Genomic DNA, 113,491 nt, shown 5'->3' on the forward strand with positions numbered 1-113,491 from the left:
GGTGCACAATCAAGAGCATTCTGTCATGCCGTATCACTTCCTGGTACTGTAACTGTACTGCCCACAACCGCAGGGCTCTCCAGAGGGTGGTGCGGTCTGCACAACGCATCCCCGGGAGCATACTACCTGCCCTCCAGGACACCTACACCAACCAATGTCACAGGAAGGCCATAAAGATCATCAAGGACAACAACCACCCGAGCGACTGCCTGTTCACCCCGCTATCATCCAGAAGGCGAGGTCAGTACAGGTGCATCAAAGCTGGGACCGAGAGACTGAAAAACAGCTTCAGGCACATTCCAATAAATCCAAACATTTTCACAATCAAACTGTTTGTCCCATGCTTCACCTATGGCCAATGGACTGTGTGGTATAACACTGACATAGAGGTAATATGCATTATAAACCTGTGGAAACGGACAAACACGATTTGAGAAAATGAATCACAATTTTTAAAGGAACTGTTTGACTTTGTCTTAGCTAGGTCTTTTTATTTTGTCTAAATTTGCACTAAGAATGGCATAATCAAATTACGTCAAGGCCATCAGACTGTTAAACAGCCACCACTAACATTGAGTGGCTGCTGCCAACACACTGACTCAACTCCAGCCACTTTAATAATGGGAATTGATGGGAAATGATGTAAAATATATCACTAGCCACTTTAAACAGAAAGGCAAAAAAGATAATCAAAGACAATAACCACCAACTGAGCCACTGCCTGTTCACCCCGCTTTCATCCAGAAGGTGAGGTCAGTACAGGTGCATCAAAGCTGGGACAGAGATAGAAGCTGTTTTTCAATCTCAAGGCCATCAGATTGTTAAACAGCCATCACTAGCACAGAGGCGCTAGCACTGCCTACCAACAGACTTGATATCATTGGCCACTTTAATAAAATGGAACACTTTAATAAAACCACTTTAAGAATGTTTACATATCTCACATTACTTATGTCATATGCATATACTGTATCCAACACTATCTATGGCATCTTAGCCGCTCTGTCACTGCTCATCCATATAGTTTATATATTCTTATCCCATTTCCTTTACTAGATTGTGTGTATTAGGTTTTGTTGTGGAATTGTTAGATATTAGGTTGATGTGGAATTTCTTAGATATTACCTGTTATATACTGCTGCACTGTCGGATCTAGAAGCATACGCATTTCGCTACACTAGCAATAACATCTGCTAACCATGTGTATGCAGTGGTGGGCCGTCAGGGCCAGCAAGGCCTTCTCTGCTGGCCTAAACATCATCAGAATATATATATTTTTTAAATATATTTTCCCACAAATATGTATTCAATTATTCCCCAGAGTAAGAGTTATACTCTTAATTTCATAGCTTTCCTCTTGGTTGCACTGCTTCCAGCCCCAGGTTGAGATTTGGAGGGCTGGTCTTTATGTTAGATCTTTTATCCAATCATATTCAGCCATCATGTGTTGCCAGGGGTCTAAAATCTGCCCTCGGGCCTTCAGAATCAACAGTGCGGGCGCTTGTAGCTTAAAGTGAATGGAAATTAAAATTTAGTGTCAACCAATCAGCTTTAGAGTTGGCTATTGTACGCCTGCTGGCTGGCCCCAGTGTTACACAGGAGCCAGCTAGCAGGCGTAGTGCGTGCACGTCTTTTGATTGGATTACCAATATTGAGAGGCAGGTCCTATATGGGCAGGTCTATGCAGAATCTCAGAACTAGGAAACTGAATTTGATAAACAAATTAATTTGCGTACTACAAAGCTGTTTTTTCAACCCACAATGGCGGAAGGAGAATATATCGATTTGGTCGAGGATATAATGATAACGTCATGCTCAAGACAAAATTTTCAAGAAAAGTTAGATATTGTCAGGAGAGGTCGACGCCGACGCTACAAAGCCTGTCACAGGCGGGAAAGGGGTTCGTTCGCCACTTTCAAAGTTCCAACTACGAACTATTATTTGCAAGTGATCGATTTGGTGTTTGGAGCCACACTGGCTTTGCAAACTTGAGTTGTCTAACCAAGGCAGCAACGAGACACCAAAGTACGGCTGGGCACTTACAAGCAATGGTGCTTTTGAAGACACCCGAGTGGATCTACAGCTCAACGAACAAGTGCGCAGGGCAACGAAGCTGCACAATGAAAAGGTATTGTACTCTCCCCCTGCAATTCTCTGAATAAAAATGTCAATTTCAAGGTGACACAACGCCTGGTTATACTGCGTTTCTGTCTAAATGTATAGTGTCTAGAGCCATGGCACCATAATGATGGTAATAAGAGGTGGATTAATTCAGGTGGGACTGTGTAGGACTTCACTGAAGGCCCAGGCCCACGGCACGCTACTGTGTGTATGTGACCAAAAACATTTGATTTGGACAATCTGACTATGCTCTGAATTTACAAACGCCTTCTGGCACTTCAGAGTGAATTTACGAACACACCCATAATCTCACAGATAGAACAAGGATACCGATTTCACCGGATGTATAAATGTGAAGCATCAGGTTGGCGTTTCCACTCACTACCAAATATGGTGATGTGAGGAAGCCCATTGGCCACAGTGGGTGAAACTGGAACAAGATGGATTTTGGCCAACATTCTGCACATTTTCTAATCAATTAAACATTTGATCTACATACAGTTTTCTGTTTCCAAAACTAAAATCTGTATCAAACAGAGTGCACTAAGGTTGGTAGACTTACCTAATTGTTTATAGAGATGACTTTGTTTAGGACGAGTGCCCTACGTACTGGACGTTTTCCTAATGAAAAATGTCATGCATATTCAGTAGCGCACAAATGGTACTTGACCTCTTCTAGGTGATAGCTAGCTAATTCTCAACTCACAAATTACAAAAAAAACATACTTGGCTTAAACAGCTAGAAATTGATGTCTTTGTACGTTTTTCCACTACTAGTCCTCCGTCGCGGAAAATAAAATAAATTCACGATAAGACATACGTCATCAATAAATGTAAAATGTTCTCTATGATTTTGTTTAGGGGGAGGGGAAGCAAAATTAAAAACAAATCATTACGCAAAGCTAATTTCTCGCTTTAATATGGAATTGTTTAGCTGGAATCTCATGTTTGTGTAACGGATGTGAAACGGCTAGCTTAGTTAGCGGTGGTTCGCGCTAAATAGCGTTTCAATCAGTGACGTCACTTACTCTGAGACCTTGAAGTAGTGGTTCCCCTTCCCTTTTTCTACATTTTGTTACGTTACAGCCTTACGCGCTGACCACACCACCTGCGTCGCGTGTGTGAGCGTTTTAAAATAAATGTACACATACAGGTTATTCAATCATTGCACCCACACTACGGATGACACGTCAACGACAATCTTTGTAGCTTAGCGCTAAAATAGAACTTGGCTCCTCTCCCATCTCCTCATTGGTTTTTAGGAGCATATACCCACATGGGTGATTGAAAGATGAACAGAGGTCCACACTTCAGTCCAGTTGGTGGTGGTAATTCACCTTAAAGTTGGTTGCCAACCGCCATATAAAGTCCATAGAAGAAGAAGAAGAAGCCTGAAGGAGGAGAGATTACTAGAAACAAACTCAGTTTACCCTTTTATTCGTGGATTAATTGAGTAAAGGAACTTGTGGATTTCAGGTCAAATAACAACCCAATGATTTTATCCCAGGACAAATTATCTAGCAACAGCAAGCTAGCTAGCTAAATTGCCATACGTTTAATGCTTTTTGACCTGTCCCCAAATTAATATTTATTAACCCTGGTATCCTGGCTAAATGACCAATCTGGCCCTCATACCATCACGGTCACCTAATCATCCCCAGTTTACAAATGGCTTATTCATCCCCCTCCTCTCCCCTGTAACTAAACTCAGCATAAAAAAGTGTCCCTTTTTCAGGACCCTGTCTTTCAAAGATAATTAGTAAAAATCCAATTACCTTCACAGATCTTCATTGTAAAGGGTTTTAACACTTTCCCATGCTTTTGATGAACCATAACTAATTAATGAACATGCACCTGTGGAACGGTCATTAAGACACTAACAGCTTACAGACGGTAGGCAATTAAGGTCACAGTTCTGAAAACGTAGGACACTAAAGAGGCATTTCTACTAACTCTGAAAAACACCAAAATAAAGATGCCCAGGGTCCCTGCTCATCTGTGTGAACGTGCCTTAGGCATGCTGCAAGGAGGCATGAGGACTGCAGATGTGGCCAGGGCAATAAATTGCAATGTCCGTACTGTGAGACGCCGAAGACAGCGCTACAGGGAGACATGACGGACAGCTGATCATCCTCGCAGTGGCAGATCACGTGTAACACCTGCACATAATCGGTACATCCAAACATCACACGTGGGACAGGTACAGGTTGGCAACAACAACTGCCCGAGTTACACCAGGAACGCACAATCCCTCCATCAGTGCTCAGACTGTCCACAATAGACTGGACTGAGAGCTTGTAGGCCTGTTGCAAGGCAGGTCCTCACCAGACGTCACCGGCAACAACGTTGCCTATGGGCACAAACCCACCGTCACTGGACCAGACAGGACTGGCAAAAAGTGCTCTTCACTGACGAATCGCGGTTTTGTCTCACCAGGGGTGATGGTCGGATTTATTTCTGTTAGTCACATGTCTGTGGAACTTGTTCAGTTTGTTTCAGTTGTTGAATCTTATGTTCATACAAATATTTAAGTTTGTTGAAAATAAACGCAGTTGACAGGGAGAGGACGTTTCTTTTTTTGCTGAGCTTATTCCCCAGGTCATTACTATAAATGAGAATGTGTTCAGTTAATTTACCTGGTAAAAGAAGGGTACCGGAGTGCCAAGTCTATGTCCAAGAGGCTTCTAAACAGCTTCTACCCCTAAGCCAAAAAACTCCTGAACAGCTAATCAAATGGCTACCCAGGCTATTTGCTTCTGCGCTGCTGCTCCTCGCTATTATTATCTATTCATAGTTACCTTAATAACTATACCTACATGTACATATTACCTCAATTACCTTGACAACAGTGCCCCCGCACTTCAACTCTGTACCGGTACCCCCTGTATATAGCCCCGATATTGTTATTTACTGCTACTGCTAATTATTTGTTATTCTTGACTCTACTTGAAAAAGAAAAAATTGGGGTGTTTTATTAAAACTGCATTGTTGGTTAAGGGCTTATAAGTAAGCATCACTGTGAGGTGAAATACCTGTTGTATTCGGCGCATGTGACAACATTTCATGGAGTTTGGAGTTTGCCAAAAGGCACCTAAAGGATTCTCAGACCATGAGAAACCAGATTCTCTGATCTGATGAAATCAAGATTGAACTCTTTGGCCTAAATGCCTAGCGTCAAGTCTGTCAGAACCTGGCACCATCCCTACGGTGAAGCATGGTGGTAGCAGCATCATGCTGTGGGGATGTTTTCGGCGGCATGTACTGGGAGACTAGTCAGGATTGAGGGAAAGATGAACGGAGAAAAGTACAGAGGTCCTGGATAAAAACCGGAGCTCAGACTGTGGCGAAGGTTCACCTTGCAACAGGACAACGAGCCTAAGCACCCAGCCAAGACAACGCAGGATTGGCATCAGGCCAAGTCTCTGAATGTCCTTGAGTGGCCCAGCCAGAGCCCGGACTTCAACCCGATCGAATATCTCGGTAGAGACCTGAAAATAGCTGTGCAGTGACGTTCCCCATTCAACCTGACCTAGCTTGAGAGGATCTGCAGAGAAGAATACTGGTGTGCAAAGCTTGTAGCGTCATACCCAAGAAGACTCGAGGCTGTAATCACTGCCGAAGGTGCTTCAACAAAGTACTGAGTGAAGGGTCTGAATTCTTATGTAAATATAATATTTCAGTTTTTATTTTATTTTTATACATGAGCAAACATGTCTAAACTTGTTTTTGACTTGTCATTATGGGGTATATTTAATCCATTTTAGAATAAGGCTGTAACGTAACAAAATGTGGAACAAGTCAAGGGGTCTGAATACTTTCCGAACGCACTGTACACAACTATGGCAGGACACGATCAGAAAAGACTAAGATCCTCATTTGGGTTCTGGGTCAAAAGAGTAGCAAGTAAGGCTGCCTTTCTGCTGACTTCTGTGGTCTACGTCATACTCTTATACATAGAGAGAAAAACTACGTGACTGCTGTTTAAATTAACTATTGAGTACAATTTTTATTTTTTTAAATCAGGGTGAAGAGGACATAACCATAAACTATTATCTACAAACTACAATACAAACTACAATATATACTACCACAGATGTTATAACAATAACTACACTACTAAATTAACTATGAAACAGGAGACCTTAAGCATCCTCATTTTAACAGTCGGACTGATCTTGGCTGCCAATAAGGGGGGGGTGAGGGAAGGAGAATAAGGGAGGAGGTGTTAGGAGGGAATAAGGAAACGGGAGACATCCAGCAGAAACTAGAGTGGAGCAGAAACTAGAGTAGGGGTGAGAAAGAGAACAGGAGAGAACAGGAGACCATAAGCATAGACCCACAACCCCAGCAGATTCCAAATGTAGTTCAGGTGGTCTGCAGCAGGTTCAGGTGACAGAAGGAGTGGATAAGAGCTTCTGCTAAAATGACTTAAATGTAAAAAGGTGGTGTCCTTAGGCTCTAAAGGACTTCTTAAACTTCAGTGTATTGTGTAGAAGAATAAGAGAACAAGGATCTAGAACACAACCATAAACTTTAATTAAACTTAAAAACACTGGTACTGGCCTATATACACACAATGACTGGGGGTTCCAGAGAAGAGGTTTAAAAACAACTGATTCCCAGTGATGGGTTCTGATTTCTTGACTTATGAAATCATAAAATGTACTTATTCATGTCACTGAGGGAGAGAGGGGAATGTATAATGTTTACATTACGTCAGGATTTGTTATTTTTAGCCATCAGGGATCCTATGGGAGGAGAAGAGACAGTCTGGTATCAGTCACCATGACCGCTGTGATTTGGAGTTGAGTGAGCGCGTTGGGACAGAGGTCAGGTCAGATGAAGTGAGGAAGAACAGATATCACTAAGGCTCTGTCTAGCAACAGAGATGCATTGGCTGTTCAGATGTGTAGAGGGAGACTCAGCATAGGAGAAAGGGTTAAATACCAGTGCTTGTGTGAATATGTATTTTTCTGTTTAGTTGTTCGATCCTTTGGGATGAATAAACTGTGTCCGTCGAGTTCTTTCTCTGATATTTAGAACCTAACACCAGAAACTCCAGAGGCCTCTTCTGCTCCTGGAAAGGATAGAAGCTGCTCTTGTCGTGCGAGAGAAAGAGAACACATTAGCCAGTCATATTTCCATAAAATGGAAAACATAAAGACCGTAATTACACACGTTTTAGAAAGAGAAAGATTACCAGTCAACCAGTCCAACCAAACACTACCAATGAGCAACATAGCATGTATCAACAACATGCTTCTGAAATATTCAACTAATGAATACTAATAGAAGGTAGAACATAGAATTGAAGTAAGACAAGCTTCACATATAAATGTGCTGGCTACACACAAATCACTTAATTTAACACATTAAAATAAGGATATCAGTCAGTGTGTGTTCAGACACACCTCTGCTGTGAATTCAATAAATGTGATATTAAACCTTACACACTTTTCAATTACTCAGGAGGAAGATATGGCTGTTAAACATCAGACGTAGGGACATCAGTCTGCAGAAGTCCTTCAAAGACCTGAAGGGGTTTATGCTGTGTGCGAGGAGCACCTTGAAGAGTGTTTTATTATGATTATGTAGAGCTACTATCTTTATCAATAAAAATGAATTTCAGTCATATCTGAAACTTTTCTGTTGAAAATGTCTCTTTCAACAGGGTTCAATGGAAGACACTGTCCTCCGAGGCAATACCTACCAGAATACATTGCAGGAATCCACCCCCTGGATCTGCAACAGATGCACGGCGTAGTAGCAAAATAAGTATGCCAACTATAAACTTTGTAGATTAGCAATTTAAGATGCATTGTCATTGTTTTATATCAATGCAACAGGTTTAAAGTCTTGAATTGTCTAGTTTTGAAGGAGAGGACAGGGAAGCAGATGGAGTTTTATGTGAGAAAGAGAGAGAATAGGAGAGTGGAAGAGAGCGTGGACCAAGCTCCAGCAGAGGAAGCAGCAGATGTACCTGCATTTATTTATTTTTTTACAAGGATTATACATGGCACTAACCTCAACATCAAAACCTTGATTCCAAATCACAATTCCATACCTACAACTTTGATTTTGGACTAAATGACCTGAATGGACTACTACTACCACGGATGATCAATAAAAAACCTCTAACAAGCCAAAACCTGCAGAAGAAACACAGCGGAACCTGGAAATACCATCCAACACAAAACTGAAAGATATCCTCCTCGACACTGAAAAGATATAGCTAGCTAACGACCTCCTTTTCCACGTGGAAAAGATGGATAGAGACTTACTAGCTATGTTAACTTGCTAGCCGGGACTTTCTACAAGGAATCTGCCTCCCGAAAAAAGCTTCTCCCAAGTGGGTGTGAGACCTACTCCCGTTGCCTGCTCCCACTGCAGCTTTGATTCGTTCACTGTCTGCCCTGGCCTGTCTCCCCCTGTCTGGTACAGGTACCCCCATCACACTCCCCCCTCGCTCCCGAGCATTCGCTCGCCTCCAGCACATGTGCACTGTTGGGGAGAGTGACTCTGAACTAACAATGGCTAGCCCCAAGTTGATATATTTTTCTCTTGTGCTTTATGCCATTTGCCTCATGACTCCTGCATGCTTTGTTCACAAGGAACTTGCTTGTTTACCCAACCGTGGGACAGTCTGTGTGTGTTCCCACACTCGGGACACTGACTCTTTATTGGTTACACAGACTCCTGGCCTCCCATTCTATTGTACCCACCTCTAGCCGGCTTTGTATTCACGTTACCTGTACAATATGATCTTGTTGCCATCTAAGGCACATTCAAATGTTATAAATCAACACTGCAGAGTTCTCCCTCTCCTCTGCTGTGCCCTGATTGTATTATTTAATTGTTTTAGTTATTTTAACCTTTATTTAACTAGGCAAGTCAGTTAAAAACACATTCTTATTTACAATGACGGCCAAACCCGGATGACGCTGGGCCAATTGTGCACCAACCTATGGGACCCCTAATTACAACCGGATGTGATACAGCCTGGATTCAAACTAGGGACTGTAGTATTTATTATGGATCCTCATTAACTGCTGCCAAAGCAGCAGCTACTCTTCCTGGGGTCCAGGAAAATTAAGGCAGTTTATACAATTTTAAAAACATTACATACATTCACAGACTGTGTGCCCTCAGGCCCCTACTCCACCACTACCACATACAGTTGAAGTTGAAAGTTTACATACACTTAGTTTGGAGTCATTAAAACTTGTTTTCAACCACTCCACATATTTCTTGTTAACAAACTAATGTTGGCAAGTCGGTTAGGACATCTACTTTGTGCATGACACAACATTTTTCCAACAATTGTTTACAGACAGATTATTTCACTATCAAAATTCCAGTGGGTCAGAAGTTTACATACACTAAGTTGACTGTGCCTTTAAACAGCTGGGAAAATTCCAGAAAATGTCATGGCTTTAGAAGCTTTTAAAAGGCTAATTGACATTATTTGAGTCAACTGGAGGTGTACCTGTGGATGTATTTCAAGGCCTACGTTCAAACTCAGTGCCTCTTTGCTTGACATCATGGGAAAATCAAAAAGAAAATCAGCCAAGACCTCCAACAAGTCTGGTTCATCCTTGGGAGCAATTTCCAAATGCCTGAAGGTACCACATTCATCTGTACAAACAGTAGTACACAAGTATAAACACCTTGGGACCACGTAGCCATCATACCGCTCAGGAAGGAGGCGCGTTCTGTCTCCTAGAGATTAACATATTTTGGTGCGAAAAGTGCAAGTCAATCCCAGAACAGGAAAGGACCCTGTGAAGATGCTGGAGGAAACAGATATAAGTATTTATATCCACAGTAAAACGAGTCCTATATCGACATATCCTGAAAGGCCGCTCAGCAAGGAAGAAGCCACTGCTCCAAAACCACCATGAAAAGCCAGACTATGGTTTGCAACTGCATATGGGGACAAAGATCGTACTTTTTGGAGAAATGTCCTCTGGTCTGAGGAAACAAAAATAGAACTGTTGGGCCATAATGACCATCGTTATGTTTGGAGGAAACCAAAGCAAAGAAAGTTAAAGTTAAAGAGCCCCCTCTCCTACCTTACTAGCACCACATGGTGCACTAACCAAAACACAGGGGATGGTCCGCCCAGGTCTTACCTGGTGTGTAAAGACAGTACATACTACAGGTACCATAATTTGCAAATAAATTCATTAAAAATCCTACAATGTGATTTTCTGAATTTTTTTTCTCATTTTGTCTGTCATAGTTGAAGTGTACCTATGATGAAAATTACAGGCCTCTCATATTTTTAAGTGGGAGAACTTGCACAATTGGTGGCTGACTAAATACTTTTTTGCCCCACTGTATATCATTTTCAACGGCATTCTATCTGCCCCCCCACTCCATTCCTGACAAGCAACGCATCACATTCAATATTTTCTTTCCTTTGACAACTACTCTGTTAACATGCTCTGCCTGTGTCATTCGAGTGTCAAACCAGACCCCCAGGAATCTAAACACTCCCAACCTCTCCAGATTCCTTCCATACAACTTCAAGTATATTTCCTCCCCAACCTTCCTTCTAGAAAAAAACTGTCTGTGTTTTCTCAACTGAAAACTTGAAGCCCCACCTGAGGGACCTGTGCTTCACTAATCGCTTCTTTATCTCTTCTGGCTAAATGGGTAATATTTCTCCCACTCTTCCACAGCGCTCCAATGACCTCCCAACATCAGGTCTCACCTGAGAGAATACATCGTCAATCATAATGGAGAACAACAAAGGACTAATGACAATTCCCTGGGGTGTTTATACTGAATCGGGTGCTGGTAATTAAGGGACCTTTTCAGCATTCTGAAAGCACTGTTCCGACTCTTCACTACTTCTCCACACTCTTCACTCCACCAGGGGACTGCGTTTCTCTTTCTTCACCCTGTACCCATAGGAATCACCTGCCTTGCGGGCCCTTACTATTGCTCCTCTAATTCCATCATTGACTGTTTCTATATCTGAATTTAGATCTCCTGAAACTGACCCCACTCTGCTTTCCCAAAAATCCATCTCCTCAATCCATTTCCTACTGATTCTTCTTCCCTCAATCCTACAGTGCACAAGATAGGATAGTGACACTGTAGATTCCTCCAAAACCTCCCAAATGCATCTACCTGCCATTGAACTTGAGATCAAAGTAAGATCCAGAGCAGATTCATTTCCTGTTACTGGGTCAATCCTGGTTCCCCGGCCATCACAGGCCCTATCTCATCCAGTAGTTCCTCCAACACTTGTCCGTTTACATCAGTCCATAACCCTCCCCAGAGCGTGCTATGAGTCCCCACACCACATTACCCGTCTCCTATCTTGACCTTCTACATTCCCAGGGGCCAGCAACTCCAGTCTCTTATACGGGTTGTAAAAGTTCACTATTACCATATTCCCCCCCTCCCAACCATACCTCTACCACTTCAACTCCCTTTCCCACACACCTATATGGGATCCCACGCTTTATAAAGGAAGCACACCCTCCCACTTTCTCTACGGGCTGCAACATAACCTTGTAATACAAAATCTAGCGTAGGTTTTAGCCATGTCTCCTGGAGACATATGTGACTCACCACCTGGATTCTGTCTTATGTAGCAAAATTTGAAATTGTGTTTTTCACATTAGATAAAAGTAGAGACTTAGAGCTACATAATAATGGTATATCATGCACTGCATTTGAGGAACAATGGGAAAATAATTCTGCTTTGAAATGTGATCAACTTGTAAACTCACTTTTGAGAAAATCGCCTTTGAATGTTTTGGTATCTAGTGAAGAGCTCTTCTTTGTCTACACCCATTCAGCATCGTTCACACCCTCTTAAGCTTTAGCCCCACCCATCTCATTTTGCTCTTGAAGCGCACACGTGACACTCTGGCCGATGATTTGTTTACCTCTGGATAACACGAAAACAGCCTAACCAGCTCTGCTGGCAACAATTTCATTATGCTTTTTGCAGACATTTACTGACACTGGCCATATTCAATGGGTGTCGTACACACATCATGCAACGTTAGCTAATGAGCCAGCCAGCCAATGTTAGTTAGTTAAACAACAATGAACCGTGCCAACAATGCCACAGTGCTGGGAGCTAACCAGCCATGTTCAATGTTAGCTAGCTAACATTAGGCTCTGACTAGGACAGCAAACGGGCTCTGGGAAACAAATAATAATATCAGTTAGGGAGCCAGCCAGCTAACGTTAGCTAGCTAACTAACAGTACACTTTAGCTTGAAATGAAACCACTTTCTGTCAAAATTAGAAGACGTTTAACATCTGAAAATGTACTGTAGCTAGCTAATGCTAGACTATCTTACCTGTATACATCATTGTGCATGGACACGTCTGCCTGTCAGGAATGCCATACCACAGTTGCCCTTAGTTTGAAGATGTAATCCAGAGACAGGTGTTTTCTCCATCTCTTTAGCTACCATACTTTAATACTTGATCCTCCAGAAAGTGGAGAGCAACACTTATGCAACTCCACTACACAATGCATTTAAAAAAAAGACACGTTCGACAGGATTACCAACACAGACTGACGAGCTTCTATGGCAGACCAATCTGAACTCCTCTCTCGGCATGTCCAGCCCACTCATTATCTCAGCCAATCATGGCTAGTGGGGAAGGTTGCTGACTTTTTCTGTGGCTTAACAAACAAGGCTCATAAATGTATCAATTGTATTCATATTTACAGATGGCATGCAAGTTTGTTATTAAGGCACATGAAAGTTCACATGCTCGAGAAGGCATTTCTGCCTAAAAACTCATTTAGATTAAAAAAATATTTTTTACGTTCAAATGGCTCTCCTGTGAAGTTGTTACTTATGACATATGCCTAGTTTTCTGAATTAGGTTACATATTATATCAGGTTTGGCTGGTAACTCAAGAAACTGTTTGAACTCTTGCCCATAAGCCATCAAATTTCTGGCATTCCATTGAAGGATTAACACCATAACGCAAATGAACCAATATATGATTCCTGGCTGGACTGATTTTCAATCTTATTGAGGTCATCCTGTACATTTCCCCATGTCAGTCCTGTGATCCCAAGAAACCTCAATGCCTGCTGCACTATGATCTTTATCTTCTTAGTCCTTGATTGAAATATTTCTGTGCAATTGATTGCTGCTGTCACAAACATAACAACCTTCCTCAGGTCTCCTACCAGTCTTGTGTTCTGTTCGGTTATTTTCCTGACACCACACTCCGAGGGCTCTCACCTCCTCCCTGTAGGCCGTCTCGTCGTTGTTGGTAATCAAGCCTACCACTGTAGTGTCGTCTGCAAACTTGATGATTGAGTTGGAGGCGTGCATGGCCATGCAGTCGTGGGTGAACAGGGAGTACAGGAGAGGGCTGAGAACACACCCTTGTGGGGCCCCAGTGTTGTGGATCAGCGGGGTGGAGATGTTGTTACCTACCCTAACCACCTGGGGACGGCCCGTCAGGAAGTTCAGGACCCAGACAGGGCCAACTTCCCCACAACAGCCCTCGCCATCAATAACTCAGACACATGAACACCCATTATCACAGGTCACCCCTGAACTCATATCCTTAATTAACCAAATGAATGAGAGCACAACATCTTCAACACCCCCCACACACTCACACCTCCTTTAACTCCTATGTCCGATGACTATGAACAACAACACAATGTTATTGAGGAATTGGAAAATTGTGTAATAAATCAGAGTGGGGATGGTATTGATAGAAGTGTCCGTGTTGTGTACTGCAATAAATTCAGCAATACAGAGATTCGTCAGTTTTTAAATTTTACATGTATGAATCAGAGCCTTGATTATGCAGTTTTTTATGTGATGGTTTTGGATACTCTAGGATAACTTTTAGAAAGGGCTACAGATTTTGCCGAACCTCGTGATGTCTTACAACTTGAAATATGTGGAGATAGTATGCAAAACACAGTATCTCTTGTTTTACCCAATGGCGAAGCAGATCTTGAACAATTTATAGCCCTGCTGGAACGTCTTGTTCAATCTAACTTAGCCATCATAGCTGATAGGACCCCAGAACTTGTTGTACAAATAGTTTGCCAACCCCTAGACGAAGGTGGTCAGAGAAGGAAACTTGATAGTCTCATGCAATCAGAAATCATAAACAATAAGGCATATCTCATAAACGTTAACAATCCTGGTAATCAGTTATGCTTTGCAATAGGCCTATCACATTTACTCAACCCTGGATGTACTGATCTAGAGGCTTTACAAAAGGCTAGGGAGCTCCAAAATGCCGTCAGTCTAGGTATGCTGTGGCTGTGGCTTTCTCTGTCGTAGTCAAATTTGAAAAATTTCTGGACATCAAGCTTGTGGTTTTGTACCATAGTAGAGCTAATTCAGCTCTCTTGAAATTCCAGAACAACCCACAACCTCATCCTCAGATTCTGTACTTTTATGTGCAAAACACCCATTATTATTATTACCAACATCAGAGCTTTTTAAGGAGCACCATATGTATGTCCATCATGTCATACTGGCCATTATTATTATTACCAACATCAGAGCTTTTTAAGGAGCACCATATGTATGTCCATCATGTCATACTGGCTACACTCTTGTTGTTATAACTGTTCAGTATGTCAGGATGAAAAATGCCCGATGCAACCCTTAAACCTAATACCCTGTGCAGATTGTCAACGCACATGTCATTCTGCCTACTGCTATGAAACACACAAAATTGAACATTGCACCCCAAGGCATGTAAATCTGTAAGCAGTTGTGACATTAACAAGAAGTCCAAAATGCCATTGCAATTACAACCTTAAAATAGACAACCCTGAACCTCACGTGTGTGGTATCATACGTTGCCCAATCTGTAAAGGGCCTTTGAAAAGCAGAGACACTGAAGTGGTTCAAGAAGTGCCACACGAGTGCTTTAGTCAGCCCTTGGCTGAAGATGAACATTCAGAGAAATATGTGTTTTATGACTTTGAAACTAATCAGCTATCCGGGGTTCATTTGCCTATTTTTGTATCTACCATGACTTTCAAAGGTGAAAAGTGGTCGGCAGAGGGCTCCAATTGTGCACTACTCTTTCTAAAACACTTCAGAAAACCCCAGTACAAAAGCTTCACGTTTGTAGCTCACAATTCTAGAGCCTATGATTCCTATCTTCTTTTGAACCTCTTCATACAAGCTGTTGCACCCAGGGTCATAGCGCAAGGTAGTAAGATCTTGTGTTTTGTAGACCCCGCCTTCAACCAGAGATACATTGACAGTTTAAGCTTCTTACCCATGAGATTGGCTCAAATGCCTGAGGCCTTGGGTTTTGAAAACTCTGTGAAAGGTTGGTTTCCTAATTTCTTCACATCTGAGGAGAATCTACATTATATTGGATCTTATCCCAGCCCCGAAATGTATGTGTGTGATCAAATGTCTCCCAAAGAGCGAGAGAGATTCATGACATGGTATGAGACAGTACGTCATAAATCCTTTGATTTCCGTAAAGAGATGGAGTCATACTGTGACAATGATGTGGTTATACTGCGTGATGAATGCCTCAGATTCAGAGAAGAGGTAATCAAAGATGCCGGCATTGACCCCTGGAGTTGTGCAACTATTGCATCGGCATGCATGAAATCTTATCGTACACACTTTCTATCCCCAGCATCTATAGCTATTCCATCGCCTGACAACTACCGCCGACAATTCAAGTCATACTCTAGCGGGTCCATTTAATGGTTGGAGTACTTGTCCCAGGATAAAAACATTTTTATTCAACATGCTTTGAATAGAGGGGAGAAGAATATTGGCCCGTATCACGTAGATGGATACACAGAGATTGATGGTGTTGAGACAGTGTTTGAGTACAACGGTTGTTTCTTCCATGGTTGTAAAATCTTGCTTTTTGCCCCAGGCCATGTGTGTCTTAAGCTCCCCATCATAATCTTTTAACTTGGAGATAGATACGTGGTAGACATTCGGTAACTGTGAACAACTCATCGCTGTAACCTTGCTCATATTTTATGTCGAAAACACCCCTCAACTTGGATATACGTACCAAGTCCCCCACTATGAATTTAAAATCTATTTTTTTCTTACGGCGAAGGGGGAACAAACCATACAGATTTTTAAAGACTTGAAAATACTTTTCAGAAGAGACCTTGGAGGGCTTCATCCGTATACTCTTGTGGTAGCTGTAGTTATAACCCTTTACTAAATCTTGAACTATATCCACATATCTATGGGTGTTGTGAGCCGTAAAGTATTTCCACATCCTCTCCTTCAAAGTTCTGTTAAAGCGTTCAACTGAAGCTTTCAACTTGTATCCGAACCTGTAGCAAAATGTACGATATTGTGCTTCTTCATGAGTTTCTGAAAAGTATTATTAAAAGATTCTTTACCACCGTCAGTCTGCACTTTCTTAGGTGCTCCTCCTTCCTTCAAGATAGATTCAAAGGCCTGGGTCACCTCTGCCCCACTCTTATTTTTGAAGACCCTTACAAATGCTATTTTAGAGGAAAATATCTATAACTGTTAGAAAATTATGGAAATCGATACATGCTATCTGCAAGGGCCTGCATGTCCCATAGATCCGCCTGAAACTGGGACAAGAGATGAGTAGAAAAAACTCTATTTCGTGGAAATTGTTTTCGTACAGGTTAATGTAGAGTATAAGCATCCTGCTCTGCTAGCCAATCATTCACTTGAGCAGCGCCTAACCTGCTACCTGTTTCTTCAGCTATAGCTCTCTGGAACCTCTCCTTCCCCCCCATAAGATCCTGGGTTAGAGGGGGTATAATAAATGTTTTTCATAATCTGCTCCGCCATCATTCTTGCCTATCTTATGTACAATAACATTAATGAGCCCCTTTCAAATAACGAGAACATTTCATTTTCATTTTGCATTTTATTTCTGCAATTTAAAAAAAAGTATTACGCATCCTGTCACGCACTGACCTTAGTTATCTTTGTTTTCTTTATTATTTGGTTAGGTCAGGGTGCGACAAGGGTGGTTTGTTTAGTTTTTGTATTGTCTAGGGGGTTTTGTATGTCCAGGGGTTTTTCTAGTCTAGGTGTTTATATGTCTATGGTTGCCTTGATTGGTTCTCAATCAGAGGCAGCTGTTTATCGTTGTCTCTGATTGGGAACCATATTTAGGTAGCCATATTCCTTGGTTATTTTGTGGGTTGTTATTCTATGTTTAGTTGCCTGTTCTGCATTAGCCATATTGCTTCACGGTTAGTTTTGTTTAGTTCCGTTCAGTGTTCTCTCTTTTATTAAAGAGTTATGTTCGCTAACCACGCTGCGCCTTGGTCTCCTCTTTATGAAGACCGTGACACATCCATACAATTCAGGATACCTAGCAGAATATTATGTCCCGTTTTCTCAATGACCCATGCATGCAACACCTTGTATACTTTTACAGGCTTATATCGCTGAATTTTTAAAACACATACATCCGTTCTATAAGTAGATAAACAACAAATATGATACATGTTACAATTAAATGATGTTTCAAACAAATAAACTAAAATCTCAGACAAGGATGTTTCTATTTCTTCAGAATCATCCACAAGACGGGATACCAGTTGTGACCATTGTAGAGTCTCCCCCGTATGTATGTATGTATGTCGTACATGACTCATGATTTGTTCCATTTTTAGCACACGCTCTGCATTAATAACCCTTGTTTTGTGGGTTGTGTAGAGCGATACATTGCTCACTTTATTTTCAATAATTTGCTGCATAACATTTGTAAATCCTCTCAAAAGAAAAAATATTAATTTTCTAACATCGTATTCATATACAGTAGTTACCCATTGCTTTATATCTAAATAAAACATATATATTGTTACTCGTTCTCTTGGGGTTTACAGACCCAGAAATTCACCACATCAGCCACCAAAGCTTCCTTGTATTTGTTGTCGTCCACCAGTGCGTGCCTGATTTCTTTGAGTTTCTCATGGATGTAGGATCACCTCCTTCAGTTCATGTAGGAAAGCCTCGGTTACACCGTAAACCCTGGGAATAGATGGCACAAGACCCATAGACTCCAGGGCTCTGACCATCGATGGTATAAAGCAGCAGGACCAGTCTTTTCACCAGCTCCTCAAAGTGGTTGAAGAAGAAGTACCTGGGTGGGTCATATAAACACAGAGGTCGTCGTTGGGTGGGGTGACTGATGGTCGTTGGCTGGGGTGACTGATTAAAAAACGTTTTTAAAAAGAATAAAAAACAAAGTGATAACTGGCTCAGGCCACAGTGTACTGTGCATTAGTTTGGTCCGCTAGAAAGTGAATTGTTCCGTGGCATTTCTCTCTTATATTCTCTCCGATCACCACATCTAAAAGTGTGGCTACAGAGGCCTTGATGGTGTCCATAAAAATACTACTGCCCACCCCATCAAACACATCCTCAGGCTGTGTACATGTAGGGGGTGTCAGGGGGCTTCCCTGGGGGGAGTAGAAAGGAGGGCTGTGAGGCATAGAGTACTTAGGGTCTGGTACCCATGACGTATTGGAGTTGTGATATGGTATATGAATATCCATGGTATATGCTGAAATGAAGAACCAGAGGGCTTTATGGTCACCCTTTTTATTGTTGAACCATTCCTTTGGTATCGGGGCGTGGATAACGTAACAGCCACGTACTTCGTTTATTTCAGGGGATGACCCTTCTGGGGGTTCCTTTGAATCATAATCCTTAGGATTCATATACATCATGCACTTCCTTAGTTTAACCTTTCTGGCACAGGCGTTCCGCTAGTGACCCACCTTGACAACATCCGGTGAAATTGCAGAGTGCCAAATTTAAAATACAGAAATAGTCACAATAAACATTCATAAAAAATACAAGTGTTATACACTGACTTAAAGATTAACTTCTTGTTAATCCAGCCGCTTTGTCAGATTTCAAAAAGGCTTTACGGCGAAAGCATACCATGCGATTTTATGAGGACAGCGCCCCGCTGACAAACATTTTACAACCAAGTAAAGGAATGACAAAAGTCAGAAATAGCGATAAAATTAATCACTTACCTTTGAATATCTTCATATGGTTGCAGTCACAAGAGTCCCAGCTACACAATAAATGTTTGTTTTGTTCAATAAAGTCCCTCTTTATACCCCAAAAACTCAGTTTTGTTGGCGCGTTTTGTTCAGTAATCCACTGGCTTAAAGGCGGTCAAAACATGCAGACGAATACATCCTAATAATACCGGTAAAGTTCGTCGAAACATGTCAAACGATGTTTATAATTAATCCTCAGGTTGTCAAATGTCTAAATAATCGATAATATTTAAACCGGACAATAGTGTATTCAATAGAAAGGAAAAACAATGAAGGACGCGCACTCGGTCACGCGTGCAAACCAGCACTGCATGATTCTATAGTCCACTAACAGAAAGGTCTCATTCTTCTTAATTTTTCAGAAAACAAGCCTGAAACAATGTCTAAAGACTGACATCTAGTGGAAGCCATAGGAACTGAAATCTGTGTCCTAACCCCTTGGATACTCTATTAGGCATTCAATTGAAAACTACCCACATTTCCTCAGGTTTTTGCCTGCCAAATCAGTTCTGTTATACTCACATACAGTATTTTAACAGTTTTGGGAACTTTAGAGTGTTTTCTATCCAAATCTAACAATGATATGCATACCCTAGCTTCTGGGCCTGAGTAACAGTCAGTTTACTTTGGGCACTCTTCTCATCCAGACGTCAAACTTCGAAATAAGAAGTTTTAACAATACTCTGCCTTTGTTGGCTCTGTACAAAAAGAGCATCCACTAACTAACATTTTCAATTCCATTATATCCCAACGTTTAAAAGGAATGAGCACACGCAACCTAAAATCCCAGTTAGTCCACCATCATGGATGTTACCGTTGCGGATTTTCTCGTTGCTGATATAGAACTCCACACACTCACATGGTCGTCCATTCTTTCTTTGTATTTTCACCCTATGAAATATTCTTCCTGAGGAGTCAGGGGCACCTTCCTAACGGGTTTCGTAGCCTGTGAACAAGCTATAACCCTTTGTGATAAATCTCAGTTCGGGACATACCACCTTGCGAAATACATGCCAGTCTTCAAGCCTGTAGTCCACTCCTAAAGTCTGGTCTGTAAATTATTCTCCTTCGGCTACAGTATGGAGTTTCACTCTACAGGCTGGGTAATCAAACAGATAACCCCATAGTTGTCCATTAGACATCAGCACTTGATCTTTCAACACAGTTGCGGGCGGCATTTGGGTTCTATACATATTTGGAAAACGCTTTTTTGGTGCATTGTATATTGATGCTTTATACACTTCCCTTTCTCTATGTTTTAACCAGGGTCCTGCTTCTGTTGTTAACTTCTTGGATATAGGGGGCGCTCTTTTAATTTATGGATAAAAAAACGTGCCCGTTTTAAGCGCAATATTTTGTCACGAAAAGATGCTCGACTATGCATATAATTGGCAGCTTTGGAAAGAAAACACCCTAAGGTTTCCAAAACTGCAAAGATATTATCTGTGAGTGCCACAGAACTCATGCTACAGGCGAAACCAAGATGAAACTTCAACCAGGAAATGGGCAGAATTTTTGAAGCTCTGTTTCCCATTGTCTCCTTATATGGCTGTGAATGCGCCGGGAATGAGCCTGCCCTTTCTATCGTTTCTCCAAGGTGTCTGCAGCATTGTGACGTATTTGTAGGCATATCATTGGAAGATTGGCCATAAGAGACTACATTTACTACATGAGATGACAGTGTTGTTAACAAAAGGCTAAGCTTGAGAGCTAGCATATTAATTTCATTTCATTTGCGATTTTCATGAATAGTTAACGTTGTGTTATGCTAATGAGCTGCGGGATAATTACACTCCTGGATACAGGTTTTTTTCGTAGCTAAACGTGACGCACCAAACGGAGCGATTTCTCCTAAACAAATAATCTTTCAGGAAAAACTGAGCATTTGCTATCTAACTGAGAGTCTCCTCATTGAAAACATCTGAAGTTCTTCAAAGGTAATGATTTTATCTGAATGATTTTCTGGTTTTTGTGAAAATGTTGCCTGCTAATGCTAAATGCTACGCTAGCTGCGCTAGCTGTTACACAAATGCTTGTTTTGCTATGGTTGAGAAGCATATTTTGAAAATCTGAGATGACAGTGTTGTTAACAAAAGGCTAAGCTTGAGAGCTAGCATATTAATTTCATTTCATTTCATTTGCGATTTTCATGAATAGTTAACGTTGAGTTATGGTAATGAGCTTGAGGCTGTATTCACGATCCCGGATCCGGGATGGCTCGACGCAAGAAGTTAAGGTCATCACGGGTGTGTCAGTGATCAAAAAATCCATGTTTAATTTCTTCTTTAGTGTTCTGGGGTTTATTCGTAGTGTTCACAGCTCTTACTTATACTCCGGTTGACCAATACCCCGGACATTACTGTTTCATATACAACAGCCAGGCCCTAAGTTCACTAGAACAGGGGCCATACTCTTTCAAAGTTTCAAACACATTCCACAGTTCAACGAGGTCACTACACATCAATCATCATGACAGCTTCAAGCTTTAACATAAACACTCACTCGATAGCGTGAGAATGGAAGGACAGGATGCACATATATGGGCATAAACACTCACTCGATAGCGTGAGAATGGAAGGACAGGATGTACATTTATGGGCATAAACACTCACTCCATAGCGTGAGAACGGAAGGACAGGATGTACATATATGGGTGTAACCACGTGACCCATAAAATAACTCATCAATCACTTTTTGACGTGTGCCGTCTACTGTATTCTCTCTGACAGAGATTTTTTACTAGGATTAAATGTCAGGAATTGTGAAAAACTGAGTTTAAATGTATTTGGCTAAGATATATGTAAACTTCCGACTTCAACTGTATGTTGTGTGAGTAGTGACAGGAGGATGATAATAGATCAATGGGTGGATGAGCCATGAGTGTCTCATTTCAATGCTAATATGTTCTTAATATGCTCTTAAGTCACTATTTATAGCTCTTTTACATTTACTTTTAGTTTGTTTTTTAATGTATTTGTGCCTGATTTTTGCCTACAGCACGATATGTGGCTTGTTTGCGATATGTTGCTTGTTTGTTTTACTACTGAAGTGCGTTCTATTGCGCTTTAATTCGATCACAACAATTTATTTTACATTTTGGGAATTGTGAAAAGTGCTTTATGAATTAAATAGTTAATCGTCATTAGTCTGTCCTTAGTAGAGTGACCTTCAAATGTAATATCGAATCAAAATATAAATTAGGATGACATAAATGACCCAGCTGCTGGGTCAATCCCCCAACCCAACGTGCTGGGTTTATGTCACAATCCAGAAATATAGTCTAATATTTACCCAGCAGTTGGGTCAAGTGCTCAACCCAAGGCGTTGGGTTAGAAGCACAACCCAAACCCGTTGGGTTGAATTAACCCAATGCTGTGTCTGACCGATATTGATCCAGCAGTGGGTTGTCGAAATTACCCAAATTGGGTTATTTTTAACCCAGATTTTTTTTAGAGTAACAATAACTCATGTTGGAAAAATAATATGAATTTCCATTATTAGGCATAACCCAATTTCTACCTTTTAAGATGCCAAAATATATATTTTTCAGTAATTGTTTTCAGTATCCTAATTTTGTTTACTGATTGGTTTCAGTGCATGCATTCAACAAACATTGGACAAAGGACTTTCTACAGAGCCGTGTCATAACGTTGCCCTGTTGGAGAGGTTTATGACCCCCATAGCTCACAGTGTAATTTGGCTGATTGTCCTTTAATAAACTTCCATTGGTTAATCTATTGCTCAGTTAATACTTGGCTCGTAAATAATTCTGTAGTTGTCACACATCCTAAGGTCAACATCCCGATAGTGTTCACATTCCTCTCATGTAAATGTTCTATTTACATAACAAGATTAAATAAACTATGTATTTGGGAAATATCCAGTCTTAGCTATTTTCTTCGTTTACCATGCTGATGATTTCAAATTGTATTGTATTTTTTTTTATCTGTTAAAGACATTGAATATATGTTGTTTAGTTACTACATTTAGTATGTTTCCTTTTCTTCTCTATGTGAAGTACACAACCGGTCAAAAGTTTTAGAACACCTACTCATTAAAGGATTTTTCTTTTTTTTTTTTTACTATTTTCTACATTGTAGAATAATAGTGAAGACATCAAAACTATGAAGTAACACATATGGAATCATATAGAAACCAAAAAAGTGTTAAACAAATCAAAATGTATTTTATATTTGAGATTCTTCAAAATGCTACCCTTTGCCTTGATGACAGATTTGCACACTCTTGGCATTCTCTCAACCAGCTTCAACTGGAATGCTTTTCCAACAGTCTTGAAGGAGTTCTCATATATGCTGAGCACATGTTGGCTGCTTTTCCTTCACTCTGCAGCCCGACTCATCCCAAACCATCTCAATTTGGTTGACGTCGGGGGATTGTGAAGGCCAGGTCATCTGATGCAGCACTCCTTCACTCTCCTTCTTGGTAAAATAGCCCTTACACAGCCTGGAGGTGTGTTGGGTAATTGTCCTGATGAAAAACAATTGATAGTCCCACTAAGCCCAAACCAGATGGGATGGAGTATTGCTGCAGAATGCTGTGGTAGCCATGATGGTTAAGTGTGCCTTGAATTCTAAACCAAAAATCTCCAATTTGGACTCCAGACCAAAGGACAAATTTCCACCGGTCTACTGTCCATTGCTCGCCCAAACAAGTCTCTTCTTCTTATTGGTGTCCTTTAATAGTTGTTTCTTTGCAGCAATTCACACAGTCTCCTCTGAACAGTTGATGTTGAGATGTGTCTGTTACTTGAACTCTGTGAAGCATTTATTTGGGCTGCAATTTCTGAGACTGGTAACTCTAATGAACATATCCTCTGCAGCAGAGGTAACTCTGGGACTTCCATTCCTGTGGCGGACCTCATGAGAGCCAGTTTCATCATAGTGCTTGATGGTTTTTGCGACTGCACGTGAAGAAACTTTCAAAGTTCTTGAAATGTTCCATATTGACTGATGTCTTAATGATGGACTGTCGTTTCTATTTGCTTATTTGAGCTGTTCTTGCTATAAAATGGACTTGGTCTTTTACCAAATAGGGCTATCTTCTGTATACCACCCCTACCTTTTCACAACATAACTGATTGGCTCAAATACATTAAGAAGGAAAGAAATTCCACAAATTAACTTTTAAGAAGGCACACCTGTTAATTTAAATTAATTCCAGGTGATTACCTCATGAAGCTGTTTGAGAGAATTCCAAGAGTGTACAAAGCTGTCATCAAGTCAAAGGGTGGCTATTTGAAGAATCTCAAATACAAAATATATTTGGATTTGTTTAACACTGTTTTGGTTACTACATGATTCAATGTGTTATTTTATAGTTTTGATGTCTTCACTATTATTCTACACTGTAGAAAATAGTAAAAAATAATGAAAAAACCTTGAATGAGGAGGTGTGCTAAAACCTTTGACCTGTAGTGTAAATTAATTTAAAGTTATGTGATTTGGTTTATGTAGATACATTTGAATTGTTTAACACATTATAACAAAAAACTGATTTAATTTGCATATTCATACTGTTTGTCACATAATGTTCGCCAAAAGTTTCCTAGAATTGTTTGCCAGAAGTTGTACGAGCTGCCGCATATTTACTGCAACAGTTTGCCACAAAACAAATTTGCAAACATTTTTGGCAAATTGGCCAAAGGTTTGCCACAACTTTTTTTTTCTTTTCGTTCCTCTTCCTCCAGACGGTGTATTTGGAATCTCCTTCACCTGGAGAACAACCACCTCAAACAGAACAACCAGTTCCACACTGTCTGGATGTTTCGGAACCTCCTCTTCACATTTAGGGACACGTCCTCCTCCTGGAGAAGCTCATGGACCAGAAGGACCTCACAAAAAAGCATCACAAAACAACATTGACAGATGAACATTCACCCTCCAATGTTCAAGTTATCCAAGGTACAGTAGTAGTAGTATGTGTAGTAGTATGTTTTGGGTAGTATAAGTATTGACATGTATTTCTACAAACAATACTCAATTAATACCGTATAGCAAAAGTGTAATTAAAATAACATGTGTGACATAAACAGCCAGCCATTAGGTTTTGAAAATATTCCAATAGCCAGACCAATCTTTGTGCAATACAAACCCGTCTAGATGTATTGATTGTGGAAGAGTCGGTTTAAAGACTAACATTAATTGTCAAGCAAGTAATAGTAATTGTGAGCAAAGTCAACCAATATAACAAACCTAACATACAATATATGCACCCATTTCTCCCAGCTCTAACCATCCTCTATTGGTAACTCTGTTGCCTTTCACTTAACATCAAAACAAAAAGGATTTTGACCAATGTTTCTGTTTATTGCATCTGTTTTGTTGTAAACCACGACTCTGCTGCGTTCAACCTCGTTTCAGAACATGAGTGTGAGAAACTATGTTATTGATGGAGGGACGGACTGAGTTTTATTAGTTGTATGGACAGGATTAACATGACATACACCGTCCAACGAAATGCTTCCTTGCAGGTTCCTTCTCGACAATGCAACAGCAATAAGAAATTATAAAAGATAAGAATACGAACGTAAAGTAAATGGCTCAGTAGAATATAATAAATATTTTAGCTTAAATATAATACAGGAAGGCACAATTTATAGTCCAATATTTACACGTGTTTTGGGGAAGGGGGGGTTTGGTGGGCAAGAATTTAAATTGTGCAGTATTTAGAAATAATAAGAGCCTAGTAGCAGCAGTTGGGATGTGTGTGTGCGTAGCATGAATATGTGTGTGTGTGTTTGTGTGTGTGCATGCGTATACAGTATCTGTGTGGCTGTGTATGTGAGTGAGTGCATGTTTGCTAAGGTGCAGAGAGTCAGTGCAGGTGGTCAGTTCAGTTCAAGTGTTCAGCAGTCTGATGCCTAGAAACTGTCTCTGAGTCTGTTGGTATCAGACCTCATGCTCCAGACTATAAGGGAGTGAACAGCTCTTCGCTGTGGTGTGTGGTGTCCTTAATGATGCTGCGGGGCTTCTTCAGGCACTGTTTCAAGTAGATGTCCTGGATGGGCATGAGCATGGTCCCAGTGATGTACTGGGCCGTCTTCACCACACTGGAGGGTCTTGCTGTCGTGGATGGAGGAATTACCCTTACCAGGCAGTGATTGCAACCATTCAGGACACTCTCAATGGTGCAGCGGAAGTATTTGGAGAGGAGCCGGGTTGGCATGCGGAATATCGTCAGCCGCCTTAGGAGGTAGAGACGCTGTTGCGCCCTGTTGACAAGAGTGGTGGTGCTGTTGGTCCATGTCAAGTCCCTGGTGATGTGGACACTGGGAACTTAAAAAACTGCTGACTCTTTTTACTGCAATCCCATATATGTGGATCAGGGCATGTGTCTGTCCTCTGCTTCCTTTTTTTTAACACATTTTTTATTTTGTTGGTCATTTTTTCAGAAGGGGGTTACAGGTACCGGTATAACATTCAAAGTCAAATCAATTCAGATGTATTCAGTTTTCATATTTGCCTTTCCTATTTTTGTGTACCTGTGGGATGCCACTCGAAAGAAGAAGAAAAAAAACAACCAGAGAAATGCATACATACATAAAGAACAGTATCAACAGTTTTGTGTATCAACATTTTTGTAATACTTTTTACGCAAGGATAATAAACAAAAAAGGCTCCGCCTCACCAAACCATTCCCCCACCCCCTCAGTCCATATCCACACACCTGCATCCTCCCTCCCCACCCAGAAACCATTTTTTCCCACCCCTTCCCACCCTACCAAGCACACCTCCTCCCGCATCTTCACTGAGCATTCTGTTGAAGGTTTTGACAATGGTTTTGCCTAACGAAGGAAATATATCTATTCCTAAATATTTAAAATGGGAAACGATTGGGATTCAAGAGTAGAGTTGGGGTACTCTTTTCAGGTTCTTGAGGGGGAGTAGGGGAGATTTAGTTAGATTTATTTTATAACTTGAGCTGGAGTGGAATTTGTCTATGATCTTCAAAGCATTTGGGAGGGATTGAGATACATCTTCAGCGTATAATGAGATGATTTGAGCAGTAGAATTGAGGCATATTGGTGTAACTTCTTTTGAATGTCGAATTGCCTGGGCCAGGGGCTCAATGGGGGGATTCTACTAAGCTACTGTATATGGAATTGTTTTAAGAAGGTCACACAGGGTTCGTTTTGTTATTTCATATTAATTTTAAGAACCCTTTTGATGTATAAAAAATATATAAAAAAATAAATATTTGATGACCAATGTTAAATATATATATTTTTTACCCCTTTTCTCCCAAATTTCATGATATCCCATTGATAGTTAGTCTTGTCTCATCGTTACAACTCCCCTACAAACTCGGGAGAGGCGAAGGTCGAGAGTCATGTGTCCTCCAAAACACGACCCAGTTTGGTTAACAATTTTATTTGGCCTTACTATTATTAGCCCATACAAACGCATTGAATAACAGATATCCCCCCCCCCCAAAAAAAAATCAGAACGAAGTTTGTTCTGAAGTGTCTGTCCTATATCTGAGAGATATAAGAAAGGTCAGGAAACATTTTTTAAAATATTGTACATATTTAACACCTTATTTTTGTCGCAAAACAGTCTCCATGTACAGCACATTCGGGAAGTATTCAGACCCCTTGACATTTACTGCATTTTGTTACGTTACAGCCTTTTTCTAAAATAGATTAAATAAATAAAAATCTTCATCAATCTACACACAATATCCAATAATAACAAAGCGAAAAAACTGTTGTTTTTTTAGAAATGCTTGCTAATTTATTACAAATAAAAACAAAAATACCTTGTTTACGTAAGTATTTAGACCCTTTGCTATGAGACTCGAAACTGAGCTCAGGTGCATTCTGTTTCCATTGATCATCCTTGAAATGTTTCAACAACTTGATTGGAGTCTACCTATGGTGAAATTAATTGATTGGGAATCATTTGGAAAGGCACACACCTGTCTATATAAGGTCCCACAGTGCATGTCAAAGCAAAAAACAAGCCATGAGGCCGAAGGAATTGTCCGTAGAGCGCCGAGAAAGGATTGTGTCAAGGCGCAGATCTGGGGAAGAGTACCAAAAAATGCCTGCAGCATTGAAGGTCCCCAAAAACACAGTGGCCTCTTAAATGGAAGAAGTTTGGAACCACCAAGAATCTTCCTAGAGCTGGCTGCCCGGCCAAACTGAGCAATCGATGGAGAAGGGCCTTTGTCAGGGAATGAACAAGAACCCGATGGTCACTTTGACAGAGATCAAGAATTCCTCCTTGGAGATGAGAGAAACTTCCAGAAGGACAACGATCTCTGCAGCACTCCAGCAATCAGGCATTTATGGTAGGGTGGCCAGACGGAAGCCACTCCTCTGTAAAAGGCACATAACATCGCGCTTGGAGTTTACCAAAAGGCCCCTAAAGGACTCTCAGACCATGAGAAACAAGATTCTCTGGTCTGATGAAACCAAGATTGAACTCTTTAGCCTGAATGCCAAGCGTCAACGTCTGGAGGAAACCTGGCACCATCCCTACGGTGAAGCATGGTGGTGGCAGCATCATGCTGTGGGGATGGTTTTCAGCGGCAGGGACAGGGAGACTAGTCAGGATTGAAGGAAAGATGAACAGAGCAAAGTACAAAGAGGTCCTTGATGAAAACCTGCTCCAGAGCTCTCAGGACCTCAAAATGGGGAGAAGATTCACCTTCCAACAGGACAACGACCCTAATCACACAGCCAAGACAACGCAGGAGTGGCATTGGGACAAGTCTCTGAATGTCATTGAGTGTCCCAGCCAGAGCCCAGACTTGAACCCGATCGAACATCTCTGGAGAGACCTGAAAATAGCTGTGCAGCGACGCTCCCCATCCAACCTGACAGAGCTTGAGAGGATTTGCAGAGAAGAATGGGAGCAACTCCCCAAATACAGGTGTGCCAAGCTTGTAGCATCATACCCAATAAGACTCGAGGCTGTAATCGCTGCCAAGGATGCTTCAACAAAGTACTGAGTAAAGGGTCTGAATACTTACGTAAATGTGATATTTCAGTTTTTTTAATCCATTTGCAAAAATGTCTGAAAACCTGTTTTTGCTCTGTCATTATGGGGTATTGTGTTCAGATTGACGAAAGATAAAAACAATTTAATTAATTTCAGAACAAGGCTGTAAAGTAACAAAATCTGGAAGAAGTCAAGGGGTCTGAATACTTTCCGTATACAGCGTATGTTGGAGAGTATGTCGGTCTCATTAGATTTGTCCCGCATGTCCAAAATGGCATTCATGTCTGTTCGAATAACCAGTTGGAATTCAGTCAATTCTAACAATATGCTGGTCAGAGAATAAAAAATAAAAAACTTGGGATCATATGAATTTGGAGCATACACATTGATAAAGGCAATTCTCTTCCCATTATGAACATTTAAGGAAAGTGATTCTGCCTTCTTGGTCTTCGCCTTCATCAGGGATACTGTGATTTTGAGTTTCTTATGCATCATTATGATAACACCCTTAGTTTTGTTTGGGGCTCATTAAAAAGCCGCCAGTTTGTACAAATGGTTCTCTATTCTATGTGCGTCCTTATGGAGAAAGTGTGTTTCTTGGAGCATTGCTATATCAATATGGTTTCTTGCTTGAATATCAAGACAGCTGGAATGTTTGATAGGATTATTAAATCCTTTCAGATTCCATGAGACAATAGCTAGTGTTGCCATTGTTTTTCTAAAATGTAATTGTTATCCTTAGTGTTGATAAGATCATGGATGTAAAATAAAATAGCACGACCCACTGGGTCTCTATAAACCGTTCCCCCTTCCCTGCCCCCCCTTCCTCAGCCCCCTCCTTCCTATATGTAGCTCCCAGCCCTCCTTCTCCTATTCCCCCAGCCCTCCTTCTCCTGTTCCCCCAGCCCTCCTTCTCCTGTTCCCCCAGCCCTCCTTCTCCTGTTCCCCCAGCCCTCCTTCTCCTGTTCCCCCAGCCCTCCTTCTCCTGTTCTCCTGTTTCTCTTAAGCAGCAGGGGGGGTCTCAAGCTATAACATAAAAAAAAACATTATTATTGTTAAATAAAACATAAAATAAGCAACCAATTTAGACCCTTACAGTTAAGTTAGCAGACTTGATGAGTAAGGGTGGGGAATGAAGGAAAAAATAAAGAAAATGAAAACAAAAAGATGACAGATATGCAAGTCTAATGCCTAAACAGTCAAAAATAGGAGGAGCAATAGATCTTAATCCATTATATGCATAAATTATTAGCAATATGCTTTGAATTACTTTAAACATATAACCTTTAAGTGCTCTGTTCTATGTACAAAACAAATAAGAGGGTATGTGCAAAAAGTGAAGTCTATACTCTAGATGCTACTGTATATAATAATTTATCATTGCCTGTAGGGCAAGTCCTCCCTGGGAGATACATTTAGTGCCTAAATCGAGGGGGAAAGGAATCAACAAGAAGGAAAACAAGCAAAAACAAAACAGCTATTGTGTAGTAGTAGCCCGTATTGGACTGGCCATCTCTCCTTGGCAGTAGCAAAAAATCTATACAAAATGAAACATAAAATAGTAGGGGAATAGCTACTAACTTAAACTACTTGACTATATATAACTATATTGTCCATTGCTCATTAATTGGTGTGGTGCCATTACTGTGTAAATGTCCAGGACCATAGGCAATATACTTATAACAAGTTTAATGCTCAGCAATAATATTATTATTGTTCCTTGTACCCAAACATTAGGTGGTGTCATCATTGTCTTATGCTGAGGGCAGCATCATAGCCATAGGCTAGGCCGCGTGATTGTGCATGGATAGCATACCTTAAAAAATGTGCCAGTCATGAGGTTCCTTCTGTTGGCTTGTCCCGTTGTGTGTTGGGTTTGATGTGCTTCTTGAAGAAGTCTTGAGCTTCTTTGGCAGTGGAAAACATGTGTGTGGTGTTCTGGAAGGTCAAGAGGAGTTTTGTCGAGTGGATGAAGCCGAATCTCAGGTTTAGCTTGCGTAGCTGGTATCGCACCTTGTCGTAGGTTTCCTTGTGTTTTAGTATTTTGGCACTCAGGTCTGGGTAGATGTCGATCCTCTTCCCTGCATAGTCAAACCCCCAGATTACACTACAAGGTGAACAATTCTCCGCTTGACTTCAAAGCTGTGGATCCGTACAATCATACAGTGAGAGCCGTTGGAGTTGACCGCTGCAGTGCTCACTGTTAATCAGCGACATGGGACCTCCCGCCCAAACAGCTCATAGAAAAGATTTTGCTCATGAAGGAAGTTGGGTTGCCCGCCTCCACACCAGTTTCAAGTCCTGTGACCTGCACATTGAATTTACAGGAGTTTGATTATCCCTTCCAACTTAGCTTGCACTTCTTCCAGGTCATGGAGTCACACCTCTGTCGCATTGGTTGCCTTCTCCAGGCTTTCCACTTTAAATCAAATCAAATTTATTTATATAGCCCTTCGTACATCAGCTGATATCTCAAAGTGCTGTACAGAAACCCAGCCTTAAACCCCAAACCTCAAGCAATGCAGGTGTAGAAGCACGGTGGCTAGGAAAAACTCCCTAGAAAGGCCAAAACCTAGGAAGAAACCTAGAGAGGAACCAGGCTATGTGGGGTGGCCAGTCCTCTTCTGGCTGTGCCGGGTGGAGATTATAACAGAACATGGCCAAGATGTTCAAATGTTCATAAATGACCAGCATGGTCGTATAATTATAAGGCAGAACAGTTGAAACTGGAGCAGCAGCACAGTCAGGTGGACTGGGGACAGCAAGGAGTCATCATGTCAGGTAGTCCTGGGGCATGGTCCTAGGGCTTTACTTTAGAATAGGTATCCACGTTAGCAGTGAGCACAGCCAATGATTCAATTATCGGTTTTAATTGTAAGACGAGGGCAGAGGTAATCTCCTCACAAACAATCTCTCGTATAGAAGTGGCCAGCTCTTTTTGTTGCCTGGTGATGAGAGCTGCCATGCTCCCACAGTTGAATTGGGAGCACCACAATGCCGGTTTACTTACAACCTCCCAATAGACTGACTCGTCATTGTTGGTTACCAGGCCTACAATTGTGGTGTTGTGAGCAAACTTGATGGAGCCACGCAGTCATGGGTGAATAGGGAGTACAGCAGAGGGCTGAGGAGATAACCCTGAGGGTCCCCTGTGTTAAGAGTTAGTATAGAAGAGGTGTTGTTCCTGTGGTCTACCTGTCAGGAAGTCCAGGACCCAGTTGCAGATGGTGCTGCCCAGACCCAGTGCTCTGAGCTTGGTGTCGAGCTTTGAGGGAACAATAGTGTTGAATGCTGAACTGTAGTCAATGAACAGGATTCTCACATAGGTGTTCCTCTTGTCCTGATGTGTTAGGCCCGTGTGAATAGCGATGGAAATGGGATCTTCCATGGATCTGTTGGAGCGGTAGGATAATTGGCGTGGGTCCAGTGTGCCTGGCATGCTGGCCTTGATGTGGGCCATGACCAGCCTCTCGAGGCACTTCATGATGACTGGGGTAAGTGAGACTGGTCGGTAGTCATTTGGGAATGTCACCTTGTTTTTCGTGGGCACTGAGACAATGGTAGTCTCCTTGAAGCAGGTGAGGACTACAGCCAGGGACAGGTTGAAGATGTCTGAGAAGACGCTCACCAGCTGGTCAGCCCACACTCTGAGAATGTGGCCAGGGATGCCAACTGGTCTGGCGGTTTTGTGAGTATTCACTCTTTTGAGAGTTTTCTTCACGTCAGCCTCAGAGTGAAAGCACTTGGTTGTCCGGAGCAGCGAGTGTGTTCCTGGATGGCTCGGTATTGTCTGCCTCGAAGCGACCATAGAATGTGTTCAGCTCATCTGGGAGGGAGGCTTCGGTGTGCACCACACAGCTAGATTTGCCTTTGTAGTCTGTAGTCCTTGCCACGTGTCGCGAGTCTAGGTTGTCAAACATCAATTAAAGTTTGAGTCTGCACTGTCTTTTTGCATCACTAATGGATGAGGAGCTCATAACTGCTTGCCTTGTACGCATCGCGCCCCACCGAGTCATTAGGGTCTGTTCTGCTGACATTGAATGCTGCAGTATGGGCTCTGAGCATGGTACGGATATCTCTGTTGATCCAGGGTTTTTAGTTGGGGCATGTCCAGATTGCTATTGTGGGAACAATATCAACACATTTCCTAATGAAGCCTCTGATTGATGGTGTATATTCCTCAATGTTGATGGATGAGTCCTGGGTGGATGAATCTTTCAACATATTCCAATCAGTAATATCAAAACAGTACTGGATATAAGGTAAAGAACAGATCAATCTCACTGGGGCTATACCTTCAATGCATCGCAGTGGACCGACAGTTTGAAGCTGATTAAAATAAAGGAATATAGAAGCAATATTGTGTGGCCTCCCCATTTTGTTATTGGTAATGTTTGTCTTATTTTGTGCCAACAGTTGATTATATAGATTATTAGGTAAAGGAATATAGAAGCAATATTGTGTGGCCTCCCCATTTTGTTATTGGTAATGTTTGTCTTATTCAGTGCCAACAGTTGATTATATAGATTATTAGGTAATCTATAGTAATTAGGTGGAAGCAGAACAATTAGAAAACAGAATTCAATAAAGAAGTGTTTGTTGCACTTTATTTTAAGGAACAGAAATTGCTTGGTATTTTCTAGGAAATTGTGAGGTATTAATGGGTACTTTCTGCTACTTACTTCAAAGACCTTTAAACTATTGGTAACTACCTGGTACCAAATGCTGCTGAGTGGTGCTACTTGCATTGAGCCTCAAATAAACAAATGTCGGTTATAGGTTATTATAATTGTTTACTTGCATTTTACAATGCAATTTCTATGTATTTCTATTTCTATGTAAAATACCAGGTAATTTCTGTACTGTAAAATAAAGTGGTACCGAACTTTTGGTAGAAGTAGTGAGTCGTACATTATGACCAGTGGTTGTAGTAGAGGGTAAATGCACATAAAAGCCAACCCTAGACCTCTGGTCTTGTAGGCTTTACAAGAGTACAAACGACAGACGACAACTAAAAACTCAACGTTTTTCCTCATTCGCCCCATGTCTGTTCACCCACCTTATCTATCAGCGAGTCCATCAAGGTGCCACAGTAGTAGCAATTCTTCTTTTCTCCTTCAGGGAATTATTATACTGCATTTCATTTTTTCATCAGTTTTCTTTTAAGTGCATGTCTGAACTGCAATTTCTGCGATGTTACATGCAGTTGAGTAGCCAAAGCTTAAATACACATACATAGACATATATAGATTGGTGGAGAAGAGGGGATGTTAGGACCTCACTGGTCATCTTCTAGCAACTTGTCCTCCTGCTGTCCTGTGTGTTTGGAAGAGGGGGAGCCCCCGGCCCCAGCCTTACCCTGTGTGCTGAGGGAGGGGACCTCAGCTGCTCTCTCCAAGCACTCAGAGAGGCGTTCAGTTCCTTGGCCCGCCTGGGCTCCTCGTCCTCCTCGCTCAGGCCCATGCTCTGTCTCGGACTCAGCCAGCTCTGCTGCTGCAGCCCCCTCCTCTGACCTGGTGGTTCCCACAAACTGCAGGTGAGGTAGGAGAGTCTCTTTGCGGCTCTCGGCGTAGAGCTGCTGTTCTAGGGTCAGGTAGGACGATGTCAGGTGTCTGAAGTCCATTTCAAAGGGCAAGGCCGACGACAGCACACTTGTCTGGGATGACGCACAGGCCCTGGACTGCCCCTTGCAGGAGCTTCTGCTGCTCTCCTTGGTCTCCGGGAGCATGGACTGGATCTTGGGCAGCCAGCGCTTTCGCACACGCCGGGCGTTTGTGCACATGTCGGCTGCAATCACGTTCATCTCACTCTCTTTGAAATTAGGTGCAAAGTTCTGGCAGTAGACTGCAAACGAGAGAAAAGAGACAAGACAACATTGAAAGAGATGCATATTGTCAACTTTACATACAGTGTTGAGCCAAATGAATCCAGTATGGTGTTTAACACCCGAGGAAACAGAAGGGCACCTACGTTTGACAGTGTTTAGGACTCGGTTGTCCAACGGTTTTCGGCTGGGATCATTGGTGGAGGAGCGAATTCCAGTTCCACAGCTATTGGCCAGTGTGTTTCTATGTATACAATAGCATAATCAGTATCCATATAGGGCTTTCCCTTTCTCCTTTCTATCATTTTCTCTGCCCCCCTCTGTCTAAAATGACAAAATATGCTTTATAAAGAGCTAGTAGCCTACTGTCTAGGTCCAGAATCTGGCTACGACAATATAGTTACAAATGCACTGTAGAATTTAACAGTCTAACCTGTCAAAGAAGGTGGCGAGCAGCCGACGCAGCAGCACTTTGTGCTTAATGCCGGCACACAAATGACAGTTCATCAATTGGCCACGAGTCATATATACACCAGAACCTGGGGAAAAGGACAGAGCAATGCTGCTCACGTTCACATCCATGATGAAAATAATAAAATGGCGGGCCTCCCTAATGATCTCTATGTCCATGGTAACATCTCTGTGTTGTACGATACAGTTGTAAAGAAGAAAATATACTGTCTGCATGTGAGGGCTTAGGTCTTCAACACTACAACAGCCAATGGCCACTGACGTTTGATTTTGTAAATAAATAAAAATCTGCCCCCCCAAAAATAGCAACGCCCAGCTACCTTCCCTGACTTTTCCTAAATATTTGTTTTACATTGCTCAGTTGTCAGAATTTTTCAATCACAAACAGAAAGGTATTTAGAGGCTGTTTACCTGTTGTTTTTTCATATTTTCTTCGAACTTAAGGGGCCAAGACAAATGTGCCGAAAGGTGTTGGTATAGAGGCTCTAATGCATCTCTCTCCTCACTGAATGAGTGTTGTCAATGGATGAATGGGTGATAGAAACCAGATAGAAACCGATAATTGTGCATGTGACTTCACAACTGAATTTGAATGAACTGAATGATGAGGAGGAAGGTGAAGAGGGGGATTGCATTTTAATGATCTGAATGACGAGGGAGAAGGGGTTTGAATTTAGAACAATAGTGTAATGATGATAAAGAATTGTGGGGAGGTCTAATTATTTGATTCTGAAAGCCTGGAAATTCTATAATCTCAGCTCAGAGAGTCAAATCAGAAACTGAGAACAACACACAATGTGTGTCGTTCACAATGGATACACGGACAGCATTGCACATGCTGTAGAATTTAGATGAGCTGGAATCGGATGGAGGATCGGATATTGAGCTTGAGATCAACGTTTCTGATGAAGATTATTCATCTGATTCGAGACTCTGCCTCTGATGCTTGAGCCTCGCCGCAGCAAAACCAGAACAGGGCCAACTGAGACGGCGATCCTACCTGCCACAGTGAGACAGGAGTCTGGCAAAGAAAACTAGCCTGCGCGGACCAGTGAACAAACAGACTGGAGCTTCCGCCCTCTACACAAAGCAACATACCAGCGGAGCTTTACTCCACATCAGTGATGGAGAGTGGTAAAAGCAACACTCACAGTGTACAGATGGAAAATAAACAAGAGTGTTTGCAATCCTCAGCACCATGCATCCCACTGTTGCCATCAGCAGTTACCAGAAGAAGACATCGGAGACAGTGACAGACTACAATCGCACAAAGGTATGTAGCTCTGCTACATACAGATAGCCTTTCCATTTGCCATGCAACAAATATTTTCTCCTTTCATTATATTGTCTTACGTTAATATTATTGATATTACTATTAGTTTTATTGTATATAATTCAAACCTTTTCTATTCTATTTTGTTTTATGCAATAGCTTGGTGTGGATGCACTCGACCAGATGGCAAGACTGTACTCTGTAAAAGGAGGTACTTGCCGCTGGTCTGTTGCAGTGTCCTACAACGTGATCGACGTGGCTGCTATCAATGCGCACGTGTTGTACAAGCAATGCCTTGACAAGATAGTCAGCAGAGACTTCATCATGGATCTGGCATGTGAGCTTCGTGAGAACCACATGAACGCCAAGAAAGCAGCTACAGCCGCCAAGGTAGCAGCGCGTCCTGCTCTCCCTCTTCCCTACGCACCATAGCTCCCACTCGGGAAAAAGAGGACAATGTCAAATTACGTTCTTTAAAAAAATATATCTTGTCATTGATATATTTCCACAACTCTTTCTTTATGTAATTCATCCTTTACAATTGTTCATGCACTGGTGGTTTTATTTAGGAATACATCAAATGACTTCACCTGAGCACTGGTTATATTATTATATATTTTTGTTTTCTACTTTGTCAGAGAAGCTGTAACTGGACTGTAATATTTACTATAACTAATCTAATCTACAAATAAAGTTGCTCAAATGTATTGCACTAATGTTTTTATTGTAATGGAAATGAAAATAGGCTGTATTATACAAAACATATCTTTGACTCTATCCAAAAAAAAACTATTGTTTTTATATCTAGTCATATACTGTGTATTTAGTCAGCCACCAATTGTGCAAGTTCTCCCACTTAAAAATATGAGAGAGGCCTGTAATTTTCATCATAGGTACACATCAACTATGACAGACAAAATGAGGAAAAACAATCCAGAAAATCAGGTGACCAAATACTTATTTTCCACCATAATTTGCAAATAAATTCATAAAAAATCCTACAATGTGATTTTCTGGATTTTTTTTTCTAATTTTGTCTGTCATAGTTTAAGTAGTTTAAGTGTACCTATGATGAAAATTACAGGCCTCTCTCATCTTTTTAAGTGGGAGAACTTGCACAATTGGTGGCTGACTAAATACTTTTTTGCCCCACTGTATATACTGTACTTCCACAAATATTTATTCATGCTCCTTTACAATTATTCATGCACTGGCGCTTCTGTTGAGGAATATGGCAAATCATTTCACCTGCACACCTGGATTTTCTGTTCTACTTTGTCAAAAGAATCTGTAACTGGACTGTAATACTTATTATAATTCTATTACTAATCAAATCTAGAAATAAAATGTATCAAAGGTATTACAATAATGTTTTATTATAAAGGAAATTAAAATAGCCTTTACGTTTTTCAGTAGGACTTAGTAGAATTTTTTTTTTTTTTAAACTTGACACCATCTAAACAAATAACTATTGTTATATTTTTACATGGATATATTTCTATTAGTATTTCTTTATAGAATTTAACCTTTACAATATATTTTCAAGAGACGGTGCTTATGTTTGCACACCTTGCAGGTTGATATTCATCTGATGCGGACGCTAAAGGGGACTCCCAGCAATGTTCTCTAGCGGGTCCTTAAAGGCAGAAAGGCCCAGCGGTTCTAGTGTTAACTGAGTCAGTGCTTGAGGCGAGCTGACATGCACCATAGACATACATATTATAGAGTGGCCTATATCAGGGGTCACTGCTTATGTCTTACCTCCCACCAGCTCCACCTTCTCCCCGGGATCCCCTTCTGTGTACAGGGTGGGGTGGCAGCGGTAGCCAATCTGGCTGATGAGACTGGGTGGCAGCGCCATCGTGTCCCTGCCGATCAGCACACAGCGCCTCTCAGTGGCCAGAGGTAGGGACAACACGTCCAACTTATCCTGCACTGGGGGGAACAAGTGGAGGCAGAATTTCAATACTAGACAGTGTATTCTAAAGCTGAAGTTGTGTTTCAAATGAGAACTACTGGTGCTTCAAAAAAGTAACACAGAGGATGGATAATTTACTGCTGTAGGAGTTGGTTGGGTGCCCATAATTCTGCCCATAAACCCCGTTTGTATTGCTGCTGCCGTAGAACTCCTCTTCAAACTCCTCCTCGTTGGGGTGGGAAGTGGGGCTGTCAGTGGCTGGGAGGCTGGAGGCCCCTGGGCTAGAGCGCTCCCCAGAGGCCATAGGGTACGACTGTACTCCGGGTACAATACCACTCCCTCCTGCCCTCATGTAACATTGCGCACTGCTCCTCGTGGCGTAGCCCTTGAGGCCCTTAGCTGTGTGCTCCTCACTCATTGGGGACTCACATCTTTCCTGCTTAATCCTACAAGTGGCCATTAGTGTGTCGCCTGGCAACAGGGCCGGATGGCTGTAGTTGGGGCTTGACTGTTCGAAGCCCAGATCCTCGGTGGTGGCCGTCTGGGAATCGCAGTGTGGAGAGTTGGCCTTTAGCATGAGATTCATCCTGCGCTCCACAATGTTCTGGATCTGGAGGTAGCCGGCCGTGTACATGAGCACGAGCTGTTCGCTGGCAGCCATGGTCAGCCTGCCCGTGTAGCAGAAGGAGAGGATCTGCTGGAAGCAGGACGGGGTGACCGAGGAGGGTAGTTCAAACATGCCCTGAGAGCTGCCGCTGAACAGGTCTCTGAAGTAGAGGCTGCTGGCGGCCAGCACGGCACGGTGGGCCTTAAAGGACTGGCCGTTGACCATGACGGCCACATCACAGTACTGGCCCTGCAGGCGCTGCTCGTTCAGACTCTCCAGCACAGAGCTGCCAAAGTTGGGGATCTCCACATGCAGGAGCTGGGACATTATGATGAGAGCAGGTCTTCACTGGAGACAGGACCGGCTGAAAGGGCATCTGCCGAGAAAGACAGAGGAGATGGAGAAAAAAGTTATCCACATTCAGACAATACAACATGCATATTAATATGCTATTTAAAAAAAGAGTAAAAGTTCACAGTATCTTTGCAACTATTTCCAACAAAAAATGTCAGTAAGCTAACGTTTATTTTCCAGAACTTATACAGTTAATACAGAGGAATGAGATGCAAGTTTTGAACTGCTCTGCATATGCTTTCAGGTATTCAATAGACTGTACTAACTGTTACCTGCACAGAAAGTCAGCCAACACTCATCCTCCTATTACAAACAGTCTCTAACCTGTACTGCACAGTCCTCTCTAAACAAGTCAAACATAAATTCAGAATAAAGATAAGGTTGCCCACCAGAAAGAACAGAAGCACTCCAATTCTCTCCTTCTCCATTCGAGACTGAGGTGGTAGAAGAGGGTGAGGTTCTCTATGCACAATCAATGCAACGTCTAGCGTATGTGTCACAGGGAAAGGGGGGTAGGCTATAGACACAGACAGAGGAAGGGAGGGTGTGAGACGGAGAGGAGGAGTCATTTAAGGACATAGAGAGAGCTAATGCGGATAACTGCCCTGCAGAGGGTGACTGTGTACTATAGAGCTGGGAAATGGAGACATGTATTACATACCTCATCTGTTTCAGAGATTAATAAGACGGAAGATTGATTGTTACTGAGACCGTCTAAAATACAGAAGACAGATGAAGAGCTCCGGCATACGGGTTGTCACGCACACTATGGTATATTACTGTCGACTTATGTTCTTTACAGTAGATGATCTACACTGTGTGATCAGACAGCCTGTGTGCCAAGACTTGGGCAAATGCACAGCGCTGCAATGCAGTGCCTGTCCCAACTTGGCATGCTGAGTACATAGTGTGCATACTGCGTCTATGTGCCAACTAGGAGCCAGACACACAGGACACTGCACACAAATGACTACTCGTCTGTGATTAAAGAGAGAGCTGGATGTGCCTGTTATTTCTTATAATATGGCAAGGATAACTCATAGGTTATGGAGGATAAGTGGGTATTATCCGATACTGCTGGGATTATTGTCTGAAGACTGTATTGAAAAGGATATTCTTGCAATTAAAGATTGAGGAAGGGCATGACAACTTGATTTTGAAAGTCAGCTTCTGATTATCTAGCCATCATTAATGTAGGATTTGTACTGCAGTGATAATCTAATGGTTATCTGCAGATGTGATGTTAGTAGTGGACTGATTTAATAATAATATGTATTTTTCTAATGAATTGACACCCCTCCAAACATAGACTAGAGGTAAAAGGATTTTGATATATTAAAAGGCACAATCTGTAATTTCAACAGCCTGACCCTGCCACTGTAAATTAATAGAGCTGAGGAAATGTAACCACTTTTGGATTCATTTGGAGCTATGGATACAACACTAACATCATAGTTTTAAACATGGTGGGGCAATTGTAAAGTGCTATTGCGTGTCAGCGCCAGATTTCTAACAGTGGTCACAACCGGAGCTTCACAATGAGCTAATAACAATCTTGATTGCACATTAACAAGAAAGGGTAACACTTTAGAATAAGGTTTCATTTGTAAAGGGTTTGTAATTGTTATTAACTGTTAATTAATCATTTGTAAATGCATTATCAGCCATTAGTAAATGGGTTATAACAAATTGGTCAAAACAGTGTGATAGCCAGTCAGTGCTTGCCAAATAGTGAGCTACTATTTACCTCCAACTATTAACCATTTATAAATACACTTACAAATGCGTATAATATTGAACGCTTATGTACTGTATCATGCAAACTTTTTCCCAATGGTTGCACAGTTAAACAATATTTATTTTCTCACTTTTGGATGTGATGCATTCTTGCTCTGTTCCAGGAACAGAAATGTTTGGTTTCAGACCAATGGTCAACTCCCACGATGGGTCTTACATCTGAAACCTTGATGATACATTGGTACACTTTAACTCTATCTCAAGTCATATTATTGGTGTGGTTTGCGGGTTTCTGAAAAAGTCCCTGTGAAACAGGCTTGAAATAAAGACGACCTGGAACGTGCCCAGAATGTTGTTGACACTGACATCATGTCAGTGCGTAGTGAAGAATCATGATGGACGAGGTTATGAGAAGTGTGCAAAGGCCAGAGAGAAGAGATTGCGCGAAAGAAACGTTCACAAGATACACATTTTCACACACGAGAAATTATCTATGTAATTTGTTTCACTTTTGAATACAGAAGTTCTGCTGTATAATTTAGCATGCTGCTCAGCTAGCTAACGTTTGCTAGCACCTCTGTCGTACCTAGCTAGCTAGGAAATATTAACCACAGATAGACATTTCACTGGAATGCATTTCAATTAACAGGTGTGCCTTCTTAAAAGTTAATTTGTGGAATTTCTTTCCTTCTTTATGCGTTTGAGCCAATCAGTTGTGTTGTGACAAGGTATGGGGTGGTATACAGAAGATAGCCCATATAAATCCATATTATGGCAATCTGGAAAATTTCACGTTGAAAGTTTCTTCAAGTGCAGTAGCAAAAACCATCACAAGCACTATGATGAAACTGGCTCACACGAGGACCGCCACAGGAATGGAAGACCCAGAGTTAACTCTGCTGAAGAGTTCAAGTAACAGACACATCTCAACTGTTCAGAGGAGACTGTGGATCAGGCCTCCATGGTCGAATTGCTGCAAAGAAACCACTACTAAATCAAATCAAATTTTATTTGTCACATACACATGGTTAGCAGATGTTAATGCGAGTGTAGCGAAATGCTTGTGCTTCTAGTTCCGACAATGCAGTAATAACCAACAAGTAATCTAACAATTCCAAAACTACTGTTTTATACACACAAGTGTAAGGGGATAAAGAATATGTACATAAAGATATATGAATGAGTGATGGTACAGAGCGGCATAGGCAAGATACAGTAGATGGTATAGAGTACAGTATATACATATGAGATGAGTATGTAAACAAAGTGGCATAGTTAAAGTGGCTAGTGATACATGTATTACATAAAGATGCAGTAGATGATATAGAGTACAGTATATACGTATACATATGAGATGAATAATGTAGGGTATGTAAACATATTAGGTAGCATTGTTTAAAGTGGCTAGTGATACTAAAGGACACCAATAAGAAGATACTTGCTTGGGCCAAGAAACACGTGCAATGGACATTAGTACGGTGGAAATGTGTCCTCTGGAGTCCAAATTGGAGATATTTGATTCCATGTCTTTTTGTGACACGGTGTGGGCGAACGGATTATTGCCGCATGTGTATTTCTGACTATAAAGCATGGATGAGGTGTTATGGTGTGGGGGTGCTTTGCTGGTGACACTGTCTGTGATTTATTTAGAATTCAAGGCACACTTAACCAGCATGGCTACCACAGCATTCTTCAGCGATACACCATCCCATCTGGTTTGGGCTTAGGGGGACTCTCATTTGTTTTTCAACAGGATAATGACCCAACACACCTCTAGGCTGTGTAAGGGCTATTTTACCAAGGAGAGTGATGGAGTGTTGCATCAGATACATGGCCTCCACAATCCCCCGACCTCAACCAAATTGAGATGGTTTGGGATGAGTCGGACAGCAGAGTGAAGTAAAAGCAGCCAACAAGTGCTCAGCATATGTGGGAACGCATTCAAGACTGGATAAGCATTCCGGGTGAAGCTGGTTGAGAGAATGCCAAGAGTGTGCAAAGCTGTCAAGGCAAAGGGTAGCTACTTTAAAGAATCTGAAATATAAAATCTATTTTGATTAACATTTTTTTGTTTACGACATGATTCCATGTGTTATTTCACAGTTTTGATGTCTTCACTATTTATTCTACAATGTAGAAAATAGTTCAAATAAAGAATAACCCTTGAATGAGTATGTGTTCTAACATTTTTGACCGGTAGTGTATATACATTTTGGTAACTCCGTTATGTTTGTAGGTCTGTCACTTTAAAATAAGGTACACTCAGATCTTAGACATACAGTACTCATAGGCAGTATTTGGTACTCATCACTACATACATGTGAGAAGATTCAACACTTTATTAAACATGTTCAGTCAATGAATGGTGGCTATGAAGACCAAAACGTTCAACATTGTGAGAGGATACCTCCTCCATTGTTTCCCCAACTGAAGGTATTACAGTTACCATTTCACACCAGAACATTCACCATATTTGGACTATCACAGAGATGTGATGTTGATTGAGTAATGTCGATGATGTAAATTTGGCCAGAACATCAGGGTTTCAAAGGTCGATCAAGACACATGAAAACCAACCTCTTCAGTTCCTGGGTCAGAGCAACAATGCATCATCACACCTAAAAAGGGAGACATGAACTGTTCAGCTACTGAAAATAAGGTTGCATGACGATACAGAAGGGTTCAACTTATAAGCATTTGTAAGTGCATTTATAAATGGTTAATAACGGGAGGTAAATATTGTTTCTGTATTTATTATGGATCCCCATTAGCTGCCAAGGCATCAGGTACTCTTCCTGGGGTGCAGCAACATAAGACAGTTACATACAGTTTAAATACTACATAACATGACATTTCATAACACCTTACCCAACACATTCAGTGTGTTCCCTCAGGTCACCACCACAAAATTACAATACAACATCCATGTGCACATGTGTGTAGAGTTCGTGTCTTATCTTGTGTATGTCTGTGCCTGGGGATTGTGAAGAGACCTTTGGTGGCATGTCTTGTGGGGTATGCATCGGTGTCCATATGCTAGTATTTTAAACAGACACCTCAGTGCAATTCAGCATGTTAACACGTCTTACAAAAACAAGTAATGATTTAGTATCCCCTCCACTTTGAGCAATGAGAGATTTACATGCATATCATTAATGTTAGCTCTCCGTGTACATTTAATGGCCAGCCATGCTGCCCTGTTCTGGGCAAATTGTAATTTTCCGAGGTCCCTCCTTATGGCACCTGATCACACGACTGAACAGTAGTCCAGGTGCGACAAAACTAGAGCCTGTAGGACCTGCCTTGATAGTGTTGTTAAAAAGGCAGAGTGCACTTTATTATGGACAGATTTATCCCATTTTAGCTACTGTTGTATCATGTTTTGACCATGACAGTTAACAAGCCAGGGTTAATCCAAGCAGTTTATTCACCTCAACTTGCTCAATTTCCACAATATTTAGTTGAGGTTTATGATTTAGTGAATGATTTGTCCCAACTACAATGCTTTTGTAAATATTTAGGACTAAATTATTCCTTTCCACCCATTCTGAAACTATCTGCAGCAGTTTGTTGAGTGTTGCAGTCATTTCACTCGCTGTAGTGACGTGTATAGTGTTGAGTCATCTGCATGCATAGCCACACTGGCTTTACTCAAGGCCAGGGGCATGTCATTAGTAAAGATTTTAAAAAGTATGTGGCCTAGACAGCTGCCCTGGGGAATTCGTGATAATACCTGGATGTTGAAGAGGCTCCCATTAAAAGACCACCCTCTGTGTTCTGTTAGACAGGTAACTCTATCCACAATATAGGACAGGGTGTAACATCTACGTTTTTCTATTGACAGACTATGATCAATAATATAAAAAGCCGCATAACAGTCTAACAAAACAGCTCCCATAATCTTTTTATCATCAATTTCACTCTCCAGTCAATCTTCAGCCAATCTTCAGTCATTTGTCTAAGTGCTGTGCATGAATGTCCTTCTATAATCTATAAGCGTGCTGAAAGTCTGGCAATTTGTTTACAGTAAAAAAGCATTGTATTTGGTCACACACATTTTTTTTCCAGAAGATTACTAAGGGTTCGTAATAGGCTGATAGGTCGGCTATTTGAGCCAGTAAAGGGGGCTTTACTATTCTTGCTTAGCGGAAAAACTTTTGCTTCCCTCCAGGCCTGAGGGCACACACTTTCAAGTAGGCTTAAATTGAAGATAGGGCAAATTGGAGTGGCAATACCATCTGCTATTATCCTCAGTAACTTTCCATCCAAGTTGTCAGACCCCAGTGGCTTATCATTGTTATAGACAATTTTTTCCACTTCTTTCACACTCACAATTTACAAAATTCTAATTTCATAATTTGATCAGTTATACTTATGCATGTCATGCCTAAATTTGCTAATCTTGCCAATGGAAAAAAAATCATTAAAGTAGTTGGCAATATCAGTGGGTTTTGTGAAGAATGAGCCATCTGATTTAATGAAAGGAGATGAATTGGCATTTTGCCAAAATTTTAAGGTGCTCCAAATCTTTTTATCATTCTTGATGTAATTTATCTTTGTTTCATAGCGTAGTTTCTTTTTTAAATTCAGTTTAGTGACATGATTTCTCAATTTGCAGTACATTTGCCAATCGGTACTGCAGCCAGACTTATTTGCCATTCCTTCTGTTATTTACAGTTGAAGTGGGAAGATTACATACACTTAGTTTGGAGTCATTAACTCATTTTCCAACCACTCCACAAAATTCTTGTCAACAAACTATAGTTTTGGCAAGTCCGTTAGGACATCTACTTTGTGCATGAAAAGTAATTTTTTCCAACAATTGTTTACAGATTATTTCACCTATAATTAATTCACTGTATCACAATTCCAGTGGGTCAGAAGTTTACATACACTAAGTTGACTGTGCCTTTAAACAATTTGGAAAATCTCAGAAAATTGTGTCATGGCTTTAGAAGCTTCTCATTGGCTAATTGTCCTGTACTCATGCTCCTGGATAGCACAGCATCTTTGCTCCAGGATCTGAGACATTTCTCACCATTGAGCTGCCCAATACAACGGCCAGAGAAAAGAATGGAGAAATCCTCCTATTCCCACCCCTTAGACAATTTGTTGAACCTTTCACCAGCCCACGAGAAGCAGGATAGCGTACGCTCGCTGCTCCCGGCGATAGGTCCAGACCTCCCATAGCAGGCAGTGCGCTGTCAGCTCCAGAGAGAGGAGCGAAACTCGACAACGAAGCCGCTGCCGGAGTAAATATACACTGCTCAAAAAAATAAAAGGAACATTAAAATAACACATCCTAGATCTGAATGAATTAAATATTCTTATTAAATACTTTTTTCTTTACATAGTTGAATGTGCTGACAACAAAATCACACAAAAATTATCAATGGAAATCAAATGTATCAACCCATGGAGGTCTGGATTTGGAGTCACACTCAAAATTAAAGTGGAAAACCACACTACAGGCTGATCCAACTTTGATGTAATGTCCTTAAAACAAGTCAAAATGAGGCTCAGTGGTGTGTGTGGCCTCCACGTGCCTGTATGATTCACTACAACGCCTGGGCATGCTCCTGATGAGGTGGCGGATGGTCTCCTGAGGGATCTCCTCCCAGACCTGGACTAAAGCATCCGCCAACTCCTGGACAGTCTGTGGTGCAACAGATGGAGCGTGGATGGAGCGAGACATGATGTCCCAGATGTGCTCAATTGGATTCAGGTCTGGGGTCACAGTGGCGAATTTGCCAATCTTGGTGTTCTCTGGCAAATGCCAAACATCCTGCACAGTGTTGGGCTGTACGCACAACCCCCACCTGTGGACGTCGGGCCCTCATACCACCCTCATGGAGTCTGTTTCTGACCGTTTGAGCAGACACATGCACATTTGTGGCCTGCTGGAGGTCATTTTGCAGGGCTCTGGCAGTGCTCCTCCTGCTCCTCCTTGCACAAAGGCGGAGGTAGCGGTCCTGCTGCTGGGTTGTTGCCCTCCTCCACGTCTCCTGATGTACTGGTCTGTCTCCTGGTAGCGCCTCCATGCTCTGGACACTACGCTGACAGACACAGCAAACCTTCTTGCCACAGCTCGCATTGATGTTCCATCCTGGATGAGCTGCACTACCTGAGCCACTTGTGTGGGTTGTAGACTCAGTTTCATGCTACCACTAGAGTGAAAGCACCGCCAGCATTCAAAAGTGACCAACACATCAGCCAGGAAGCATAGGAACGGAGAAGTGGTCTGTGGTTATGACCTGCAGAACCACTCCTTTATTGGGGGTGTCTTGCGAATTGCCTATATTTTCAACCTGTTGTCTATTCCCTTTGCACAACAGCATGTGAAATGTATTGTCAATCAGTGTTGCTTCCTAAGTGGACAGTTTGATTTCACAGAAGTGTGATTGACTTGGAGTTACATTGTGTTGTTTAAGTGTTCCCTTTATTTTTTTGAGCAGTGTAGTTGGAGTCAGCACTGCCGTCAGACACAGGCAATCCCAGCGATGAAGGTACAAGTAGATCAGGCACCAAGTGCAGCGAAACTATTCCTTAAATCAATCTGCTCCGAATCTCTCGGTCAATCCTGTCTGTTTAGCAGCATGCCGCTGTTCTCCGTCTACTTCATTACAGGATTGAGGAGAAGTAGATAGAAACGACTTCCATGGCAGGCAAGTTCGAGGTAGCACAGGCCATTTGGATAGGGACAGATGACAATGCGGGCAAACACTTACCAGTTATTGCACTATTTTGACCAATGCGATATAACCGTTTATTAATAGTTTATAATGCATTTACAAATTATTAACTGTTAATAATGGAATTATAACACCCTTCACAAATTGAAACGTATTGTAAATCAAAGGTAAACAAAAAATAACCAGGAGATGGTGAGGCAATTGTAACCTGTGACAGATTGTAAGGTGCCTATCAAGGTTGCTACAATATTAACAGATCCTGAGCATTAAAAGATTTCACTTTTTTTTGCCACCACCTCGTTCTATTTTTCAGCATTTCCTTGTACAGTAACTAATCACGGCCTATCTCACGTTGACGATAGATTGAACTGCACTCACGCTGCCTTGACTTCAAGGTTAAAAAAAAAAAGACAGACAATCGCATCCGATATTCTGTAGGGTGTATGTGAGGCAATATTACAGTCAGGCAACAGTCCTTCTCCAATCTTCTAATATTACCGTAATGTACACAATTAAATAAAAAGCAATTTACTCAAAAGGAAATTTGTTTTTACACAAAAATGTACACACTCAAAGTAAATCATAACTAGAAATATTTTTAACTCGAATAGGGCATAAGGTAAAGATGAACACAACAACTATCTACTTGGGGCTGTTCCAGGAAGTAGGATTAATGAGACAGTCAGTGAACTGTTCCAAATCATCTTAACCTCTTGAGCTTATGGCTCAAACTCAGTGCGTGCCCATAGTAAACTGAAAATATTTTTTCCAAAATTGCTAATATATGCATATAATAATAATTATTGAATAGAAAACACTCTAAAGTTTCTAAAACCGTTTAAATTATGTCTGTATGTAAAGCAGAACTCTCAGGGCAGCCTTTCTCCCAAACTCTCTCTTGTCAAGAGAAAAGTTGGGTCAACTTTGACGTCATCGCCCCCACCCTTCCCAGGCAGCTACCGATCTGGGAACAGTATGTATTTGTTCAGCGCGATGTCTGCTTTCAATTGGCACGTTCATTGTTTGAATTTCGCGCTCCCTCATCCTTTGGCGGGCGAAAATGCCCGGTTCACTCTCACATACATGCACTCTATTGCGCGCGGCCGATTTGGGGAACGTTCTTTTCCAATAGACACCAATTGAAGCCGGTTCGTTTGTTTGCGATTATCATTGTTTTACATGATAAAAACATCATTTTGCTCGATTCTGCACTTAGTTTGACCAGTTTAGTCGACATATAATATGTAATTTTGAAGTTTGATTTGCGGGACCAGAAGGAGCAGAAGTTATTTTGGGTGCATTTCAGCTGAAGCTGTTAGCATATGCTAATACAAAGACGCACAACTTGAAACCAAACGATGTATTGGGTAAGTATGACTCCTTCTACGTCTTCTGATCGAAGAACATCAAAGGTAAGGGAATATTTATGTGGTTATTTTGGGTTTCTGTGGACTCCAAACGTAGAGGAGACACTGCTAATATCTGAGCGCCGACTCATAGCATAGACTAGTGAACGAATTCTGTAACGTTAAAAATAAATGTAACACAGCGGTTGTATTAAGAAGAAGTGTATCTTTGTAACTATATGTAGAACATGTATATTTAGTCATGTTTATTGCTTGTTATCTGACGTTATCTGTCCGAGCTATCATAATTTCTCCGGACATTTTGAGTAGCATTTTTGAAATGTCGTCATTGTAAACAGAGATTTATGGATATTAATGGCATATTATTGAAAAAAAAAAAAATGTACTGTGTAACATGTAATATTACTGTCATCTGATGAAGATTTTCAAAAGGTTAGTGAATTATTTATTTTTTAATCCTACTTTTAAATTTTATATTTTCTGGGACAAAATGGAACGGTGGTGGTCTAATATAAATGTGTGCTATGTTTTCGCCGTAAAACATTTTAGAAATCTGACTTGCTGGGTAGATGAACAAGGTGTTTATCTTTCATTTGAGCTATTGGACTTGTGTAGGTGTGGAGGTTAAATATGTCTAAGAATATTTTTTCACATTTTGTGTTATGCTAATGAGCTTGAGCCGTAGTCACGATCCCGGATCCGGGATGGGTAGCATCAAGAGGTTAAATAACTTATTTTCGAGAAATATACTTGAAATTGGCATGGTATATAATTGACTCGTCCAAACAACAATGCACATTCAAGTTTAGCTTAAATCAGAAAATCAAGAGTTAATTTGACTGCATATCAAAGTTAGCTGGCTTTATGGAACACTCCACCAGCGTTGTAGTTGTTTGCAGGTAGGCCCAAATGCTTGCTGCTTGCTGGACAACAACCTCTTCTCAAGTCTAAACGGGATCCTGGGACGTCACACCATTGACGTAAAAAATGTCAACAGTTAATGTAAGGGTTAAGGTTAGGTAAGGGTAGTAGTTATGGTAGGGACGTCCCACGGATCCCTGATAGCACTAACCATTCTCAATCTGGGTTGGTCCGGAATATGTGAATATTTACCCTTTGTTAAATTATACTTAACAGTGGTTGGGCCAGTATCACTAGAGTTTCAGAGTTATTATTATGCCAGATTTTTTATTATTCAAACAAAGTACAATTTCAAATGATCTATTATCAACTCTTGAAAATAAATGAAAAAATAAAGAATGCACGGAGACCAAAAATAAATTATATAGTAAGAAATATAAATTAAATGCAGTAGAGTAAAAATTAAAATCAATGATTTCCAGCAGCTCAAAAGTAGTATGTGCCAAAACGGTTTGTGCAACTTGTCCATCACTTTTTCAACATGAAGTAGCAGTGACAAGTCTTGACACATTTAAATGCATTTTCTCCACATAAGCGAGAACACACACTAGAAGTAACAAACAAATTAACACCAATTTCATAATTTGGTTTTATTTTCCAGTTCGATCAGATCCTGGCGACAATCTGACCGAGCTACATTGTGTAGCAAATTGTACAATTAATTGAGTTGCAAGTCTTCAAGTAAGCTTTGTCTATGTTTATGTGGCATAATATTATTTATTTCACAGAATTGATCAGGGAAGTCAATTTACACTTAAAATGTTCAAGTATACCACCAATCTATTGTGAATTCAAAGTTCCAATACAGTTACTTTTGGCAAAAAAACAAACAAAAAACATTATCAAGGACCAGCACCTGGAACAAAACATATATGTTCTATTCACAATATTGTAGAGCATTCTATTTTGAAAAGCACTAAGTCTAACTTGGTTCAGAGCTACAGTAAGTGGTTCCATTCCTACCTGCATATCACATGCATTACATTAAGTCTCAAATTAGAGGAACATTGCAGTTAGCTGAAAAACGTGCCCAATTTCAGATATAGAAACACACAACATTTCATAAAACCAGAATGCAGATTAGCAATTTTGTGACTCAATGCTATTTACTCAATCATGTCACCATCGGACAAGTTTCTATCCAATGTTTGTGTCATTTTATGCATCAAATAAATCCATTTTAAGTAGAGAAATAAGCTTTTCAAAGACAATGAACAATAATGTACGGGCAGATGAACCATCAGATCACCTTTTATTAACACAAGGGTATTTGAGTAATACTGGGTGTCAGTTTTGTTCGTATAATGCACTATGACCTATACATTCTGAAGGTAACTGGCTACTGCCCTATTTATAGAACATTACATGACCAAAAGTATGCTCGTCGAACATCTCATTCTAAAATCATGGGCATTAATATGGAGTTGGTCCCTCCTTTGCTGCTATAACAGTCTCCACTCTTCTGGGAAGGCTTTCCACTTTGTTTCCACAAAGTTGGAAGCACAGAATCATCTAGAATGTCATTGAACGCTGTATCATGAAGATTTCCCTTCATTGGAACTAAGGGGCCTAGCCCAAACCATGAAGAACAGCCCCAAGTCATTATTCCTCCCCCACCGAACTTTACAATTGGCACTATGCATTGGGGGAGGTAGCATTCTCCTGGCAACCGCCAAACCCAGATTCATCCGTCGGACTGACAGCCGGTGAAGCGTGATCCATCACTCCAGAGAACGCGTTTCCACTGCACCAGAGTCCAATGGTGGCGAGCTTTACACCACTCCAGCCGATGCTTGGCTTTGCGCATGGTGATATTAGGCGTATGTGCGACTACTTGGCCATGGAAACCCATTTCATGAAGCATCCGACGAACAGTTCTTGTGCTGATGTTGCTTACAGAGGCAATTTTGAACTCGGTAGTGAGTGTTGCAACCGAGGACATAATATTTTTACAAACCTACATCACTCGGCGGTCCAGTTCTGTGTGCTTGTGTACCCTACCACTTTGCGGCTGAGCCGTTGTTCCTCTTAGACATTTCCACCTCAGAATAACAGCACTTACAGTTGACCGGGGCAGCTCCAGTAGGGCAGACATTTGATGAACTGACTTGTTGGAAAGGTGGCATCCTATGATGGTGCAACATTGAAAGTCACTGAGCTCTTCAGTAAGGCCATTCCACTGCCAATGTTTGTCTATGCAGATTACATGGCTGTGTGCTCGATTTTATACACCTGTCAGAAACAAGTGTGGATGAAATAGCCGAATCCACACATTTTAAGGGATGTCCACATACTTTTGTATATACACTACTGTTAAAAAGTTTGTCCATTAAAATAACATAAAATTGATCCGAAATATTGTAAATGAGAATTGTAGCTGGAAACGGCTGCCTAGAAGGTCAGCATCCTGGAGTCGCCTCTTCACTGTTGACGTTGAGACTGGTGTTTTGCGGGTACTATTTAATGAAGTTGCCAGTTGAGGACTTGTGAGGAGTCTGTTTCTCAAACTAGACACTAACGTACTTGTCCTCTTGCTTAGTTGTGCACCGTGGCCTCCCACTCCTCTTTCTATTCTAGTTAGAGACCGTTTGCACTGTTCTGTGAAGGGAGTAGTACACAGCGTTGTACGAGATCTTCCGTTTCTTGGCAATTTCTCGCATGGAATAGCCTTCATTTCTCAGAACAAGAATAGACTGACGAGTTTCAAAAGTTTTTTGTTTCTGGCCATTTTGAGCCTGTAATCGAACCCACAAATGCTGATGCTTCAGATACTCAACTAGTCTAAAGTCCAGTTTTATTGCTTCTTTAAATCAGCACAACAGTTTTCAGCTGTGCTAACATAATTACAAAAGGGTTTTCTAATGATCCCTTTAAAATTATAAACTTGGATTAGCTAATACAACGTGCCATTGGAACACCGGAGTGATGGTTGCTGATAACGGGCTTCTGTACGCCTATGTAGATATTCCATAATAAATAAATAAAAAGCAGTTTCCAGCAACAATTAGTCATTTACAATATTAACAATGTCGACACTGTATTTCCGATCAATTTGATGTTATTTTAAATGGACAAAAAATATATATTTTCTTTCAAAAACAAGGACATTTCTAAGTGACCCCAAACATTTTAACGGTAGTGTATAGTGTATTATACCACATACTATCTGGACTAGAATGAATGATGAAATCACGTTAAGGCCACCTAGGGTCTGGGAGAATACAGAGGACTTCAAATGCACACCAAGTATTTGGACAACAAGCACTTGGGTTAAATAAGGCTGTACTTGCTCCTCTCTTTCTCATGGTTATGGACCGACATTAATAGGTTGTAATAAGTGATCACCTTGATACGTCTGGAAAATAATACATTGAGGTTGAAATCATAAATTCACACAGTAAGATTTTAGTAGTAGTCAATACAAATATTCCAGAGGTTCACCTTAGTCCATTAAAACATGACCAATACCGTTGAATTAGATAGAAAGTTATAAAAAACACTTGATTAATTGGACGCTGCCATGGTTTTATACTAAAAACAATTCCTTACCATCATAGCTAAGAGACATTGTATTGGGAATGAATTGTGTACAGTCAAGTCCTTCCCCCATGACAATGTTATGGGGTTCTGTTATGGGACTAAAACGGTTTTAACCAGTCACTATTGTAAGATACTTCATCATCTGAAGACTGTTGCTTCACAGCAAATATTATACAGAACATAAACAAATAAATAAAAAATGCGACCTTCTAATCTACATTTAAAAAATAAAACTCAATTCCAAAAAGAACCTCTTTGCTCAGTCAAATGTGCAGACCTGGACCAGTAGACTGCTATACATATGGACGATTGTAGCGGATCTTCCACCTTTTGGAGCGGACTCGGAAAAAGAAGAACATGACCATGAGAAAGACACAGGAGAAAGCGTAGAGCACAACGCACAGACTCATGTCCACACTGGAGAAGCCCAGACCCAGGAAGCTCACCCCCGGCCTGGTCTCCCTGTGGGCCCCTGTGCCCGCCTGCCCTGCTCCCTCCACGTCACTCTGCTTGGCATGGTTGGCATGGAGTAGGGAGCTCTCAGGGGCCACCGTCTTTACCTGTGTGGCTTTAATGGGCATGCTGTCAGGAGATCCGACGGCCTCCTGGTTTGGCTCATGCCAACTGCTGTACATGTGTTTGGGGGAGATGTTGGCGGCCCCGTAGTGCTGCTTGAGGAACATGAGCACCTTGTCTTCGTTCCACACGTGGATGCCATCCTGCTCCTCGTGGCAGATGGGGCAGAGGTCCGGGCTGGGCCACTGGGTCTTGGGGAAGTGAGGGTCTTCACTCATTGTTCCTACAGAGAGGACACAGGGTCAATAACACAGGTATAACACCAGGTCAAGTTATTGTTGGCCCCACCAGTCATTTTGACCGGCCAACTCAATTCTAACAGACGTTGCTTACTAACCTACACCACAGTATATATCTACTATACGGATTATATACTTCTAATGACAGTATATTCTCCAGGTTAGGTTTGAGATCTCAAACGATGCCGATATAGATGTAGGTTCCCCACCTGCGAGGCGTCCATTGACCTGGTTGTGTTTCCTCCAGAGCCACAGTACCGCCTGGTCCACAGACTTCACCTGGGGCAGAGACGCCACGGCCATCTCCTCAAAGTGCTTCCCACACTCCTGGCAGCCGAAGAAGTTCACAATGTACTTGCGCATTGTCTGCAGCACTGCCTTGGGATTCTCCTCCAGGCCTGATGGGACAGAAGGGGGGTGGTCAGGGGAACGAGAGAGAAGCACAGACGATTTCTTGACAAGGCACACATTTCATAATCAACCCACAGTTGAGTTATTCATGATGGTACCAATCATGATGTTGTCATCTATTTTCAAAGGTGTGCAGTGTCGCTATGACATGGATGTTTCTTAATTACACAAGTATTTCGCTGCATGTATGTGCATGCATACATACATACCGGTGTTGGCCAATGCGTCGGGCCGGCTGGCCGCCTGGACGGTCAGCACATGGAACAGGGTCCACAGTGAACAGGGGTAGCCCCTCAGTCCGACTCTGCTTCCCTGGCAACCCACCCATTGCAGCTGGTCACTCAGGAACATCCCTGAAATCTGAAGGTGGTCAGGGAGAGAGTCAGAAAAACTCACTACTAAGCCACAGAGTAGATCAGGGGTGTTATGGTTCACTGGACTAAACAAAACTGGTCTGTCACAAGCTGCCAGTTTTAGTAATGCAGTTTGCGAAAAGTGGACCAAGGTTATTCCATCTACTTCATACTGTATTATTAAGGCTGTAACGACATGTGTATTTGAACAGGACCGTCTAGTATAGGCCATCGGTTCACAGGATGTGCTATGCATGAGGTGAACCAAATTACAATTTTGAACACAATGTGCCAAATAGGAACATGGGAGAAAAAAAATTCTGCCACGGCACATGTACTACAGCTGTCCACATTAAATTTCTCAGCCAGCAAGATGAGTGATGTTACAGAACAGCAAAATCAGACATCCCCAGAGTGGTAGGCTAAACTGTTCCACTGGTATTCCACTGGTATTCCTCCGGAGGCGCTTTCAAGTTGCTAGTCCCACATGGAGAGAAACTTGCATTCTGATAAGCCCAGTAATTGCGAAACATTTCTAAATGCAATCATGGTAAAAACACAGTTGAAAAAAAAAAAGAGGCCGCCCGTAAATTTATGGAGAGTTTCTCCATTTCTTCTCTGCAGATCGTCTCAAGCTCTATCAGGTTGGATGGGGAGTGTCACTGCACAGCTATTTTCAGGTCTCTCCAGAGATGTTCGATCTGGTTCAAGTCCGGGCTTTGGCTGGGCCACTCAAGGACATTCAGAGACCTGTCCTGAAGCCACTCCTGCGTTGTCTTGGCTGTGTGTTTAGGGTAATTGTCCTGTTAGAAGGTGACCCTTGACCCAGTCTGGACTCCTGAGTGCTCTGGAACAGGTTTTCATCAAGGATCTTTCTGTACTTTGCTCCGTTCATCTTTCCCTCGATCCTGACTAGTATCCCAGTCCCTGCCAATGAAAAACATCCCCACAGCATGAACCTGCCACCACCATGCTTCACAGTAGGGATGGTGCTAGGCTTGAGATCCTTGAGATGTGGAGTCCACCTGTAAATTCAATTGATTGGACATTATTTGGAAAGGCACACACCTGTCCATATAAGGTCCCACAGTTGACAATGCATGTCAGAGCAAAAATCAAGCCATGAGGTGGAAGGAATTGTCCGTAAAGCTCCGAGACAGGATTACGTCGAGGCACAGATCTGGGGAAGGGTACCAAACATTGAAGGTCCCCAAGAACACAGTGGCCTCCATCATTCTTAAATGGAAGAAGTTTGGAACCACCAAGACTCTTCCTAGAGCTGGCCTCCAGGCCAAACAGAGCAATCGGGGGAGAAGGGCCTTGGTCAGGGAATGACCAAGAACCCGATGGTCACTGACAGAGCTCCAGAGGTCCTCTGTGGAGATAGGAGAACCTTTCAGAAGGACAACCATCTCTGCAGCACTCCACTAATCAGTCCTTTATGGTAGTTTATAGACGGAAGCCACTCCTCAGTAAAAGGCACATGACAGCCCGCTTAGAGTTTGCCAAAAGGCACCTGAAGGACTCTCAGACCATGAGAAACAAGATTCTCTGGTCTGATGAAAGAGCCACGTCTGGAGGAAACCGGTCACGATCCCTACGGTGAAGTATGGTGGTGGCAGCATCATGCTGTGGGGATGTTTTTCAGAGGCAGGCACTGGGAGACTAGTCAGGATAGAGGGAAAGATGAATGGCGCAAAGTACAGAAAGATCATTGATAAAAACCTTCTCCAGAATGCTCAGGACCTCTGGATGGGGCGATGGTTCACCTTCCAACAGGACAATGACCCAAAGCACACATCCAAGACAATGCAGGAGTGGCTTCGGGACACGTCTCTGAATGTCCTTGAGTGGCCCTGCCAGAGCCCGGACCTGAACCCAATAGAACATCTCTGGAGAGACCTGAAAACAGCTGTGCAGTGACGCTCCCCATCCAACCAGACAGAGCTTGAGAGGATCTACAGAGAAGAATGGGAGAAACTCCCCAAATACAGGAGTGCCAAGCTTGTAGCGTCGTATCCAAGAAGACTCGAAGCTGTAATCGCTGTCAAAGGTGCTTCAACAAAGTACTGAGTAAAGTGTCTGAATACTAATGTAAATGTATATTTCAGTTTACTTTTGATAAATTTGCAAAAACGTAGTGTGTGTTGGTTAGAATAAGGCTGTAACGTAACAAAATATGGAAAAAGTCAAGGGGTCTGAATACTTTCCAAATGTACTGTTTCAATACCGTTGAAATATTTTCATACATTTAAATATTTGTAAATACCTGCAGTCAACTTGCACAATACGTTAGGAGATAAAGAACATTGTTTTCTTCACAACATTGTTTACCTGTCACATTATTATGAAACTTACGGTAGTCCCCAGTTACGTTGGGTCTGTTTACAAGCACACAACAAGAGACAGGAGCCTTGTGAATCACTTACTGTTGTGCAGCATGCACCAGGTGATCGAAGTACAGTATGGAATTCACAACTAAATGTTTGTCAGCTAGATATCTTCTAACTATTAAGTTTACGGTCTAAAATGTGCCAAATGCTCTGCAGTTGTGCATTTGGTTTGCTAATTTAGTAGCTAGTTAGCTTAGTGGTTAGATTCTTCCGTAATCAAGCCTTTGCTTGATAACAGCAGAGAATTCCCTCCTGGATCAAGAGCCTTGCTGGCTAATATTTGTTTAGTGTGTGCAACAAACTGCAAGTAGCATTTGCGTTACTTGTATAGTTTACGTGAAACTGTACAATATGTTCGTAATGCGCTCGTTAGCATTTAGTTATCATTCTCTATGGGATTTGACATGAGGTTGTTACCATTGCTAATTTGAAAAATTGTCCCTCCTTTTGGACTGAAACCCCCCCGCAGAACAGTGGCCCAAGAACAGAGGTACATACCAAACCATTGATTTAGTGAACGGTTACACCCCTACTAATTTTGTGGCGGCCTACAAGAACCTGTCGGATGTTGCGACCATTTGTTGAAGAAAAAAAAATACATTTAATGAAAATGTGTTTTTGAGGAAATAAAGTTTTGGATACGTTAAACCCCCTGTACTTTATTGTAATGAAAACGTATTGTATGATTATTGAAAGTAAATAGTTCAAATAGTTTCTTTTTTTTCACATGTTAGCTAGCATGTCCAATGTGAAAACGCTAGCTCAAACCTGCAGCTGACTTGGCCCATTCAAGATAACATGCTACAGATCAATGAAATTAGGCTGGTTTATTAACAAAATAATTATCTAGCCATCTAGTAATGTAGTAGTATAAAGTTGTATTTCTAACTACAATGTTGATTGTAAATAACAAGTGGCTCAGACTTTCATTTTGTCAACAAGTAGCCATTTGCAGGAGCTAACGTTAATCGATTCATAAAAGAGGTTCCCCACTTACCGATGTTGCTTGATCAGTGACATGAAAAGTGATCAAAATATATTAACAGTATTGCAGTAATTTCACCAGCTCAGATTATTTAGATTTTAGGTAGCAAAGCAATCGATATACTATCCTAAACTTGCTAAAATCGAGAGGCATCGTGCTGTCATTCATTATAAAAATGAGCCCTGGACACTTACCTTCACTCCCCTCAAAGATATTAAAGCACTGGAAAGGTGTAGATGAGAGCATGATTACATTTGTTTTGATCCGTCATGTAGATTTAAGTGCTAAAAACATTTTGGCACACTATTTAAAAAGACGATTGAGAACAAGCTATAGGATGAAAAATACTGGCATTTTGGAGCAGGAAAAGCCGACGAGCACTAGCTAATGCTACCTAGCAAAAACACACATATATATTTTTTTACAAATCGATTCCTGGAGATAAAGTATCAACAGAATATCGTCCAAAATAATATATGTAACTATTGATTTTTAACCTAGCTTGTGTGTAGAGTGCACCATTGAGCTTGTGTCTAACCGCTGGTCACCCTCACCCGTATATTTTGGGGAAAAGACTGCTGGTTATCCGCATAACTGATCTTCAACAAATCACAGAACGGCCCGTCTTCGCCAAAGTACGTGAGGTCACATGATATCACAAAATAGCTAGCATTATTGAAACTATCTGCTTAAGGTGGGGTTTTACCAAGTGTTTTTTCTCTTAAAGTTATGCTTTGGCTACAACTACAAGTTGATAATGTATGTGATATCAACAGAGAAGTATATTTTCTGGGTGATTTAAATATTGACTGGCTCTCATAAAGCTGCCCACTCAAGAAAAAACTTCAAACTGTAACCAATGTCTGCAACCTGGTTGAGGTTGTCAGTCAACCTACTAGGGTATTTACAAACAGCACAGGAATGAAATCATCAACATGTATTTTTCACATCTTTACTAATGCTGCATACAGTTGCTTTAAAGCAGTATCCAAATCCATAGGATGTAGTGATCAAAATATAGTAGCCATATAAAGGAAAATTAAAGTTCCAAAGTCTGGGCCAAATAGTGTATAAGAGGTCATACAATAAGTTTTGTAGGGATTCATATGTTGATTATGTAAATAATATTTGCTGGTCTGAGGTGTGTAATGAGGAAGCAACGAGACGCTGCACTTGACACTTGTGAAATTGCTTATTCCAGTTACTAATAAGTATGCACCCATTAAGAAAATGATTGTAAATACTGTAAATCCCCTTGGATTGATGAGGAATTGAAAAATAGTATGATTGAGAGGAAGGAGGCAAAAGGTATGGCAAATAAGTCTGGCAGCCCAACTGATTGGCAAATGTACCGCACATTGAGAAATCATGTGACTAAACAAGAAAAATAAATACTATGAAACAAAAATAAATCAAAAGTAAAGAGCTTTGGAGCACATCAAATGACATTTTTGGAAAAAGGGTAACTCGGCTCCATCATCACAAAACCCACTGATATTGCCAACTACTTTATTCATTGGCAAAATAAGCAAACTTATGTATGAAATGCCAGCAACAAAACGCTGACACTATACATTCAAGTAGATCTGACCAAATCATACTTTTGAATTCCGTAAAGTCAGTGTGGAAGAGGTGAAAAAAATGATTGTTGTCTATCAACAATGACAAGCCGCCGGGGTCTGACAATCTGGATGCAAAATTACTGAGGATAATAAGCGGACGATATTGCCACATCTTCAATTTAAGCCTACTATAAAAGTGTGTGCCCTCAGGGCTGGTTGGAAGCCAAAGTCATTCCGGTACCCAAGAAAAGTAAAGCCCCTTTTACTGGCTCAAATAGCCGACAAATCAGCCTGTTACCAACCCTTAATAAACATCTGGGAAAAAATGGTGTTTGACCAGATACCATGCTATTCACAGTAAACAAATATACAGACTTTCACCACACTTACAGGGAAGGTCACTCAACAAACATAGCACTTACACAAATGACTGATGATTGGCTCAGAGAAATTGATGATAAAATGATTGTGGGGGCTGTCCTGTTAGACTTCAGTGTAGCATTTAACATTACCGATCATAATGTGCTGCTGGAAAAAAATGTGTGTTATGGCTTTACACCCCCTGCTATAATGTGGATAAAGAATTACTTGTCTAATAGAACACAGAGGGTGTTCTTTAATGGAAGCCTCAAACATAATCCAGGTATAATCAGGAATTCCCCAGGGTAGCTGTTTAGGCCCATTACTTTTTTCAGTCTTTACTAATGACATGCCACTGGCCTTGAGTAAAGCCAGTGTGTATGTATGTGGATGTCAACACTATACACATCAGCTACTACAGTAACTGAAATGACTGCAACACTTAACAAAGAGCTGCAGTTAGTTTCGGAATGGGTAGCAAGGAATAAGTTAGTCCTAAATATTTCCAAAACCAAAAGCAATGAATACATTGCTTTTAGTTTTGGAAATATTTAAAGAACACCCTCTCAAATCATTCACTAAACCCTAAACCTCAACTACATCTCCTAATGAATAATGTGGAAATTAACCCTGGATTGTAAAACTGTCATGGTCAAAACATATTGATACAACAGTAGCTAAGAAGTCTGTACATAAGAGAAGTCTGTCCATAATAAAGCGCTGCTCTGCCTTAACACTATCAACAAGGCAGGTCCTACAGGCCCTAGTTTTGTCCCACCTACTTTTTTTTTTTGCAGTTGGCTCAGAATAGGGCAGCATGGCTGGCCCTTAAAAGTACAGAGAGCTAACATTAATGACATGCATGTCAATCTCTCATGGCTCAAAGTGGAAGAGAGATAGACTTCACTAATTGTTTTTGTAAGGGGTGTAAGCTGAATGTACCGAGCTGTCTGTTTAAAATACTTGCACATACAGACACCCATGCATACCCCACGAGACATGCCACCAGAGCAGAAAAGACTATGGAAGTCGCACAGTACTACATAGAGCCATGACTACATGGAACTATTCCACATCAGGTAACTGATGCAAGCAGTAGAATCAGATATAACATTAAAAAAAGAAGGTAATAATACACCTTATGGAACAACAGGGACTGTGAAGAGACACACAAAGGTACAGACACATGCATGCATTGTGATATTGTTGCATTGTGGTATTACATTTTATATTGCAGATATGTAGTGGTGTTTCTGTATAGCAGTGGTAAATGACGAGTCAACAGCATGATTTGGGTATGAATTGACAGAAAATGACTATTTCGAAATGCTTTTATTTTTGGCTAATAAGAATTTAATCTCAGCCACCAATTTCAATGGCTTGGTGGCATGAGTGGCCACTGCTATTCAGAAACACTTTGTTTACAAACGATGGAGTAAAACATTAACACATTTTTGTGGTCGTTTTGGGCTCCCGAGTGGCGCAGCGGTCTAAGGCACTGCATCTCAGTGCTAGAGGCATCACTACAGACCCTGGTTCGATTCCAGGCTGTATCACAACCGGCCGCGATTGTGAGTCCCATAGGGCGGCACACAATTGGCCCAGCGTCGTTAGGGTTTGGCCGGGGTAGGCCGTCATTGTAAATAAGAATTTGTTCTTAACTGATTTGCCTAGTTAAATAAATAAAATAAAACCCCCCCCCAAAAAAAAGAACCAAAAATCAAGGGACAAACTGAAAGTGTTGTGAACCGTTTGTTACATCGGTTGTTTAAAAGGTTAGTTTAACTAATTTGACTTCCTTAGGCTGTGGTTGTTTCCTCTAAACTGTTTCTAAATTTGATTACTGATTACTTAGCAATGTTAAGAATAATCTGGCTAGCATTTTTGGTAAAAGTACAATTATTATTTTTTTACCTTTATTTAACTAGGCAAGTCAGTTAAGAACAAATTCTTATTTTCAATGACGGCCTAGGAACAGTGGGTTAACTGCCTGTTCAGGGGCAGAACGACAGATTTGTACATTGTCAGCTCATGGGTTTGAACTTGCAACCTTCTGGTTACTAGTCCAACGCTCTAACCACTAGGCTACCCTGCCGCCCCCAATGCTAGTGGAAATGGATCGTTTCCATTAGAAATGCATTCAAGTACACCCCTTCTGCAAAAAAGGACACCCTCCCCCACTTTACCAATTACTCCTGAATGGCCCTTTAAACTATGCCAAAAAGCTATTTTGATAATGAAATAACACAAATGCCTTCCTTACCCGCATCCTGTTGTTGACCAAGTCGAGGATGGCATCAAAGGGGATTTTCTCCAGGGGAAGACTGACCAGCCATTCCAGAAGAGTCTCTAAGAGTTTTACCACAGACTGGCGACCCGGAAAGAGCTGGGATTCAAGAATCAAAGAAAAGATAAAATGTTACTTCTCTAATAGAAACAAGAGGGTAAATATTGTTTACTTGTTTGTGCGGACCTACAACAGCCTTAGGGCACTTATACCTTAGCAACCACTGTCACAAAGTCTTTGAAGGTCTTGAGCTCTTCTCCCTCCAGGGTTTGGTGGGTAGCCAGCTCTACTCTCAGCAGGTAGTGCAACCCTGACTCAAGGTCCGCCATGTACACCTTGGACCTGGAGAAAATCAGGGAGACAGGTAGCCTAGCGGTTAAAAGCATGGACCAGTAACCGAAAGGTCGCTGGTTTGAATCCCCGAGCAGACTAGGTGAAAAATCTGTTGATTTGCCCTTGAGCAAGGCACTTGACTCTACTTGCACCTGTAAGTTGCTCTGGATAAGCGCGTCTGCTAAAATGACAAAACTTTTAAAATCAGTGATGGGGCCTCGAATCAGACATGGTGACACACAAAGAACACACGTGCGCACCCACACATACCCACTGGTATCGTCTTCATGCATATATAAGATACTGTGTTAGCATCAGACTCACTTCTCGAAGTCCTTCAAGGCCTCAGCCGTCCCAGGACCTCGTGGCCCCTCCAGTAGGGGCTCCTGGGGTGCTCCAGAGGTGCTTAGCTTTCTGTGGACCCCTAGGAGAAGCTTGAGGAACGAGGAGAAGAAGAAGCGCAGTCTTTTCTGCCTGGTGATACAGAAATATCAGAGCAACATTTAAAATGCCTGGATTTATAAAACAGACTACATAAAGAAGTAAAACATTTCACTGACAATTGGGATGAAATATTATTTTTAAATAATAATTACAAGTTTGTAAAAAAATATATATATATATATATAAAATAATAAAATACTAATAACAACAATGCTATATTCTGTTCACATACAACCCACTAAAAGGGGATGCTATGCCAACTACAACAACACATTTGTTGAGTCTCCAACATTTGAACCAGAACTCCTGGGGAAGTAAATATAGTAGAGGTTACCAACTTACACATGCAGAATGGCATGTGTTCCATTAGGGTGGAGAAGGTACGCTGAGGGGAAAGAGTTGATGCCAAGCTTCTCTGTGAGGCTCCTTTCTGAACTCAATGCCCTCTTCACTGTTAGCCCCTGATACATCATCAGGTCCAAGATAACCTATAGAACAGTTGATGTTACATTATATATATTTAAACCCCCCTATAAAGCAGGATTTACGTTAAATTACTTTGTTGTTTTGAAGTCTGATAGTATAAGAATGCCATGAAAGGTACAGTTCACTTTCATTTGAAATCATCATACCTCTCTGCCAACATAGGAGTCCTCGTTCTCAACAATGACAGCTGTGTATTGGTTGGATTTCTGACCAATCAAAGGCAATATATCTGCAGAGCTGAAAAGAGGAATTGAGATACACTCGATTTAATATGATAATCACCTGTATTGTGTGCCACTCACTTTTCATTGAGCGATTCAAAAATCAACCTGACAGTTGGTCCATATTAGCAGACATAAGGCAGTGTAAAAGGACAGAGGTTATTTATCAAACCATGGCATTGGCTAATTGTTCTGGTCCCAAGACTGTGTTGAAGGCCAAGCTGTGCCACTGGACAAACCTGTAAGGCTCAAGTGGAGGGCAGCTGACAGGCCAGTCCTGTCTTGTGTGGTTCTGGAGGAAGTTGACCATCAGCTGTCGCACTGTCTGTAGCTCCCTATCTGCACCTGGGGAGAGAGATGAGAATTGAGCTTGCCGATATTGATAAAAACCCATATCTCGATAAATTGACCCGATAAATTGACCCATAAATATATTCATCCACAATCTGCTCTGGATAAATCCAGTCCTCCTGGACTGTCTTAACAAAATGAAACCAAAATATTTAGACTGACTTCATCCAGTGTCCAGAAAAATGTATTTGCACTATATAAAATATATCATTAATTATGCGCCTATAGCCTAATATTTCTGACAATTTTATACAAAAAAAACTATTCGATTTTAGTCTACCTTCAACTGATAAAAGGTTGATTGTGATATGATTAAGGGAAAACAATTACCCTGAGGATGTGGTGCCTGGCCTTAAGATATGAGAAATAAATGACATACTCACAGAAATGTGCGACTCTCCCCTCTGTAACTAAAACAACCATAGTTGCTTTGAAAACAATTTTACAGCAATTGCATTTTGAGCAACGGCCATATGCTTGTGCTTCTCAGAATGCATCTCTGCCTACTTTGTGGGCACAGTGGGGAGAGGGAGGGAGAGTGGCACACTCACACAGCAGCTGCTAGCGAAACGGGGACAGCCAGTTACTTTCATAGCAGGAATCAACATAACGAACAGACATTACTGTTGAGATGCATTGTTTTACAACAATCTACAGAAAAATCCAAATTCCCAACGCAAGCAAAATCAGTCATTTTCAGCTTTAATGTCCCAGCTCTAGATGAGAGGTTGACATCTGCACACACTCTGGTCCTTTATACAAGAGAGAACACAGTACGCAGGGCTGTGAAGGTCATGGAATTTTTGGGATGACGGTAATTGGCCAGCCATATGACCGCGGTCACCGTAATAACCGTTCAAATACACTCTACATGGCCATAAGTATGTGGACAACCTATCAAATTTGTAGATTTGGCTATTTCAGCCACACCCGTTGCTGACAGGTGTATACAATCGAGCACACAGCCATGCAATCTCCATAGGAAAACATTGGCAGTAGAATGCTCTTACTGAAGAGCTCAGTGACTTTCAACATGGCACCATCATAGGATGCCACCTTTCCAATAAGTTCGTTCATCAAATTTCTGTCCAGCTAGAGCTGCCCCGGACAACTGTAAGTGCTGTTATTATGGTGGAAAAGTGGAAAACTCTAGGAGCAACAACGGCTAAGCCGCAAAGTGGTAGGCCACACAAGCTCACATAACGTAATCACTGAGTGCTAAAGAGCATAAAAAAAGAGTCTCTGGAAACAACGTCACCACATGGGTTTCCATGGCCGAGCAGCCGCACACAAGCCTAAGATCACCATGCGCAATGCCAAGCGTCAGCTGGAGTGCTGTAAAGCTCACTGCCATTGGACTCTGGAGCAGTGGAAACGGGCTCTCAAGAGTGATGAATCATGTTTTACTATCTTGCAGTCGAACGGCTGAATCTGGGTTTGGCGGATGCCAGAAGAACGCTACCTGCTTCAATACATAGTGCCGACTGTAAAGTTTGGTGGAGGAGGTATAATGGTCTGGGGATGTTTTTCATGGTCAGGATCCTTAGTTCTAGTGAAGGGAAATCTTAACGTTACAGCATACAATGACAGTCTAGATGATTCTGTGCTTCCAACTTTGTGGCAACAGTTTGGGAAAGGCACTTTCCGATTTCAAGTTAATTGAAAAGGTATGAGCTCTGCTTTGTCTTTTGCGCAGCTGTACACACTTCAGTCATTCACAATTTGACAAACACTTGATAATGTCTTGAATTTCTCCGCGGCATCCCATTTGTGCGGCCATAATGCACCCTAAAAAAATCCATGCCTTTCGCGACCAGTGGCCTTTGTGCCCTTCTCCCAGAGTGCTGCGCGCTCTGAAGCACCTCTCACCCACATGGCTCTCCCTCACGTGATCGGGTATTTCTCAAAGGCTACAAGTGAAGACAGACACATCGGGGACGCAACTGCACGCTTCCTTATCCAATTCCGATTGCATTTTGAAGATAGACTGTCCACTTTTACTTTTCGTCAGCCAACAAGATGAGTAGGCCGAACGAACAGCAAAAGCCTCCAGCCTATCTCAATATATTATCCACCATAGTACAAAAGTTGACCTATTCTATTCTTGGCTAGAAATAAATACACCAAACAGTCTGGGACTGTTTTGGGATGCGATAGAACGAACCCCCCCCAGACCCCTCTTTTACGCTGCTACTACTCTCCGTTTATCATATATGCATCGTCACTTTAACTATACATTCATGTACATACTACATCAATTGGGCCGACCAACCAGTGCTCCCGCACAGTGGCTAACCGGGCTATCTGCATTGTGTCCCGCCAACCCCTCTTTTACGCTACGACTACTCTCTGTTCATCATATATGCATAGTCACTTTAACCATATCTACATGTACATACTACATCAATCAGCCTGACTAACCGGTGTCTGTATGTAGCCTCACTACTTTTATAGCCTACTGTATAAAGCCTGTCTTTTTACTGTTGTTTTATTTCTTTAACTACCTATTGCTCACCAAATACCTTCTTTGCACTATTGGTTAGAGCCTGTAAGTAAGCATTTCACTGTAAGGTTGTATTCAGCGCACGTGACAAACTTTGATTTGAAATACCATTATCAAAAGTGACCTCAAATGAGATTATGCATGTAATGCTTTTATTATATGCCAGTTAGGCTCTACACCCATCGTAAAGCGGATTAATTTGCTTAATTAGAAGAAGTTATTTGGCCACTTTAGTTGTGATTACAAACCTCATCAAAACATATAGGCCTACATGAGGTGTGCAACTATGATTTTTAAAAAGTCAGTGTTTCTTGCCTTACGCTGGGCATCATTCACAAGTGACAAAACATAATTCACAAGTGATAAGCTAATATTGTCACCCACCAGACTACTCTTGATTTAATCTGGTCTTAATATAAACTTTGTTTTGATTTAGAATGGACCATTATCATGCACCTGTCTCGAAACAGGGGCAATGGGAAAAAATACATGTCATCTATGCACTTAAATGGAGGACACTTTTTCTGTCGTTAAATGTCATGCCAGCCAGGTGGGCTATACTCCTGTTGTAAAGACAAGCAATGTGCTTAACATTAGGAAAGTCATGAAATTAATATAGTAGGCCTAGCCAATAGAAAGCTGATTGGATCCTGTCGTGGAAATTTAGTACTGAGAAAGACTTAATTTCTTCAAACAATCATACTTATTTAATATTGCAATAATGAAACCGTCAGCCCAACAGTCTTGACTGTTCGGCAGAGAGCCTAACTAATAATGAAAAAACAGACATCTTATATAGGACGACTAAAATGCTTTGTCATGCAGATCAAGGGGCATCATAAGCCACACTGGACTTATCCTGTTTTTATCTGTACCTGGCATTATCTTAACCCCGACCCTGGCCTAATTTACCAGATGCCAGGATGTCTAAGAACCATTGAGGCCTTTGTTCTACTCCTCTCTACCAGCTGTAGGTTTTTAATCATCAAGTCAATCAATTGTCAGCTCAAACCACACAGGCCCAACTCGAACCACAGACACAGATGAGTGTACTCATCAACCCTTCTAAACTTGTAATTTTCTGTCACAATGCTTTTCTTTTTAAGAGGCCATCACTGTTTTCTTGCGCAATTGACTAGCCTAAAGAAATGTTGTGCAACATGAGCTCATGGACTCTCATGAAGTGAGGAGAATTTGCCACTTGGCCACAGAATTCAATTGGTTTCATAAGACCAGAGAATCTTGTTTCTCATGGTCTGAGAGTCTTTTGTCTTTTGTCAAACTCTAAGCCGGCTGTCACGTGCCTTTTACTGAGGAGTGGCTTCTGTCTGGCCACTCTACCACAAAGGCCTGATTGGTGGAGCGCTGCAGAGATGGTTGTCCTTCTGGAAGGTTCTCCCATTTCCACAGAGGAACTCTGGCGCTCTGTCAGAGTGACCATCAGATTCTTGGTCACCTCCCTTACCAGTGCCCTTCTCACCCGATTGGTTCCAAACATTTAAGAATGATGGAGGCCAGTGTTCTTGGGGACCTTCTATGCTGCAGAAATGTTTTGGTACCCTTCCCCAGATCTGTGCCTCGACCCAATCTTGTCACAGAGCTCTACAGAAAATTACTTCGACCTCATGGTCATCATCAACAGGATGTACCTGAGCTCAATTTCAAGTCTCTGAATACCTATGTAAATACATTTTACGCTTTCTCACTATGAGCCTATTTTTGTGTGTAGATTGGTGAGGGGGGAAAAAACACTTAAATCCATTTTAGAATAAGGCTGTAATGTAACAAAATGTGGAAAAAGTAAAGGGGTCTGAATACTTTCCGGATGCACTGTATGTACTGAACTTGTCTGATGTTTTAAGCACACTGTTGGATTAAATAAAGACATACAAATGACTCAAGCAGGAGCAATAGATCAAGATAGCCTAACCAGAAGAAGAAAAAAAAAATCCCAAACCACCACCTCCCACTGCTGCTTGCCTTTGCAGAATCTGCCATTAAGCTCCTGAAGTTGCTGGTGGTAGGCTACGCCAACGGTCGGCAACCTTTCCCATTTGGAGTGCCAATTTATCTTACAATTTCAACCAATAATTCCACATTCACTTCCAGCATTGAGTTTTTTTTTTTTTACATACTGTGTCACATTTATTTTGTGTTAATATGCCTCTATTTAAAAACATAAAAATCCTTCATTATTCACAATAATTATTATCCTCTGACTGTGCAATTGTTTTTTTGTTTTCACCACTAGAGGGCGACAAGACGATTTCTGGAGGTCTGTACTTCTGAAGTTGACGACTGTTTTTGTGCTTGCCAGTTAGCTAGCAGTTATCAACTGTCAACAGCTAATGGCTAGCAGCTTCTTACTGGGCATAAAAACAGATGATTGCCATCATTTCTTCATGACATTATGGAATTATTTTATGTAACAAATCAAACATTAAACCTTGTAACAATTCATGGTAACCTCGTAAATATTTAATTTCGACGCGACACTTACTTGAAACTGGTGTTTATTTGCTGAAATGTGTGCCAATGCCCGGCTATTAAGAGAGATAGGCGGCTATTTGAGACTCAGCGTTTAATTCTAATTTCACGATATTGTACAAAACATTACGAACACCTACCTGCTCATTCCAGAACATTGACTGTTCTGTTCAGATGAATCCAACATGTAAAGTGTTGGTCCTATGTTTAATGAGATTAAATAAAAGATCCCAGAAATGTTCCATATGCACACAAAAAAATTACACTGAGGAGTATTTTTGTCTGTAATAAAGCCATTTTGTGGGGAAAACTTTATTGTTCAGCACACACACACACACACACACACACTGCTCAAAAAAATAAAGGGAACAAACAACACAATGTAACTCCAAGTCAATCACACTTCTGTGAAATCAAACTGTCCACGTAGGAAGCAACACTGATTGACAATAAATTTCACATGCTGTTGTGCAAATGGAATAGACAACAGGTGGAAATAGGCAATTAGCAAGACACCCCCAATAAAGGAGTGGTTATGCAGGTGATAACCACAGACCACTTCTCAGTTCCTATGCTTCCTGGCTGATGTTTTGGTCACTTTTGAGTGCTGGCGGTGCTTTCACTCTAGTGGTAGCATGAGACTGAGTCTACAACCCACACAAGTGGCTCAGGTAGTGCAGCTCATCCAGGATGGCACATCAATGCGAGCTGTGGCGTGAAGGTTTGCTGCGTCTGTCAGCGTAGTGTCCAGAGCATGGAGGCGCCACCAGGAGACAGGACATCAGGAGACGTGAAGGAGGCCAACAACCCAGCAGCAGGACCACTACCTCCGCCTTTGTGCAAGGAGGAGCAGGAGGAGCACTGCCAGAGCCCTGCAAAATGACCTCCAGCAGGCCACAAATGTGCATGTGTCTGCTCAAACGGTCAGAAACAGACTCCATGAGGGTGGTATGAGGGCCCGACGTCCACAGGTGGGGGTTGTGCTTACAGCCCAACACCGTGCAGGATGTTTGGCATTTGCCAGAGAACACCAAGATTGGCAGATTCGCCACTGGCGCCCTGTGCTCTTCACAGATGAAAGCAGGTTAAAACTGAGCACATGTGACAGACGTGACAGAGTCTGGAGACGCCGTGGAGAACGTTCTGCTGCCTGCAACATCCTCCAGCATGACCAGTTTGGCGGTGGGTCAGTCATGGTGTGGGGTGGCATTTCTTTGGGGGGCTGCACAGCCCTCCATGTGCTCGCCTTGGACCCCTTGTGAGACCATATGCTGGTGTGGTTGGCCCTGTATTCCTCCTAATGCAAGACAATGCTAGACCTCATGTGGCTGGAGTGAGTCAGCAGTTCCTGCAAGAGGAAGGCATTGATGCTATGGACTGTCCCGCCCGTTCCCCAGACCTGAATCCAATTGAGCACATCTGGGACATCATGTCTCGCTCCATCCACCAACGCCACGTTGCACCACAGACTGTCTAGGAGTTGGCGGATGCTTTCGAGGAGGAGATCCCTCAGGAGACCATCCGCCACCTCATCAGGAGCATGCCCAGGCGTTGTAGGGAGATCATACAGGCACGTGGAGGCCACACACACTACTGAGCCTCATTTTGACTTGTTTTAAGGACATTACATCAAAGTTGGATCAGCCTGTAGTGTGGTTTTCCACTTTAATTTTGAGTGACTCCAAATCCAGACCTCCATGGGTTGATCAATTTGATTTCCATTGATAATTTTTGGGTGATTTTGTTGTCAGCACATTCAACTATGTAAAGAAAAAAGTATTTAATAAGAATATTTCATTCATTCAGATCTAGGATGTGTTATTTTAGTGCTCCCTTTATTTGAGCAGTGTATACAGTGGGGCAATAAAGTATTTAGTCAGCCACCAATTGTGCAAGTTCTCCCACTTAAAAAGATGAGAGAGGCCTGTAATTTTCATCATAGGTACACTTCAACTATGACAGACAAAATGAGAAAAGAAAATCACATTGTAGGATTTTTAATGAATTTATTTGCAAATTATGGTGGAAAATAAGTATTTGGTCACCTACAAACAAGCAAGATTTCTGGCTCTCACAGACCTGTAACTTCTTCTTTAAGAGGCTCCACTGTCCTCCACTCGTTACCTGTATTAATGGCCCCTGTTTGAACTTGTTATCAGTATAAAAGACACCTGTCCACAACCTCAGTCACACTCCAAACTCCACTATGGCCAAGACCAAAGAACTGTCAAAGGACACCAGAAACAAAATTGTAGACCTGCACCAGGCTGGGTAGACTGAATCTGCAATAAGTAAGCAGCTTGGTTTGAAGAAATCAAATGTGGGAGCAATTATTAGGAAATGGAAGACATACAAGACCACTGATCATCTCCCTCGATCTGGGGCTCCACGCAAGATCTCACCCCGTGGGGTCAAAATGATCACAAGAACGGTGAGCAAAAATCCCAGAACAACACGTGGGGACCTAGTGAATGACCTGCAGAGAGCTGGGACCAAAGTAACAAAGCCTACCATCAGTAACACACTACGCCGCCAGGGACTCAAATCCTGCAGTGCCAGACGTGTCCCCCTGCTTAAGCCAGTACATGTCCAGGCCCGTCTGAAGTTTGCTAGAAGGCATTTGGATGATCCAGAAGAAGATTGGGAGAATGTCATATGGTCAGATGAAACCAAAATATAACTTTTTGGTAAAAACCCAACTCGTGTTTGGAGGACAAAGAATGCTGAGTTGCATCCAAAGAACACCATACCTACTGTGAAGCATGGGGGTGGAAACATCATGCTTTGGGGCTGTTTTTCTGCAAAGGGACCAGAACGACTGATCCGTGTAAAGGAAAGAATGAATGGGGCCATGTATCGTGAGATTTTGAGTGAAAACCTCCTTCCTTCAGCAAGGGCATTGAAGATTAAACGTGGCTGGGTCTTTCAGCATGACAATGATCCCAAACACACCGCCCGGGCAACGAAGGAGTGGCTTTGTAAGAAGCATTTCCAAGGTCCTGGTGTGGCCTAGCCAGTCTCCAGATCTCAACCCCATAGAAAATCTTTGTAGGGAGTTGAAAGTCCGTATTGCCCAGCAACAGCCCCAAAACATCACTTCTCTAGAGGAGATCTGCATGGAAGAATGGGCCAAATACCAGCAATAGTGTGTGAAAACCTTGTGAAGACTTACAGAAAATGTTTGACCTCTGTCATTGCCAGCAAAGGGTATATAACAAAGTATTGAGATAAACTTTTGTTATTGACCAAATACTTATTTTCCACCATAATTTGCAAATAAATTCATTAAAAATCCTACAATGTGATTTTCTGGATAATTTTTTTTTCATTTTGTCTGTCATAGTTGAAGTGTACCTATGATGAAAATTACAGACCTCTCTCATCTTTTTAAGTGGGAGAACTTGCACAATTGATGTCTGACTAAATACTTTTTTGCCCCACTATGTATGTATGTATATAAATAATAAAACACACACACCAAAAAATTAAGCTGCACATTTTCTACTCTCCTCTGCCCGCATATGCTGCCATTCAAACAATGATGGCATAATGGAAACCGACATTCCAAAAAAACACATTCTATTGCATGAGCCACAATCAGTTAACAAAATTTGAATGAATATGCTATATTACCGTGAAAATGATCGCATCACAATACCGGGCAGCCATTCCAAGTGTACCCATGAGTTTCGGGTTGTGACTAGAGAGAGTACAGCTACAACCGAAAGTTACTTTTCGTAGCAGGTTAGGAGAGCATTTTAGCGAACCTTAACCCTTTTCTTAACCCAAGTCTCATAACTTGCTGTGTAAATTCTCCTGTAAATTCTGCGAGGTCACTTCCGGTTGTAGCTGTAGTCCCTCTAGTCAGAACCTGAGTTTTCCAGTCAAATTGCCAGGGTTAGAGGTTCCAAGCCTATTCTATTGATTCTACTTCCATGTGTGCTGCTGCTGCATTGTGGTGGGCATTGCCTAGGCGACAGAAACACTAATTTGCTTGTTTCAGCAAGGAGTATAAAAGTTTCATGTTAAGAGACCATGTTACGGCCGAAACGAAATCAACCGCACGAATGCCTGGCCTTCCTGTCCTCAGTCAGCTATTCATTTCACCCAAAAATAAAAATTATTATTATTAAAATGGTACACATACTTGTACCGAACCGTTCGGTACGGGGACCTCGGTTCGGTCCACACTAAACCTGAATTAATAAAATGTTTAAATTATATAAAATAAAACCGAGGCCTCTTGGCTTCTTGAGTAAATATCAGCTTTAAAAAACATTTCAGGCTATTCCGTTAAAACTAGAGCCTACACGCAAGTTGTAATAAAAATGTATACCTTAAATTGGCACATTTTCTGAGGCGCAGCAAGGAACTATTTCTGTACGATGGCGAGGTCAATAAACCAGGAGGATTCTCCACCGTCGAAATCTCCAGTTTGGGAACATTTTGGCTTCCCAGTGGATTACAACAGTGACAAACAGAGAGAGAATAGCCTATGCAGCTGCCAACATCTAAAACATGTTGACACATTTATACCAAGATCACCCCAGTATTCCTACTAAACAACTTTGTCTCCCCTCTGCATTCAAGCAGCCCTTTGCAGCAGACTTTGACCGGGCCAAATAATTTAGAAGACCGATAAGTATGTTTATAGCCGCGTATATGCGCCGATTCTCGTGGAGAAGAAAAGTGCTCGAGCCACGTTACAAACATCGCCCTCTTGCACCCATTTCAGCAAACCGGTAGCACCGTGTTTATATAAGCAAGCTGAAGTTGTCAATTAATTGGCAACTTACCACAGATGGATGGACCCTCCAGGGAGCTACTTTTAACCGTGAAAGCCCATCACATTATCCCAGAGTGGGAAATGAGAAGTACTGTGCGAAAGACACACTGCCTTTATGAGACTCACAAATGTGTGCTTATGTTTCTTTATGTACAGTACCAGTCAAAGGTTTGGACACACCTACGCATTCAAGGGTTTTTCTTTATTTTTACGATTTTCTACAATGTAGAGTGACAGTGAAGACATCAACCCTTTGAAATAAAACATAAGGAATCAAGTAGTAAAAGGGTTTAACAATTCCCTCCAGAATTATATTTGAGAATCTTCAAAGTAGCCACCCTTTGCCTTGATGACAGCTTTGCACACTCTTGGCATTCTCTCAGCCAGGATTCATGAGGTAGTCACCTGGAATGCAACTCAATTAACAGGTGTGCCTTCTTAAAAGCTAATTTGTGGAATTTCTTTCCTTCTTAATGCTTTTGAGTCAATCAGTTGTGGTGTGACAAGGTAGGGGTGGTATATAGAAGATAGCCCTATTTGGTAAAAGACCAAGTCTATATTTGTTGGTAAAATTATGGTTAAATGACTGAACAAATCATTTTAAATGGAACTGTAACTAAGTAAAACTTATACTCTCTTTTATTATATCTGATTAACCATGAGTTCATAAGAAGGGATTGTGTGACACGGACAAGGAGTAATTAAAGTTAATGAACACCATTGCAACTAGGAAGAAACGAATGGGTTGGGGACTGTAAAAACAGATAAGGTCGTTAACCTATGGTTGAACCTACAGAAACTTAGCTCTGGGGTTTTTAGATAACCTAGGAATGCACACACCGTCTTTTCTGTTAATTAGAACTGTCAGCTCAGTGGTGATCGATAATGTTGAGGGGTCAAAAGTTACCTGGGAGTGTGTTAGTAAGTTAGAATGAACTTTTCACCTCACTTTGTCCCGGTCGAGAGGAGGGGATTCTGTTAAAGCAATGAAATGACGTCATGATCTGTATATAAACTGTTGCTCGTGGTTAAGTGGCAGCGCCCCCCGAGAATAAATTCTGTTACCTATTATTAAAAAGACTGGTCTCCATCTATTTTATGCAAACAAGAATCTTACAAATTCTCATAAATAGATTAAGGGTTTTCAATTAATGAAAGCACATTGGCATAATTCAATTACACTAACAATATTAAAGCAAAAACATCTCAAATAAGCAAAAAGAAATGACAATCCATCATTACTTTAATACATGAAGGTCAGTCAATCCAGAAAATTTCAAGAACTTTGAAAGTTTCTTCAAGTGCAGTCGCAAAAACCATCAAGCGCTATGACAAAACTGGCTCACATGAGGACCGCCACAGGAAGACCCAGAGTTAACTCTGCTGTAGAGGATAAGTTAATTAGAGTTTACCAGCCTCTGAAATTGCAGGCCACATAAATGCTTCAGAGTTCAAGTAACAGACACATATCAACATCAATTGTTCTACGTGAATCAGGCCTTCATGGTCAAATTGCTGCAAAGAAACCACTACTAAAGGACCAATAAGAATAAGAGACTTGCTTGGGCCAAGAAACACGAGCAATGGACATTAGACCAGTGGAAATCTGTAATTTGGTCTAATGAGTCCAAATTTGAGATTTTTGGTTCCAACCACCATGTCTTTATGAGATGCAGAGTAGGTGAATGGATGATCTCTGCATGTGTGGTTCCCACTATGAAGCATGGAGGAGGTGTGATGGTGCTTTGCTGGTGACACTGTGATTTATTTAGAATTCAAGGTACACTTAACCAGCATGACTACCACAGCATTCTGCAGCGATACGCCATCCCATCTGGTTTGCGCTGCTGGGTTCTGACTTATTAACTTTAAAATATGAAATATTCTCATTCATGACAGAGGGAGAGAGGGTAATGTAGAACATTTACATTCTGTCAGAATATGTTATTGTTAGACATCAGGGATCTTATAGGGAGGAGTAAGGAATTTGGGCAGAGGTCAGGTCAGATGACGTGAGGAAGAACAGATATCACTAAGGTTCTGTCAAGCAACAGAGATGTATTGGCTTTTCAGATGTGTAGGAGGAGACTCAGCATAGGAGAAAGGGTTACATACCAGAACTTATGTGAATATGTTCTTTGTCTTGTGCAGCTGTATGACCCAGTGGGTGAATAAACTTGGTTTGAGCTTTACTAAGCGTCTGTGAGTTTTTTTTACTCTGTTTATTTAGAACCTAACAGTTGGCGCTGCAAGCAGGGTTCACCGCAATTTACAGTCGAACTAGAAATTCAGAATCAGTGAAACAAGAGCCGGTACCAAAAACAGGGTTGGCACAGATCCTACACCTGCTACCACTCATTCATAAATCTTGGGAAGATTTGTAGCATACGGACCTAGAAAGCCTGAACTTATTCAGTAGTCCCGTTGTATTCCGACTGGTCACAGCTTTATTGTAAGTCCCGGAGGGTAAGCCTGAGCAGCCTGGTACCTGCAGAGGGTAACTCCTAGGGCATAAATCCCAGCCCTAACAGTAGGTCTTTATGGAAACAACTTCAGGAGAATGTCGAATATGAAAACAACTGTCTTGAGATGGATATATTATTCTAGAATGCAGCGGTGGTACTACAGGTCTGTCTACATTTGGCAGTATGGCACAACATTTACAAACTGCATAACCTTGTCAGACAAACAATATTGTGAACATAAGTTCATCCAAATCAAAACTACTTATTTTGTTCCAAAAACAATCCCGAAATGCACCTACAAGTACCAAAATCTTACCTCTGTATGTTTTTCCAACATCAAATGTGGGGCCACGTGCTTTAAAGTACTGAGGGAGAAAAGAACAAGCGGCAGAACTGTAATACAATAGTGGCATATTAGTAGCCTACATGATTGAAATCTTGGCTGGCACATACTCTGAAGGTGGGGTAGAAGTGAATGCCAAACTCCTTGCAGATGTCAAAGTTATTCTCTTGAGCACAGTCCAGGACTCCAATCCGTATGGCATGCTCCCAATCTGTGAGAGAGAGAAAATGGATGTCAGTTGTTGTTACAGGGACAAAAGCAAATTAGTGTCATCAGCATGTTTCAGTTCGGCTGTGGCTTAGCCTAACGAGTGTGCACGCATACTCCCTTAAAAGACCTTCGCTGGAAAAACGAGAAGAAAGCGGCAATAATGTTTGTCCATTTTGAGATGCCATGGCCAGTATACACTTCCTCAAAAATAGTCAGAATTAATCTAAAGTAACTCAAGAAATGTCATTCATTTTTTACATTTTTGCAGAGTCGTGCAATTTTACATCAAAGATGTCAAATCTGTTTGGTGCAGTATTTGTTAATGAAAAAATGTGCATGAAAATGAGTCGTCATCCATTGGATTACAACAAAGACTTTATTGAAGAATCCCTAGAGTTGACCAATCACTGACGAAGGGGCATAGATTTCGGCTCCGAAATTCGGTTTGCCTCTAGAAAAAAAACTTTTGCCCTGAACACCCGGAAAAACTCATAAAAGTAAAGAATTAACAAAATGTCACAAAATATCCAAATATATGCACAAACTCTTCTGAACTGTTGTTTGGGAAGCATGCGGATGCCTTATAAGGCAGTGGTACAAATCCTAATTAAGCCGTTAATGAATTTAGTGAAACTAAAAAGGCAAAAAGTACAGTCGTGGCCAAAAGTTGAGAATGATACAAATATTAATTTCCAAAGAGTCTGCTGCTTCAGTGTCTTTAGATATTTTTGTCAGATATTACTATGGAATACTGAAGTATAATAACAAACATTTCATAAGTGTCAAAGGCTTTTATTGACAATTACATGAAGTTGATGCAGTGTCAATATTTGCAGTGTTGACCCTTCTTTTTCAAGACCTCTGCAATCCGCCCTAGCATGCTGTCAATTAACTTCTGGGCCACATACTGACTGATGGCAGCCCATTCTTGCATAATCAATACTTGGAGTTTGTCAGAATGTGGGTTTTTGTTTGTGCACCCGGCTCTTGAGGATTGACCACAAGTTCTCAATGGGATTAAGGTCTGGGGAGTTTCCTGGCCATGGACCCAAAATATAAATGTTTTGTTCCCTGAGTCACTTAGTTATCACTTTTGCCTTATGGCAAGGTGCTCCATCATGCTGGAAAAGGCATTGTTCATCACCAAACTGTTCCTGGATGGTTGGGAGAAGTTGCTCGGAGGATGTGTTGGTACCATTCTTTATTCATGGCTGTGTTCTTAGGCAAAATTGTGAGTGAGCCCACTCCCTTGGCTGAGAAGCCACCCCACACATGAATGGTCTCAGGCATGACACAGGGCTGATGGTAGCGCCCACCTTGTCTTCGTCGGACAAGCTTTTCTCCGGATGCCCCAAACAATCGGAAAGGGGATTCAGAGAAAATTATTTTACCCCAGTCCTCAGCATTCCAATCCCTGTACCACTTCACTGTGCCTGCAGATGCACTCACACCTGCCTGCAGATGCACTCACACCTGCCTGCAGATGCACTCACACCTGCCTGCAGATGCACTCACACCTGCCTGCAGATGCACTCACACCTGCCTGCAGATGCACTCACACCTGCCTGCAGATGCACTCACACCTGCCTGCAGATGCACTCACACCTGCCTGCAGATGCACTCACACCTGCCTGCAGATGCACTCACACCTGCCTGCTGCCATTCCTGAGCAAGCTCTGTACTGGTGGTGCCCCGATCCCGCAGCTGAATCAACTTTTGGAGATGGTCCTGGCGCTTGCTGGACTTTCTTGGGCGCCCTGAAGCCTTCTTCACAACAATGGAAACCGCTCTGCTTGAAGTTCTTGATGATCAAATAAATGGTTGATTTAGGTGCAATCTTACTGGCAGCAAAATCCTTGCCTGTGAAGCCATTTTTGTGCAAAGTAATGATGACGGCACGTGTTCCCTTGCAGGTAACCATGGTTGACAGAGGAAGAACAATGATTCCATGCAACACCCTCCTTTTGAAGCTTCCAGTTTGTTATTCGAACTCAAATCAGCATGACACAGTGATCTCCAGCCTTGTCCTCATCAACACTCACACCTGTGTTAACGAGAGAGTCACTGACATGATGTCAGCTGGTCCTTTTGTGGCAGGGCTGAAATGCAGTGGAATTTTTGGGGGGGGATTTAGTTCATTTGCATGGCAAAGAGGGACTTTGCAATTAATTGCAATTCATCTGATCACTCTTCAAAACATTCTCGAATATATGCAAATTACCATCATACAAACTGAGGCAGCAGACTTTGTGAAAATGAATGTCATTCTCAAAACTTTTGGCCACGACTGTACATTCTGATACGGAAAACACCAACGTTCACAGGTCAGTCTTACCGCCAATAAATAAGGATTTTGGGGCTGTATAGAAAAAGTAAAGTAGCCAGCCAGGCCCCCGCTATTTCCAAAAACCAATGAGCAACTCCAATCTACAAACAATACCCCATAATGACAAAGTGAAAACAGGTTTGTAGATTTTTTTTGCACATGTATTTACAAAAACATTATTTACATAAGTATTCAGACCCTTTTGCTATGAGACTCAAAATTGAGCTCAGGTGCATCCTGTTTCCATTGACCATCCTTGAGATGTTTTTTTCTCCCCAATATCGTGGAATCCAAATTGATAGTTACAGTCTTGTCCCATCGCTGCAACTCCCATTTGGACTTGGGAGAGACGAACGTCCCCGGAAAACACAACCCAGCCAGGCCGCACTGCTTCTTGACACAATGCTTGCTTAATGCGGAAGCCAGCTGCACCAATGGGTCAGAGGAAACACAGCACACCTGGCAACCATGTCAGCGTGCATGCGCCCGGCCCACCACAGAAGTCGCTGGATCACGATGGGACAAGGAAATCTCAGCCTGCCAAAACATTTCCTAACCCGGACGTCGCTGGGCCAATTGTGCGCCACCTCATGCGTCTCCCAGTTACAGCCAGCTGTGACACAGGCTGGGATTGAACCCGGGTCTGTAGTGACGCCTCAAGCACTGCAATGCAGTACCTTAGACCATTGTGCGACCCGGGAGGCCCCAGTAAATAGATTTTTAAAATGCGGCCCTCCGTTGAATTTCAGTTTGCCCACCCCTGTTCTACAACTTGGAGTCCACCTGTGGTAAATTCAATTCATTGGACATGATTTGGAAACGCACACACCTGTCTATATAAAGGTCCCACAAATGGCAGTGCATGTCAGAGCAAAAGCCAAGCCATGAGGTCGAAGGAACTGTCTGCAGAGCTCTGAGACAGGATTGTGTTGAGGCACCGATCTGGGGAAAGGTACCAAAAAATGTCTGCAGCATTGAAGGTCCCCAAGAACACAGTCGCCTTCATCATTCTTAAATGGAATGAGTTTGGCACCACCAAGACTTCCTAGAACAGGCCGCCCGGCCAAAGTGAGCAATCAGGGGGAGAAGGGCCTTGGTTAGGGAGGTGACCAAGAACCCAATGTGGTCACTCTAACAGAGCTCCAGAATTCCTCTGTGGAGATGGGATAAACTTCCAGAAGGACAAACATCTCTGCAGCAATCCACCAATGAGGCCTTTATGGTAGAGTGGCCAGACGGATGTCACTGCTCAGTTAAAAAGGCACATAACAGCCTGCTTGGAGTTTGCCAAAAGACTCCCAGATCAGGAGAAACAAGATTCTCTGGTCTGATGAAACGAAGATTGAACTCTTTGGCCTGAATGCCAAGTGTCACATCTGGAGGAAACCAGATGAAGTAGCAGCATCTGGTTTCAGCAGATCTTGCTGTGGGATGATTTTCAGCAGCAGGTGGGGATGTTTTTCAGCAGCAGGGACTAGTCAGGATCGAGGGAAAGATGAACGGAGCAAAGTACAGAGAGATCCTTGATGAAAACCTTCTCCAGAATGCCGAGAACCCCAGACTGGGGCGAAGGGTCACCTTACAACAAGACAATGACCCTAAGCACACAGCCAAGACAACGCAGGAGTGGCTTCAGGACAAGTCCAGCCAGAGCCCGGACTTGAACCCGATCGAACATCTTGGGAGAGACCTGAAAATAGCTGTACAGCGACGTTCCCCATCCAACCTGACAGAGCTTGAGAGGATCTGCAGAGAAGAATGGGGGAGAAACTCCCCAAATACAGGTGGGCCAAGCTTGTAGCGTCATAACCAAGAAGACTTGATGCTGTAAGCAACAAAGTGCTGAGTAAAGGGCACATGTGATACATTCACATTTTTTTTTCTTCTAAAAACCTGATTTTGCTTTGTCATTATGGGGTATAGGGTGTAGATTGATGAGGAAAAAAACCTATTGAATCAATTTTAGAATAAGGCTGTAACGTAACAAAATGTGGAACAAGTGAAGGGATGTGAATACTTTCCGGATGCATTGTATGTACTGAACTTGTCTGATGTTTTAAGCACACTGTTGTATTAAATAAGACACACAAATGACTCAAGCAGGAGTGACAGCCTAACCAGAATATTTTTTATTTTTTTTTAACTGTTCCCGACCCTCCTCCTCCTGCTGCTGGCCTTCGCAGAATCTGCCATTATTCTCCCGAAGTTAATGGTAATAGGCTACACCAGCTGTCGGCAACCTTTTCCATTTGGAGCGCCAATTTATCTTACCATTTCTACCGATCTGCGTGCCAGTTGTGATTTGTCACGCGCAAATTTTCATGAAACAGATTTATTTATAATAGTCTTTGTATCGCTAAACACAGACAATGATTTTATCTCAAAGAAAATTATATACATCGAAAGTAACTTATTGCCAACTATGTAAAAATTGCCTACATAAAGCCAACAAATAACATTGCAGCCTGCAGGTAGAAAATATCCTGATAAAAATAAAACACATTGTTGCAGACAGGCCATGCATAGTCAAACTTGAAACATTGTATCAACTGTCAACTGGGTCAACCCGAAACTCACTAGCAAACTTGCAACATTGTATAAAATATTCTGGGCCCTCAAGAGTTATTGATGTGGAATAGAGTTCAATGTAGTCATGGATCTATGTAGTACTGTGCACCTCCTCCCATAGTCTGTTCTGGACTTGGGGACTGAAGAGACCTCTTGTGGCATGTCTTGTGAGATATGCATGGGTGTCTGAGCTGTGCACCAATAGTTCAAACAGACAACTCGGTGTATTCAACATGTCAATGCCTCTCAGAAATACAAGTATTGATGAAGTTAATCTCTCCTCCACTTTGAGGTAGTAGTTCAAACAGAAAGCTTTGAGCCAGGAGAGATTGACATGCATATTATTAATATTAGAGGGACACAATTGCAGAGCCTCCAGAGACATGCAGAGGCAAAATTGAGCTCTGTACCGCAGGGTTCTGTATAGCTCCGCATTGACATGATTGGTTGACGGTAGGCGGGGGCGGTACATCCTGTATGAACACAATCTCACTTCTTGACAACAGCTCTGCTCCGAGAAACGCAAACGATTTATTTAACTAGGCAAATGAATGCTCTGACTTCTGCTGAGGCTATATCACCGTAAATGCTGTATGGCCAATACAGATGTCAGAATGACCAAGCATCCAGATGCACAATGCACTTCTCTCCCCAGAATGCGCTCTCTCCCACCAATTTGTGCACATTCATTGTGTTTGTTTGCATTTGATTGTTAGTGTATATCAATTCCCCATTACATAAATTAACCCTCAATTCCTAATCTACAATGTTTGTTACCACGTCTACGCAGACGACACCATTCTGTATACTTCTGGCCCTTCTTTGGACACTGTGTTAACTAACCTCCAGACGGGCTTCAATGCCATACAACTAGACTTCCGTAGCCTACAACTGCTCTTAAATGCAAGTAAAACTAAATGCATGTTCTTCAACTGATCGCTGCCCGCACCTGACCGTACGTCCAGCATCACTACTCTGGATGGTTCTGATTTAGAATGTGTGGACAACTACAAATACCTAGGTGTCTGAATAGACTGTAAACTCTCCTTCCAGACTCACATTAAGCATCTCCAATCAAAAATTAAATCTAGAATCGGCTTCCTATTTTGCAACAAAGCATCCTTCACTCTTGCTGCCAAACATACCCTCATGAAACTGACTATCCTATTGATCCTAGACTTCGGCAATGTCATTTAAAAAAATAGCCACCAACACTCTACTCAGCAAACTGGATGTAGTCTATCACAGTGCCATCCGTTTTGTCACCAAAGCCCCACTATACTCGCCACCACTGTGACCTGTATGCTCTCTTTGGCTGGCCCTCACTACACATCTGTCCCCAAACCCACTGGTTTGGTGGGTCCAGGTCATCTATAAGTCTTTCCTAGGTAAAGCCCCGCCTTATCTCAGCTCACTTGTCACCATAGCAGCACCCACCCATAGCACACGCTTCAGCAGGTATATTTCACTGGTCACCCCCAAAGCCAATTCCTCCTTTGGCCACCTTTACTTCCTGTTCTCTGCTGCCAATGACTGGAACGAATTGCAAAAATCACTGAAGCTGGAGACTCATATCTCCCTCACTAACTAAGCACCAGCTGTCAGAGCAGCTCATAGATCATTGCACCTGTACATAGCCCATCTGCAAATAGCCCATCCACCTACCTCATCCCCATACTGTTATTTATTTTTGCTCCTTTGCACCCCAGTATCTCTACTTGCACATTCATCTTCTGCACATCCATCACTCCAGTGTTGAATTGCTAAATTGTAATTATTTCACCACGATGGCCAAATTATTGCCTTATTTGCACACACTGTATATATACTTTTTCTATTGTGTTATAGACAGTATGTTTGTTTATTCCATGTGTAACTCTGTGTTGTTGTTTGTGTCACACTGCTTTGCTTTATCTTGGCCAGGTCGCAGTTGTAAATAAGAACTTGTTCTCAACTAGGCTATCTGGTTAAATAAATGTGAAATAAATTACTGTAACCAAAGTTTATTTTATTGCATTCAATATTATTCCAGCATTCCCGTTCTCATTGTCGGAGTGGACACACTGTTTGCAAAGTGCACAACCTATGCTACACTTGTGAGAAACAAGTTTTGGTTAATTTCATTCCATTTACGAGTTGTCAACTTCGTCATTGTCTTTTGTTTAGAGCGCAGAAGAAAATTTGAAGTGCTGGTACTCAGCTCTGGTGAGCTCCTGCCCAAGTCAAGCACTGCCTCTTCTTATCCCTTCCGCAAATAGCCTATAGTTGTGTCTGTCCCGATCTCACTGGTGCAGATCGGGACTCACTGGTGCAGATCTCATACAATGTTGCAAGTTCACCAGAACAAGCTTTGGGCTGGATCCAAGTTAATAGTTGATACAATGTTTCAAGTTCGTTGCAGACAGGCCATGGGTAGCCAATGGGATTTATAGGATATTTAAAATCTGGTACATTTTCTAACTGCAGGCTGCAATGTTTTTATTTGTTGGCTTTATGTAGGTTATTTTTAATGTAGTTGGCTATGGCAACATAAGTTACTTTTTTGGTTTGTGTCTTTTTTATTTCATTGATAGAATTTTGATTAACCACATGATTGCGATATGAAGACGTTATTGTAAACGAAATGAAACTGTTTACATTAGCATCACTAACGGCTATAAAGTGTTAGACGCGCACCACACAGACAGGGGCATAGTTGTTGCCTCTTCAGAAAGTTAAAGAAATACGAATCAATAATATATTCTGTTCATGTCTTATGATAAACTTGGGCAAATTAATACATTTTCAATACAGTTAGTTGATTCTCTACTAACATCAATAAAACATTTTATATTGTTGAATTCCGTTTTAATGCCTGGATTCCATAAGGGCCCCGATTCTGATATTTGGACCAGAATGAGGCTCTCCACTATCTATGATGATTCACCATCTTCATAAAATGTTTTCATAATTTATCTGCAGCAAATCGACAAAAAGCCTAGGCCTACCAGTAGCCTATGCAAATTAGTGAGGCAAATTAAAGGCTCCCACCTCAGTGATGTGCGGTCAGGGAGATAGAAGCCTGTCTCTAATAAGAACCTATTGTGTTCAGTGATTTAAGCAAATAAAAACACCCGGTAAGCTGATCAGGATGGCTAACACGTTTCATCTGAAATGGTAGGCTACACTGACTGACACACACTTTGGCATCACTGTCTGCCAAGCCCCGACATCCTAGGAAAGGAAACCATTGGTACCAATGCATTACCATGGACATATAACCACGTTGCATAATTTTAGAATGGCAAAAGGATGTAGAAGATCTACTTTATTCCATCAGTTCAACACCTTTTATAAACTAGTCAACACTTGCTGTTCAGTTGTCAATCAAAACACAGTAAATAGCCAACCACAGAGTCGTGGCGCATAGGCTATGTGAAACACGCGAAAGAAAATAAATCTTCCAGAAAACAATAATTAGGCTAAGTGGATTTTGACTCATTGTTACCACTTATATTACATGGGACGTGCAAATTCACAAGCATCATGCTCTCTCCCTTCTCTGTGTAACGAAATTTGACAGCAACCAACCACTGCGCACACCGGAAAGCGGGACTGACAGCAGACTGAAAATCCCTGTCATCAATTGCTTTGTGAGTGACAGGCACCTATACTATCAATAGATCACTAAAATGTGCACATTGTTCATTCTAGTGGGAGAGGGCTCGACGGACTAGCAAATTGAAAAGTAGCCTAGTTAAGACGAAGTGGAAAAAGTAGCCAGCTGAAACTGAGTCTGTAACCGGCTGGTTAGCCGACAGGCCGGCACTAATGGAAAAAAAGTTAAAGGACAGGCAAAATAGATTGTTGGTGGAGAAAGCAACAGATTGATTATTTAAATTGTGCCTGAAGGCAATACAAAACAACTGTTGGTTAACCCCCCGCAACTGTATGGAAAGAAAAGGCTGTGCGTGGAGCCAGTGGTGTCCATGGGCTGTTCCTATTCTCCATCTTCCTACGATCCTTAATGTGTCTGGGCTCATGTGGAGAAATGCAAGCCCATGGGTCAATAGGAAACAATGAGCCTGAATGACCCCCATTGAGAGAGTAACAGCTGGTTGGCGCCCATTCACGAGCCAGCCAGCCGACAGCATGTGCCAACAAAGAGAGGTATAATGTATTAATTAAACAGCTCTCTCTGATGTGATCCTTCCTCGTCTTCTCAAGAACTCAGTCTGCCTCCCTAAAAAACATGCAATTCGGCAGAATGCTTCTTAGTGAGAATTTAGGCCAACATGATCAATCTTGTCTATTGTATACATCTTAGTGCTGAGCAAATAACGAGGGGAAAAATGAAAAATATTCACATCCAACTTATCAGGTGCAGGATAGATGAACATTTTAAATAAAAAAGTAAATATCTGCAACTCTGGTATGGTGATTTAATCAGACGCACAAAGACGACAACATTTTGTCCTGGCGAAGATACAACTCGGACCGAAACCTGACGAGGATCCAACTTGGATCGAAACATTGTCTTTTTCGTGCGTCTGATTAAAATAAGTACTATGTGCTACACCGGTTCATACTTCCTGATGTGATGAGCATAATACTATAGCTAAACTGCTGCTTGTTAGAGAGAATAAAAATAAATTACTGGAAAATTAAAGAATTGGCTAGGTGGTCACAGAGGACAAACGAGATAAAAAAAAATTAAAAAGGTAGGCCCACCTTGCCCCTGTATCTACTACTAGGATAAAGCATTTCCAAGAAAATGTAAGCATTGAAACCAATGACTGTATATATGAATGGAAAAAGCCATCGATCAGGTGATACCATTCATTCCTATGTAAAGACTCATCAGTGCATTGAAGCCAAATTAAGGATTTGCACTAGTTACCACAACGTCAAAATTGTCTATATCGTAAAAATGTATGAAAAGAAAAATTTGCTTTTTGGTCTTAATCTATGTTTAGGCGGGTTAAGCATAATGTTAACCGTGTGGTTAAGGTTAAGGTTAAAATCAGATTTTAAAAGGCAAAATTGTACAAACAGGCAGGGTTTATGACATTTGAGGCTGTGGTAAATAATGTTTGTTGCGAACCTTGTATGACCGAATAGCCAGCTCTAGGAAGAGTCTTGGTGGTTCCAAACTTCTTCCATTTAAGAATGATGGAGGCAACTGTGTTCTTGGGGAACTTCAATGCTGCAGACATTTTTTGGTACCCTTCCCCATATCTGTGCCTCAAAATAATCCTGTCTCTGAGCTCCACGGACAATTCCTTCGACCTCATGGCTTGGCTTTTGCTCTGACAACTGTGGAACCTTATATAGACAGGTGTGCGCCTTTCCAAATCATGTCCAATCAATTGAATGTACCACAGGTGGACTCCAATCAAGTTGTAAAAACATCAAGGATGATCAATGGAAACAGGATGCACCGGAGCTCAATTTTGAGTCTCATATCGGGGCGGCAGGGAGCCTAGTGGTTAGAGCGTTGGACTAGTAACCGGAAGGTTGCAAGTTCAAAACCCCGAGCTGACAAGGTACAAATCTGTTGTTCTGCCCCTGAACAGGCAGTTAACCCACTATTCCTAGGCCGTCATTGACTTGCCTGGTTAAATAAAGGTAAAATAAAAAATAAATAAAATAGCAAAAGGGTCTGAATACTTATGTAAATAAGGTACAGTGGCAAGAAAAAGTATGTGAACCTTTTTGAATTACCTGGATTTCTGCATAAAATGGTCATCAAATTTGATCTATCTTCATCTAAGTCACAACAATAGACAAACAGTCTGCTTAAACTAATAACACACAAATAGTTTATGTCTTGTCTATATTGAATACATAATTTAAACATTCACAGTGTAGGCTGGGAAAAGTATGTGAACCCCTAGGCTAATGACTTATTGGAGTCAGGAGTCAGCTAACCTGGAGTACAATCATTGAGACAAGATTGGAGATATTGGTTAGAGCTGCTTTGCCCTATAAATAACACTCACAAGCTTGAGTTTGCTATTCACAAGAAGCATTGCCTGATGTGAACCATGCCCCGAACAAAAGAGATCTCAGAAGACCTAAGATTAAGAATTGTTGACTTGCATAATGCTGGAAAGGGTTACAAAAGTATATCTAAAAGCCTTGATGTTCATCAGTCCACGGCAGGACAAATTGTCTATAAATGGAGAAAGTTCAGCACTGTTGCTACTCTCCTTAGGAGTGGCCGTCCTGCAAAGATGACTGCAAGAGCACAGCACAGAATGCTCAATGAGGTTAAGAAAAATTCTCGTGTCCACTCAAGATTTACAGAAACCTCTGGAACATACTAACATCTCTGACGAGTCTACGATACGTAAAACACTAAACAAGAATGGTGTTCATGGGAGGACACCACAGAAGAAGCCACTGCTGTCCAAAAGAACATTGCTACACCTCTGAAGTTTGCAGAAGTGCACCTGGATGTTATACACCGTTACTAGCAAAATATTCTGTGGACGAGATGAAACTACAGTTGAGTTGTTTGGAAGGAACACACTACGTGTGAAAAAAAAGGCACAGCACACCAACATCAAAACGTCTTCCCAACTGTAAAGTATGGTGGAGGGAGCATCATGGTTTGGGCTTGCTTTGCTGCCTCAGGGCCTGGCCAGCTTGCTATCATTGATGGAAAAATGAATTCAAGTTTCTCAAGACATTTTGCAAGAGAATGTTGGGCTATCTGTTCCCCAATTGAAGGTCAACAGAAGTTGGTGATGCAACAGGACAACGACCCAAAACACAGAAGTAAATCAACAACAGTATAGCTTCAACTGAAGAAAATATGACTTCTAGTGCCCCAGTAAGTGTCCTGACCTCAACCCGATGGTTCACACCAGACATTCCAAGAATATCGCTGAACTGAAACAGTTTTGTAAAGGGGAATGGTCCAAAATTCCACCTGACCGTTGTGCAAATCTGAGCCGCAACTACAGAAAACATTTGGTTGAGGTTATTGCTGCCAAAGGAGGGTCAACCAGTTATTAAATCCAAGGGTTCACATACTTTTTCCCACCCTGCACTGTGAATGTTTACACGGTGTGTTCAATAAAGACATGAAAACGCATAATTGTTTGTGTGTTATTAGTTTAAGCAGACTGTTTATTGTTCTGACCTAGATGAAGATCAGATCAAATTTTATGACCGATTTATGCAGAAATCCAGGCATTTCCAAAGGGTTCACATACAGTGGCAATATAAAATATTATTTTTATTTTTTATAAATTTGCAAAAATGTCTAAAAACCTGTTTTTTATTGTGTGTAGATTTTTATTTAAATCAAATTTAAAATAAGGCTGTATCGTAACAAAATGTGGAAAAAGTCAAGGTTGTCCAAATACTTTCCGAATGCACTGTATGTAATTGCGCTCCTTCATCAAGTTCTAAAAGAAAGCAGATCAGAAACAGTCTACTCTTTAGTTGACTGATGTAGCTGGCAAGGTAACTTCTGTTTAACTTAACAGAAAAATTCGCAGTGCTGAGCTCGTATTGTAACTGAAATGTACAGTAATGTTAGCTAATGTCTAATCACCTCTCGACTGAGATGAATGAATAACCTACACTAGCAGCTACCACAGCCAGGTATCTGTGTGACCACCATTTGCCTCATGCAGTACGACATATCCTTCACATAGAGTTGATCAGGCTATTGATTGTGGCCTGTGGAATGTTGTCCCATTCCTCTTCAATGGCTGTGCGAAGATGCAGGACATTGGCGGGAACTGGAACACACTGTTCCAGAGCATCCCAAACGTGCTCAATGTGTGACATGTCTGGTGAATATGCAAAACTGGGACATTTTGAGCTTCCAGGAATCGTGTACAGTTCCTTGTGACATGGGGCCGTGGATTATCATGCTGAAACATGAGGTGGTGGCAAAGGATGAATGGTACGATAACGGACCTCAAGATCTTGTCACAGTATCTCTGTGCATTCAAATTGCAATTGATAAAATGCAATTGCTTTCATTGTCCGAAGCTCATGCCTGCCCATACCATAACCCCACCTGTCTGCAGTTCTGAGGCCGGTTGGACTTACTGCCAAACACCTTACATGTTTTACCAAAACAAGGTCCGTACCGCATTTCCATGCGCCTCCCAAATTTTGTAACAATGCTGAGGGCTCTGTATAGCTTCTCCGCATTGACATAATTGGTTGACGGTAGGTGGGGGTGGTACATGTTGTATAAACAAATTTACTTCCTTGACAGCTCTGCACTGCTCAGCGAAGCGCAAGTAGTATGAATGCCCTGCCTTCTGCTGAGGCCGTACACCATAAATGCTGCATGGGCAATGTAGACGTCACCAGTTGTACATTTACCATTAACTCTTAATCTACAATGATTGTTTCAGTCATTTCTGTTAATGCATAAAATATTATTATTCCAGTCTTACCATTCTCATTGTCGAAGTGGACAAATTGTTTGCAGAGCGCACCAACTATGCTACACTTGTGAGAAACCAATTTTGGTTTATTTCTTATGAGTTTCGTCAATTTAGTCATTGTCTTTTGTTTAGAGTGCTCACGTGAATGTTGAGTAGGAATGCGCAAGCACACAAGTAGGGCTATAGGCTACCTGGCCTGGGCCCAAATGTAGGCATATTAAACGTGCCCATTTGGGGATCTGATAGTATTTCTGATTGGCTTAACGCACCACCACTAACAAGCTGTGGAGCTTCTCAAAGAAATGTTTTCTTCACCTCAAAACAGGCAAACAAAAAAAGTGTTTTTACAACCATTGAGAATGACCATAGAGTTCAACGTATTTGAAAAATCTTTCCATCTTTCTCCCTTACGATAATGAAAAAACGTCATGCTCTGATCCAGTGGAAACGTCAAGAAATAGGCCTACCTGATTACTTCTTATCAGTGCTTGACTGAAATAGGTTCCGGTAATCATTTTGGGTGCTGGTACTGTTTATATTTAGGTGTAGGAGCTCCATAATACTTTTGAGCTAATATTCTATAGGAGGAGCAGGAGCTCAAGCAGTAGAACATTTGAGATGCCGGTACTGAGCTCCGGTGAGCTCCTGCCTAAGTCAAGCACTGCTTCTTATGCCTTGGGCAAATGGCCTACAACGGTGTCTGTCCCAAACTCACTGGCGTGGGAAACTGAGGACCTGTCATGCCAAATAGTGTCCCAATCTACGTCACAATGGGATTCGATGAGTTCAAGCTTCTGTTGCTACAACTTGCAACATTCTGACCGGATTAAATTAACCAAAGCGTCCGTTGCTATGCTGGTTGTTTGGCTCTATTTTACCTCGTAGCAGTCGTGAAGGAAGGAGGACGCAGGCAGTTCTAGTTCTATTTCACCACATAAACGCACGCTCAGGACGCACAAAATTATTACCTCAGAATTGCTCTCCAAGGTAGGTGTTTTTGACTGTGACAACCTGCCTACTACCTACTGCTTCAGAGGACCGAAAATACTGGAAAGAGAAAACTTTATTTACCATGTATTTGTCATTATATAAGTACATATTGTTAAATAGGAATAAATCATTTAAGCTGTTTTAAGATTGACGTTGCTAGCTAATGTACTTATAATTTTATACCTCAGCCCGCCTAGTCAGCTAACCAGCTACAGTAGCTGGCTAGCTAGCCAGACAGTTTTATTTAGCTAACGTTAGCTAGCTAGCAAGTAAGCTACTGTAACTGTTATTGCAGCTTTCTGTTTGTATGTAGCTTGCACTTCAAAGGCATCCCTCGAGATTTTCTTTTGTCTTTCCAAACCAGGCAAAGTATTATGAAGACTGATCGCAACATTGAGAAATTCACAATTCAAGGTAATGTTAAGCAGTTAACTTCAATTAGATAACTGGACTGTTTTAGCTATGTACAACCCTTTTCAACAAACATTTTCCATCTAACGTTAGCTAGTTGCGAGCTATACATGTAGTTCAGTGGAGGCTGCTGAAAGGAGGATGGCTCATGTCAGAAATGGAGTAAACGGAATGGTATCAAATACGTGGTTCTCATGTGGTTGATACATTCAATTGACTCCATTCCAGCCATTATTATGAGCCGTCCTCCCCTCAGTAGCCTCCACTGATAGTTATATCTCTGTCATATTGAGGTGTCTAGCTATAAGTTAAACCTGATCAATCAAATGGATAGGTGTAAGCAATTACGGTAATTCCAAATACCCTTAATCAGGGGGAAGGATGGCCAGCCACACAGGAGGGTGACTTTTACTAAAGAGGAGGCCGTGCTGACAGATGCATGCTGGCCATTTCGGAGTGAGACACATGACTGCCAAAATCAACCTACACTTATTCTGACATGGAATTGTCAAGGAGGTGGACAGCTGGGCAAGTGAAATAATAATAGAATGTACTTAATAAAGAAAAGGTTAAGTACATTCTATTATATCTGAAATTAGTATTATTTCAATGAATGTCTTATCAGAGAGCACATAATGTTTCAATTTGTCACTGTTTGCTTAAAAGGTCAGTACCCTGTCTAGCATGCAGAAGTTTGAGAGGTTGAAGGCTGTGGTTGAAGCCCATCAGTTGTTTCACCATGGCACATGATCGGTAAGTGTCCCAATTAAAATGTTATAATGGTTTCTTTATTTGACCACAGCAGAGTGCAATATCAAAGAATGTGTGTGCGTGTCCTTACAAATATGAAAATCTGCATTCTGTATGACACAATAGATGTAAGAAAAAAGTACATCTCCCTAACAAGGTACAGATGTTACAGGTTATATTCTGTCACCAAAGGTTAGTTTTATTTATTTTTTACCATTTGTTTTTGTTTTTCCATTGTACATAAATCAGACATTTTAATATCTTACATTGTCAATAGATAACGCTTTCCTACCCCCTCCTCCAGGTTTGGTGAAAGGACCAACCCAGACCCTCTTGCCATGGGCAAGTTCCTTGATTGGTACCAGGAAGGGTGGGAGAACAACCTGAAGGTAATTCTCTTTGCACACAACAGCAGCATCTAGGCCGAGTACAGGCGGGAGCCGCAGCTGTCGAATGAGGCTAAACAACACAATTGTATATACAATTATTGCATATACTGTAGTCTTATAAATTTGTGATCGACTTAGTGTTGTTTGATCGACTTAGTGTTGTTTGACTATTGCTATTTTGTATAACGTACTTTTAGATCACTGAAACTCCACCTGATGTGGTGGAAGTTGTCGAACCAGATCAGAACACCTTCAAGGACTACCTTCAGGCATGGACTGAGAAGGATGTGGAGATTTTTGACCAGGTAAAAATGATAGTCAGCTGTTAATTTATTTTCCTGCCCTCCAAGAGATATGTAAGAAATGTATTTGTAATGTATTTGTAATATGAAATATAATTGCATGTCATTCCTGTCATCAATCAAGGTGAGACTGAACATGGACAAGGCGCAGGAGAAACAGAAGGAGAGCTACCGGAGCAGAATCAAGAAAGGGACCAAGTGCTGCGACATCCAGGAGAATTACTTGGTTTGGAAGAAGGACAAAGGGAAGGCGAGACCTGGGACACATCGCTTGCTCTTTCGCTACTAGCTGGGGTCAACAATCTGTTAAAGTGAATATAAAAAATCTCAATAGCTACTTGGATTTGCACACAAAATAACCTGACACTAGTTTAAGTTTCCCTAACACTGATATTTTTCTCTTCCTAGGGTTACCTCGGTGGAAGCCAACAATCTTCTACAGTTGGAGAAGTTGGACGGTCGACCACTGGAAGCACTGACGCCCTACACTTCAGTGAAGCACAAAAGACAAAGTATGTTAAGCTTTGGTTGACATTTGAGATAGCAAGAAATGGTAGTTCTGCTAAACTTATAAAAATGTACCTCTTCAAATGACTTTAGGACCATCGACTGTCCGAGCCCCCCAGGAGGTATCCCACCCACCAGAACCAGTGAGTCCAAATCAGTCTAATTCTCTGTGCTCTGCATTGGAGGGGGACCAGCTTGAGTTAGGCTATACCTTCCAAGTGTTGAAAAGTACATATCTCCCAGTTCTAACACTGCACTAATCCATCGATTTTTTTCACAGTAAAGTGTAACCTGTGTGTTTGCTTGTTTAAGTCTCTGTCTCCTACCCTGTTCCCTTTAACTCTGCTCCTGTTCTCCAGAACCTAGGGGTTCTGCCCAACACCCAGACACGTATTCACCTGATGTCCTCCATTACCAACCACCCTCCAACTTTTCATTACATAATCTACAGCCACTGTCATGATCTGCTAAGAAAGTTATCTTGCTCTATCATACTGAGCACATAATATTTGAGATACAAAGATTAACTAAAAACACTAGCACTGCACACACTCAGAACAAAGAGAGCAGCATTGCCTGGTGACACCCACACAGCAACAAGTGACACCCACACAGCAACCACCTCCTCTATATTCCACACAGCAGAATATTTCAGTCCATGATTGCCATGTGAGTGCACAACAAATCTGTGAGAAATTAATGGCCCAAAACTCTCAACGTTTGTGTTAAAATCTTAAATATAACAGGGTTGGTTTTTGCAGCTGTTTCACAAGGTGTTAATTATTGTAAGCTGTATGGTATCCTTTGATGCTATTTATTTGATCCACATTATTCATTGTTGGAGCCTAGTTACCTACAACAGATACATACATATTAAACCACAAGGGTGTACTATGTGAAATAGAAAAAAAGAGGACTACTGAAATTAAATTATTTTAATGTAGATAAGGGAAGGGCACTTTGCACTTTTTATTTATTATATTTTATTCAAACATTAAGGTCAGTCAATACGGAACATTTCAAGAACGTTGAAAGTTATCTGCGGTCGCAAAAACCATCAAGCGCTATGATGAAACTGGCTCTTATGAGGACCGCCACAGGAAAGGAAGAACGAGAGTTACCTCTACTGCAGCGGATACGTTCATTAGAGAGTGAGCAGCCTCAAAAATTGATCACAAATAAATGCCACAGAGTTCAAGTAACTGACACATCTCAACATCAACTGTTCAGAGGAGACTGCATAAAAAAAGAGTTCCATGGTCGAATTTCTGCGAAGAAACCACTACTAAAGGACACCAATAATAAGAAGACTTCCTTGGGCCAAGAAACACGAGCAATGGACCTTAGACTGGTGTAAATCTGTCCTTTGGTCTGATGAGTCCAAATTTGAGATGTTTTGTTCCAACCACCATGTCTTTGCGAGATGCAGAATAGGTGAACGGATGATCTCCGCATGTGTGGTTCCTGCCATGAAACATGGAGGAGGTGGTGTAATGGTGTTGGGATGCTTTGCTGGTGACACGGTCTGTGATTTATTTAGAATTCAAGGCACACTTAACCAGCATGGCTACCACAGCATTCTGCGGCGATAAGCCATGCCATCTGGTTTGCGCTTAGTGGGACTATCATTTGTTTTTCAACAGGACAATGACCCAAAACACACCTCCAGGCTGTGTAAGGGTTTTTTGACCAAGGAGAGTTGATGGACAATGCTGCATCAGATGTCCTGGCCTCCAATCACCCAACCTCAACCCAATTGAGATGGTTTGGGATGAGTTGGACAACAAAGTGAAGGAAAAGCAGCCAGCAAGTGCTCTGCATATGTGGGAACTCTTTCAAGACTGTTTAGATTTTTTTAAACACTTTTTGGGGTACTGCATGATTCCATATGTCATTTCTTAGTGTTGATGTCTTCACTAATATTCAACAATGTAAGAAAATAGTAAAAATAAAGAAAACCCCTTGAATGAGTAGGTATGTCCAAACGTTTGACTGGTACTGTACATGGATGAGTATCTGAAAATGGCCTGAGGGGATGTAATTGTAAATTATGTAAATAATGCTGCTGTTGTCTTCAAGGCCAGATGGTGTGACTTATCTTTAGCCACCCAGCACATAGCAACAAAGACAAGAACAGACAGCTTTACACTTAATGCTGGAACTGTGTGTGCGTCCAATTTTTCAAAAATATTTTGAAAAACAAAATTTACAGGTGTAAAAAAACATTGCAATGTTCAAAACATTGCTCTGCATTACTGATAGAGCTCTGTGTGTGCCTACAATATACTGTTTATGGTGTTTATTTTAAAACATTGGCTCTATTTTAAACAATGTTTGACCATTTTGAAGAGTGTGCAACTGAAGGGATTTGAAGTGTCAACAACTTTATTTACCGGATGGGGTCTACAATGCAGTCTCCCCAAACAAATTCCAGAATAGAACTGATTGTCACAGGGAATGCCATAAGATGACTGACTTACAATGGTCATACAAGGTGATTGAAAATGACTGTCATAAAAAAAAGTGTACCAACAAGAAATAACATATTTACCAAAAACGAATTTACACAACAGTCAGTCACTGATTTCATCTTAACTTCTTATGGCTCAGAGGCAGTATTGAGTAGCTTGGATGAAAAGGTGCCCATATCAAACGGCCTGCTCCTCAGTCATAGTTGCTAATATTTCCATATTATTATTAGTATTGGATAGAAAACACTCTGAAGTTTCTAAAACTGTTTGAATTATGTCTGAGTATAACAGAACTCATATAGCAGGCAAAAACCTGAGAAATTCCACTTCCTGTTTTTTTTTCCTGGAGGTGGCATATTTTCAACCAAGGTCTCACTGAAATTACAGCGAGATATGGATGAGTTTTCACTTCCTACACCTTCCACTAGATGTCAGCAGTCAATAGAACTTTGTCTGATGACTAATGTGAAGGGGGGTCGATTGACACAGGAAATAGTCACCACAGCCATGAGTGGACCATGCTTTCACCAGGCGCGTTCACAGGGGAAGTACTTGCGTTCCACCGCTCATCTGAAGTAATTCTAATTCTCCGGTTGGAACGTTATTCAAGATATATGTAAACAACATTCTAAAGATTGATTCAGTACATCGTTTGACATGTTTCTACTGACTGTTACGGAACTTTTGGACATTTCGTCACGTTATAGTGGACGAACTTTGTGACTTTGGAATTGTTTACCAAACTCGCTAACCAAAGTAGCTAATTGGACATAAATAACGGACATTTTCGAACAAATCAAGCATTTATTGTGGACCTGGGATTCCTAGGACTGCATTCTGATGAAGTTCATCAAAGGTAAGGAAACATTTATCATGTATTTTCTGGTTTCTGTTGACTCCAACATGGAGAATAATTTGGCTACGGTTCTGAGCGCCGTCTCAGATTATTGCATGGGTTGCTTTTTCCGTAAACTTTTTTTGAAATCTGACACAGCGCTTGCATTAAGGAGAGGTATGTCTATAATTCCATGTGTATCACTTGTATTATCATCTATATTTATGATGAGTATTTCTGTTGAAATGATGTGGCTATGCAAAATCACTTGATGTTTTTGGAACTAGTGAATCTAACGCGCCAATGTAAACAAGATTTTTTTTATATAAATATGAACTTTATCAAACAAAACATGCATGTATTGTGTAACATGAAGTCCTATGAGTGTCATCTGATGAAGATAATTCAAGGTTAGTGATAAATTGTATCTTTATTTATGCTTTTTGTGAATGCTATATTTTGCTGGAAAATGGCTGTGCTTATTGTGGTTTGGTGGAGACCTAACAATCGTTTGTAGTGCTTTCGCTGAAAAGCCTATTTGACATTGGATACTTGGGTGGGATTAACAACGAGAATAGCTTTAAAATTATATAAGACACATGTATGTTTTAGGAATTGTAATTATGAGATTTCTGTGGTTTGAATTTTCACTGGTAGTTGTCATATTGATCCTGATATCGGGATTGCAGCCATAACAAGTTAAGGAATTTGGGCAGAGCTGAACAGGAAGAATGTAGGACAGTAGAAGGTGGGTTTGAAGGGCTAATATGGGTTCATACTAGTCCTCAGATGAGCTATGGCCTGCATATTTTCAGTGTCCTCATTTCTGTTCTCTTCAACGGGGGAATGATTAGCTTTGCCCCAACATCAGCCAACATCCCCTCGATGGTGAATCCCTTGTCAGCCATGATACCATCTCCAGGCTCCAGTAACTCCACAATTCCCGACAGCCTTTTGATGTCTCGGTCAGAGAGTAGTTACGGTTCGGTGTAGAGCTCAGAGACAAAGGTAACTGCTGCACATGGGGCAATCCCGATTAGCCCTTTGAAGGTGTTAGTGTTCTTATAAAAGGAGAATATCTCAGATTGAAGAGTAAGGATGTTGAATTCTCACATCTTATTTCTGTGCATTCAATGATAACTGACGTCTGGACTGTGCTGTTGGAACTTGTCAGGCATCATCACAATCACATGCTCTCTGGTCATCCAGATGGGCAATGAACCCAGGACTAGGAAAAGATAGTTGGCCCATGTGATGACTACACGGCTGACAGTAGGGACACTTATTCTAGAGATTAGAGGTCGACCGATTAAATCGTAATGGCCGATTAATTAGGGCCGATTTCAAGTTTTCATAATCATAATAATTAAAACACCTTTATTTAATCTTTATTTAACTAGGCAAGTCAGTTAAGAACACATTCTTATTTTCAATGACGGCCTAGGAACGGTGGGTTAACTGCCTCCTTCAGGGGCAGAACGACAGATTTTCACCTTGTCAGCTCGGGGGATATAATCTTGCAACCTAAAGGTTAACTAGTCCAACGCAATAACGACCTGCCTCTTGTTGCACTCCACAAGGAGACTGCCTGTTACGTGAATAAGCCAAGGTAAGTTGCTAGCTAGCATTAAGAACGTATCTTATAGAAAACAATCAATCATAATCACTAGTTAACTACACATGGTTGATGATATTACTAGATATTATCTAGCGTGCCCTGCGTTGAGTATAATCTGACTGAGCATACAGGCATCTGACTGAGCAGTGGTAGGCAGAAGCAGGCATGTAAACATTCATTCAAACAGCACTTTTGTGCGTTTTGCCAGCAGCTCTTCGTTGTGCGTCAAGCATTGCGCTGTTCATGACTTCAAGCCTATCAACTCCCGAGAAGAGGCTGGTGTAACCGAAGTGAAATGGCTGGCTAGTTAGCGCACACTAATAGCGTTTCAAATGTCACTCGCTCTGAGCCTGTGGTTGTTTCCTTTGCTCTGCATGGGTAACGCTGCTTTGAGGGTGGCTGTTGTCGTTGTGTTTCTGGTCCGAGCCCAGGGAGGAGCGAGGAGAGGGACGGAAGCTATACTGTTAAACTTGCAATACTAAAGTGCCAATAAGAACATCCAATAGTCAAAGGTTAATGAAATACAAATGGTATAGAGGGAAATAGTCCTATAATAACTACAACCTAAAACTTTACCTGGCAATATTGAAGACTTATGTTAAAAGGAACCACCAGCTTTCATATGTTCTGAGCAAGGAACTTAAACGTTAGCTTTCTTACATGGCACATATTGCACTTTTACTTTCTTCTCCAACACTTTGTTTTTGCATTATTTAAACCAAATTGAACATGTTTCATTGTTTATTTGAGGCTAAATTGATTTTATTGATATATTATATTAAGTTAAAATAAGTGTTCATTCAGTATTATTGTAATTGTCATTATTACAATTTTTTTTAAATATATTTTAAAAATTGAATTGTCCGATTAATCACTATAGGTTTTAGGTCCTATAGGTCCTCCACTATAGGTCCTCCAATAATCGATATCGGCGTTGAAAAATCATAATCGGTCGAGCTCTACTAGAGATGTCAGACAAGACCTTCACCTTCAATCCTAAAGCTAAATGGCAGCAATACAGGATGAACTTGAATGAATTGCAACTTGCGGTTAGGACTGGGGGTTGTTTCCTGTCCAAAATCTTCATCAGAAGCACAGAATCTGTTGACTTGTAACTGAGGGGAGTGGCTTATTTTCTGTTTCTGGACTTGATGTTCGAGCTCTCTGATCCTTTCTGCTGCAGCATCCAGTGCACCTGTTGTTGAAAGTGACTTGACTAGATTACCCTGATTTAGATCATATTTTATTTATGGTTGGACATTGTTCATAATGTCTACATCAGGGACAGTGGTAAAATCAATAGGTGACCCCATTAAAGCCTAAGCACTGTGGATAAGTAGGATGGTAAACACTAATGAAAATGACAATATTCTTGTAAAATAGGTAGATAAACTCTATCCCCCAAAAATGAAAATGTGGGTTAGCTGACTTCACTTGAGTTACACAATGCCCAAACCGGACGCACGTGTGCTCTACTTGATTTTGTCCCCCCACACCAAACATGACAAGCAGGTTGAAATATCAAAACAGACTCTGAACCAATTATATTAATTTGGGGACTGGTCGAAAAGCATTAATTTGTGCTATTTAGCTAGCTAGCTTGCTGTTGCTAGCTAATTTGTCCAGATATAAACAATGAGTTGTTATTTCACCTGAAATGCACAAGGTCCTCTACTCCGACAATTAATCCTCACATAAAACGGTCAACCGAATCGTTTCAAGACATCTCTCCTCCTTCCAGGCTTCTTTTACATGGCGATTGGCAACTAAATAATAATCTGCATTACCAATGAGGAAATGGGAGAAGCAGGACTTGCAGAGCGTTCTGCATCACAAATATAATCAATTTCTATTTTAGCACCTGGCAATGCAGACGCTCGTTGGCGCGCACGAGCAGTGTGGGTGCAATGATTGAAAAACATGTACGTGTACATTTATTTTGCAACGCTCGGGTACGCGATGCGACCGGTGTGGTCAGCATGTTAGGCTAATCACTGGTCTACCTTTAATAGAACTAGTGTAACGTTAACCTAGCTCCTATTTTCATAATGTTTGAATGTTGCTAGAAATGGCAGCATTCTTTACATAGCTGATGTGTATTGACATAGAATTACATTAATATTATAATGCTGAATGTTAGACATAGGACGCAATGTGTATGTACATGGAGGAGTCGTCGTGTAGTTGTAGTCTGCTGCTGCAACCTCTAGAGAGACGTCCTCGTCCAGCTCTTCATCGGAAGAAGGGATGGGATGAATATCATCTCCGAGATGAGCTCGTCCTTTCATACACTGATTCCCGTTGTGGCAGATCTTCCCCCCAGTTATTCCAACGAAACCGGGACAGGACAACTCTGATCTTCAGCAGTTTGCGACCAGCCGCAATGGTGTAGTCCGTTTGTGTTGAAATGTAGGCTACATACAAAGGTGGTACCACAGAGTATTAAACGTAGGGCATTCAACTCTTTTCACAAGCATGAACCAATTTTTTGCTCTCTTCCAAGTTTCTTGGAAAAGCATGGAAACTTATGTACGGGTGCTTTTGCCCGTTATTAGTACAGAGAAGTAAGATACAAAAACACTGACTTAGCCTCCGCCATTGTTGTTTGTACTCAGTAACCAAGGAAGGGACTGGAATTATTCATACCCAACAAAGGATGCTTCCGCATTCCAAAACGCAGAAGTATGATAAAGCCTTTAATACAAAGTTGAAGCTGTGTTTTCATACTCATACTAACCGCACTATTTGTGATATAAATTGAGGGTGCAGTATGCTTATTGGTCATAGTATGGTACACCAAAAGTTCCCAGATGTTGTACTAAATACACCAAAATATCAAGTATACAAGCAGTGGACACTATTTCTGTGCTTTTAGAGCCCATAATGCAATTCTTCAGAAAATGGGAATGGCTTCAAAATGTTATCAGATTTGAAGTAAATGGCAGAAAATATTTAGCCGAAGTCCAACAAATGCATTGCTTTAAATAATTATGACATGTTAAAAAAATGATGAGCAATGTAATAAAGTAATGACTTTTCAAATAAGTTACACGTTATGTTGGCAGACAATTTGTTAGCTACGCTATCCTTACGAACTGCATATCATTACAGCGGTATGTGCCTGTATGTTAGCTAGCTACCTAATGTTAGTTGCCTACTAATACATCAAACTTGCCAGTATATTAATTATATGCTATTCAACTAAACTACCCAACATTTATTGACTTGATTATTCACGTCATGCTTTGCTTAGCTAAAGTGGTTACAGCCGTTGTGCGTTCTCAATGGACATTGTTAATGAAGGGTACGTTTTCGTAAATTCACTCTGGATATCTACACCAATTTCAGAGCACTCTCGTCTAAGTGTGCCAGAACGCAGAATAACTGATGCATTTATGAAAGCTCAACACCCGTTGAATATGGCCGGTGTCAGTAAATATCTGCAAAAAGCGTACTTAAATTGGTGCCAGCAGCAGTTACAGACACCAAAGCTATAGACAACATGAACAGGTTAATCAGCTCTGCTAGGGAGAGTGAAATGGTCAGAGTGAGGAGTTCTCATTTGTGTATGGAAGTAGCTAACAAGCTAGCCAACATTAGCCAGTTAGCTTGGGTGCTTGACTGCCGTTGTGAGGTCAGAACACTCAGATCAACCCTACTCCTCGACCAGTGTGCACTTTGAATGCTCTGAATTTACAAAACGCCAAGAGAGCACTCTGGCACTACAAATTGAATTTAGAAACACACCCGTAGTCATAAAATGTCTAGCTAGTAATTTGTTATGCTAACAAGCTAGCAAGAGGTTGCATAGCAACAGCGTCAACTTCCAGTAGAGAAGCGAAGAGCTAGTACACTCAACTGAAAGGATACCGTTCGTTTACAGTACACTAAAATTAACTAATAGTGTATAGTATTATATACACTCATTAAGTGTGCAGTATACAGTATGTTAAAACTGTTATTCAAACAACAAATGAGGTTGCCAAGTCACGTGGTGTAAGAGAATTTGAATATTGTGATCATGCACTTTGTTGACTGTTCTTTAACTAGTGTCAGTGCGCAAGGCTGTCTAAAAATAAGACCCTTGCAATGTTGTATAGCTTTTTTACTTCATAAAAGAGACTCATCTGGTGTATGTAACGTTAGATCAAATCGTTCGCGACCTATTGAAGATTTAAGGTCCGAATATTCGGCAAATATCTCATCTCAAACCAACTTTAACCACGGTGTTAAACCGTACCATATGTTGACCGACTAGAAGAGCAGATGAGGGAGAGAAAAAAACATCCGAGATCCAAATAGCTACCGTTAGCTAAGAAAACATGCACGCAATAGCTAACATTATGATGATGCTTACCGTTATTGTTATTTGTAATGTTAGCTAACTAGTGTATCACATTTTAATCCAAACTCAATTAAGGTAGCTACCAAACTAGCTAGTTATCAACCAGCTAATAATATTAGCCAGCTAACGTTGTTAGCTATCCGCTAAGAAGATAGCAGAAACACAACAGGGAGAGATCATTTAGAAAAGGCTCGCAAACATTTTCTTTGACCGTGCTAGCTAGCTAAATATCCATAAGACTCACCTTTTACATCGCCAGCTAGTGCCTTCCAGGTAGGAGAGTACTGGATGCAGTGACCACACCATGATGAGTAGAACTGGACCAGCCAAGCTGTGGAAGAGTTGACCAAAGTCTGCTTGACAGTCGCGCTTGTCAGTATAACCACGGGGTCCTCCTCAGAATACAGCCGAGTGGTTAGAGTCGGATTAAATAGAAACACAAAAATAATGCTCGTTTTGAACAATAAAAAACCTGTTTTTCGGAGCGAAGGGCAGCCGTCAACACACAGAGTCGCCATATCGTAAAGACAATGTGGAGATGGAAAGCGAGAGGCTACGGACAGACACGCCTGGTGCCAAAATTGATGACGTATATCGAGTGGAGACAAACGGATTCGGTTCAGTCAAAGATTTGTTAAACTAAACCAAGATATACCACAGCATGTCATCTCCAATGGGAACGAATGAGCCATAGTGGGCAGAACAAGCAAGGTGGGCACTAGCTAGCGAGATCCTATTGGCGCGTTCTGGCAGACATCTGCATATTTCCGTTAGGGAACGCCTCCTCTGTGAAGTGCGCGTCTGCAATAACCCAATTCGCCTTTGTACTCATTCTAAACAACACGATTTAAAACAAATAAGATATTGTAGGGAATAGGAAACTGTATTGAGATCAAATGTTTCATTGATGAGAAAATGTGCAGAATGTCAGCCAAAATCCATCTCGTTCCTGCTTCCCCCACTGCCGGCCAGTGGGCTTCCTCTCTCAAAGCGGATGATTTATACATCCGTTAAAATATCTGTGATTGTGTTATCTGTGATAAAATATTGTGATTGCGGCTAGAATCTTCAGCGAGACTGTGAAATGTGTCTGCCGAAGTTGGGACTTGGGAGTGTTCAGGGTGATTCCGTTTCTATCCGAGTGAATTGTTCGTTGTTGTTTTGGGATTTTTTAAAACAAAAAGTCAATGCCGTAGTTGTACATTTTCGGTGCAATAAATGTGCTTCAGCGGTCACCCTGGTCTGATGTCGGATACACTATCTCGCTACCTTCCACTAACGCTTCGATCACACCAACGATGATTACGCAGCATCGTCTGGATATGTGTGCAACAAAAGTTCATAAATCACCTTCTGCTTGCTACCATTTCTGTCAAGCGGCCAGCGCATACAGTTTGAAGAATATATTCGATAAATCCAACATAAGAGACACACAGAATGCACGTCAACTGCCTCTGCAACGCAATGCTGCAAGGCAAGTGCAATGTTCCATTGGAAATTAATGTACTTCTTTCTGTTGTACCAAAATGCAAAAGTGCAAAAACATTGTCGGTGTAATCGAGGCATAACATGCTGACCACATCGCCTGCGATTTGCGTACAAGCATTGTACAATAAATGTACACATACTTGTTATTCAATCACACCTGTTACACATACCTGCTCACGTGCATGCTAAAATAAACCTTTTTTATATATTTTTTTTGGGGGGGGGGGTCAGCTTTAATATTGCAGGTAGATCAATGTAATTGACTGAATCACTTCCAGTCCCCCATATATTTTTTTATCAAATATATATATTTATATACATACATACACAGACCTGTATTTCCATCTTATACATACTATATATATTTTATGGACACACTATTTTACAATAGTTTTATTTTGTTTGTTTTTAAGTCTTGTCCTTCCTCTACCCTCAACCTCTCCCATATATGGATGATATCCATCCGGTTTGATTTCTATTTGCCATATATTTCAAACTGTGCTCTTTCAAAAAGTTCTTAAGCTATATCCGTTTTACGGGCACATTATGTATGTTTTACATTCGTTATCTTGTTGTTATTAGTCCCAACCTTCAGCTCCATTCAATCCCTCCCATCTATCTCTTAATACCATCCATATTGGATTTCTATTTGCTATGCATAATTCAACTGTGCTGTGAGGTTTCACAAAAGTTCTGAACCTTTCTATTCTCATTGTTCTTACACATTGTAAATTGAAAATAAATATTTTTGCTAAAAGTATTATTATATTACTGATCGACTGACTATGACTTTTCAGATCGCCCAGTAGTGCTGTCCGCAGGGTTAGCTCCAGATAAATATTGCAATTATTCAACCGTTCCTGGACCTGTGACCAAAAACAAGCTACATATGGACAGTACCAAAACAAATGATCTAATGATTCTGCCTCTTCGCAGTAAAATCTGCAGTGCTGGGAAGGTTGTATCCCCCATTTAAATAACATTCTGTTGGATGCAAGAATTCTGTATAATAATTTAAATTGAAAAATTCAACATTTCAAATAGGGTGTCGTTTTGCGTATCAGTTCATAAACCATGTGCCATGGAATCGGTACATCAAAAATCTCTTCCCAACTATTTTGCAATCTATATGGCACGGCTGTACATTTTTTTGGTCCTTAAATTAAATGAAACTAGTATAGACAAATTCCTTACTTTTTCCCCCTTCCACTTTCCTCTTCCATTTTTTGCGGTAATGCTGCAATTAGTTGGTTGTAATTTTGGGTAGAACTTGGTTCTATTTTTGATGCATGATGTGCTTCAAGTCCAGCCTCTCTCATCTCCTCATTGGTTTTTAAGAGCATATACCCACGTGGGTGATTGAAAGCTGAACTGAGGTCCACAATACAGTCGGTTGTAGTAATGCACCTTAATATTGGTTGCTAACCTCCATATGAAGTCCACAGAAGAAGAAGAGATTACTGGAAACTAACTAAGTTTACCTTTTTATCCGTGGATTAATTATCGGAGTAGAGAACACACAATTTTGTGTGACTCAGAAAATTCTGCAAAAATCCAGGAAAAAATGCACCTTGTGCATTTAATGTAAAATAACAACCCAGTGTTTATATCCCAGGACAACAGCAAGCAAGCTAACTAAATGTCCATAAATGTTTCACGTGTTTCGACCTGTCCCCAAATTAATATAGTTAGTTCAGAGTTCATTTTGATATTTCATCCTGCGTGTCCTGATTGTGTCTGGTGTGGATGGACAAAATCAACGTGCACATGCGCGTGCTCGGTGTAGTCAGCATGTTACATGCTGACCATACCGCCCGTGTTGCATATGTGAGTATTGCAAAATAAATGTACATATGCATGTTATTTAATCATTTCATCCAAACTGCTCACGAGCATCTGCATAGCCAGGCGCTAAAATAGAACTTGGTTCTAATTTGTGGTAATGCATCTTATTAAAAGTTGGTTGCCAATTGCCATATAAAGTCCACAAAAGAAGAAGACTGAAGGAGGAGAGATAACTATCTAGGTTTCCCCTTTTATCTGTGGATTAATTGTCAGAGTAGAGAACACACTATTTTGTGTGACTCAAAATTGGTTAAAATTCTACAAAGATCCAGAAAAAGGACCTTGTGCATTTCAGGTAAATATAACAACCCAATGTTTATATCCCAGGACAAATTAGCTAGCAACAGCAAGCTAGCTAGCTAAATGTCCATGAATGTTTCATGTGTTTTGACCTGTCCCCAAATTAATTTAGCGTATAGATGCCCCCTATCAGATGTTATTTCAGTTTTTTTTTAATCGAAAATAAACTATATATATATATATATGTGTTTCTGTTAAAATTAAATTACATGATGGATTCACATGTCCATGAGGGTTATAACAAAGTATGTATAATCTGTGTATGATCTACTTTACCCAATTTTTGGGGGGGTCAAAAGTCTGAACGAGGGCGTCGTCTGGTGAAAACAAATTCTCAGATGCGGTTTCCGCTTAAAGGTCACATGATCAATGCATTGGCGAACACTCTGGTTGCAGTCCAAACACTTAAAAGACACACCCAATCCCCTCAGCCCTCAAATTAGGTGGACACTGCTGATGTTGTAAAATTATGTCTGATGAGTTTACACTTGCAGGGCACGGGGCAAGGGAGGAAGGAATTATTTTTAAATTGACCACCCTTGGCCAGAAATTCATCACTCGTTCATCCATCGATGATTGTGTTTTCAGCCACCTGTAGTTTATGGGTGCTTTATATGCTCTACAGTTAATTATGAGTGCATGTCTACTTATATTAAATATATATTTATTAATATATGCCTACTGTATGATAGATAGTAAATTCATTAGCTAACTAACATTAGCCTGCCTAGCTGGAACTTCTGAAGAAGGAAAATGTTTTATTTCTAAAAGATAACCAAACAAAAACATATTTACTTTTTACGGGATGTGCAGTTGTCGGAAGTTTACATACACCTTAGCCAAGTACATTTAAACTCAGTTTTTCACAAGTCCTGACATTTAATCCTAGTAAAAATTCCATGTTTTAGGTCAGTTAGGGTCACTATTTTAAGAATGTGAAATGTCAGAATAATAGTAGAGAGAATTATTTATTTCAGCTTTTATTTCTTTCATCACATTCCCAGTCGGTCAGAAGTTTACATACACTCAATTACTATTTGGTAGCATTGCCTGGCGCAGGCATCTCACTAGCGACCCACCTCGACAACATCCGGTGAAATTGCAAAGCGCCAAATTCAAAATACAGAAATAGTCATAATAAACATTCATAAACAATACAAGTGTTATACATCGGCTTAAAGATTAACTTCTTGTTAATCAGGCCACTTTGTCAGATTTCAAAAAGGTTTTACGGTTAAAGCATTCCATGTGATTATCTGAGGACAGCGCCCCGCTTACAAAAGCATACAAACATTTTACGACCAAGTAATGGAATTACAAATGTCAGAAATAGCGCTAAAATGAACCACTTACCTTTGAAGATCTTCATATGGTTGCAGTCACAAGAGTCCCAGCTACGGAATAAATGTTTGTTTTGTTCGATAAAGTCCCTCTTTATATCTCAAAAACTCAGTTTTGTTGGCACGTTTTGTTCAGTAATCCACTGGCTCAAAGGCGGTAAAAACATGCAGACGAATTACATCCTAATAGTACCGGTAAAGTTCGTCGAAACATGTCAAACGATGTTCATAATTAATCCTCAGGTTGTCAATTGTCTAAATAATCAATAATATTTCAACCGGACAATAGCATATTCATGATCCTACAGTCCACTGACAGAAAGGTCTCATTCTTCTGAAAAAACAAGCCTGAAACAATGTCTAAAGACTGTTGAAATCTAGTGGAAGCCATAGGAACTGCAATCTAGGTTCTAACCCATTAGATTCTCTATAGGCATTCAATTGAAAACTACCCACATTAAAACAAGTCCCACTTCCTGGATGGATTTTCGCCTGCCATATTGGTTCTGGTAACTCTAGAGTGTTTTCTATCCAAATCTACCAATTATATGCTATCCTAGCTTCTGGGCCCGAGTAACAGGCAGTTTACTTTGGGCACTCTTCTCATCCAGAAGTTCAAATACTGCCCCCAAGCCATAAGAAGTTAAATTGTTTAACTTGGGTCAAATGTTTGGGTAGCCTTCCACAAGCTTCCCACAATAAGTTAGGGGAATTTTGGCCCATTCCTCCTGACAGAGCTGGTGTAACTGAGTCAGGTTTGTAGGCCTCCTTGCTCGCGCACACTTTTTCAGTTCTTCCCACACATTTTCTATAGGATTGAGGACAGGGCTTTGTGCAGGCTACTTCAATATCTTGACTTAGTTGTCCTTAAGCCATTTTGCCACAACTTTGGGAGTATGTTTGGGGTCATTGTCCATATGGAAGACCCATTTGCGACCAAGTTTAACTTGATGTCTTAACTTGATTTAACTTAACTTGATTTAAACTGATGTCTTGAGATTTTCCATCCCCATGACGCCATCTATTTTGTGAAGTGCACCAGTCCCTCCTGCAGCAAATCACACGCACACCCTGATGCTGCCACCCCCTTCTTCACGGTTGAGATGGAGTTCTTCGGCTTGCAAGCCTCCCCTTATTCCTCCAAACACAACGATGGTCATTATGGCCAAACAGTTCTATTTTTGTTTCATCAGACCAGAGGACATTTCTCCAAAAAGTATGTTCTTTGTCCCCATGTGCAGTTGCAAACCATAGTCTGGGTTTTTTTATGGTGGTTTTGGAGCAGTGGCTTCTTCCTTGCTGAGTGACCTTTCAGGTTATGTCGATATAGGACTCGTTTTACTGTGGATAAGGATACTTTATACCTGTTTCCTCCAGCATCTTCACAAGGTCCTTTGCTGTTTTTCTGGGATTGATTTGCACTTTTCGCACCAGAGTATGTTCATCTCTAGGAGACAGAACGCGTCTCCTTCCTGAGCGGTTTGACGGCTGCGTGGTCCCATGGTGTTTATTCTTGCATACTATTGTTTGCACAGATGGATGTGGTACCTTCAGGCGTTTTGAAATGGCTCCCAAGGATGAACCAGAATTATGGAGGCCTACAATGTTTTTTTCTGAGGTCTTGGCTGATTTCTTTTGATTTTCCCATGATGTCACACAAAGAGGCACTGAGTTTGGAGGTAGGCCTTGAAATACATCCACAGGTACACCTCCAATTGACTCAAATGATGGGAATTGGCCTATCAGAAGCTTCTAAAGCCATGACATCATTTCCAAGCTGTTTAAAGGCACAGTCAACTTAGTGTATGTAAACTACTGACCCACTGGAATTGTGATACCGTGAATTATAAGTGAAATAATCTGTCTGTAAACAATTGTTGGAAAATTTACTTGTGTCATGCACAAAGTAGATGTCCTAACTGACTTGCCAAAACTTTAGTTTGTTAACAAGAAATGTGTGGAGTGGTTGTGAAACGAGTTTTAATGACTCCAACCTAACACGGAACCCAAACCGGCTGCGCGCGTGCGCCATCGTGCGCTATCGTGCATAAATTCATTTTGTCCCCGTACACGAAATGCGATCACGACACGCAGGTTAAAATATCAAAACAAACTCTGAACCAATGACATTAATTTGGGGACAGGTCGAAAAGCATTAAACATGCATGGCAATTTAGCTAGTTAGCTTGCACTTGCTAGCTAATTTGTCCTATTTAGCTAGCTTGCTGTTGCTAGCTAATTTGTCCTGGGATATAAACATTGAGTTGTTATTTTACCTGAAATACACAAGGACCTCTACTCCGACAATTAATCCACACATGAAACAGCCAACCGAATTGTTTCTAGTCATCTCTCCCCCTTCCATGCTTTTTCATCTTTGAACTTATATGGTGATCGCATCTAAACGTTCATAGTATTACCACGACAACAGGAAACAAAGTTCGTCTTTCAATCACCCACGTGCGTATAACCAATGAGGAGATGGCATGTGGGTACCTGCTTCTATAAACCAATGAGGAGATGGGAGAGGCAGGACTTGCAACGCGATCTGTGTCAGAAATAGGAATGACTTCTATTTTAGCCCTTGGCATCACAGACGCTCGTTGGCGCGCGCGAGCATTGTTGGTTCAATAATTGAATAGCATGGATTTCTACATTTATTTGGCGACACGACGTGATGATGCGACGTGTCTGGTCTGGTCAGCATGTAAGTGGGTGTAAAGTTCCGACTTCAACTGTATTTTTGCCGTCATGTGCATTAGTAGCACAATTTCTAAATTATTTGCATTCATTTTTACTAACACCTGTATGTTGACTTCTCCATTGATGTTAAGTTTTCGCAGACTTTTCTTAGTGGATGTACAATCGTTCCAAATTGAATCATGTGGAGTTTCAGGCCCCGTAGTGAACATACTGTAATTGTACACTCGCAAAGCCGACTAAAAACGAGGGCTGAGGGGGCTTACGTTGCAAACTTTCCTTGGTTGGCTAATCATTTGGACCGCCCTCCATGATGGTGACGGGGATTCCCCCAAGGGCATAAGGTGAGGTGGATGAGGAAGTGTGTCTTTTAAGTGTTTGGACCACAGCCTATGACTTTACTTCGTCTAATTCTATTGATCAACAATGTAAGTATCGAAGCCTGCCACTTCATTGCACTCAACCCTCATTAAAGAATATGGCCGCCCTGTGAATATTTATTTGTGCACTATTCTCAAGAACAAGACACCAAAAGCATAACAAGCAAATCTCATAGAATTTGCTTCCTAAAAGCTTGATTATATTTAAACCATCTTTGATTAGTAATTCATTGCAATAGTATAAACATAAAAAATGTAATTATGAAAATAATTCTAACCTGTCTTTTGCTGTTTTTTCAGATTGCATTAGCATTAAACAAACATTCTACTAGGAGCATTTTACTGTTGAGCATTTTCACTTGAACACAGTGTTTTTTGTTCTAATGGCTATAACTTTTATTAGAATAACACATAGCTAAACCCTCCACATCCCACCCACCTTAGACTTTACTGTAACGATTGTCGTTGGTGGAATTAGACCAAGATGCAGCGTGGGGTAGGTTAATCATATTCTTTAATGATAACCCGCAAAACAAGAAAAAGAGAACCAACGAAACGTACAGCCTTGTAGGGCTCAACAGCAACAATACAAGGACAAGATCCCACAACATAGGTGGGAAAAAAGGCTACCTAAGTATGATTCCCAATCAGAGACAACGATAGACAGCTGCCTCTGATTGGGAACCACACTCGGCCAAACACAAAGAAATACAACAGAATGCCCACCCAAATCACACCCTGACCAAACCAAATAGAGACATAAACAGGCTCTCTAAGGTCAGGGCGTGACCTTTACAAAAAATTATTTTAACTGTTTTGTTTTTCAAGAGCTACACCAAATTTAGCCACTACCATAAAGGCCTGATTGGTGGAGTGCTGCAGAGATGGTTGTCCTTCTGGAAGGTTCTCCCATCTCCACCGAGGAACTCTGGAACTCTGTCAGTTTGACCATCAGGTTCTTGGTTTCCTTCCTGACCAATGCCCTTCTCCCCCGATTTCTTAGTTTGGCAGGAGGGCCAGCTCTAGGAAGTATCTTGATAGTTTCAAACTTCTTCCAGTTAAGAATGATGGAGGCCACTGGGTTCTTGGGGACCTTCAATGCTGCAGAAATGTTTTTGTACCCTTCCACAGCTCTGTGCCTCGACACAATCCTGCCTTACAGCTCTCCAGACAACTCCTTCGACCTCATGGCTTGGTTTTTGCTCTGACATGCACTGTCAACTGTGAGACCTTATATAGATAGGTATGTTCCTTTCCAAATCATGTCCAATCAATTGAATTTACCACAGCTGGACTGCAATCAAGTTTTAGAAAAATCTAAAGGATGGTCAATGGATGATACACCTGAGCTCAATTTGGAGTCTCATAAAGGGTCTGAATAATTTTGTAAATAACTAAGCAGTGGTGGAAAAAGTACCCATTTGTCATACTTGAGTAAAAGTAAAGATACCTTAATAGAAAATGACTCAAGTAAAAGTGAAAGTCGCCCAGTACAAACCCTACTTGGGTTAAAGTCCAAAAGTATTTGGTTTTAAATTTACTTAAGTACCAAAAATAAATGTAAATGCTAAAATATAGCTGGCAGGTCATTATGGAGTAGAGAGACTGATGACAAAGCAGTGTCAAGGACTGAACCTGACCCTCCTTTGTATTTATGATCGAAAAGTCACAACTGACCCTAGATCAGCACTCCTATTCTAAGAGGCTTTATGGAGATGGGCCCCAGTTATCTGCTAAAAACAAATACCATGGTCTTATTGACCAAATGTATCTGTAAGGGATTTCCTCCTCTTCTTCCGAAGAGGAGAGGCGAAACGGATCAGAAGACCAATATGCGGCGTGGTAAGTGTCCATGGTTCTTTTAATATGTAAATGTACACATGAACACTACAAAACAATAAACATG

At 41.2% G+C, this 113,491-nt stretch overlaps 2 protein-coding genes across 2 annotated transcripts; both read right to left on the reverse strand.

The window, feature by feature from the left end:
* Positions 1 to 34,400: 34,400 nt before the first annotated feature.
* Positions 34,401 to 40,043, reverse strand: LOC112248898 (nucleus accumbens-associated protein 2). The gene is made up of 6 exons (XM_024418314.2): positions 39,959 to 40,043; positions 38,747 to 39,591; positions 38,452 to 38,625; positions 35,380 to 35,485; positions 35,093 to 35,190; positions 34,401 to 34,966 (listed from the first exon to the last, which is right to left on the reverse strand). The coding sequence occupies exons 2-6, from the start codon at positions 39,540 to 39,542 to the stop codon at positions 34,401 to 34,403; spliced, it is 1,740 nt and encodes a 579-aa protein (XP_024274082.1). The 5' UTR covers positions 39,543 to 39,591; positions 39,959 to 40,043.
* A 13,293-nt stretch (positions 40,044 to 53,336) lies between these two features.
* On the reverse strand, positions 53,337 to 104,154 carry qsox2 (quiescin Q6 sulfhydryl oxidase 2). Its single transcript, XM_024418315.2, has 12 exons — positions 103,777 to 104,154; positions 77,522 to 77,622; positions 77,385 to 77,433; positions 64,716 to 64,821; positions 64,402 to 64,492; positions 64,112 to 64,257; positions 63,650 to 63,799; positions 63,205 to 63,334; positions 62,969 to 63,091; positions 55,262 to 55,412; positions 54,851 to 55,039; positions 53,337 to 54,625 (listed from the first exon to the last, which is right to left on the reverse strand). The coding sequence occupies exons 1-12, from the start codon at positions 104,048 to 104,050 to the stop codon at positions 54,120 to 54,122; spliced, it is 2,016 nt and encodes a 671-aa protein (XP_024274083.1). The 5' UTR covers positions 104,051 to 104,154; the 3' UTR covers positions 53,337 to 54,119.
* Positions 104,155 to 113,491: the final 9,337 nt, after the last annotated feature.

Source organism: Oncorhynchus tshawytscha, unplaced genomic scaffold, assembly GCF_018296145.1.
Source record: "Oncorhynchus tshawytscha isolate Ot180627B unplaced genomic scaffold, Otsh_v2.0 Un_contig_766_pilon_pilon, whole genome shotgun sequence".
Lineage (NCBI taxonomy): Eukaryota > Metazoa > Chordata > Actinopteri > Salmoniformes > Salmonidae > Oncorhynchus > Oncorhynchus tshawytscha.

Coding starts and splice junctions, on each gene's coding strand:
- LOC112248898 (XM_024418314.2), bottom strand. CDS start 39,542: ATGTCCCAGCTCCTGCATGTGGAGATCCCCAACTTTGGCAGCTCTGTG. Junction 35,486..38,451: donor GAAGGTGGAGCTGGTGGGAG/GTAAGACATAAG, acceptor CCTTTTCCCCAG/GTTCTGGTGTATATATGACT. Junction 35,191..35,379: donor CTCGCCACCTTCTTTGACAG/GTTAGACTGTTA, acceptor TTGTATACATAG/AAACACACTGGCCAATAGCT.
- qsox2 (XM_024418315.2), bottom strand. CDS start 104,050: ATGGCGACTCTGTGTGTTGACGGCTGCCCTTCGCTCCGAAAAACAGGT. Junction 64,822..77,384: donor TGTTGGAAAAACATACAGAG/GTAAGATTTTGG, acceptor CTCTCTCCCCAG/GTGCAGATAGGGAGCTACAG. Junction 63,800..64,111: donor ACACATGCCATTCTGCATGT/GTAAGTTGGTAA, acceptor CTGTATCACCAG/GCAGAAAAGACTGCGCTTCT.